Source organism: Lampetra planeri, chromosome 1, assembly GCF_965212315.1.
Source record: "Lampetra planeri chromosome 1, kcLamPlan1.2.h2, whole genome shotgun sequence".
Classification (NCBI taxonomy): domain Eukaryota; kingdom Metazoa; phylum Chordata; class Hyperoartia; order Petromyzontiformes; family Petromyzontidae; genus Lampetra; species Lampetra planeri.
Window position 1 is genome coordinate 13,830,999 of NC_136107.1, and position 143,748 is coordinate 13,974,746.

At 47.0% G+C, this 143,748-nt stretch overlaps 9 protein-coding genes across 10 annotated transcripts; 3 read left to right on the top strand and 6 right to left on the bottom strand.

The window, feature by feature from the left end:
• Positions 1-14,807: 14,807 nt before the first annotated feature.
• LMLN (leishmanolysin like peptidase) lies at positions 14,808-30,454 on the top strand. The gene is made up of 17 exons (XM_078594165.1): positions 14,808-15,022; positions 17,481-17,596; positions 18,846-18,876; positions 18,972-19,054; positions 19,395-19,512; positions 20,207-20,385; positions 20,807-20,912; positions 22,341-22,435; positions 23,473-23,587; positions 24,233-24,340; positions 25,677-25,753; positions 26,200-26,310; positions 27,285-27,417; positions 27,981-28,140; positions 28,519-28,649; positions 29,019-29,229; positions 29,470-30,454. The coding sequence occupies exons 1-17, from the start codon at positions 14,918-14,920 to the stop codon at positions 29,568-29,570; spliced, it is 1,980 nt and encodes a 659-aa protein (XP_078450291.1). The 5' UTR covers positions 14,808-14,917; the 3' UTR covers positions 29,571-30,454.
• Positions 30,455-31,016: 562 nt separating this feature from the next.
• Positions 31,017-35,290, bottom strand: MRPL32 (mitochondrial ribosomal protein L32). The gene is made up of 3 exons (XM_078594178.1): positions 34,763-35,290; positions 32,193-32,359; positions 31,017-31,745 (listed from the first exon to the last, which is right to left on the bottom strand). Exons 1-3 carry the CDS (start codon positions 34,983-34,985, stop codon positions 31,491-31,493), a joined length of 645 nt encoding a protein of 214 aa, XP_078450304.1. The 5' UTR covers positions 34,986-35,290; the 3' UTR covers positions 31,017-31,490.
• A 31-nt stretch (positions 35,291-35,321) lies between these two features.
• On the top strand, positions 35,322-40,576 carry PSMA2 (proteasome 20S subunit alpha 2). Its single transcript, XM_078594191.1, has 8 exons — positions 35,322-35,566; positions 36,722-36,798; positions 37,399-37,531; positions 38,183-38,305; positions 38,787-38,868; positions 39,354-39,427; positions 39,590-39,647; positions 40,064-40,576. The coding sequence occupies exons 1-8, from the start codon at positions 35,532-35,534 to the stop codon at positions 40,178-40,180; spliced, it is 699 nt and encodes a 232-aa protein (XP_078450317.1). The 5' UTR covers positions 35,322-35,531; the 3' UTR covers positions 40,181-40,576.
• Positions 40,577-53,735: 13,159 nt separating this feature from the next.
• On the bottom strand, positions 53,736-56,044 carry LOC144718676 (galactosylceramide sulfotransferase-like). The gene is made up of 2 exons (XM_078594116.1): positions 55,588-56,044; positions 53,736-55,109 (listed from the first exon to the last, which is right to left on the bottom strand). Exons 1-2 carry the CDS (start codon positions 55,677-55,679, stop codon positions 53,885-53,887), a joined length of 1,317 nt encoding a protein of 438 aa, XP_078450242.1. The 5' UTR covers positions 55,680-56,044; the 3' UTR covers positions 53,736-53,884.
• A 6,282-nt stretch (positions 56,045-62,326) lies between these two features.
• Positions 62,327-67,297, bottom strand: LOC144721439 (galactosylceramide sulfotransferase-like). Its single transcript, XM_078599476.1, has 2 exons — positions 67,203-67,297; positions 62,327-65,724 (listed from the first exon to the last, which is right to left on the bottom strand). The coding sequence occupies exons 1-2, from the start codon at positions 67,289-67,291 to the stop codon at positions 64,563-64,565; spliced, it is 1,251 nt and encodes a 416-aa protein (XP_078455602.1). The 5' UTR covers positions 67,292-67,297; the 3' UTR covers positions 62,327-64,562.
• Positions 67,298-70,094: 2,797 nt separating this feature from the next.
• On the bottom strand, positions 70,095-72,661 carry LOC144723284 (galactosylceramide sulfotransferase-like). Its single transcript, XM_078601895.1, has 2 exons — positions 72,573-72,661; positions 70,095-71,407 (listed from the first exon to the last, which is right to left on the bottom strand). Exons 1-2 carry the CDS (start codon positions 72,659-72,661, stop codon positions 70,240-70,242), a joined length of 1,257 nt encoding a protein of 418 aa, XP_078458021.1. The 3' UTR covers positions 70,095-70,239.
• Positions 72,662-78,547: 5,886 nt separating this feature from the next.
• On the bottom strand, positions 78,548-88,804 carry LOC144718683 (galactosylceramide sulfotransferase-like). 2 transcript variants are annotated; one of them, XM_078594140.1, is made up of 3 exons: positions 88,703-88,804; positions 86,285-86,385; positions 78,548-81,287 (listed from the first exon to the last, which is right to left on the bottom strand). In XM_078594140.1, the coding sequence occupies exon 3, from the start codon at positions 81,146-81,148 to the stop codon at positions 80,036-80,038; it is 1,113 nt and encodes a 370-aa protein (XP_078450266.1). In that variant the 5' UTR covers positions 81,149-81,287; positions 86,285-86,385; positions 88,703-88,804; the 3' UTR covers positions 78,548-80,035. The 2 variants fall into 2 exon arrangements, with proteins under 2 accessions (XP_078450266.1, XP_078450256.1); XM_078594130.1 differs by lacking the exon at positions 86,285-86,385 and having other exon boundaries at positions 88,703-88,803.
• An 18,599-nt stretch (positions 88,805-107,403) lies between these two features.
• LOC144718722 (uncharacterized) lies at positions 107,404-116,832 on the bottom strand. Its single transcript, XM_078594202.1, has 2 exons — positions 115,279-116,832; positions 107,404-110,880 (listed from the first exon to the last, which is right to left on the bottom strand). The coding sequence occupies exon 1, from the start codon at positions 115,976-115,978 to the stop codon at positions 115,280-115,282; it is 699 nt and encodes a 232-aa protein (XP_078450328.1). The 5' UTR covers positions 115,979-116,832; the 3' UTR covers positions 107,404-110,880; position 115,279.
• Positions 116,833-126,187: 9,355 nt separating this feature from the next.
• LOC144718730 (glucose-6-phosphatase 3-like) lies at positions 126,188-134,519 on the top strand. The gene is made up of 6 exons (XM_078594216.1): positions 126,188-126,735; positions 128,599-128,705; positions 129,765-129,855; positions 131,503-131,621; positions 132,186-132,327; positions 132,850-134,519. The coding sequence occupies exons 1-6, from the start codon at positions 126,476-126,478 to the stop codon at positions 133,199-133,201; spliced, it is 1,071 nt and encodes a 356-aa protein (XP_078450342.1). The 5' UTR covers positions 126,188-126,475; the 3' UTR covers positions 133,202-134,519.
• Positions 134,520-143,748: the final 9,229 nt, after the last annotated feature.

Below are 143,748 nucleotides of genomic sequence, written 5' to 3' on the forward strand. Positions count from 1 at the left end.
TCTACACGAGGCACAGAGAGCCAGCAGCACAGAATCTAAGAGAGTCAAGAGAAGCGTAGGGTGGAGAGAAGAGGTCACGAGTTGTACCGTTGTATGGTGACCGCATTGTGAAGAAGAGAGGCCACGCGTTGTATCGTTACAAGTCAAGATTTAATAAAAGAAGTGTGTTCCCGTCAAGGAGTTTCCTGCCGTCATTTTCCAATACTTCACTAGTAAATGCATTCGAGTTTCCCCATCTAAGGTCAATTAATCTCAGATGTGATCGTTTGGAAATGAAAGACTACGAGTCTTTAAATCTCACAGCGTTTCTTGTCAAAACAAACACTTTTAATTAACGTTACACAAGAATACAGTAATTTTTTCTTTAACTCCTCTATACCCAGTCGATATCCCTGTACCGGTACTAAGTATTATTCCTACCAGCCCACCCCACAGGGTCCTGTTATCTGGTACTTGTTGTGTATATACCCCCTTTTTATTTTTTTAATATTATAATTTTTTTAAGAATTATTCTGCCAACATAATTAATTATATTTTTTTTACACACGGGGCAACGTGGAACGAACACGCCCCCACACTTCCACAGATGCGCGCATACCTCACCTCAAAGGGCTAGAGGGCATGAAAGAGGGCAATAAAGGTCATAAAAACTCCCCTAATTTCACACAAGAGGAACAAGGGAGGGGGGAATGAAAGGCGGAGGGTCAGGAGGACATCCTTTCGTTAAAAAGCATTGCAAAAAAAAACCCTTTGATAAATACAAAACCAGGCCACGAAATATATAATTATATTCTTAACAAAGGAAACAACATTGACGACAAAAAGCACAGGCGGGTTTTGAACCATGTTAGATAAACAAGTTACCAACTTAGCCATGAAGATTAAGCAAACAGTATCTATCCTCACTCCAATTGGAAACCAGACTACAGTCACCAGGGTCGCGACCCACCATTGTTAAATTCCATATGGACATTATGTACACTTGGTAGTTCGACACGGCCGGGCCGAAGCATCAAATAATAATTATGGCTTGGGTCGCTCCAAAACAAAAATTCCTAGCCGGGATATCAGATTAAATAATCACAAGAAGTCAAATAATAAGTACGGAATTAAAGTGGATCTCCTAGAGGAGCTAAGGGCGGAGAAGTCTCTCATAATTAACCAAACGCAACACGGCCGTCTTTGTTTTCCCGAAGAGGATCTCCACACCCACACACCAGGGGCCAGGAGATTGCCTCAATAAAGGTTGGAACACATGCCTCCGAAGAAAAATAAATAAGCGCATGCGCCGGGTGCTTCCACCGTGGAAACAACCGTCTTTGTCTCCCCGCAACACGGACAGCAAAAATTGCACACGCGAGCAAATAACATTTTTATGGGGAGATCGGGCCATGATGAAACACCGTGAACACGGTTACGGCATAATCAGGGTCGCTCGCAATCAAGTCACAATGGAACTAAGCAGCAAATAAGTCGCATTTCAACTTCCAAACCAAAACAACTTGAGCTGTGCGAGACAAAAGATATGATTCCCGAGCAAGGGAGGGAATCATTAAGCTCGCTTAACGCGTAGGTTTTCGCGACAAATATTATTCAGAAACAAAAACATGGATTAGAATATTTTTTTTTTATAACTCGATGCGAACGCAATCGTCGGTCTGGTTAATGGATAACTTAGGTGACGCCGTCACGAGGCCCCCACCCCTCCTTCCAGAATAATTACACAGCTGTGTCTTCAAAGCTAATAAACATACGGACTAACACACACGGACGGACACGACACACACGGACGCACAACTTCACCCCCACAGGAAGGTTTTATGACAGCCTTTGAACAACTCGGGAAACTGAGTGGAATGTCCCGATATAAGCCGAGGAAAAATCCATTCAAGCCAGATCGTCAGGGGCTCTGGGCCACCATCTCGTCTCCGGGGCTTCAGCCCCACCACAGATCGTCACGGGGCGTCGGCTCCACCTCCTCTCGTCACCGCCAACGAAGAAGTTTTTCGTCATCCAGAATGATGAGGTTCGCGGGGTAGCGACGTGCAGCAACAAGCCGAGGTCTGCACCACCTGAGAAGAATCGCTACCCTGAGTCGCCGAGCTGCGAGTGAAGCCAACAAAGACACCAACGTCCACCCTGCCACAAACGAAACATTGCTCCTCGTCAGAGTGACGACCAGCGAACAACCCGCAGGAAGGGCGGAGATTGCCAAGCGAGCAAAGCAGAGAGCGCAAAGCAGTGGAGAAAGCCTGATTGAACGGATGTGAGGAGGAGGACAGCGCCATCGCATGCGCCGTGTGTTTGAGGCGCACACCGACCAACGGCCAGTGAGAACAGACTATACGTCCAGAGCGATGGCGAGCATCGTGCTGACTCAACAATCATCCAGCAGTGGAGAAGCCGGGGGCTGCCACCAAGAGAGAGCAAGAGCCATCGCATGCGCCGTGTGTTTGAGGCGCACACCGACCAATGACCCAGTGAGCACAGCCGCGTCGTCCAGAGCCACAAGCCAACACAGCCTGAAGCAAGGGCGAGTGTCCGTGTGAAGTTGGCAACGATCAAGGAGAGAGCCACAGCAGCAGCACGACCCGGGCGTCACCGAGCGTCGTGCCAACTCGTCATCTAGCAGTAGAGGGAGAGAGAGCGCAAGAGCAGCACGACTCGGACGTCACCGGGCGTCACCGAGCGTCGTGCCAATTCGTCCTCCAGCAGTGGAGAGAGAGAGAGAGCGCACAAGCAGAGACGTCAGAGCGAGGGAGCAGCAGGGGCTCGCTGCGGCCACGCCCAACCCAGAGAGGAACTTCGCTGGCGGCGAGTTGTATCCTCCCACACCACGCAAGCTAACGACACAACTCCCGGCTCTAAGAAATTTAATTAATATTACGAGAGGACAACGCACACACAGCACGCACACGAATAAGACTTAACAAAAAAAAAATTATCTTTGCGTTTCAAAAAGGGTTGCCATTTCGAGGTGGTGCGTTCACTACCAACTGATCGTGCAAAGCAGTTGCTGCCGTCGAGTTACATGAATAAGAAATGTTTTAGTCATTCAATTTCGTTAATTGCATAATCTTGCTCATGGATTTATTGACGTATACTCGCTTTCGCATACTAGAGTGTCATGTGCTTGTTTAGAATTAAAATTGCTTAACACCAACTGTTCGAGTGCTTCTTTCCAAGTCCATGCAAAACTGTCTTATTCATAAGAGCTGTTACCTGCGATGAGATATGAAAATGGAAACCTAAAATATCATAACACACACTAGGATAATCGGTAAATGTTTAATCAATGATAATCGTGTTATCCTGATTGATATAACTCTGGATAAACAAAACTAAGCCTAATTATCATAACTGCTCACATTAACATAATCGCAAGCATCCGCATAAATTACTACGATTATCTCTGCGATTATCATAATTTATGCATATAATTACACACATTATCATAATTTATGCATGTTAATACACACATTAACATAATTAATGCGATTTGCGCATTTTTCGGAAAATATTAATTTTTAATATTTTCATCAAAATTTAATAACCCAACATATACAACATACTCTACTCCCATCTGGTTTCCTCCCCCGCTAAGCAAAACGCTTCAGACAGGAATGGAATTGTTCAGTGCAGGATCTTCTTGAAAAAGAGTCATGAGACTCAATGAGGCTCTCTTGGATAAATATGCATCAGTATTTCCAATTTACATGAACTTTCTTAACTTGCTGTATGTATGTATTTACCTAACACTATTAAACATCAAATACTACTACTACCGTACTTGCAGTTCCATGCATTGCCTACAGCAGAGACAACGCCACTCACTCTTCCACCGCTGACTGTTGTGTAAGTCGTCGTGAGATACCTTTGCGTTTGGACGATTTTTTTAAATTATTTACGTCCACAAAAGTGAGACTGACATCATCTCCACCAAAATTGGAGAGCACTCACCACCCTCTGCGGAATGTTTCTGTATCAACATAGTTATTCCCCAACCCTAGTACATTTAAGATGAATATGTATTAACTAGGGGTTGTTCAGGGGCGCCTGAACAACCCCACAGGCGCCCCTGAACAACCATTTACGGCCTTCGGCCAGGAAAGTCACGAAAAAAATTGCACACCAACGACGCATTCACGCAAGCACCCGATGCTCCGTTTTGAAGTTTTAAAATGAAACATCTTTTAATTGCATTACGTTTTGAGTTAGATAATTGTATTTCTTCATTAAAAGCTAATATCATTTTACATCTGGAAGTCTTAATCGAAAAGGATATTTCGTGTGAATTTTCTCTGGTCGTTAAGAAGATGGCCTTGCTGGGGGTTCGGTTCGGTTCGATGCGGACTTTCACCTGTTTGGGATTGCGGGATCGAGATAAGGCGACATAGAGCTGGCCGTGCGAGAAAACCACCGTCTGCAGATCGATTTCAACGTAATCGAACGTCTGTCCCTGCGACTCCATCGTTCATGCAGGGGGCGCGTAGGTTTGCAGCGTCCCCTGTATGAAAACGACGGAAGGTGCAGCGTTCATCACAGATAGATAAAGTTGTGCGCTTACATGAGTATAATTTACAGGCCTTTGTAAACACTGTACACTGCTGGCAGCTGGATGAGGCTTACCTCCCCCGATGTCGGTTGTGGGGGTCGTTTGACCATACTTTACAACACTGGTCAATGCGGCTTGAAGGGGGGATTGGGGGCCAAACTGGGTTCAGATACCACTGACGTTAGCCGTGACCAGAAATCGGACTCCGGCGGCCAGGTTAATAACGTTTGTTAACCACTGCACCGCGTTTGTCCTTCTGTATTACATGTTTCCTACATAGGGATTTAAGTTGTGACAACTTAAATCCCTATGTTAATAATTTCGTTTTAATTAATAGCTTTCCTTAGATCGGTGGGATATGTAACTTCCCTTCCCCAAGCTCCCCGTGCTGTTTATCCATGCGTCTGGCCAATTTCATGCTTAAGACTTTCCCCTCCTTCCTCTGTCTATGGCTGACTGCATCTGACTACGTTCTACAGGGTTTTTCAAAACAATGGACCCGATTTGAAATCGCTATATCTCTGCAACCACGAACTGCCCATGAATGAAACCCTTACCACTTGAAAGGGTGACGCATAGAGTTTCAAATGATTACTACTGTATGCCACTCCCAGCGCACAAACAGCCCCTAGCCTCAGTCATTCGTAAGATGGCGACCCCGCAACACAAGGAATTTTGCGGTCTGCAGTTCAGCAAGACTGAATCCGTAATTGCGGTGCTGCGTGCGTTTCAACGGCGTTTTGGCATTGATCCACCAATGTCAAAAAGCATTCGTCGTTGGTACCGACAATTTGAGGAAACAGGCTGTTTATGTAAGGGGAAGAGCACAGGGTGACCACGAACCTCAGAGGAAAACGTGAGAAGAAAGGCGTTTGGGACTAATTCAACTATCGTCTCGATGTTGTCCGTACAGCAGGTGGAGGGCACATAGAGAATTTATAAAATGGTTAGTAAAACTTGATAACTCATTAAACCGTTTGTAACGTTTTGTGTAATTGTAACATGTTGCCAACGTGAAATATACTGCTTTGAAATTGGGTCCATATTTGTGAAACACCCTGTATAACACATATGCGACGTTTCTGTACAGTTGGAGATGTGGTCGCATTTCTACGCCATCTTAATTCACATTGCATACAAATCCAACACGGAATTGTATTCACGTGTTGTGTCATCTCTCGGAGGCAGCAGCTCTGTCCTTTTCCATCCTCCACCAAATCCTCATTCACCAAAAACATTCAATGAGCACACGCGTAGGTTTCATTTGCCATGATAAATATATTTTTTTGCAATCCAACGAGCAGCGGATTGAGACTTGCATTTTATACTGGTAGAAACTTCCTGGTTACACCAGCCCACAGGGGATTATTGTGTCCGTCCGTCGTGCATCCAAAAATGGGAGGGGTGGGGTGGGGAGGGTAGGGTTGGGAAGGGCTGGGTGGGGAGGGTGAGGAGGGGCTGGGTGGGGAGGGGCTGGGTGGGGAGGGGCTGGGTGCTGTGGTATCTATGCCCTGTTCTCCGTTATTAATATTAAGAACAATTCGGCAAAAAAATAATTGTTTTTTTATATCTATATATATATTTTTTTTAAATTAAATAATGAAAACAACCCACTACTCCTCACAAGTACACCAGGAATCTGTGAAACGGGGGAGGGCCATTAAACGGTAATAATTCGGGCACAGAGAGGTCAGAGACATCCAGATGGACAAAAGGTCGATGGCCTAACCTTCCCAAGACGTCTGGAGATGCACGGATAACGTGCAGAGCAGAAGAAAAAACAACTGTTGCAACTTGCGTTTCTTTAACGTTTTCCTTAACGAAAAGTAGAAACTTAACAAAAAATATCAACCAAAGGTATAAGACTGCAGCCTAAAATACGGGCTTTTTATTAGTAATTCCCTTATTTTACTCGTATTCACCGCATATATATTATTTAGTATTGTTTGTTTCTATCTACATGACCTTCCTAAAAACTAAAGAATACGAATTCCAGAAAGCTTAAGTGGAAACTTAGTTACACCTAACCTCAGGACATTAAAACATAATTCAGAATAAAACACCAATCCCTGGAGACAAACGCATAACTAAACTTGGCAAAGCCCTCAAAATAATGATGTAACGAGGATCATTACGAATATTCATTAAACATAGACCGAATAATAACCACGATATACTAAGACCGAGGGAACTCATAAGAAATATCAAAAATAAATGTACACACAGGACCACATAAATGTATTGCATAAATCTCCTCGACCACCTTTGTCTTCCAACGATTTGGCACAAACACATACCAGCCTGAATACGTATTGGGGGTCTGGCCTCGGAATGACCCACTCAGAGGGAGGAGGGATCAAAGGGTCGCGAGGGGGGGGGGTCTGTGCTGGCATAGCTGGGACGTCTGTTTTTCGGTTTTTTTTTCTCGCAAGAGATGCGCAGAAGGGAGGGGTTCACGTTTTGAGTTAAGCACAAGAGCACATCATGAATGAGCAGTCTGGTTCGAGTCGCGGTCAGTCTTGCAACTCGGCTTGCGACGCAGCATTGCGACGGGGCTCGCAAGGGAGCTGGGGCGAGTCGTGCCTCGAAGAGAGATGGAACGAGGAGGGGTCGTTCGAGTCGCAGAAATCTGAGTTCAACCTGGGTCGAGGCTGGGTTCAGCCTTGCTCCGGCTGGCGGAGCGTCGTGAGGGAGCAAACACCGATACCGATGGCAGGTGTCGCTTCTCGCAGAACGAAGTGTCGAGGTGTGGTTAAGTGCGAATGAAGCTGGCAGCTGCACGAACAAAGGAAAGCACGGAGAAGAGAGAGTGACGAGTGACATCAAGCGATCAACCTGTAGAAAGGGCGGAAATCGCCAAGCGTCGACCAAGCGAGCATCGCAAAGGACGAGCAGCAGCGGATGAGCAACAAGAGCCATCGTTCATCGCTAGAGCGCTCCAAGCCGGTGAGCGCGCACAGCCGCGTCGTCCAGAGCCTGAGCCAACACAGCCTGAAGTAAGGGCGAGTGTCCGTGTGAAGTTGGCAGCGATCAAGGAGAGAGCGACAGCAGCAGCACGACCCGGGCGTCACCGAGCGTCGTGCCAACTCAACAATCATCCAGAAGTGGAGAAGCCTGGAGCTGCCACCAAGAGAGAGAGAGCGCCATCGAATGCGCCGTGTGTTTGATACACACACACACCAACCAACACCCAGTGAGAACAGACAAGACGCCCAGCAGCGACGACGATATCATCGCACACCGTCGAAGGCGAGCATCGTGCCGACTCAGCAATCATCCAGCAGTGGAGAAGCCTGGAGCTGCCACCAAGAGAGAGAGAGCGCCATCGAATGCGCCGTGTGTTTGATACACACACACACCAACCAACACCCAGTGAGAACAGACAAGACGTCCAGCAGCGACGACGGAATCATCACGCACCACGTCGGCGAGCGTCGTGCCAACGCCGCTCAATCTAGCAGTGGAGAGAGAGAGCAGCACGGGCTCGCTGCGGCCACGCCCAAGCGAGAGGAACCTCTAAAGAGCTGGTTGTATCTTCCCCCACCCCACAAGCTAACGACACCACTCCCTGCCTCTGCTTAAAATATTAATTTTACAAAGGGACAACGCACACACAACACGCACACGAATAAGACTTTCAAAAAGTTATCTTTGTGTTTCAAAAAGGGTTGCCATTTCAAGGTGGTGCGTTCAATATCAACTGATCGTGCAAAGCAGTTGCTGCCATCGAGTTACATGAATAAGAAATGTTTTAGTCATTTATTTTTGTTAATTGCATAATCTTGCCGATGAATCTATTGACGTATACTTTGCCTTTGCATATCGGAGTGTCACATGTTTGTTTAGAATAAAATTGTTAACACAGAAGTATCTCGAGTGTTTCTTTCCAAGTCCATGCAAAACTGTCTTATTCATAAGAACTGTTACCTGAGATGAGAATGAATTTGGAGACCTAACATAACATTAACACACTAAGATAACCAGTAAATGTTTAATCAAAGATAATCATTTTATCCCGACTGATACAACTCTGGATAACGAAGCTAAGCCTAATGATCATAACTGCACACATTAACATAATCACAAGCATTCGCATAAATTAATACGATTATCTCCGTGATTATCATAATTTATGCACATAATTATACATTAACATAATGTATGTGATTTATGCATTTTTGACATTTCATTACTTTTTTTATTTTTATCAAAAATTCATAATCCGGCATATACAACAGTGGGGAGGGTGGGGCTGGGTCGGGGGTGGGAGGGGTGGGGCTGGGTGGGGAGGAGAGGGGTGGGGCTGGGTGGGGAGGGGTGGGGCTGGGTGGGAAGGGGCTGGTCACCCCGTCGTGCCCTTATAAAACTCAACGTTTAACCTACTCACGCCGGCTTGTGCCTGCCCTCAGTCGGCCATATTTGCGGAATACACCACGCCGCCGTTGACCCTGGTCATTGACCAAGCAACCCAACGTTCCTACCAGCTCCCTCCGCAGGAATGTGTTTTCAGCCCGCTTCGGCCCGGAGACTGGGTAATACGTAATAAGTAGCCAGCAGGTGGCGTTGGATTTACGAATGTCAGAGCGTGGGATGTGTGTGCTCTTCGGTGCACGTTATTCGCTGCGATGTATCCACTGCTGGATGAAGGCTTCCCCGAGCCGTCACTGTCTTCCACGTTGAGAGGTGGACGGGAAATCCCTTTGTCCGTTACATAAACGAAACAACACCAATTCTTCACACGCAACCACTGTCATCCCCACGCTGTTAGCGAGCTCCTATTAAAGCCGACAACGGTGCACGAGGCGGCCGGTGTGGACTACGCCACGCCCGGTCGCCTTTGTCTCTCCAGTGCGCGGAGGTGCGTACACAGCGCACCAGATACTCATTTAAGGCTGAGCCAACCTGTAGGTGAGGGTGGCTTAGGACCGGTTCGCACATCACTCGCCCACGTTCGATGTTATCCGTGGCGCTGGAATCGTAAACTCGAGGTGCCCGACATCAGATTTAGAATCGCGGGGCGCTAAACCACCGTGCCACCAACCCCCCTCCCGCCGACCAACCTCACGTGTCGACGGCTTAACTCTGTGGCGTTTCGTTTGCAGAAACAACTATTGTAGGAAACTCGGCGCTTCCGAGCCGCCGTAACGCGTCGAGCGTGGCGTGCGTGCGGCACGGATGTAATTAATTTCATTTGCTGCTTTAAATGCCAGAGGAAGGAGGCCCTCTCCCACCCCACCCACCACCACCAGACCCTTGCTGTTCGCTGGCTCACACCTCCTCCTCCACCACCTCCTCATCCCATGGCTGCCCTCGTCCTCCACCTCGTCCTGCTCCTGCTGCCCATCGTCAACATCTGCCCGGGCAGCTGCCACGTGTGCAGGCACGCGGTGCCGGGCCGGGACCAGGTACGGCTTGCCCTCCCCCCCCCGATTGACTCGTACACAATACAGTCCGCGATAACAGTGCCTGCAGATGCGTACGTGTTACAACCGGTACTGGGCAACGCCTAGGTCGACACGGCCTCAAATCCGTACGTGGCGCGCTGTGTTAAACATCGCCACTCGGGAGACAAAGGCGGCCGGGCGTGGTGCTGGCCACCCCCCTCGTGCGCCGTGCCGGCCTTCATAGGTGCCCGCGAACAGCACTTGCCCCCTACAGTCTTGTCACGGTTATAACGTGGGGGGATCTTTGCCCCCTTTGTGTGTGTTACAGCCACTGCTGGATGAGAGCCTCCCCAACCTTTTACGCCGTTGCAGGCAGTGGTGTGTGTGTTTGTGTGTGTGGGAGGGTTATTTGACCATACTTCACCACGCCGGTCTGCAGTGCCGGTTGGCGAGTGCAGTTTCATTGCGGCACGTGCAGGACGAGGGGCATGCGGTTAGCGAGCACCTATTAAGGTGGTGCGGATAAATAATTTAATAGGTGTACGTGTCTACCGCATGTGATGTACGGTCATCGTTTTGTGTACGAATTTAGGAGAATTGGCCGCACTGAACAACGTGGTGAAGTATGGCCAAGTAACCACCACCGGGGAAGGTTGTGCTACGCCATAAAACAAATTAATCAAAATGGTAATACATTTAATTTGGCCGTCTGAGTCCGTGACAGACCTTGATTCGTTCATTTGCCTCTTACGCAGTCGAGTTGCCTCATTTTCTGACCGGATGGAAGCAGAGACCTCTCTATGGTGCTGATGATAGGTCAAAATACAACTTGGTAATTAAAAAAACGTGACGAAACGATCACCATCGTAATCAAACGGGGTGTCCTAGAACCCTAAACTATATTCTCATTCCTCTGCTGTTGTTGAGTCGAGATTTGGGAGTCGTTTTTCAAGACGAATTAAAATGTATGTACAATTGTGGGGAACGAATGGAGTCGTTGCAACCTGTCAACCCCTTATCAGCGCCTCCCTTATTACAGACCAATTCAGACCTTACTGGTCACCCCGTACCCTTCTAAATCTCAACGTTCATCCTACAAAGTCCCATCAAACGTTCATCCTTCGAAGTCCCATCACAAGGGAGCAACACAAACAAATAGACAAAAAAAGTCTGCCTGTATTGAAATGGCTGTACGCCGTATGGACCTGAAAACCCAATGTCCCTGTACAAGAATAGGAGTAAACCGCATGGGTTGACAGCTTTGTCGATGTAAGGGACAAACTGACATGTGTACAGGCTTAATCGGTGGCGATTTACGCGTGAACCAACCCGACTGACCAACGTGGGGAAGTATGGTCAAACAACCACCGTTACCAACGGCGGCATGGTAAAGCCTTCATTCAGCAGTGGCTTGACAAAGAGCTGTACATTACCTTATTGTTATTTTTTCCTAATAATAACCGTAATACAGTAATGGTCATTAAATGTATCTTCAATGACATGTTTTTTTTACATTTAGAGCGTGTATATATATAAACATACTTTTTTACCTTGATAAAAAGCACTCATTGGAGCATTTTGCTAATTGAAGATGTGTGCATTCTTGCCATGTCACTCCAACCTATCTTCCTTGTCGTGCCCAGGGAGCCTCCATTAGTCTAAAAACGATTGAGCCTGAACAGTGCTTGGATGCGCAGCCATGATGCGCAAACAGGTTGTCATTGGACTTGCGGTTCTACACGTTAGGCAATGCAGAAAATTCCATTGCTATCCTCTAATATGCTCAAACATTCTCCGCTCCTTCACCAACCAGCACTGAGCAGCGGAATGACTGAAGGGTTGTAAATGGACGTGTTGACGATGCGCCGGTGCAGCATAACACACCGGTCCTCATCAAACAGTCTAACGATGTCACTTTTGCCCTTGAGTGAGCTGCAGATTCTCCATCAGAAGTTTCATTAGATTCAGCAGCTGCTTTCCCATTCAAACATGTGATGTGAGTTATTATCTTTTGATGCCACGGTCCGCCAAGAAATGATTCCGGAAGTTAATCAAGGAACTGTCCGACCAAATCTAGGGTACAAGTCAAATCTGCCTTTGGAACACAGAGCCAATTGTCATCAGGCCTGGATGCTACATTGTAACAGACTGTGAAGCTTCGTGTTCAGCTGCTCCTAACATTCGTCTTCAGACTGCTTTGATATCATGAGAACTGATTTTGAGGCACCCCGCAAGATTTTCTGACCGGGGTTGCGAATCGTGGAAAAATAAACAATTTTTGGGGAAATTTTTCTTTTTTATACACTGCGCACCGGTGTACTGCCAATACGTTCATATGTACATTATGCGCTGTCGTGGAGCAAATTTTGGAATTGCAAAAACAAATGATGGCAGGTGTCGCTTCTCGCAGAACGAAGTGTCGAGGTGTGGTTAAGTGCGAATGAAGCTGGCAGCTGCACGAACAAAGGAAAGCACGGAGAAGAGAGAGTGACGAGTGACATCAAGCGATCAACCTGTAGAAAGGGCGGAAATCGCCAAGCGTCGACCAAGCGAGCATCGCAAAGGACGAGCAGCAGCGGATGAGCAACAAGAGCCATCGTTCATCGCTAGAGCGCTCCAAGCCGGTGAGCGCGCACAGCCGCGTCGTCCAGAGCCTGAGCCAACACAGCCTGAAGTAAGGGCGAGTGTCCGTGTGAAGTTGGCAGCGATCAAGGAGAGAGCGACAGCAGCAGCACGACCCGGGCGTCACCGAGCGTCGTGCCAACTCAACAATCATCCAGAAGTGGAGAAGCCTGGAGCTGCCACCAAGAGAGAGAGAGCGCCATCGAATGCGCCGTGTGTTTGATACACACACACACCAACCAACACCCAGTGAGAACAGACAAGACGCCCAGCAGCGACGACGATATCATCGCACACCGTCGAAGGCGAGCATCGTGCCGACTCAGCAATCATCCAGCAGTGGAGAAGCCTGGAGCTGCCACCAAGAGAGAGAGAGCGCCATCGAATGCGCCGTGTGTTTGATACACACACACACCAACCAACACCCAGTGAGAACAGACAAGACGTCCAGCAGCGACGACGGAATCATCACGCACCACGTCGGCGAGCGTCGTGCCAACGCCGCTCAATCTAGCAGTGGAGAGAGAGAGCAGCACGGGCTCGCTGCGGCCACGCCCAAGCGAGAGGAACCTCTAAAGAGCTGGTTGTATCTTCCCCCACCCCACAAGCTAACGACACCACTCCCTGCCTCTGCTTAAAATATTAATTTTACAAAGGGACAACGCACACACAACACGCACACGAATAAGACTTTCAAAAAGTTATCTTTGTGTTTCAAAAAGGGTTGCCATTTCAAGGTGGTGCGTTCAATATCAACTGATCGTGCAAAGCAGTTGCTGCCATCGAGTTACATGAATAAGAAATGTTTTAGTCATTTATTTTTGTTAATTGCATAATCTTGCCGATGAATCTATTGACGTATACTTTGCCTTTGCATATCGGAGTGTCACATGTTTGTTTAGAATAAAATTGTTAACACAGAAGTATCTCGAGTGTTTCTTTCCAAGTCCATGCAAAACTGTCTTATTCATAAGAACTGTTACCTGAGATGAGAATGAATTTGGAGACCTAACATAACATTAACACACTAAGATAACCAGTAAATGTTTAATCAAAGATAATCATTTTATCCCGACTGATACAACTCTGGATAACGAAGCTAAGCCTAATGATCATAACTGCACACATTAACATAATCACAAGCATTCGCATAAATTAATACGATTATCTCCGTGATTATCATAATTTATGCACATAATTATACATTAACATAATGTATGTGATTTATGCATTTTTGACATTTCATTACTTTTTTTATTTTTATCAAAAATTCATAATCCGGCATATACAACAGTGGGGAGGGTGGGGCTGGGTCGGGGGTGGGAGGGGTGGGGCTGGGTGGGGAGGAGAGGGGTGGGGCTGGGTGGGGAGGGGTGGGGCTGGGTGGGAAGGGGCTGGTCACCCCGTCGTGCCCTTATAAAACTCAACGTTTAACCTACTCACGCCGGCTTGTGCCTGCCCTCAGTCGGCCATATTTGCGGAATACACCACGCCGCCGTTGACCCTGGTCATTGACCAAGCAACCCAACGTTCCTACCAGCTCCCTCCGCAGGAATGTGTTTTCAGCCCGCTTCGGCCCGGAGACTGGGTAATACGTAATAAGTAGCCAGCAGGTGGCGTTGGATTTACGAATGTCAGAGCGTGGGATGTGTGTGCTCTTCGGTGCACGTTATTCGCTGCGATGTATCCACTGCTGGATGAAGGCTTCCCCGAGCCGTCACTGTCTTCCACGTTGAGAGGTGGACGGGAAATCCCTTTGTCCGTTACATAAACGAAACAACACCAATTCTTCACACGCAACCACTGTCATCCCCACGCTGTTAGCGAGCTCCTATTAAAGCCGACAACGGTGCACGAGGCGGCCGGTGTGGACTACGCCACGCCCGGTCGCCTTTGTCTCTCCAGTGCGCGGAGGTGCGTACACAGCGCACCAGATACTCATTTAAGGCTGAGCCAACCTGTAGGTGAGGGTGGCTTAGGACCGGTTCGCACATCACTCGCCCACGTTCGATGTTATCCGTGGCGCTGGAATCGTAAACTCGAGGTGCCCGACATCAGATTTAGAATCGCGGGGCGCTAAACCACCGTGCCACCAACCCCCCTCCCGCCGACCAACCTCACGTGTCGACGGCTTAACTCTGTGGCGTTTCGTTTGCAGAAACAACTATTGTAGGAAACTCGGCGCTTCCGAGCCGCCGTAACGCGTCGAGCGTGGCGTGCGTGCGGCACGGATGTAATTAATTTCATTTGCTGCTTTAAATGCCAGAGGAAGGAGGCCCTCTCCCACCCCACCCACCACCACCAGACCCTTGCTGTTCGCTGGCTCACACCTCCTCCTCCACCACCTCCTCATCCCATGGCTGCCCTCGTCCTCCACCTCGTCCTGCTCCTGCTGCCCATCGTCAACATCTGCCCGGGCAGCTGCCACGTGTGCAGGCACGCGGTGCCGGGCCGGGACCAGGTACGGCTTGCCCTCCCCCCCCCGATTGACTCGTACACAATACAGTCCGCGATAACAGTGCCTGCAGATGCGTACGTGTTACAACCGGTACTGGGCAACGCCTAGGTCGACACGGCCTCAAATCCGTACGTGGCGCGCTGTGTTAAACATCGCCACTCGGGAGACAAAGGCGGCCGGGCGTGGTGCTGGCCACCCCCCTCGTGCGCCGTGCCGGCCTTCATAGGTGCCCGCGAACAGCACTTGCCCCCTACAGTCTTGTCACGGTTATAACGTGGGGGGATCTTTGCCCCCTTTGTGTGTGTTACAGCCACTGCTGGATGAGAGCCTCCCCAACCTTTTACGCCGTTGCAGGCAGTGGTGTGTGTGTTTGTGTGTGTGGGAGGGTTATTTGACCATACTTCACCACGCCGGTCTGCAGTGCCGGTTGGCGAGTGCAGTTTCATTGCGGCACGTGCAGGACGAGGGGCATGCGGTTAGCGAGCACCTATTAAGGTGGTGCGGATAAATAATTTAATAGGTGTACGTGTCTACCGCATGTGATGTACGGTCATCGTTTTGTGTACGAATTTAGGAGAATTGGCCGCACTGAACAACGTGGTGAAGTATGGCCAAGTAACCACCACCGGGGAAGGTTGTGCTACGCCATAAAACAAATTAATCAAAATGGTAATACATTTAATTTGGCCGTCTGAGTCCGTGACAGACCTTGATTCGTTCATTTGCCTCTTACGCAGTCGAGTTGCCTCATTTTCTGACCGGATGGAAGCAGAGACCTCTCTATGGTGCTGATGATAGGTCAAAATACAACTTGGTAATTAAAAAAACGTGACGAAACGATCACCATCGTAATCAAACGGGGTGTCCTAGAACCCTAAACTATATTCTCATTCCTCTGCTGTTGTTGAGTCGAGATTTGGGAGTCGTTTTTCAAGACGAATTAAAATGTATGTACAATTGTGGGGAACGAATGGAGTCGTTGCAACCTGTCAACCCCTTATCAGCGCCTCCCTTATTACAGACCAATTCAGACCTTACTGGTCACCCCGTACCCTTCTAAATCTCAACGTTCATCCTACAAAGTCCCATCAAACGTTCATCCTTCGAAGTCCCATCACAAGGGAGCAACACAAACAAATAGACAAAAAAAGTCTGCCTGTATTGAAATGGCTGTACGCCGTATGGACCTGAAAACCCAATGTCCCTGTACAAGAATAGGAGTAAACCGCATGGGTTGACAGCTTTGTCGATGTAAGGGACAAACTGACATGTGTACAGGCTTAATCGGTGGCGATTTACGCGTGAACCAACCCGACTGACCAACGTGGGGAAGTATGGTCAAACAACCACCGTTACCAACGGCGGCATGGTAAAGCCTTCATTCAGCAGTGGCTTGACAAAGAGCTGTACATTACCTTATTGTTATTTTTTCCTAATAATAACCGTAATACAGTAATGGTCATTAAATGTATCTTCAATGACATGTTTTTTTTACATTTAGAGCGTGTATATATATAACATACTTTTTTACCTTGATAAAAAGCACTCATTGGAGCATTTTGCTAATTGAAGATGTGTGCATTCTTGCCATGTCACTCCAACCTATCTTCCTTGTCGTGCCCAGGGAGCCTCCATTAGTCTAAAAACGATTGAGCCTGAACAGTGCTTGGATGCGCAGCCATGATGCGCAAACAGGTTGTCATTGGACTTGCGGTTCTACACGTTAGGCAATGCAGAAAATTCCATTGCTATCCTCTAATATGCTCAAACATTCTCCGCTCCTTCACCAACCAGCACTGAGCAGCGGAATGACTGAAGGGTTGTAAATGGACGTGTTGACGATGCGCCGGTGCAGCATAACACACCGGTCCTCATCAAACAGTCTAACGATGTCACTTTTGCCCTTGAGTGAGCTGCAGATTCTCCATCAGAAGTTTCATTAGATTCAGCAGCTGCTTTCCCATTCAAACATGTGATGTGAGTTATTATCTTTTGATGCCACGGTCCGCCAAGAAATGATTCCGGAAGTTAATCAAGGAACTGTCCGACCAAATCTAGGGTACAAGTCAAATCTGCCTTTGGAACACAGAGCCAATTGTCATCAGGCCTGGATGCTACATTGTAACAGACTGTGAAGCTTCGTGTTCAGCTGCTCCTAACATTCGTCTTCAGACTGCTTTGATATCATGAGAACTGATTTTGAGGCACCCCGCAAGATTTTCTGACCGGGGTTGCGAATCGTGGAAAAATAAACAATTTTTGGGGAAATTTTTCTTTTTTATACACTGCGCACCGGTGTACTGCCAATACGTTCATATGTACATTATGCGCTGTCGTGGAGCAAATTTTGGAATTGCAAAAACAAATGAATGAAGAGTAAGAAAGTCTGCCTGTTTGTAAGGCGGACTTTTGTGTATGTGTGTGTGTGTGCGTGCGGTCATCTCCTGGCCCCATGCGGTAGCTGCTGTGGGGGGTGACCCTGCCTGGGCGGCAGCATGAGCTGTCTCGTCGCAGCCCTGAGTCGACCGGGCCCCAGCATCTGAGAGTCCGTCTCATCTACGACTCTAGCGTGGACAGGCAAGCGCTGCCAGCCTAGCAGACGTTAGCCCCGTCAAATGAGACCTGTGGCACGATTACGCAAGTTCATTTTAGAGCACTCATCGCTGTCGGCCTTCAACGGGAATAGTTGCCGTGTCGGATATTTCTAGTTTTACGTACAATAGTAAGACATACACCGATGAGATTTGAGTGTCTGTTCATGCTATAGATTAAAAGTACCATACTATAGATGCCAAACACACACATTGGATTGTAATCACTAATGCAATATAACTATGGGTATCACAGGTATTGCCCCAGCAGCTATTCTGCCGATGGGATCGGCTTGTTTATGTAAGTTAGAGACATCCTATTGACTGTTAAGAAAATTTAAGTGGGCTTGGTTGGGACACATCACTAAAAGGGATGATGGCCGGTGGCCAAGACTAACGTGACCTTTTTCTTCCCCTCCATCTCTTCCCCAAGCTTTGCCCTGATAGTTATTTTAATATTTCCTACATGTTCCTTTTGTTGCTTTGAGATGCCGTGTGATTTAAGTGCATTAATACGTGTCGTGTCAGTTATTCGGAGACGAGGTTTGTAGGAGGCGCACCTTCTTTTATTTATAACATTCACAGTCTCGCCTGCACACTCTCTACAGTCGCCTAGCCTATACACAACACTAGCCGTCTAACACTGACGGCGCTGACTGAGACTGCCAACAACTATCTGGTAGCGCAATATCGAGCAAAGACAGCAGCGACGACGACGGCGACGAGACAACAGCAATGACGAGACAAATCCAATCCCAGAACCGCTAGCCTCGAGCTCCCGCTCTCAACTTCTTTTATCCAACCAGTGCGGCCAGACTCCGCCCCGGCTGTGCGTCCCTTCTCGTACCCACTAGCAGGTTCCAGGGGCTTCCGGCCGGGGTCCTCTGTGACCCTTGCCCCAGTTCCTCTGCCCTGCCAACACACCCGTGCACACGCTCACCAGCGTGTGTACCGTCTGTCCACCACAGTTGCCGCTGCTGGACACCAGCCGGTGCTATTACACTACATCTGCAAATTCTCATCCACATGCTTGGTCACCCACTGTTGTGTTTGACATGTTTTTCTTGTTATTGGACAACTGCAGATGAAAATCTGTTTGAATCGTAAACTTAGTAGCGTGCAGTGTGAGCTGTGTTTGCTTCTTGAGTAACGGTCATAAATGCTGCTAATTTGCTGATTGTGTGAACTGGGCTAAAGGCTGTGAATAACCCTACTTTATTTCCCCGATTGTCCAGTCTTCCAAATGAAAAACGAGACTTCATAAAGGTACGTACTGAATCTGTGTTTTTATCAGAGCATTGACAGAATCGTTTTTAAAACTGGAAACTCCGTGTATAATAAACACACTTCTCTGCCGACAGATGCGGCTTTTCCCTCAGGCAGTGGAATACATCGAAAGTGCCTTGTTTGTTCGGAGCCCAGGAGCCAAAATCCTCCTTAACAGGTACCATAACAGTGTATGAGTAATCAGGAGTGCGATTCGCCTGCTTTATGTCGGCTGTAGCATCATACTCTGTGGGAGGCAAGTTATCACTGATGATGGGGATTGTATGTTTGAGAGCTTGGCATGAGACTTGGAGCAGATTTGACCTTTAGGATGATCCTGCCATATGAGGTCAAATTAATGCATTTTTTGGGCGCAAATTCTAAAAATGTTGCGTTTTTTTTTCATTCACAAGTATAGACTTGACTTTACTTGTGAACGCACGGCCACTGCTCATGCAGCACTGCACCGTTTTGAGCGGGCATTCCCGTAATGGACCACGCTTCTGTCCGCCATGTAGATACTGCGCCACCAACCACTACTTCATGAAGCACCGGGACCCCCACCGCTACTGCCAGAGCGCGTGCGCCGAGACGACACGGTGCGGCCCTGTCACGGTGCCCGATGAGCACCTGCAGGTACCTCCTTCCTCTCACCCAGCCCCTCCGTCGCACCCCCTGCTAGTACCAGCCTTCTGCCGTGCTTGAAATTCCCCGCGCGCTGGAGGAGTGTGTGAATAATTCTATGCGGTTAATGTGCTTGAGCGTTGGACCTAGCGGTCTGAGTTTGGTAGCTGGCCACAACTAACGTCAGTGGCGAGGGATATCGCACCCCGTTTCCAATCCCTCGCTGGCATTAATATATGAATTGCATGCAATTTGCATCCATTCTACAGAATCTATTTGTAACGTTGGAATATGACCCTAGCCGGGCAGTCGTGGCGCATACCTGTAATCCAGCACTGTGGAGACGAGGGTTGGTGGATCACACACACGATGTGAAACTCTCTTACTATGGATATCCGTACCCTGGCTCTCAAAGAGAATGTCGTACAGCAAAGTGTGGACAAATATCTGTCACTTCTGTATTGGATAGAGTGTTGGCTTCTCGCTTGCGTAGATTTTTCTCCGAGTGCTGGTACTCGCAATTGCTAGTGGAGGCTCACCACCTGGCAGTCTTCCAGCTTTTCTGTGGTTCCTCAGCAAGGAGACTAGATACAATCTAATCGTGAGATTTATTTTGGGCCTTCCCTAGATCAACTTGACTAACTCGCACACACGTGTGTGCGTGCTCTGTGCACACTGCGTACTGTGTTTGTGATGTCCCCCCCAGCAATGCCACGTGTGCGATGAGGGGGGCCGGAACTGCGGGCCCATAGGCCCCGCGGGCGGGCCGGGCGAGCCCGATGCTGACTACGTGTTGTACGTATCGGCACTAGGCACGGACCGATGCCAGCAGGAGGGTGTCGTGGCCTACGCGGCATACTGCCAGTTGGAGGCTCAGCTCGACAGGTTTCGCACCCATGGGCAGGCCTGACGAGAGGTGGGGAAAGGGGTGCATCTGTATCGGAGCCCCAAGCTAAGGGGGGTGGCCCCAAAAATTACACATGGAAATGGATGGAGACCACCAGCCAACATTATCTATCTCCTTGAGCACCAAATTTATCTCGATGGACCTGCACAGTGGGATACCACACAGGGGAAACCTGCACACTAGGTCCCTGAGCAATTCAGATGTAACTCGCCACTGATGTTAACCGTGACCAGGAATCAAGCTCTGAGAACTGGGTTCATCGCGCAGTGTACTAATCTCTGCGCCGCCACTCCACCCTGTTTAGGAGCAGTGTAGGAAATAGCTGGACTGTGTTGATCCCTTGGCGCTCTTGGCGACTACGTGATTCCGGAGAAGTATGTCATTGTCTCCACCTTGCAGGCCGATTGCCGGCTATGCTAACCTTTGTCCGGACAAGGTGTCTTTGGACGTGGGTGAGCAGCCTGACATGCTATCCACTGTCAAGCACGAGGTCATCCATGCCCTGGTGAGACATGATACGCGCCCTCAAAGCGTGCGCGTCTTCAGTGTTCACCTGGGTGAGCCCACACTTACCGAGCTCACTTTGGGCTCAATCTCAATAAAACAAAAACAATGTGTGACCCAGGGTGAAGATAAATCTGCCTCCATTGCCTATGGAACTTTGGGTACACGTCTTCTCACTTCGCTGTGGTCGACCCTGCCTACCATATTCTCTGGGCTCGTGCGTGGAGGAGGAAGCCGGGGGTTTAGTTGCAAGCTTCCTGGTTGCATCGGATCAACCGTTACTGTCAAGACTTAGAAAGGGGGCTCTCTTGCCAAGAAGGATCCCTAGAACGGGTCTCTCTTGGGGGCTTTAATAGGAGATGGCACCCGTCGATAAATGACTACCATGCACTACCTTCGCATACACTCTCACACCTGACTTGTTGTAATGAGCAAATGGAAGTATAATAAGCCAATGGTCCTTTTTTAAATAGCATTTAAGTTGAGGTGGCAAAAAACTGTCGTATTCCTAAAATTCGGTGATTTAAGGAATATACAAAATCAACATACATCAGCGCATTATGTGTTCACTCCAGGTTTCTTGCGGTGTGAGACCTACTTCTCGAAGAGGCTAACAGTAGCTCAATTTCCAAACGTCTGGAATTTTCTTCATGATGAAGATTACAATTATAATCCGGCGAATAGAGCACCACACATTTGGTGACACAACTCGCCGCATGACACATTCTTTGCATGATTCTATGGGAAGCACATTTCTGGTCTGAAGGGATCAGCAGTTATAGCAACTTGCCCTGTAAGCAGTCTGTGCGAAAGTTTTAACCAAATCTCACTGCTCATGCTGGGAATTTAATTTTGCACCCAAACAGTAACCCCTTTCCCGCTGAGCAAAACATCTTTATTCTTGCATGCTGGTCATACCGCCTGGTGGCTTATTAAAGAGTTTGATTAAAAAGCATTTATTTTATTCCACCCTTAATTGCTAGTGAACATTTTTAAGGAGTCAACATGATTCTGTTTTTTTCATTAGTGTTGTTCAGTTTAACAGGTTTTTTTTTACGTTACTGTGTTCTATAGTAGATGTCACTTATTTTCAGAGGAAAGGAATTAAATCCTTACATTGAAATGATGGTGATTTATTTATTTACATTTGTACTGTTTTATACGGATCTCTGCAAGGAACATGTAACTTTGAACAAGGAATTTACGTTATATATTGACAAAATGGCCTACTCTTAATTGTAATTAAATATATTTCATTTATTGATGTAGTTCGTGCACTATCCTGTGGTGAAGCATGGTCAAACAACCCCCACGACCGACACGGCATGAGGAGGCCTTCATCCACCAGTGGATTGGCGAATGGCTGTACGTAAATGTATTGTGTTTTTGTTTAAGAAAAACCTCTTGCTTCTGCTGGTGTGGTGAGCAGGGCTTTTCAGCCGGGCTGTTCGCGTTTTACCGGGACGATGACGGCCAACCCTTGACCCCGCGTTACGGAAACGGCCTCCCGCCGTTCAACGATACGTGAGTGCCACACCACGACCAATCCCGCATCATGGAAATTTCACTCTTCAAGTTAACAGGGCACAGATCTGTGAGGGGATCGGTGTCCACTTCTTAACATTAATGATGGCTGTTGAATCAGAACTTCTTAGTACTCGCTACTTTCATTACACAACAATCATGGAGGTGGTTTTACAATGGACCTGCGATGTGTATTCATTAAATAGCAATACTTTATAGTTCTTTGTCAGCATGGCTATTTTGGAAAGGATCACAAACAAATTGTGTTTTTTTTTTTATGACGTGGCTACAATATGCAAAGCTTTAAATAAGGAAATACTGCATTTTTTTAAAGTGCTGCTGTAGTTAGCACTACATTGCTTGTTTGGCGAGCTAAAGGAGAACAAAGTGGTTGTAGATTATTTTCGTGTTTTGACTGTGTGGCTGGGTAACGGTGTCGTGCTTTGCGCAGTGTGCTACGATCCTGTTTATTCCTGCCCGTTGCGTGCAACACCAGTGTCTAGGTGCTATCTGAACTACCCTGGCTGTGGCTGCCGTCGTTCAAATCGGCCCTAACAGGAATATTTGGTGTGTTGTGTTCGCCATTCGTACTGGGAAGACAAAAGCGGCCAGGCAGATGTGCACCGCACTGTCCTTCATAGATAGCTAGTTAACAGCACAGCCCAGGGAGAGAACTCCCCCGAGAACGCGTCCACCACAGAGACGGAGCGGTGAAATCGATAAATCGGCTCTTGTGCAAGGACCAGGTGGATTGCCACATCACCTCGCGGGACTGTAAGAAATGGCAATGGCTTAGGGGTGTCTTCATCCATCACTAATTGATCATGGCTTCTGCTGATGATGATAATGAAGTAATTCGGGTCCATTGATCTTGTTGGATAATCATGATGATCTGCATTGCCTGGCATTAACCATTAGGGTCCGGCAGGGGATTGGTCGTGGCTGATGTTGGAGATAATGATGATGGCGGTGCACAATGTGACGTGACTCTGGGCGGGTAGGTAGGTGGTTGTGTGTGCCATGTGCTGCTGGCGCAGGACGGGGTTGTACCAGTGGAGCGAGCGCGTGGCACGGCGTGTCTCTCGCCGCTGGGCCGTGCGAGGAGGGGAGCTCTCCCACCTCGTCACCCTCCTCGTGACTCCTCGCGTGGCGGTGAGGAGTCGCTCCACTGTCTCATTACACCTGTTTTTTCCGACATGGAAAAATCCACTCGTACCACTTACATTTTAAGCATGGCAAATAGAAAATTGAATTGGTGTTGAGTTATTTGTGTGCAAATCTAAGTCAACAGGATGTGAATGCAGCTGATAAATTGTACACCTATATGGAAGTGAGTGGGGTTTGCTGTGGTTTAGGGCCTTGGGAGTCATTAGTACACATCGGTACACAGAAGATGGCGCTTAGAAACTGCCTACAACCAAATCACACTAAATGCGCCTAATCTTATCAGATCTCCAAAGCTAAGCAGCGCTAGCTTTTGAATAGTTTGATGGGAGACTGCCTGGGATTACCTAGCTTTGCAGGCTTGAGTGGCAAAGTCAATAGAAACATGTGGTAGAGAAATGAATTATTGAAACTCATCGTAGGTTGTCTCCTGGATAAATATTTTGCATCCCTTTATCAATCTGCTGTTAGATGAAGGGCCTACCCACGCCGTCACACAGGTTGGTGCGGGTCGGTCTGGGTGGAGAGGCCTCGATCCGGTCCAGATATCACTCTCCACCAATGTTAGCTGTGGCCGGAAACTCTTTCATGGGTAAATGAGGAGCAGCATTGTCGCTGTCCCTGGCGGTGCAGGAGGAGGCACGCGAGCACTTTGGCTGCTCGAGTCTCGAGGGTCTGGAGCTGGAGAACCAGGGGGGATCTGGCACTGAGCTCAACCACTGGGAGAAGCGGCTCCTGGAGGTGAGTCGCGCACGTTCACTCAGACTCGCTGATGGATTTCTACATTAAACCCTCCACAACAGGATAAATAAATAAAAAGTTCAATTAAAGGTGCAGCCTTCTAATTGCTTGCTCACGTCACTGCTGGCGGAACGGCCTCCACTAGAGGGGGCTCTGGAGAACCCCTCTAAGAGGGTATTTGGCCTACTCTTCCATGCTGGTCAGACTTCTTGGAAGAGGTTGGATTACCCACACTTTATCCCACCATATGTGACCTGCCAATCGACTACCTGTTGTAGTGTATCCATTAATACTGCTGGGTGGGCAGTTTTTGGGGGGGAGGGGGTTTAAGAAACGTGCACCACTGGTTCAACTGCCATGCTGGGAAACATGACCAGTGACCTTTGGGTGCTAACCATTACTCCATAGCAGCATCCCACATTTTAATTAAATATCAAAGCACAACACATTCTTATATTCGTGCTTACTTTATTTGTCCTTTGAGGGAAATACAGTAAAACCTTGGATTGCGAGTAACTTGGTCTGCGAGTGTTTTGCAAGACGAGCAAACATTTTAAAATAAATATTAATTTGATAAACGAGCGAGGTCTTGCAATGCGAGTAGTACGTGTATACGCTTTGTCTGCCGAGCGGCACGTGATCACAACTGATATACGGGTGCTTTGGATTACAAACACGTTTCCGGAACGAATTGTGCTCACAATCCGAGGTTTTACTGTACTTTTTTGCGACTGACCTTGGGTATGATGAAATGCAGTGTATTTTCAAAGGCAATATAATGATGATTTGTTTTTGGGTCGGGTCACGCGCTAGTGTGATGCCAAAATGATTATCATAAACCCTCCACCACCCAACAAGACTGTCACATTTACAATGATGTCGAGCTCAAAGCAGTTTGAGTGGAATGATTCGGTTATGAAAATCCTGAAGCCACCGGTGAACGTTATTGGTCAGAATTTGATCTGTGTGCGTATGTGCATGTGTGTCTGCTCGTGTGTTTGTGTGTGTGTGCATACGTGTGCTGTATCTGCAGAATGTGGGGAGAGGTCTTGTCGCGGTTAGTGCTGCGCTACGAACCCGGCAACCCGAGTTTGATTCCTGCTCACGGCCACCACCAGTGACGATTATTTGAACTGATTCGGGGCCTCCCCTAGGTCGACTCAGCTTCAAATGAGTCGCCACTAGGGAGACAAAGGCGACTAGGGGTGGTTGCTGGCCACCCACCCCCTCGTGTGCCGTTCCGGCCTTTATAGGTGCTCACTAACAGCACTTGCCCCAACAGTCTGTTATGGCTATATGAGGGATCTTTGTGTGCATGTGTGCGCCGTGTCTGTAGAATGAAGCAATGACGGGCTCGCACACACAGCGCCGCATATTCTCGCGCTTCACGCTGGCGCTCATGGAGGACACTGGGTGAGGTCCTGCCCAACTTCCCCCACCTCAACCGTCAAATAACAACAACGGCAAACCGTCATCCCTCAGTGGCAGTGTCAATGCCACGATGCTTGTGCCAGGCTAGGTGCACTTTGAGGCCATGTAAAATGACAATGGCTCGTTGAAAGGAGGTTCGGGGATGGGCCCGGGTGTTATGGGTTGCCAGACTGAGATGACTGACAGATGCGCCACTGCCATATTGTGGTGTTTAAGCCACCGAGTGCTCTGCTCAATGTTGTACTGCTCCTCCGCCTGCTGTTGTGTCGAACACAGCAACGTAAGCGAATGTAGACTCATCACCTGGGCCAGCGCTACAGTGACCTTCTACTGGTTGATGGTTGACTGCTTGGTTTTATGGGATGCATCGGTCTCTTGAGTTCATGGAATGCGTCTCCTCATTCTGCTGTTCCTGCTGGCTTGAGCAGGTGGTATCACGCCAACTACAGCCACGCGGAAGCCCTGGGCTGGGGGAGGGGCCTGGGCTGCGTGTTTGCCATGCAGAGCTGCAAGGCCTGGATGGACCATCGCAGTGACAGGTGCGACTCGGTCTCACGGTACTGCCGACACCTCCATTGAGACTATGGTTTGGAATTGTAAGCAGGAGAAGGCAGGTGTCGTGAGCCATCGCCCCTCCAACGAGGTACTCGCCGTATCATGTTGCCGCCACCTCTTTTGTAGTTTTGGGTTACGGGGGTGTGTGTATATGCATGAGAAATCAAAACTGGGAGGTAGTTGGGTGACTCTTAGGGACAATGCAGTGTTGAAGCAGGCAACCCCTGAGATCCTGGTATTCGGATTTTCGCCATCTGTGATTTAAACAGTGTTCTCAAGTGTAATGAGCCCATTTGCCAATGACTGCACACAAACGTTTATTTAGTCTTCACAGCATATATTCCAACTGAGGACTAAAATAGTAAATTGGTTGGACTGCCATGTAGTGAGGGGAGGGGCGGGGTGGGGAGGGGCGGGGTGGGGTGGGGCTGGGTGGGGTGGGGCTGGGTGGGGTGGGGAGGGGCTGGGTGGGGAGGGTGGGGAGGGGCTGGGTGGGGAGGGTGGGGAGGGTGGGGAGGGGCTGGGTGGGGAGGGTGGGGAGGGGCTGGGTGGGGAGGGTGGGGAGGGGCTGGGTGGGGAGGGGCTGGGTGGGGAGGGTGGGGAGGGGCTGGGTGGGGAGGGTGGGAAGGGGCTGGGTGGGGAGGGGCGGGGAGGGGCTGGGTGGGGAGGGGCTGGGAGGGGCTGGGTGGGGCTGGGCGGGGAGGGGCTGGGTGGGGCTGGGTGGGGAGGGGCTGGGTGGGGAGGGGCTGGTCACCCCGTGGTGCCCTTATAAAACTCAACGTTCAACCTACTCATGCCGGCTTGTGCCCGCCCTCACAGTCGGCCATATTTGCAGAATACACCCTGGCCATTGACCGAGCAACCCAACATTCCTACCAGCTCCCTCCGCAGGAATGTGTTTCCAGCTGCTCGGTTTTTCATCAAATAAACTGCGGATGCTTAACTTTTTGTTTTGTAGCGGCCTGAATGTGGCTCCGTTCTGTAAGGAGGTGCGTGGCCACCCACTGCGCCTGGGCTGCGGGGCCGGGCATTCGGCCCTCGTGCTGTGCAACCTTCAGCGCTACACCAACCCGCTGCCCACACACTACCAGGTGGTCTTGCTTACAATGCTCCCTGTCGTTTGTTTTGTGTCCGGCAAGTGGCTGTGTCTTCACTCCAGAGAGTAAAGATGTGTGGGTGGCAGGGTGATTCAGCAGTAATATGTGTGCCTCCCAGCAATAAAAATATGGGTTTGATCCCGATGTTCTGCATGGGTTTTCTCTGACATCTCCAGTTTCCTCCCATAGCTAAAAACTTACATTAGAATGCAGGACCCCCATGAAAAGGTGTCTTCGGACTCTGTGTGGCTTTCCCTGATAAAGTAAGAGATAAGCAACTGCTTGTTATACGAGTCTGATTTGTGAGCCAGGTGGCTCAGAAGTCAGAATGCTGAGCTGGCACAACTAGAAGTGGGGATATGTTTATTTAAGGATTTGATTACTCTATAAATTATCTTTTCAATTTGATATGAAGATAATTGTAAACAAACTCTTACATTTGTTGCCTGTCATCCAATCTCTTAGTTAGATGGCCTGCTCAACTCCATTTTCACGTGGTAAATGATATCCTAGTTTTAATTCGCAAATATGTTGTTACATTGAACATCCCGTGCCAGTATTTGGACTTTCTGCCGGGGGTGAGCTCCGCGGATATGCAGCTGTACGGGGGCCTCGTGGAGATCGCCGATTACTGCCCCTTCAGCCAGGAGTTCAGCTGGCACGAAGGCGGCGCCTTCAGCCGGGGTTCAGCGTGCCAAAACCCACGCAACCAGCCCGGTGAGCACGGCACAGCCGCAACCAATCCCCTCTTGGGTAGCTCTACTACGTGTTGTCGGCCTGTTATTATGTATAAAACTGGAGAGGGTTAGGCTTGTTGATGGCTAGTCAGTGGTGAGCATCAGGTGGATGGTGACCCTCTGGCGTGGGTCAGATGAGTCATCACATGAGTGTCAATTCACCTCGTACGTAGGACTGGCTGTGGACTAGTTTGATATAAAAACAAATGAATACTATTTAATTAAGGCATTGAGTCACTGCTGGAGAGAATATTGGGAATGGAATTTTGTGCATGCAGCTGCAACTCGTGCAACCAAAGTTTTGCCTGCAGTCACTTTTTGCATCATCACGCTCGTTCTCGCATTTGCATTCCCACAGACGAAAGGGTGAACTACGGCCTGGAGATGTACAGCCAGGAATCTGCGTGCATCGAGCAGGGCTCCACGTTCCACATGCAACACTGTGGTCACAAGCGCGCGATCCCGGACTGGGGCAGTGGCTGCTACCGCGTACGACACGGCTAGCACGCAGCCTTGTGTAGCACACAGCCTGCTCTCCTATACTTCCGATACATGCCATCACCACTGATCCTCCAATCACTTCACACTACTTTTAAAAAAAAATGTTTTCCCGATTTGATCTCAATTGTGCTTTGGGCCTCGTGTCAGAAGACCTAGAATGGATTTGTATACCGCGTAGGTTTTCGTAATTGTGCTGTATAGCTCTCCGATGTGGTGTTGGGTTATACCCCGAGTTATTCGGCGAGATGTCCGACATTTTGTTCCATATGCTGGGAGCTTCTTCAGGAACTGCATATCCAGTATCTGAACATGCAACCCAAAAAACGCAGTCGAGCAATCCATTCGGATCTCCCGCAGGTGACATGTTCACCGGAGGGAGGCGTCACCGTATGGGTTGGTGGCGTGGACTTCCTGTGCAGCCACGCTGGCCAGGCCATCCGCGTGGCAGTTCGTGCTGGGCAGTGGCTGCATGTGGGCAGCCTGCGGTGCCCGCCATGCTCCGAGGTGTGCCCAGCCTGCCCGCCTGACATGGAGCCAAGGCTCGGCACCACACGCCAGCTGGAGACAGGTGCATGATGGAATCCTGTTACGGAGCACTGGCAAATTGCAGCACTTACATTTTCATTTACCTGGTGGGCAGCAAAGGGCAGTGCTGCAAAATCTATTGCTTTACTCTACATCTATGCTCCCTGCAAGCCACTTGGCGTGAGGTAATCATTCAAAAGTGGATTTGACAACAGGATGTATGTGTTCCATTAGTAAGAGGTTGTTGCTGATCACACCCTTGCGTTGCTCTCCTTTGCCACAGATGCGTGTCCCAGCTTTTCACCGGGCTTGACCGCCACTCTGTGGATGCTGCTGCTCAACACCATCCCGCACCTCCTGGGCATCCTTTGCGTCGGCCTCTGACCATACTTTGCCATTTGCCGTCGTGCGATTGTGCCACTCCAGCACTGGCATGCAAATTGGCATTAGTACACTATTGGTCGAGCATGTGACGGTGAAATCGATGGTTACCCTCAAGATGCACACACAGAATTGTGCGTGATCATTTTTTATAAGCCGTCAAGTCACATTTCAACTAATGCTTCATTTTGATCAACACGAGGCATAAAAATGTATACAAACAAGATGTTAAAGGTGACCACGACCTCAAATTGGGTCGATAAACTCACTGGGGGGGGGGGGGGGGTGAGTATGAATTGTCTACTATGTATTTATGCCCATGGAGACTCCATGTGATGCTTTGAGCCGTTTTAGGTTTCCCACATTGCCTGTACGGAGCACTTTTGTGACTGAACACAGCTGAATATGGTACAAGTGTCACACTTGAATTTTGTACAGTCACCAATGCCAAGAATAAAGACTTCCTTCCTTGGAGGCTCTGCTCACAAACTTCTCTGCTCCTGCTGTTCAAGCGATGATCTCAAACTTATAAGTTCAGCTCAGTGCTGTTGTGGTGCACACTGCACAAACCTGACCACTACAAGCTCAGCTTAGAGCAAACCTCCATTTGTCCATCGAACCATGTTCATACTTTGACCCACTAAACTGCACATTCCATTTGGCATTTAAGGATTCATCCTCGATTTAATTCCATGACAAATGCATTGAATCTCACGTGGAAGAATTGGTTAATTTGTGCAAATATTTATAATTATTTTCAATCATGCCATTAGTTGGAATGAAAGTAATCTCTTAATATGAATGGAGGATTTTTTTACAATCATTGTGTGTGCAGCTTGTAACCAGTTAATTTGTACTGATGATGAATTGGTAAAATTGGAAAAACATGCTGTGCTGTCAAGACTGATGTTTGAGAAACCCACTTTAGACTGAGTATAGATGCAAACCATTGGTGTTCGACAACATAGCCGCTGCAAAATCAGGGCATTAGTGATTATACTCTAAGCGCAGATATTTTGGATACAAACTTAGTCCGTGGCGGTTTCTTTGTTGATCATTTAGTGTGCAGTCGTATAATACTACCTCAGGTAATAATTATAATTTTATCAATGGCTTTGAGTTGTATAAGCACTTTAGTTTTATTCAATTATGGAGGTTTTATGGCCAACTTACCACACCAGTCACTTTGCATTTTAAATCTATCAATTTGGGGTGGTATAATTATAGATGTCGCATTTTTTTGGGGAAGCTTTCAACCATCAGTGGACTGATCATAGCATTGTCAAAGCCTGTCGGCCATAAAAAATGATCTACCAGGAAGCTTTAGAATAGTAACCAACTTAATGTTTCTAACAACAGTTGTCTATGTAATGTTTTCTATGGAATGAGCAGTATTTTGACAAAGTGTAATACAATAATCCAAGTCATTTGTCAACAAAACTGTGTGGATAAGATTTGTTTAGTTTACTGTATAATGTTTATACATATCACCAGCTTTAAAGCATCAGTATATATAAAAAAAAAAGAGACATCACATCCTCTTACAGTCTCACACAAGACAATTGCAGATTTGGCATGAATTTGTGTCCTGGCATCTATCACACCCAAACTGCAAATCACCAGCTGTTATTTTCTGGCAGATACAAGTCCCAACCTGGTGAAATTGTTTCTTTAAAGGGCAGTGGTTACCACAACTGGCATAGCTATAGAGTAAGTGGTACAACTGCTCAAGGGGTGATGGGCTTTGACGGTGAAACTTTGACAGGGACATAATTGCACTAGGGCCCATGCCAACCACACTCCTCCACTGATTCCCATCCGACCCAACACTCCTGCCGCCCATTGCAGAATAAAGAATAAAAAAATAATTCAAAACGCCTGCCTTGGGCTCTGACCATCTATCCACCCCCTTGTGTTGGCCGCTCAGTGCAGTGTAAACCAATTAGGTCGCTTGCGCTTGGTTTCCAGGATTCGCTTCCCAGCGTCAGTCTCCGAGGTGTTCTCGCCCTCGTACACCACCACCGTCTCCGTGGCAGGTGCACGGAGTGGCCCATCCTCCTGTGCTGCCATGAGCGCACGGATTTTACGAGTCTCATCCATCACGCGATCGTAGCAGAATCCGCAGAGCACGTGCTTCAGCTTCAAATTCCCGCATTCGGGGCACATGTCCACGTTGGTCTGTGGGATGGGACACAGACACACAGATGAAGTTCACTGGAAAGTGGATTCTGTGGAAAGCAATGACCGAGAGGAAATGCCAATATATGAAAAATATATTGCGATCACGCCCCAAATTCGGAAATGAGTATAAAAATGTGCTTATTTCAGAATCTTTATTTAACCTGGAGAAATCCGATTATGAAGCTCCTTTTCACAGATGTTCAGTAGGGGCAGGTCAGAAAGTTAAATAAACAATACAAAACACGATTGGAGTGCAAAGTATAGGAAAAGGAAGCAAATCACTCAAATACATAAAATAATAAACACAAGCTTGGGGAAGGCAACAACAGTCCCAGACCACAGCAAGACAACACACAGCCCTTCAATTCCACATTAGAATTTAACTTTCACATTCGTGTCACAACCGTGGTGCTTTGGGCTTATCTGCACATCACGCAAGCTCACCCTGAACTTGATCATCTTCTGAGGGTTGCGGCGCCGATCGTGGTTGCGCTCGATGGTGCGGCGGTTCTTGGGCGCCGCCATCCACAGGAAGGGGTTATCGAGGAACGAGATCTCCGGTTCCGAGTCTTGTTCCAGCCCGGACAGCGTGGGAAACACGAGCACCGGAGCTGAGGGCCCACAGGGTGAGGTTACAGAATGGTCGGCACCATCAACCAATTAATCCTGAATGTTCATACAAACAATGACCTTTGTTGTGTTTGAATACACCAGGGGTGGGGAATGTATATGCCAACATGGCTGGACGTGGCCTGCAGCTTCACATCACGTGGCTCACAGCCACATTCGGGTACCACTTTAAAAAAAATGGCCCACAAATTATACTTATCAATCGCTGAAAACATCTTAGGTCTACTAACAAGGTACTCGAGGGGATTATTTTCAACCAGACAACTGCTTCTAATTTTAGCCCAATTCAGTCACTGCAAGTACCTATTGTAGTGACACCGTGGACATGGAGTAATAAAATCGATTTGGGTGGAAGAGCAAGATGGATTGTTGCTGTCCAAGACCTAAAGGAATTGCGATGACATCCATCAAGTTGATGATGGGCTATGGCTGACGATCCATATGTCTTCAAAGTTTATATAATGAGGTGTAATACAATACAGTACTACTTTTGCGATAAACAGGGCATCATCCTGAAGGTGGAGTGCCATTACCAATAACATCTGACAACCCAGCAGTGTTTAGCAAGGCTGAATGGCAATTGAATCTAGAATGTTTAACACGTAGGCTTTCGTGACCAATATCATCCATAATACAGGTTTTTTTTGGGTTAGATCCTGTAAATATATAAATGTGCCGTTAAACCCCACCACCCGACACAGCCAACTAGCAAGGGTTGTCACTTGAACAAAACATGCCAATTCGTCCCGAGTACAGCACACCGGCGTGTTGGAGAGCCAAGCCATAACATTTACAATCTGAGTACGACGTTTCGCCAGTAATCACAACTAGCTTCATCAGGCGACAGCCAGATTTGTGGAGAAGTCCACCTGTTTCGTTCATACCTACTATAATCACCCAGGAATGTCCTTAACGCTCATGACGTCACTCTCACGTCGAGCAGCCCCCTCATTAATATTCATTAGCAGGTGCCGTCAACCCCCCACCCCTCCTCATTATAGAGGCGTAGAGTGGTGACCACACTTGTGCGCTCTTCTTGCGCAAAGTGGGGGGAGGATTAATGAGTCAACGTACATTATATGCATGCCCATTATGCGAGCCAATTGATCTTGTACATCCTGTTCATTGGTGTATACTATTATTAAATCTAAAATATTGAAACGGGTCCAGAGTTTGTTTAAACAAATGCAGCTCGATGTTTGCTCGGAAGACATAGGTTGATGAATTTGTACCATATTTCATCTGTACCTGGAGAGATGAACAAAAGTTATAATTTCAATACACACCCACACAGTATGTTGAAGTTTTGTTTTGTGACCACCACGCACAATACATTCATTGCAGGCTACTGCGAGGCTACGTTGGGGGCAGCAGAGGGCATTCTTGCAACATCAATTATTGTACTGTCCTGTGATTTATGCTGTCACGTCTATATTCATGTTTTCACAATCCCGGCACTGAACAACGTGATAAAACCACGTTCAAATAACTCCCACGACCCGCAAGGCGTGAGGATACTCTGATCCAGCAATGGATTGGCAAGGGCTGTACATGTGCACGACCAATAACATCGCCAACACCATACAATGCAAAATGCATTCACTCGGAACTCGTGAGCAATATACACTGCACTCACAATGCGGGCAACCCATACCACTCACAATCTACAGAGATGTCAATGAGTGTTTTGCAGTGGTCTCCTTCCCCAAACAGGCAATTAACCTGTGTAGAGAAGTAGCTAATACTCTCGCCAAGGTCACGCAGGCCTTAGCTGTGGTGATAGAAGGCGTACCGAGCGAGGAGGCTGCCGCCCGGTAGAGCCAATAAGGGCAGGCCGGTATCAGGGTTAATGTTAGATGATGATTCCGATCACTCTCGTGTATACTGATATTGACTGGTTATAATAATGGTTGTAGTGATCGCATAAGTGGTGATGATTATGGCGGTGGTATTGGTAGTAGTGCTGGTGACAGCTGCATATTAATCTCGAGTTAAGCATTGCGGCATGCTTTAATATTAGTCTAACATTCCTGGCCTGGTGGCTCAGCGGTCGAGCCAGTGGCTCTAAAATCATGTTACACGAGTTAAAAAACTTCAAATCCTGGTTGGGGGTTTACTGGGCCAAAACAGTGCAGTACCACACGGAGGTAAAGTCAATAGTGGTTGTCCTTTCGATAAGACTTGCCTCCTCCACAGTGAACCTGGAATATCCACCACTGGCACCGGGCTGAAAACAGGATGAACACCGCCTCGATATTAATTTGAGCGAGACATCACTTGGACTTCTGATCACGCCTGACGATGATAATGATAACGACAGCGGTACCGATCAAACACGCGCCCGCAAACAACAAGAGTGAGGACAGCAGGCCAGCTCGCCGCACCGGGTGGGTGGTGAAACCCGAGCATCTGCAGGAGCCTTGCTTCCACGCAGAGGAGGGACGAGGCGACCCGCTGCAGGAACCCCGCCATCGCCAACCAAAGAGACGAGCCGGGAGACCGCAGCGACTTCTCTCTCCTCCTCCTCCACGTGCGAGCTCCTGCACGCCGCACGTTCCTGATTGGTCTACCCTGAGCACGTGATGCAGCGGCGCGTGATGCCGCCATTGCAGCGCTCGTGGGCGGCCATCTTTCATAGGGAGGCCCTTTGCGTCGCTTCTGACGGGGATAACGTTAAGGTGCAGCAGGTTTATTAATGTATAACTTAATCAGTATTACTCTTTGGTTCTTTCGGTAAAGTCAGGTGACTTTACCGAAATAACTAAAGAGTAATTCCTGCAGTCACGAAAGGTTAAAATCAAGTTTTAATCAGTATTATTGACTGTTAACATGATATATACATTTCGTTGACGTTTGAAAATACCCCGTACAACGTGAAAAACCCCTGTCAAAGGTTATCATTGAAAAAGATTACCCCCCCCACCCCCCACGTAAGATGGCCGCCGCGGGTCGCAACAGTTCCAAAACGTTCGCCCATTGGTCGACGCGGGGGGGAGGGTGGGCGTGTTAGCTACAACCATCCGACCAATCGCGTCGCGGGCCAGCGACAAAGAGCCCCGCCCCGTGCAGCCCCCCCGTCCAATCAGCGCGCTCCTCCGCTTATTGCGAGCGCAACAAAAAAGAAAGGACGGCGCTCGGCGGCAAGGGGTTAAGATGACGACGTACAGCTTCTCCCTCACCACGTTCAGGTGAGGAGGTGGACGCGGGTGAGGAGAGAGAGACAGAAGGAGGCGATGACGACCTCTTGTAGAGTTGCGGAGCAGCGAGCCATGGGCCTCCGCTTCGGCGGCGATTGTGTTTTTTCCCCTGCGGCCTAGGCAAATCGTTTTGCCGACTCACGTCGGATAGGATTCTTAGGGTTCAACCCCCGTGTTGGGATGGGGTGGTGGTGGGAGAGCTTTGAGGCTCGTGGAGCCAGGCCGTGGTCTTGTCGTCGTCCGCTACGAGATATCCACTGCTGAGGCCGGCGCTATCTCTTGCGGGTGCTGCGATGTTAATGCACACGGAGGCTGATTTTTTTTTTTTAAACATCGATGCATCCCGTCTCCTACATGCGGTCTTTCGCACCCCTTCTAGCAATTAGGTGACTTTTCAAAGGGCATTTTTACTCTTAAGGCGATACGGTCAAAGGTAATGGCGTTGTATATGGACGTGAATCTATCGGCACTTAAAATAAAATTGTAGGTTATCGGTCTATCAGCCTTCTGGACCATTGTTTGACAGCAGCGTTAGCATTGCCTGACGTGAAGGGTTCGACTGCTCGCCTATGGTTTTGAGCTTAAGTAAGTAAGTGATAAAATGGCGTTGGGCAGGACATTACATAAAGGGAATGGAGGCTGATTGAGGGAAATCGAGAGGTAGGAAATGATATGGGACAAGCTTTAGAGGAGCACACTGGATTGGCATGCGGCCTGCAGAATGCACTCAATGCCACATCTCGAAAACGAAGCTGGGGGTTGAGCGTGGAGACTATTTGAATGTGGGTGATCAACATGACTGCGGAAATATATTGTCAGCAGAGGGCATTACAACAAAATCCATCGTACAATAATATGCTCCAGCATCTATGCTCGCTGCCTTAAACCACACTTGAGAGCATGTAGAAAAATGTTCCAATAAGTCCAGCTGCCCGCACGGCGTGGAGAGGCCCTCATTCAGACATGGATTGACAAAAGGGATATGCATGCATGTACTTTACGTGTACACTGGATGGAGGTGGCAAGACATCGGGGAATGTTCTCTTGCAGCAGTGGGAATCTAATGGCTTATTAAAAAAAAGATAATGATCCTGCTTCGTTACAAAAAATATACGTTCCAACCTGTTCTCTCCATGTCCCCCACAGCCCATCGGGCAAACTCGTACAGATCGAGTATGCCCTCGCTGCTGTCGCAGCAGGAGCTCCGTCAGTTGGAATCAAAGGTATCCAAAATGATGTTGCTGCACCCAAAACAAAACCTCGTGTCAAAGCAATGTGGAATGCGTGGTTATTAAGCTGTATGATTTGCAATTGTCTCAGTCGGTTGTTGGACAGATTTGTTGCAACGTATTTTGTTAACTGTGCAGGGTTTATCATTGAAAAGTCTTGTGTGCGCCTCTAGACATATACTTGAAGACTTGCAATCTTAGTGTGCCTGAGAGCTAGCATTAGAACTAGCTATTATATAACAAATATTGTTACCACAGTATTCACCCCGAATAAATATAACTTTATTGGATTAATTCGGCGGGACAGTGATTAGCATAAGGGCTGTTGTATTTCTAGCCATGCCTGTCCGCCACTGGTGAGTAATGTCTAAACCAGTCCTGGGCATCCTCTTTGCCAATCCACACTAGCATCGTAAAAAGTATGGCCAAACATCCCCCAATGACCAGGGCTGCATCGGGAGGCCTTAGTCCAACAGTGCATTTTCTAAAGGCTAAATTTTTTTGTATGTCTTAAATATACAGCATGTTTGTGTTATGTGTTTTGCATTTAAGAAGAATATTATTTTAATTTCCCTCTTGTTATATTTTTTACAGCAATAAATGGCGTGGTTCTGGCCACAGAGAAAAAACAAAAGTCCATTCTGTATGATGAGCAGAGCGTTCACAAGGTGGAGCCTATCACCAAGAACATTGGCATGGTGTACAGCGGCATGGGGCCCGACTGCAGGTGGGACACACTATTGGTTAGGAGATGTGACAACTGAGCCTGGTTGTGTACTCACTGGACATGCAACATTTCACCCTGCCATTTATTTTTGATTGTCAGAATTTGGTCGCGATTCGATTGAATTTGTATGATCTCGTTTGTAGTTTTTCTAAAAAAATTCATTTTACATTGTTCATTTCATAAGCGTAAATGCAATAACTAGTGTGTTTTTGCTACTAGATACATCTATTCTTAATCGCATGACAGGGATGCTGTTTGATTCAAAAACATTTTCTATTCGTTGTGCTTGTAGAATCAAGTGGCCAAAAGGTTAATGTGAAATTATTATAAAATATACAGATAGATTTTCATGTACAATGTTATCGATGTATCATTAAAATGAATTTATTATTATTAAATTATTTAAAGCTCTATTACCTGCTGAGTATTTATAGTTTTCTTTAAGCTATTTTAAAAATGTCCATTGTTCAGTGACACATTGATGAATTGTAATTTTCTTGCTGTGGGAAGTTATTAACAAAACATGCATGTAATTTTGTGCATATTTTTGGAATACAACCGTTTCAATGCTAACAATATTACCTGTTTGAGACTTATGTCTGAGATTTTGTGTGAGTGAAAAGTACTCAAGGCTTCTCTGCATGCTGTTAGGGTGCTGATCCGGAAGGCACGAAAACAGGCGCAGAATTATTACCTGACGTACCAGGAGCAGATTCCCACCGCCCAGCTGGTGCAGCGAGTCGCCTCCCTGATGCAGGAGTACACGCAGTCTGGGTGAGGTCCCTGTTGCAGGGGTTCTAGAAGCTAGGTGCGGTTCATGAGGACATATAATTGATGACAAATTCGACAATTGTATTAGATTTTTACGTTTTATTATTTTGCATGTAATGTTTCTATAAACTGGACAGTTTATACCTAACTGACTTTACTGAACGAACCAAAGAGTATGGACAGTTATGTTTATATTAGTTCGCGTTAAACTTCATTGCTAGGATGGAGCGGTGGCGTAGTGATTCATGCACTGCAATATTAACCTGGTTGTCTTGAGTTCAATTCCCAGCCATGGATAACATTAGTCGCAAGTGATATCTGAACTGGCCCTGGGCCCTCCCTTTACCAACTTGCACTGAGTAGCATGGTAAAGTATAGTCAGACAACCACCTTCACCAGCAGATTGATAAATGCCTGTAAAAATATTCAAACGTTGCATCTGTTGTAACTTTGCAATAAAATGAGAATGGTGTTTTTTTTTTAGTGGTGTCCGTCCATTTGGGGTGTCCCTGCTGATCGCTGGCTGGGACGAGGGCAAACCCTATCTTTTCCAAGCTGATCCTTCCGTGAGTCGCTCTATTTTGCATAATAAAATATCCTGTGGGCAATTATGCTGAGTAAGATTATCATATAATCTCAAGCATTGAGATGTTTGGTCAATTCCATTTAGGAATATTTTGCACGCAGGAGTAAATAATACCCAGAGAACATCTATTCAAAATTCGGGGGTGACATTCAAAATTCCCAATAGAGTAAAAAGTCTATTTTTGTACCACCTATTTGGTATTTGAATGGGGTTTACCATCCAAGTACAAGCCATACTCTAACCTGATTAGTTTCCTAGATCAGACATGATTGTGCGAGTGCATTCCAGGTGATCTGATTGTAGCCATTGAGGTCAATGTTTCAATTGAAGCGATGGGGGGCGCCTTAAGACAACATTTGAGTACCCTTTGGTTGTGTGAGCATCCCAAAATCGAACCATTGTATACATTGAGGATGAGTTTGTCTAAAGAATTTGACTGGTGATGTGTTCCTTTTCTTTGCATAGGGAGCATATTTTGCATGGAAAGCAACTGCAATGGGAAAGAACTACGTCAATGGAAAGACATTCCTAGAGAAAAGGTAAGCAGTGGTTGAGTTATTCATTCTTAGGCTTGTGCAAGGAATTTGTACGTCGTAAATGTCAAATATTAGTTGTAATTGAGATTCAGATCTTATATGTAATAAATCACACACACTGATGCACAGAAATGCCCTCATGAAGTCGAACACTGATCTCTGCAGGTACAATGAAGACCTTGAGCTGGAAGATGCTGTCCACACTGCCATCCTGACACTGAAGGTCTGAAACATTCATTTCTAAACTTCCCTTAAGAAATGTCCTGTAATGGTCACCGCCTCATAACTATTGTTGTAATATGAAGTTAGAATGTTCATCACGTTGCTGAAATTTAAAGACTGTTGCCAGTCTATCTTTCTAGATATTTTTCAGTTGTAAGGTAGTGTTTGTAAAAATTGTAAAAGCGGGATGCATGGACGTACTGGACAAACAATGGGTTTCACTGCACTGCCCACAACTTAGCCCCACAGCCTATAACACCTGCTTTATACATGGTGGGGTTGCCCATGGAAGCACTATCCATGCTCAACTCTGCTGATGTGCTGAGCTCTGATGAGATCTGGTGCATTCCGAGTGATTTGGTGATAGGCCAGTACAGCAGATACTGTGTGTTAATACTTGTCTGCTTGTGCATTTAGGAGAGCTTCGAGGGACAGATGACGGAAGATAACATCGAGATCGGCATCTGCAATGAAAACGGCTTCCGTCGCCTGACCCCCCCAGAAGTGAAGGATTACCTGGCTTCCATCGCCTAGGCAGGCATCGCTGTTATACGTCCCCTTGATGGTTTTTCACTTGGTAGTCCTTTGCCCAGAATAAATACATCATCGGTCGGTCCGGTAGAGATGTTTGTAATGTGTGCTTCCCCCGGTTAGCTGTTGATCACGTGAATGCATTTTTCATGCCTGTATATATTAGGCAGAGCCAGTTGAAATGTCAAAATGTAGTTTTGAAACATAAGTTTCACATAAAACCAGCCAACTGGATAAGAAAATATCTGATGAGAAGTTGCTTTGTTTACGGGGTGTTGCACTCGCAGGTTTCTATTGGCTTTACCTTAATGTGTACTTCGCATCAGGGGAATAGTAATGTTGATTTGAACTTTTTTTTTATGAAACATTTGCAAACGTGTAATAAATGTTCAAGAATAATCGTCTTGTGACTTGACGTTCATATTTTCTCATCAGAAATATTTACTTGTCAAAACAGATGTTGATTTCAAACGGTCTCCTATGAGCATGGGGCAGTTGTCATCCCTTTATGGCACTGACGCAGTGACCATTACTATAGCGAGTACGAATTTCTCCATAGGCCAACCGATGTTAACCCTACAAAGTGGTACTGAGGTGGAGGCTAGTCTCAATATGACCACTGAAGATGCATGGGTCATAATTTATAATATTTTAAAAAAATAAACAGGGGTTCTGCAGCATAGCATTCATGTTGGATAAACCGTAGGCATGTTAAGATGCTGTATTTAGAAAATGTGGTTGAGTTGACCCTGCTTCAACAGTGTTGTGCTTACTGTTTGGTTCTTTCAGTAAAGTCATGTAAAAATTAAATAATAATAGAATACGACTTTTCGATTGCAACACAAGCAACCATCATCAGATACAAATGAATGAGAAAACAAACATAGTAAACTTGGAAATATAATGCAATACAACACAGAGTCGGCCAACACAACAGTCAACACCCCACCTGGTTGATTACATTATTCCAAAGATTGCTAAATTTGAGAGAGAGACAAAACATAGACACGGAGACACAGACAGAGACAAGTGGAGAGACTCCCACAGACAGACACGGAGACACAGACAAGCAGAGCGACTCCCACAGACAATCAGAGACGGAGGCAGAGAGACTCCCACAGACAAACAGAGAGACAGGCACACAGAAAGACAACGTCTGTGTCGAGGCATTAAATAGAGAGCGAGGGGGTGGGGCAGAGGGGAAGTGTGGAATTGCTGCCCATAGTGGACGGACGAGCTGGACACTGGACTTCTACTTATAAACAAGCACGGTAGAAAGCAAATTTAGTAAAATTAGGAAGTGTAATGCAATGCAACACAGTCGGTTAGCACAGTTAACGTATAGCCTGGTTGATTACGTTCTTCCAAAGATTGCTAAATTAGAAGTGTGAAACAAACGAGAGAAAGCAAATTTAGTAAAATTAGGAAGTGTAATGCGATGCAACAGCTGTCCAGCTCGTCTGTCCACCATGGGCAGGAATTCCACAACTTCCCCTCTGCCTCCCCCCCTCTCTATTTAAGGCCTCGACACAGAGACGTCTTTTTGTGTGCCTATGTGTGAGTCTCTGCTTGTGTGTCTCCTTGTCTATGTTTTGTCTCGAAAATTTAGCAATCTTTGGATCTTTGGAAGAATGTAATCAACCAGGTGGGGTGTTTCGAATTAAAGCTTTCGTGACTGCAGGGATTCATCTTGGTTCTTTAAGTAAAGTCACGTAGAAGGGAAATAATAAAATAATACAAATAAAACGTACTTTAATCTTTTTGTTTTATTTTAATAATTTTATTATTTCCCTTCTACGTGACTACCAAAAGAACCAATAAGTCAAGTGGGGTGTTGACTTGTGTTGGCCGACTGTGTTGTATTGCATTATATTTCCAAGTTTACTATGTTTTCTCATTAATTTGTACCCGATGATGGTTGTTTGTGTTGCCATCGAAACGCCGTATTCTTTTATTATTTTATTTCGACGTGACTTTACCGAATAAACCAAAGAGTAATTCCTGCAGTCACGAAAGCTTCGAATCTAGTGTTGTGCTTTTTATTTGATAGCTCTTTTATTCATTATCCTCGGATTAACATTGCTTTGAGTAATTACATTACTCTTTCCTTTAGTTAATGCAATAAAAAAAGCCATGGAGAACATTGAACATCGAAACAAAAACGTTGATGCTTTTTTCGACATTTGTAGTGGGGTGAGGGGGTGATCTTTGAACAAAATGAAAACCGCAGGGGTTTTGAAGTTTTAATAAGAGGCTTCTGTGTCTCACGATTATGGGCGTGGTGGTGCTGCCATGAAAAATACCGTGACAGCCAATCAGCTTATTTACTTACAAAGGAATAATAAGTTTTGCCCTATATGTTTAATGATGCGTAATTTCAGCGACACCACAATAGATTTTGCTCGCACAGGATATTACACGAACATGTCCCTTGACAAACAAGCAAGACAACACGAGACGAATTGCAAACGATATACGGGGACTGCCAACACGGTGGACATGAAAAACAAAACATGATACAACAGCATGGGTTTACCTGTAACAGGACGCGACCGCATCTGTTGAGGCACAGATCAAGGATCCCTTAAGAAGAAGGGGATAAAAGTGGATTAGCCCCGGCCGATCGGAACAAAGTCCTGGCGCAACCTCTGAAGTGCATTATCGGACCCTTTGTACCCCAACCCCACCCCAACCTTGCATTACCGAAAACACAAGCGCATACACGTGCATGCCATATAGTGTAGGTGGCGGCCATCAGGCACACGAAGGTTAGCGACATCACGCCAAGTTAGAAGCAACACTTCGATCGCCAAGAGTAACAATTGCAAGCTGATGTTCAAGAATATTTACGGAGTGGCAACCAAGGAATGGAACGCATCCGAAGCTGTGATTGGTATGCAATATAATATTTGCGGGGCATGTAAATTGTGCCCAAAGTACGCAAGACGTGGGCTATTGAAGAAGTTCTTAAACAGTATCTTTAGTGGCAATTTTCTGACCCAACATGGTGCACTGAACTCTGCCAGTGTTCATTTTGAATGCATTCGTGAGGAAATGAATGACGTGAAAATGTGCACCGACTCACACCCACTTAACGACCAAGTGGTGTCCTTCAATAGACAACACGTTTGAAAGGTCTGGTAACTCCACTGTCATTTTTACTTGCAGACAGTAGCTATTTAAGCGGATTATCCAACAAACCTCTTGATATACTGCTGGATGAAGGCCTTCTAATGCCGTGGCGGCAATAGAAGCTGTTTATAATAAAGGTTTTTGGGTTAAGATCGCGTTAATTATAAATGTGTCGCAACCCTCCACCACCCGACACGGCCAATCAGTAAACAATGTGTCACAATGACAAAATACAAATAGTTCACTACTTTAGCGCACCGGTGTGTTTAAGAGTGAATCCAGAAAATATACAATTTTTGAGTACGACGTTTCGCTGGTAATGACATCCAGCATCGGGCAATTTGCCAGAAGAGTGAAGCCCCCCACCTGCTCCCGGTCTTAAATAGAACAGCAGGGTGACGTCATCATTTAACCCAATCAAGTGCAGAGATCAGAGGCGGAGAGGGGGGTATTGTAATTTTTTTTTATAGATTAGTAATCAGTTAATTGTTATGATTAGTAAGCTGTTTTATCATAATTCACCACGCTGGTCAGTGCAACATCGTCAAGGGAGGGGGAGCCCAAGAACACGTTCAGATATCAATCTGCATTCGAACTCGAATTCCCATGTTCACAGCGCAGTGCGCTAACCACTGTGCCACCACTCCACCCAGGCATGCACTATATTGTACGTGTAGTGAATCAACCTTGGTATTTTTTTTTACGTATTATTTTGTGTTATGTATTGCACACGTTTGCGTCCAACTAGGATCCATATCGAAGAGAGAGAAATAACCCTTGCCGATTGCATCTGGTAGATCACCAGCATTGATTCAAGCAAGCCTGATCCCTGATTAGACACTGTCGAACTCGATCCGGAGTTTCGCTTGTAAGTATTCGATGTACGGTAAGCTGCAATTATTGCACTCCCAGAAGGCCGTGAGGCCGATGGGGAGTTAACATTTCGCCACGGTAGCGAGATGTTAACTACCTCGCCTAGTATACAGGAGATCGTGAGTTCGATCCCGACCCTGACGCCTGTATAGTTGGGAGTTCGCATCTCTTCCCGTGGTCGCGTGGATTTTTCTCCGGGTCCTCTGGGTTTTCCCTCCACATTGAGAAACATGCGCTTAGGTCGCTTCTGAAAAAGAGCTATATAGCTCAGTGGACCTTACCCGGTAAACATTTTAAATCAGGTAATAGTTTGTGTAAAGCACATTTAGTTGTTTTGTTTTGTGGAGAGACAAATGTACGAATGAGACAGATTGCCTGTCTGGTATTTTACGACTGCTGACGACGCACATTCATGAAGCGGACGCTTCTAATTCTGGATCGGCGTTGCTCCGAATATATTTTTTATGCGTTCGTGTGACACCTGAAGATCATCGTGCCCTTTGCGTGCGTGCGTCTTCAATCGCAGGACATTAAATTACCTAAAGGCTTTCCGGGGCCACGTGGAGCGGAGGCAGCGCGCACGAGACGCCAGTGATGTTGGTCGTTTTATTGACGAGGTGCAGTGTGTTGTGTCATCCCTAGTGACACAACACTTACCCTCACGATTCGGTTAAATAAAAGATACATTGTGGTGCGTCAGCGGCATCTAGTGGCTAGAGCGGTCGCGCGAAACCCACGCACAACGTGTGTGTGCCCTTTTGTCAATCCGTGCAGTCCGTCTTGGGGAATAATAACTGGCAGGGAGCATAGACATGAGATCATAGTGCAGTACAATGATTAATTTGGCACGCAGCAGCCTAAACATAGCACCTGCTTTGCATGATGCTCGCCCGTCCGAGCGCAATCCAGGCTCCATACAGCTTATAAAGACAAAGCTCCCCCGTATTGCCTCCACATACTGTTGGGGCAAGTGCTGTCTGCGAGTACCTATGAAGGCCGGCACGGCTAGGAACACGAGGGGGTGGGTGGCCAACACCACGCCCGGCCGCCTTTGTCTCCCTAGTGGCGATGGTTTTTTACGCACCGAACCAGGTACACATTTGAGGCTGAGTCGACCTCGGGGAGGCCCAGGACCAGTTCAGATGATCGTCACTGGTGTTGGCCGTGAGCGGGAATCGAACTCGGAACGTAGTGCAATGAAAACAACGTCGATTGTTACACACATGATTCCGGTACTGCGTTGCGAACTGCAGGAATCAATGTAGACCAATTAATATTTGAAGCGTTACACAAAGAGTCACAATGCTGTGCCCCCCCCCCCCCCCCCTTGTGATACAGGACACTGCTACTACGATTGGGCACGTTTCTCGTGTTCACGACTGAATTTGCGCCTGGGGACTCGATTACAGTGCTTACGGCGTATGCAGATGACATGCACACGACACGCTTACAGGCTCGCGGAATGAACACACGTGGAAACGATGAAAACCACAGATGAATACAAAACGAGACAACACAAATACTTAATCGATCATTGAGTCTGATCGCGACCCCGGATCGTCGTGGTTCATCACATCGTGCTGGAGAAAGGGCACAACCATCACATGCCCTGTGTGTTCATTATTCTCCAGATTATAAGACGCACTTCTCGTCCCACCCACCCTGTAATACTGTCAAGTATAAGCAAAGGTTGGAGGGGGGGGGTCTTATAATCCGGTAGTTGTGGTTGCGCGACCCGAACGTCTTACAACAATACACCATCGACACAGGGCACACAGACTTAGGGTGCGTCTTATGCTCCCCGGGGCGTCTTGTAATCCGGATAACACATGCAGCATGTTCTGCGTCGGCACCTGCTGTACACGCGGACAAGGACGTGTGCACCCTCGGACAAAGAAACACCTCGTACGTGTGACACGCGGGGCTTTCCGCACTGGCAACTCTACCCCGCCTCTTCGCAAGAAGGCAACCGAACCGTCGTTTAACGTACGCGAAGCGAAGTCTATGGACGACTTCGAGCAGCGTTCTTCATTGCAAGGCCCGCGGGCCACTGTCGTGCCCTGGTGGCCTTTAGTGCGGCCCTCGACAATGAACACATGTGAAAAGACCCCATCATTCTCCTTCGATTGGCACTAGCATGGTTGGCTACGTACGGTGCGAAAGAAGTCAAACCCAATGGTTTGAAATGTGTGGCGGCCCTCACACTGATGTCTTATAGGCGAAAGTGCCCCCCCTTCTGAAAATCAGTAAAGAACACTGACTGAGAGTATTTCGCTGCTGTAAATGTCCACATGATAAGCCACTTCATTTGTGGCCGGGTCGCTTCTGAAAAAAAGCTTCATAGCTCACTGGGCATTTCCCGGTATAACATTGTTTCTTTTGTTTACTTTGAGAGCGAGACGCGTGACGTCGTCGCAAATAGTTCCGTCGAGGAGCAGACGGACGTTCCTGTTCATCAATCAGTGGTGGTCTATGCAAGTGGGCAGCAGTGGCGCAGTTGTTCGCACACTGTGCTGTTAAAGGTGTTGTGTTGATCCATGACAAGCGTACAAACTCTGGACCCTGTTTCGATCTTCAGTGTCTCATCTGCAGAGTCAGGCTCGTTTGAACCCATGCCGGTGAACTGCGCGATGTTTTTAGACAAATACCCGTTCTCTAAGACATGGGTCCTAGAAAAAAAAGATATAACTGGCTACTATTATGTGCTATGAAGAAGGAACATAGCCCGAAACGTCACCTATTATATTTTTCCTTTTAAGGCGACTGTGTTATTAACGAACGTTTTGAGGTTGTTATTTTAGCTTGTGACTGTGTCAACGCAGTATCACCAAATATGTTGTACAGTATCATAATAATGATGGGACCAATCGCCAAGATGTTTTGTCAGGTAACCAAGCACATTCATAAATTGTCTGTCATCTTTGGAATTTATTTTCAAACGCTCGGAATGTTGAACTTCTGAAAAGTTCAGAGGGTGCACATCTCTTCTTAGGTAATTTTATTTATCTCTGATGTATGTTTGCCTCTAAGGAAACAACCCAAAATGAACCCAATCTCGTCAGATCTCAGCAGATGAGCAACATTGAGCATGGTTAGAACTTGCTTGGGCGACCATCACCAGGGCTTTCAGGCGTTGTAGGCGTGGGGCTGCGATGTTTGAACCAGGATATGGCAGTGCTGAGCGTCGCCACCCTCCGTCAATCTGCACTGATCAGCGTGGTGAAATACGTATAAACAAAACCCCAAGATCGATACGGTATGGGGAGGGCTTTATCCCGCAGTGGATTGACATAGGGTTGTAAATAATGTATCATTAGTAGTTTATAATAAACTCTGCTGTCGCGCCTTCAAGTTACATATTCAAGCAAACATTTATTCAATACTCTCGCACAGGGAACATACCCAACATCAGAGATAGATCAAAGTATTATATTCCATTAACCTTGGCTTCGAGAAAGGGGATTTTGTTTGTCCATGCTCATATGTTCGCGTGTGCCCAGAAGTTTTCATTTTATGCATTTTGTGCAGCCAAACATTAAACTTTGACAGCGATGTCCTTTCCACTCTCGGAGTGTGACTGATACAGCATATTTAAAGGAGCAGTCGCTGGCATGTATCGGTCAGGGGTACTTAGGGCTGTTCGTACACTGTGCCATAAATTCGGCCAACTGAGTTCGATTTCTGACCACAAAAAACTTTCCTGTTCACCAATCTTCAACATGCACCGACCAGCGTGGTGAAGTATGGTTAAACAAACCTCTATGAGCGACACGGCATGGGGAGGCCTTCATGCTGCAATGAATTGTCAAATTCGAATTATATACACGCGTGTGCGTTCCAGCAAGCGGGATTCGATGCATTCAATGTGATGTTAATAATCGATATTAGTAGATTAATCGATGCATCATCGTGCTCATTGACGATTATATATATTTTATACGTGCGTTTGTTTTTCAAACAAACATGTACATTGCTGTTCGCAATTATTACTAAGTTAATGCACGGTTTTTGATTGATTACAATTACTCATGATATTTAATATTGTCATCATGTCTTTAACCTGCCATGGAGGGAAGTGGTGGCGCAGTGGATAGCGCACTGCCCGATTAACCAAATTACCTTCAACAAATGACTTGATTATGCTTTTGCCGTTGATAGTGGTGCACAAGCACACAGTGGCGAGATGTTAACTCCTTTGCCTGTTATACAGAAGGTCGTGGGTTCAATCCCGACCCTGACGCCTGTATATTTGGAGTTGGCATGTTCTCCCCGTGGTCGCTTGGATTTTTCTCCGGGTCTTTGGGGTTTTCCCTCCACATTTAGAAACATGCGTGCAGAGTATTTGGCTGCTATAAATGTCCACAGGATATGCCACTTCGTTGAGCTATCATTTGTTTCCAGGTCGCTTCTGAAAAATAAATAGCTCAGTGGGCCTTACCTGATAAAATAAAAAAAATAGTTGATAATAATACAGGAATAATACAGGAGTACTCATACACATTTCAACACATTCGTCAATAACTGCCTTAAAAATAAAAAAAAACCCAGTCTTACTTGCGGCCATAGTCTGAATTATTTGCAACCGCTTAAATCAGCCTTCTTCATTCGCATGGCAACGTGAGCTATTTCAACATTTTATGCGTATACCTTGACAAGGTGTTTATTGTTGGTGCGTCTCGCTCGCTCTGAGCAATGCGCAGTCAGGCGACCCAACGAGCGTCGTCAGCTGGCTACCGAACATCAACCCCCGTCGTCATGTTCGGTATAACCGATTTGTCTCTCGGCATCTCCATTCTGCCACACCTCTGTCCTCGTTTAATATGACCCTCTTGAAATCACAAAAGTTTAAGTGGGAATGCCATTTTACAACATAATTGCTCCGATGATGTTTTATTGTATTTTATTATGTTATTATGGAATGCTTAATGTTGTCTTAAGGCCGAGTCACCCTTGAGAAAGAGCTTCTCATCTCAATGGGCTTCTCTCGGGAAATAAACTTCTCATTATGATTCTGAATAACATTATCCACTCATTATTCCACGCATCATCATATTCGTGTACATTACTACCATCCTTATCATCAACTTATCCCATCACACTATTCTGTAGTACAAATCGTGAATTCTTCGCATCAGCGCCACGCTTAAAGTGCTATATAAATTAAAATAAGATACGAAGAGCAATTGCTAACATCAGTGGCGAATGATTTTCGAGCCGGTCCTGGCCCCCCACCCCTCCCCCACCCCTCCCCCACCCCTCCCCCACCCCTCCCCCACCCCTCCCCCACCCCTCCCCCACCCCTCCCCCACCCCTCCCCCACCCCTCCCCCACCCCTCCCCCACCCCTCCCCCACCCCCCTCCCCAACTGCGACCACGGCCACGACCTCTTCCTCCCCAAGCGGCACTGACCCAGGGTAGGTGGCGTATAGACGGCACCTCCACACTGAGCACGTGTCGGGCTATCGCAGTCTCTACCGACACGAGTTGATCTAGACTGGGCGCATACTTGCACGTCGCCTTTGTTCTCAAAGTTCATTTCGCATTTCTTGATTTAGTATACCCCGTTCCTTCTATTTAAGAACGAAATAGGAGGATTTCTCCACAAATCTGGCGGTCGCCTGATGATGCTAGTTGTAATTTCTGGCGAAACGTCGTACTGGAATTGTAAATGTTGTGCGTTCACTCTGCAACACACCGGTGTGCTGAACTAGTAAGGAATTGGCACCTTTTGTTTACGTGACAAATCTTACTAATTGGCTGTGTCGCGTGGTGGCGGGTTTAACGACACGTTTATATTTACGCGATCTAACCCAAAACGTCTCTATTATGGATACCTTGTGCCTCACACTCGCCTAAGTACAATAGAATACCTGCACGCACTCTGCAAGCATAAACATGCCAATACATTCACGTTTGGCTTTTGAGTCACGTTTTTTTTCCCAAGAACATAGTGAAAGAGTTCACAAAAAACGGGTGTCCCGATGCGTTGGGTATTCAGCGATGGTATGTTACGTGCGGACAAATAGCCTGAATTGTATCGAGCTGTGTATGCACTACGTACAACTCATACATACGTGTATTGCTTAGCTGTATAGTGTCAACATCGGGGCGCTGCACCCTGAACCCGCCCAATTGAGGTGAGTTTGCTGACCACGGCTAACAACATCAAGAGCGGTCCTGTCCCCAACCGTAACCTTGACCACAACCTGCACTGACCAGCGTGGTGAAGTAAGGTCAAAACTACTCCAATAACCGACGCGGCGTGGAAGTGGCCTTCATCTAGTAATAGACTGAAGAAGGGTTTGCTGCAATGAATTGTCAAATTCGAATTATATACACGCGTGTGCGTTCCAGCAAGCGGGATTCGATGCATTCAATGTGATGTTAATAATCGATATTAGTAGATTAATCGATGCATCATCGTGCTGATTGACGATTATATATATTTTATACGTGCGTTTGTTTTTCAAACAAACATGTACATTGCTGTTCGCAATTATTACTAAGTTAATGCACGGTTTTTGATTGATTACAATTACGCATGATATTTAATATTGTCATCATGTCTTTAACCTGCCATGGAGGGAAGTGGTGGCGCAGTGGATAGCGCACTGCCCGATTAACCAAATTACCTTCAACAAATGACTTGATTATGCTTTTGCCGTTGATAGTGGTGCACAAGCACACAGTGGCGAGATGTTAACTCCTTTGCCTGTTATACAGAAGGTCGTGGGTTCAATCCCGACCCTGACGCCTGTATATTTGGAGTTGGCATGTTCTCCCCGTGGTCGCTTGGATTTTTCTCCGGGTCTTTGGGGTTTTCCCTCCACATTTAGAAACATGCGTGCAGAGTATTTGGCTGCTATAAATGTCCACATGATATGCCACTTCGTTGAGCTATCATTTGTTTCCAGGTCGCTTCTGAAAAATAAATAGCTCAGTGGGCCTTACTTGATAAAATAAAAAAAATAGTTGATAATAATACAGGAATAATACAGTACTCATACACATTTCAACACATTCGTCAATAACTGCCTTAAAAATAAAAAAAAACCCAGTCTTACTTGCGGCCATAGTCTGAATTATTTGCAACCGCTTAAATCAGCCTTCTTCATTCGCATGGCAACGTGAACTATTTCAACATTTTATGCGTATACCTTGACAAGGTGTTTATTGTTGGTGCGTCTCGCTCGCTCTGAGCAATGCGCAGTCAGGCGACCCAACGAGCGTCGTCAGCTGGCTACCGAACATCAACCCCCGTCGTCATGTTCGGTATAACCGATTTGTCTCTCGGCATCTCCATTCTGCCACACCTCTGTCCTCGTTTAATATGACCCTCTTGAAATCACAAAAGTTTAAGTGGGAATGCCATTTTACAACATAATTGCTCCGATGATGTTTTATTGTATTTTATTATGTTATTATGGAATGCTTAATGTTGTCTTAAGGCCGAGTCACCCTTGAGAAAGAGCTTCTCATCTCAATGGGCTTCTCTCGGGAAATAAACTTCTCATTATGATTCTGAATAACATTATCCACTCATTATTCCACGCATCATCATATTCGTGTACATTACTACCATCCTTATCATCAACTTATCCCATCACACTATTCTGTAGTACAAATCGTGAATTCTTCGCATCAGCGCCACGCTTAAAGTGCTATATAAATTAAAATAAGATACGAAGAGCAATTGCTAACATCAGTGGCGAATGATTTTCGAGCCGGTCCTGGCCCCCCACCCCTCCCCCACCCCTCCCCCACCCCTCCCCCACCCCTCCCCCACCCCTCCCCCACCCCTCCCCCACCCCTCCCCCACCCCTCCCCCACCCCCCTCCCCAACTGCGACCACGGCCACGACCTCTTCCTCCCCAAGCGGCACTGACCCAGGGTAGGTGGCGTATAGACGGCACCTCCACACTGAGCACGTGTCGGGCTATCGCAGTCTCTACCGACACGAGTTGATCTAGACTGGGCGCATACTTGCACGTCGCCTTTGTTCTCAAAGTTCGTTTCGCATTTCTTGATTTAGTATACCCCGTTCCTTCTATTTAAGAACGAAACAGGAGGATTTCTCCACAAATCTGGCGGTCGCCTGATGATGCTAGTTGTAATTACTGGCGAAACGTCGTACTGGAATTGTAAATGTTGTGCGTTCACTCTGCAACACACCGGTGTGCTGAACTAGTAAGGAATTGGCACCTTTTGTTTACGTGACAAATCTTACTAATTGGCTGTGTCGCGTGGTGGCGGGTTTAACGACACGTTTATATTTACGCGATCTAACCCAAAACGTCTCTATTATGGATACCTTGTGCCTCACACTCGCCTAAGTACAATAGAATACCTGCACGCACTCTGCAAGCATAAACATGCCAATACATTCACGTTTGGCTTTTGAGTCACGTTTTTTTTCCCAAGAACATAGTGAAAGAGTTCACAAAAAACGGGTGTCCCGATGCGTTGGGTATTCAGCGATGGTATGTTACGTGCGGACAAATAGCCTGAATTGTATCGAGCTGTGTATGCACTACGTACAACTCATACATACGTGTATTGCTTAGCTGTATAGTGTCAACATCGGGGCGCTGCACCCTGAACCCGCCCAATTGAGGTGAGTTTGCTGGCCACGGCTAACAACATCAAGAGCGGTCCTGTCCCCAACCGTAACCTTGACCACAACCTGCACTGACCAGCGTGGTGAAGTAAGGTCAAAACTACTCCAATAACCGACGCGGCGTGGAAGTGGCCTTCATCTAGTAATAGACTGAAGAAGGGTTTGTAAATACACAATGTTACTCTTCCCCACCTGCCCGGATCACGACCCGGTGCCCATTCACGTGAACGATGACGGTGAGCGAATAGAATTTGGTAATTATTTCGCGGCGCGTTGCACCGTGTGTGTTTTCGATTTACACACAGCGCATCTTTAGTTCGTCGTCCTTCCCCCGAATCTCGTATGAGCACGGTTGGCTACGTACGGTGCGAAAGAAGTTCAACATACAATAATACATGGTTCACGTGACTCAGGTGGCTGGTTACAGATGCGCTACAGAAACAGATGAATCGTGAAGAAAGTCGCAACTCAGAATCGTGACCAATCATCGAATCGCGATGTGCATGGGTGAACAAGTTAGGGGCCGAATAGTGACTCCGACCTCACGCCGAGACACCCACGCTGCGTCACCAAACAACCCTAAGATCGTTGCTGACGACCTTAAGACGACCAAGACACCGCTGTTACTTCGTAATCATCATAAGCCAAGGTCAATCCACTGCTGGATGAGGGTCTTCCCAGGCCGCTGACAACTCCCGCACGCACGCAATGTGTCAATCCGCCTAGCACTTGCACACGAGCCGATTGCAAAACTCCATCTTTTCGGTGGACTTCCTCCCGCACGCGTTCCTCCCCTTAGCTGCCACTCCGTAACAACTTTTGGCCGCCGAATATCGTCCCTTCGAGCGTTGCGTCCCTGCTGAAGCCCACATGTTCTTAAAGCCATTTAATGTATGTATTACAACGATGTTGATACAAACTTTTCATTAATCTAACGAGGCACAATAATTTTTATTTTATTTCTCCCATATTAAAGACATGGATTAATGGAATTGGCCAAAGTAATTTTGATTGATCTCATTTGTCCCATTAACGCTCAATCCATCAACATGAATGTGCAATGTAGTAAAATGCCGATTAGCATTTCAATCATTAATACTCGAGAGAGCGAAAGTAGGCGACCTGGATAAAATAGCCCCACTGCCTGCATTTATAATGCGCCCATAACGAAGTTTCTCCATCCAGGAGCGGCGCTGAGTCCGGTAGAGCCGCGCATGGTAATGAGGCTCCGGCAGCAGCAGCCGGAGACACCGTTCTCGGCTCCGAGACTCTAGGCCGCTCTTCATGTTGAAGCCCAGGATGTCCACCGACTCCGGCGCGTACGGCATCATCTCCATCTCCTTGATCTCGTGCACCCCCACCTCGCTCGCCACGCACTCCTCTCTGCGGGCGCTCACCTCTCTGCGCAGGGCGTCCACCTCGCGTCGCATTCGCCCCACTCCGAACGCCTCCACCTGGCGCTGGAAGCGACGCGAGAAGTGTTCGTACAAAGCCACGTCCAGCGCGTTCCAGCGCCGGATCATCTCGGTCAGACGCGTGTCCTCTCGCTCGAGTGGCTTATCGTTATGAGTCTTGGCACGCTTGTTGTTGGATAGGTAGACCACATCCCCCATCGCCCAGCCCAGAATCTCCTTGGCCAAGATCACGGACTCGTCAAAGCGCTCGGTGATCATGACCAGGTCAAACGCGGCATCAAGTTGCGCTAAGCCGGAACGGAATTCACGACTCGACACGTCAGCGTTGGGGTTGAGTCCAAAATCAAACGCCATGGGGTTTCTGCCGAAGGGACCGCGCTTTCTGTTCCGTTTATAAAACGTCTCCGGGCTTTCGAGAAAAGTCCCGAAGGGGCCTTTGTTAAAGCGGTCGCTGTGGTTTTTTGCTGCTATGAACGCAGGGTCATTGTTCTCATAGTAATGGAACACGGACTCGAAGTGTGTGTCTGGGCTGCGCACGATGGATAGGAAAGTGGCGTTGGGACTCATCACGCGCGCAACTTCGGCCATGTGGAAGCGCATGTGGCTGCACAGCATGTGGAAGCGGCCACCGATGGTGCGCGGTGGCATAGCCACGTATGAGGCCATGAAATCCTGCGGATAGTAAAACTGATGTCCCTGCATCGGGAAGGCGAACGTCAGGTTGTTCTTCTCGCCGAAGCGGAACAAGATGTTCTGGAAGGTGCTGCTCGCCGTCTTGTGCGTCTTCAGGAAGACAACGTCCCTGTGAAGCACCTTGGAACGGGTGTGTTGCTGCTCGTCCTCCTTATGGAAGATATTCACCTGCGTTGAGTGGCCCACGTCGAGTTGAATTTCGCTATTCAATTTAAAGACACAGGAAGTAAGTTAACAACACGGTGACAATTAGTGTGGATGGCGAGTGCCATATGCGACAACGTTGGTCTATTATATTCCCATTCCATAATTGTATTCTGTGATACATTGGTGGTATTAACTATTATTCTTGATTCCCTCTTTACTAATACCAACGCGATCCCTTACATTATATTGCTTTATTTGAACATAAACGTTGTTGTTAAACGTCATATGTTTTTGTGTAAGCACAAATAAAACACTCGTTGATGTTATACTCTTGCTGCCTTCAATAATCTAGCAAGGGCAAAACAAAATGGAGCATAATTCTCTCAAACTTTTAGCGCACATGTCTGTGTCACCCCGACGCCGTACATCGATGTCCCGCTCAACGCGAACGTACCGCAACCTTCAACTTTACCCGGACATAACCTGTTACCGTAAAACAATTTTTAAAACCCCCACTGTGGTGGCAAACTGACCTTGTGCAGACGACGTAGCAGAGGATGCTCACTGCGCTCGCCAGCACCACGAGCCACGCGAAGGCGAACGCGACTCCACGCAGAATGGCCATGACGAGCCGAGTTCGCCGTGCGTGAACAGTGGCTATGGGGGTGAGGGGTCCGAGCCGCCGCGCGTGGGGAACGACTACGGAGGGGCAGTGTCTCTAAAGATTAGCACCCCTACCTTACACCCGGTCAACCCCCCACCCTCCCTGCCTGTTTGAATGGAAGCGTATCGTGCGGGAGAGTAAAGTCTCAGTGGTCAACGGGGCCGTCGGATAGAATTATAAAAAAACAAGCTGGCTCGCCAGTCTATGTAAGGGAGCCTCCATTCACAGGTGAGTGCCACCTGGGCAAATCCTTTTTAAAGGGAGCCCCATTTCCGTCACACCGCATACAAACGATCAGTTACGCAACAAGACTCGCGCGATTTCGTTGAAACACAGTTGCCAAGCGCAGTGACAATGGCAAGCACATGTTAAGCGGCCAGTAATAAAAAGCCCTGTCAATGTTTTACAATAGCTGAGAATTAACACTTTTAAAAAAATCAGGAAACAGAGACAAAGTCACAAGGTCTAAAACTAGACCTTGTAACATAGTTTTAGACCTTGTGATTGCCCAGGAAGCCACGAACCACTGCGACAAACCTGTTCCAAGCTGCGTTCTCTTTACTAGTGAGCTTCTTGGAGAATTCATTGCACTCCAAGATCTTCTTTATCTGTGGTCCGACGAAGACACCGGCTTTGACCTTTGCCTCAGACAGCTTAGGGAAGAAGTCTTGAAGGTACTTGAAGGCTGCCAACTCCTTATCTACAGCTCTGACAAATTGTTTCATAAGGCCCAATTTGATGTGCAGTAGTGGCATCAGCACCTTCTGGGGGTCCACCAGTGGTTCCCACTTAACGTTGTTCCTCCCCACAGAGAACTCGGTCCGCTTTGGCCAGTCTCGCCCGTGGTAGTGCACCTTGGTGTCCCTGCTGTCCCAAAGGCAAAGATAGCAGGGAAACTTGGTAAAACCGCCTTGGAGACCCATCAGGAATGCCACCATTTTGAAGTCTCCGATGACCTCCCAGCCGTATTCATCATACATCAAGGCGTCCAGCAAGGTCTTGATGCTGTTGTAATCCGCTTTGAGGTGCACCGAGTGAGCCAGGGGAAGAGACGGGTACTTGTTACCATTATGGAGCAGTACGGCTTCGAGGCTCCTGGATGAGCTGTCAATGAAGAGGCGCCACTCATTCTGGTTACATGTGATTCCAATTGCCTCGAACAGACTGGTCACATTGTGGCAGAAGCAGAGCCCATCTTGACGGGTGAAGAAGCTGGAAAAAGGTTGGTGACGCTTCCTCTGATCTGCTTGAGCCTCGACGTCAAAAGCTCGGCATTGGACTTGGTGATACCAAGATCTCTGATCAAGTCGTTGAGGTAGTTTTGGTTGGGGTAGTATGGGGTTCTCTCCTCAGCTCCACCTCTGAAATTGTCATCTGGATCTACAACGTTTTCCTCGCTCTCTGACTTGCTGCTCTCTTCTAAAGACGGCTGCTCTTTTCGGAGGAGTGGGTATGGGGAGCTCATGGCAGTGTGGCACCGGGGCAATGGATGAAGGAAAGTCCGGAAACGTGATAACAGGTGCATTCTTGCCAGTCCGACATATGGAAGGGTCCACCATGCAGAAGGGAATGTTATTGACAAATATGTTGAATTGTTTTCTTTAATTGTGCTTGTGCGCCACCACTGCCAAAAGCATCACCTCAATTTTTCGAACGCAGATTCAGATTCGGTTAGGTTACGGGCTTCTTGTTCAAGTCTTGTACGAATCCGAATACATGCGCCCGACCGGGAGCCCAATCTTCCCAGCTGTAGCAGTGGGTGTGCAACAAACAGCACGTGGTGGCATCGTGGAGCCCCCATTCAACTTTCGCTGTGTGGGTGAGGTCGCTCATTCTTCTCTGCTGTCCCTACAACTTGGGACGCCCCATTCCCCCAACCATGTGTGCATTCGACTCTCTGCCTCTGTTCAAAACATTTTCATCTGTTTATCCCATGCCACATTTTAACCCCTAACTCCAACGGATGGCACGGTAGTTATTTACGAGTTCTGGTGATAATCCCTGCGTGGTCATTGTGGGTGCTTGGGTTAAGTGAATATGTTTTGTCCATTGAGACGTTTGTACCCGACTCACGGGGCTTCACCATTTCTCCATGGACCAGAGCAGAAAGTGGTACCACCTAAGCTTAGTAGTATCGATTTATTTCTACGGCCAATAAAAGTGAATTACATGATAACCCACTAATTTCAAATGATTATCACATCATTCGCAGTTGTTGGTCACATTAAGAAATTGGAACCACTAAAGTTACGTCACCTTCAGGTGGTACCGACAAGTGAAATCGTGTACGTGGTCCGGGCGGATGGACTACATGCCGGCTTACATTGTCTCGCACAGCGAGCGAGGCCACACAATGCAATTTATAAACGGGGGATGCAAAATCCAAAACCACACGTCGGTCATATTGCGCACACACATGGCCTGAGGCACACGCCACGGGCTGCCAGACTCGAGTTTGAATCTGTGTGATAACAAAAAACTAAACTTTGCCACTTCAGTGCCTTTTTTAATGTGATGTAAAAACTAGATTTGTTTTAGGGCACGTATAATTATGCATCGAGTCATGGATTCGAATAGTTTATTTAACTACATGCACCAACTGTGTGTGGCAATCAACTATTCACGACATACGCCGATTATATGTTTTTCTAATTAAATGTATTGTGTCCAAATAACTCTTAGACAGACAAGAAGTGGGAAGGTCTACATCTAGCTGTGAAATTACAAGAGGCTATGAACTATGATAATATAACCTCAGTGTAGCCATTCTATCTCGATACCAGTGTATACATGCAATTTGTTGACGTTTTTGGTTGTGGGAGCATGGATGAATGCAAATAACAAATTACACATATGACCACTTCACCTATGGAAGGTAAACATGCAAAACTACTCTATACTTTTGTAGTGTTGTTCTATGGAGGCACACACTTGAAGTCGGAGGCACCACGTTTATTTAACGACCCAAACGTACACTTCATCCACTTTAACGGGGTTACTAGATAACCGAGTCAGGCCAGCGACGCCTGCCTGACCCACGACGCCGAGCGTGACGAGAACCGAAGACCGACGAGATGCGGTACCCAGGCTTGATTCCACAGACGAGCCAAGAACGCTTTTGGGACTGCCCCTTTATGCTCCTGAGCTTGGCCTCGCTCCGCCTTCGGCCACGTCCCCTTCGAGACCTTTCCCGAAGGACCTCGATCGAGCATCACGTGTCCCTCAAGCCCTCCTCGTGCCCCCTTTACTGCCTTGTCCCAGTCACGTGCACTCTGGGGTTCACTCAGACTACCATGTCCTGACTTGCCCTCTCTCAGGCCGTCACCAGGACTATGCCCCTCTAGGGCCCGTTCGCATGCCGCGCTCACTCTAGCCCCAGAGAGAGGTTCCAGACGCACAGTAGCACTCTTATGACAGTGCCTGGCGCTAACACCATAGTGACACCATTTACGTCACTACACTTTCATGGGAACATTGACTTTTATTGGTCGTGTGGCTAGTTATTGACTGGCCACGTTATAGGTAAGATAAGTATTATTTGTGTTAAATTTTTATCGAATACAGCAGAAGGAAATGCACACACCTCAAATATTTGTGTGATATGTGTTGTGACCTGTTGTACGTTTAGAACAAGAATAAAACCCTGACCTCTGTGACATTTATTCATTTTTCCTCAATAAATATAAATACGTCACTGCAGACAAACCTGTTTTTTTAATAAAAGAAATGTCAATGCCAATAACATTCACATTGTCTTTGAAATGTTCATGTGTGCGTACGTAATGTGCCATCCGACTGAGTGACACCGTGGGTAGAACCCTGGACCTACAGTTAAAAGTTCGTGAGTTGATATCCCTAATTGGGAGTCGCTTCAACCCATCATGCCACTATGGTCGATAAAATAAGCGCACTTTGTGGAAAGTCGATGGTCAGTAGGCGTCCTTTGGATAAACCGCTTCGTGCCATATTAAGGCAGAATTTGTAAGCTTATATGCGAATAATTATTACTCCAATGCAGCATTTCCCGAACGTTGCTCATTCACGCATCATATTTTAAATATTACATAACCCCCTAAAGAATTTGAACTAAATGACGTTTAAAAAACAAAAAATCAGCATTCAGAAATCCAGTGGTTGAAATTCCAGTTACTATAAAACTAAATTGAATGCACGGTACAAAATTAAAACACTTAGACATTATGCAGTCTTGGATTCAAGGCCGTGACCCGCAAAGCCAAGTTAAGGCCAAGGTTTGGAGCCCTTAAAGTCGAGGCCAGTGTCAAGGCGAGTTAAGGCGCATCTTCGGATTACTATACAGTGAGCAAAGTTCGTGTTGCAGTCGAAAAACTAACCAAACAATCGAACGCAAAATATATAAATTGCAATTCATTAATCTCCTCAAAAATGTATATTGGTGGGGGGGGGAAACATTTCATTCAAATTAGCTGTCGGTCAAAATATGGATAAAAAACATAGAAGTTGTTATGAGAAAGTACACACGTTCAGTTGAAAACGTATTTATTTAGAAGTGCTTTTTGTGTTTAGTTTGTTTTCCTTACCCCGAACCTTGGATTAGCACGGTTGGTTATGTACGGTGCGAAATAAGTTCAACACACAGCTACATAAATACAAAATACATATGAAAACTAAGAATAGGCTTTACCCTTTTTGACAATAAAACAAGTGTTAAAATGTTCAAACACCAAATATAAACCTTTTGCAAGAAATCAAGTCTGCATTAACCACACGTACTTGTGGTGAACTTGCAAACAAAACATGCTCTTATAATATATGCATTGTCTTTGAAACTGATTGGCCTACATCAGAGAAAGCCTTCTTTATGACCTAGTCTCACCAGTGTCAGACCAGAGAATGTCAAAAGTCGATTCACGTGCTTGGCGCGTGAATCGCAGTTTGGCAACTGTGCCTTAAATACATTCCACCCCCCTTTTCTCCTCCTGATCGTCGTGTGTAAAGCCATGCCTTCCGCACATGAAATCTCCCTGAAGCATCTTGCAGCATTCCATATGGACGACTCTACTGACAAGTGAGGGCGAAACTGAGGGCGAAACTTGTCTCGCGTTGTGCCTGTTTGTCACTGCTGCCTAGTCGGTTATTCTAATTTTCCCAATTAATTTGTGGTGGCCTAAGACAAAATTACCACAATGCAGTTCCTTCAAACGGGTGGTTTCACATAATGTGTATTGCTGAGAGCTTTTAAAATATATTTGCCATGCATTTTTTTCTGCCGACACTAATTTCTCCGCTGTGATGGGTTTTTGAGTCATTCACAGATATGAGCCACCAATGATGACGGTTAACACCATCCCAATACGTATTTAGCAGGGACAGCATGACTATTGATAGTTACATTGCACATCGTGTTTATGCTCGATGCACGTTTGTAATTAACTGCTGGACACAAAACAAAGGATCAAACACAGGAATTATAGACTTGGCTTTTGATCTATCCCATGCCACCCTTCTCAATCCAGCAATGGATTAAGGCCTCTCCATGCCATGTCGTTCATGGTGGGTTTATGATCATACTGCACCACGCTGGTCAATACTAGTTGATGATTGGGGTGGTTGTTGACTAGTTTGATATAGTTTACCCCCTGATTTTAGCTGTGGTCGGAAATCAAACTCGGGTAGATGAATTCATGGCACAGCACACTAATCACCACACCACCGCTGTACCCCAGACAGGTTGTCTGCAAGCCGAGTCGCCCTCCAAAAATTGCTCTTTAGCTCAATGGGCTTTACTCGGGAAATAAACTTCTGATTCTGATTTCAAGGATATAATTTAAAAAAATCTTATCGAAAAAATTCAAGGTTGCTGTTTTCGGCTCAACACTCATCCAACATCAAACCTATATCTAATTTACAGAAAATTACCTTTAAGCGTACCGACAGTAAATGCAACTGTATGTATGTTGAAATTATTTCGCACCGTACGTAGGCAGCCGTGCTGTCAACGCCGTTTGGAGAGGGATGAAGAAAGCGGTTCATTTCCTTTTTTCCACAGCGAAAAAAGCCAAGATACTTCCGATATTTCATCCCTATTTTTTGTAAATACACAATATCGAAAAGAAAACGTCAAGAGGAACACACCGCTGTTCTAAACTAAACTATTTTTTTTTTATTTTAGCAGGTAAGGCCAACTGAGTTGTATAGCTTTTTTTCAGACGTGACCTGCCCACAAATGATAGCACAATAAAGTGGCTTATCATGTGGAAATGTAGAGCAACCAAATACTCTTAACGCACCTTTCTAAATGAGGAAGGAAAAACCAAAGGATTGGGAGAAAAATCCACGCAATGACGGGGATAAAATTCAAACTCAAAATATGCAGGCGTCTTAGTCGGGATCGAATCCACGACCTCTTGTATACCAGGCGAGGTAGTTAACATTTCCTAGCCACCGCGGCGCCCCTAATGCTATCGGAGGGACCAACCGGTGTATTAAAGTTTTACTTTGTATTTTATTTTTCCATTCCCTATGTGAGAGGCAGGAAATGGAAGCTGACAAGAAAGCCTGAGGCCAGATATCGGTAATGAGAGATCCAAAAAATATAAATGATAAACTTATTTTAGAAAGCCATTGTTTTATTTTCATCAACATACACTTTAAACAGTGTAACATATCTGGAACAAACGTACGAACGAAGGATTCAACTGGACTGATAAAATGATAAAAGCTGAACTTTAAGAGCTTGTTAAAGAGGCTATTTTTTACCATAGCCAGAGGCAGTTGCGATGAAACCTTTTTAGAGAAGCTGTCTTGTGATGGGAGATCCGGAGAGCCAGCGGTGGGCGTTGCGTTTAAAACTGGTTGATCCAACAACTCGCAAACAGGCTGGGGCTTGGCAACCCTCGGGGTTCAAGTTGGGTTGCGATATAAGATCTACAATAATTGTTTCGTCCGTTTCAAGAAAAAATTACAATATTTACATTTCACAATGGAAGTTACAAGAAAGCTTTTATCTCCATGAAATGTGTACTTTGCACATATTTTTCACGGTAACTGACAGCATCATTGGTGGTACAATGTCATCATTGTCCTCATTAATTGTATTACTTAATTGATTAATCAATGTTTCACTGACGGCAGGCGCATCATGATAAATATAGTATGAATAGTTACAATGATTAGAAGACTAATGGCAGGTTTATCTTGAGGAGTTAACTGCAATTGAATAACTTTTAAAGTTTCAACTTATCTTCATTTGTATTGAAATTACATCACCGTACAAAAACTCGGTGAGAAAAATGTTAAACACATTTACAAAGGTATGAGAAAGTGATATCGATCTAAACTAAGTGTTGTGGGTTTACACTCCAACACACCGGTGTGCTGAAATAGTAACTAACTGGCACGTTTTTCCCCCTGACAAACATTACTCATCGGCTGTGTCGGGTGGTGACGGGTCGCGAAAGCCGACGTGTTTAACTTCAAGTGTAGGGTTCGCCATATATGCCCATATCTCCGACCGTTTGCATTAATCGGCCTACATCCTTCATAAAATGGATATCGTGTATCGCTATGAAGGGTCAAGGTATACAGCCATTAAATTGCTTGCCCACACCACTGCTGGCAGAATGGCCTCCAATAAAGGCATCTCAAGAGGGTGTCCGGTCTACTCTTCCACACTGACCAGACGTGTTGGAAGGGATGAGAGTACCCACTCGTCCTTAGTCCGCCACGTGCGACTTGCCGATCCGCTAACCGTGTTGTACTGTTTGTGAGTGTTGCCGGCTTTCCACGAGAATCCCGTGTTCCACAACGGGCTGTGGAGGGTCATGCTGGCCACGTGCAGGGCTGCCACATCTTCCCGTTCCGGCGGGAGAGTCGGCGTGCTGGCGACAGCTGGTGGCAGTCAGTAACGGAGATCCACCTCCCGTCTCTGCTGGTGGTGGGGGGGCATTGTTCAATACTCCCCATAAGCGGTGCTGTGGGCTCGCTGCCCTGCTGTGTAGCCCAAAGGAGTGGGATCTGCAGGTACGTGGCGGCCTAAGAAAGGCCCAAAACATCAAGATGGCCAGCAACAAACAGCACTAGCAATGTAATAGATAAGCGTTAACATCTTCCATGATATGTGATCGAGTTTGTCTTTGTGATAGATCGCGTAAATATAAATGCGTCGTTAAACCCGCCACCACGCGACACAGCAGAGAGTAAGATCTGTCACGGAAACAAAACGTGCCAATTCATTACTAGTTCAGCAAACCGGTGTGTTGGAGAGTGAACCCACAACGACCTTCCATGATCTGAGCGAGGTTTAAAGAGTTTTGTAAAGTAAGTTACGAATGAGATTACGTCACACGTAATGAGATGGCATCGTACGTGATTACTTGTTTAATATCCAGGCACACCAAGTCATTATGACTCTAGCTGCCTCCACAGGGCTGGATCACAGGTGTGCGCCACCACCACCACCACCAAATAATGGTTTATTTCGCTATGTTTTGGACATCCCTTTGATATATCTTCCCAGTTGTCTTAAGGGTAAATCCTTAGTTGATATATATTTTAAAAAATACCTTATTGACATAAGGTCATCTTTCTGAGAGTTGTGACCACCCACCCCAAAAAATATAGGCAGACTGATAGAGCTAATGCTTTGATGCTTTCAACCTTAATGAGAAAGTGTTCATAAAATCGACCGAAGTTGTGTTACCCATGGGTTTATATTTAGAGGTGTAGAATATTTTTACCCTATACAGTACGTTATTTACAGTATACTAATTTTCATATGAGTGAATGTATACATCAGATTTTTTTGCAAAACAACACACCATATCTTCATCACCAAAAATAGAGCAAATCGCCAAGTCAAAGTGTTTAATTTGCTGTGGATAATGCCGCTCCCACGTTGTATTCCTCCACCGTGGTGCCGTACTGCCGCTGGAAGAGCCGCGTGTGGTACTTGAGCTCCGGCAGCAGCATCCGCAGACACCGCTCGCGTGTGCGAAGGTTCAGGCCGCTCCTCATGTTGTAGCCCAGGACGACCACAGACCCCGGAATATACGGCATAATCTCGCTCTGGTTGACCATTCCTGCCTCCACCTCGTTTGCCACGCACTCCTCCCTGCGGGCCCTCACCTTCCTGCGCAGGGCGTCCACCTCGCGTTGCATTCGCTGCACTCCGAACGTCTCCACCTGGCGCTGAAAACGACGTGAGAAGTGTTCGTACAAAGCCACGTCCAGCTCGTTCCAGCGCCGGATCATCTCGGTCAGACGTTGGTTCTTTCGCTTGAACGACTTATTTTTATGAGTTTTGGCACGCTTGTTGGTGGACAGATAGACCACATCCTCCATCTCCCAGCCCAGCATCTCCTTCGCCAAGATCATGGACTCGTCAAATCGCTCGGTGATCATGACCAGGTCGAACTTGGCATCTAGTTCTGCTAAGCCAAAGGCAAATTCATCACTCGACACACTTATGTTGGGAGTTATCCCAAAATCAAATACCATGGGGTTTCTGACTAAAGGCGCGGGCATCTTTTCAAATTTATAAAATGTCTCAGCGTTTTCAAGAAAAGTCTTTAGGTGGTCCCTGCCATAACTATGTTTTCCTGCCACATCAAAAGCAGATACCACGCTCTCATAGTAATAGAACACGGACTCAAAATTATTTTCTGGGCGGCGAACAATGGACAGGTAAATAGCCATGGGACTCATCACGCGCGCCACCTCATCCTTTTGGAAGCGCATGTGGCTGGACAGGATGTGGAAGCGACCACCGGAAGCATGCGGTGGCAGAGGAGCCACGAACGAGGCCATGAAATCTTGCGGGTAGAGGAATTGGTACGTCATGTAGGGGAAGGCGAACGTCAGATTGTGCTTCTCGCCGAAGCGGAACAGGATGTTCTGGAAGGTGCTGCTCGCCGTTTTGTGAGTCTTCAGGAAGACAACGTCCGTGTGAAGCACCGTGGGATGGATGTGTTTCTCCTTCTGGAAGATCTTCACCAGGATGGATACGTCCAAGAAGGGTTGATTTTCGCTGATGAAAGTTGGAGACACGGGGAATAGAACAGTTTGACTATTTGAGGAGAGAAGGCCAACTGCCAAAAATTGTTGGCTTATTGTAAACAGTCGCAATAATTATCATTCGCAGATGGCGCAATTATGTATTGCCCAAGCAGTGATAGGGAGCTCCAACTATATTTTACCTGTCATAAAATATGTATCCCTCATCTCATATGAATACATCTATCTTATACTATATGTATTATGTATAAAAATATATATTATTATCTTTTCTGAAAACACTATACTTCTCATGTTTTTTCAAATACCGGTACATATTTCCCCTCTACAAACACCTATATTTTCTCTATCTCTTCGACGAATAACGTAGCACTTTCTTCTAACTTAAATACATGATTCCCACACCTTTCAAATGTATACATGCATTGCATTTCTGTCATTTATCTTCTATCTGGCATCAACAAATATTGATCTGTCATCACTCTGAATCTCCTATCTGCCTATGAATACATTTATCCAAGTAACGGTGACTTCGGATACACGACGGCACTCCCAGGACCTGTCGCGTCTTGAAAAGTGAATGCGTGTAGACGCTATATGAGTAGTAATTACTGTCATTACCGTCAAGCGTGCGGATATATGCCCAGCAGCTAAATGCCCACGTCGAGTTCCGCCAGCCAGGAGAGGGACCCCCTATAGAGAACCCAGCCTCTTATCAATGCCATGGCACTCGTTATTAAATGAGCCCTAGTCCCTCATGGATGCCGGTGGATGCCCCCCCAACCCGACCTCCCCTAACCCCCCCCTCACCTCGAGATTAGTTTTTTGGATTGGATTCTTGGTTCCTCTTTCTAACTCTCTCCCATGTTTCCAGAACCTTGACCTCCCCCTTCTAAAGCCGAATTTTTATTTAAAAAAACACATTTAAACGTCCGATACATTCTAATTATTTCTTGGTACGCAGAATATCTTACGAATACATTGCCTGTCTCCACCGAATACATTTAAATTCCGCCATCTCTACGCTATCTCTTATAGCTTATATATCTCATGCTTTGTGAATATATTAATACGGTGCCAAAGTAAGTGCTGCTTGAGGCCCCAAATGCGTTCGCTCGTGTCATATAAGATTTGTTCAACATTTATTTATCGCGCTGTGACAGCAGGACTTGAACAATTCAAACTGATCACAACATTGAATTCGCATTGAGGCACTGGTGCTCAACTCCGGCTTACAACCCTGAGCCGAGTGGCGTAAAATCCACATTCCTATCCCGGGGACGAATCTCTACATAGCACAATCACTTTTGATCCCCCACTGCCTTCCGATTTAGCGAGCAGCTAGCGGTACCTCTGAGCCCGGGCTACACGAAGTTTAATATTATTTAATGTCTAAATGTAAATCACCAACATCCCGACTCTCAACCCAGAGGAATGACGACAATGTTAACTTCAACAAGATATGAACCCCCACAACAATGGCGAACTGACCTTGAGAACGTGATGAGCAACAAGCAGCCAATTGCAGAAACCACCACCAGGGCCACGAAGGCAAACGCGATTGAACGTCCAGTGGCCATCTCGCGTTTGGGGGCCGAGGCTCCACGAGTCGGAAAATGATCGGCTGAGCCACACCCCTTGTCTTAAATATTACCTGCTGGGCGTGATTCTATTTTAGGGGTAAGATATGTTGAGCGTAAAGTATTGATAATATATTACATCCTACATGTGTAATTGTCCAGAAAGAGTATAATGCGCATTTTTCTTCTTCTCATGTGCTATAAAGAAGAGCCATTGCCCTAAACGTCACTGATTCTTTACTATTCTCCTTTTAAGGCACTTTTATTGACGAACTGTGTGTTTTGGTTATTTGTAATGAGTTGCATTGCCAACGCTGTATCACCAAATGATTTGTTCTGTCACGCATCTCTCAGTTAACGCGAGAAAGGGAAGTGAGCACTTGATTACGTGCACACACCAACACACAATGCCCCTCACACGAACACGGCGCGCTCGCACACCTAAACAGACTTAGCAATGCTCCGATGAGACGAGAACGCGCCACGAACACACGCGCACACGTCCGTGTACTACAACAACAACTGCCATTCGCCACTAAGTGGAGGTGACGTTAACAAAAGGTCTGTGAGGATGCGGTAATGAGTCGTGTGCTTGCGAATCTGGTAGTCGGAATCACGAGAGGTGTTGTTTTGCCACCAATGAGCCTGGTGGTGCAAATTGGATGGAGCGCTTTGGTCTTAGGAGCTATTCCAGCACCGCGTTGTGCCTTAATGTCTGAGTAGTCGTGGCCCGCGTTCGGCAAGTCCTCCTGCAAGCGGTCAGCGCGCCTCGATGGGGCTACCTCGCCTCGCCCCTCGTTCGACCCGAGGCAGTTCCCGTCGCAGTAGCTCGGCGGAACGTGTGCACAGGGGAGGGTTGTTCTCTGCTACTCGTGCTGCTCAGCTGCCCGTTGGCCACCCTCACCCTGTGTGTATATTTGCTTCATGAGTAAAGCAAGTGCCCATGCATTGCAATGGTGAGCTACTGAATTAAGAGTTTCATGATTGAAGATCTCAGACTGGACAGGCCCTCTGCACACACGCCGTGGCTGATAGGGAACCCGTTAAGCAGGGCCCCGTGACTGGGAATGGTAGGTCAAAGCCAGGGAGACAATTACGGGCAGATCTCGCTTAGCGCTCCAAGATGCGTTGCTGGAGAAGTGAGTGCTAATTGATTAGGCATTAAAAGTGGTCATTATACCATTGTATATATGGTGATGCGTTCTCGACAGCGTTATTTAAAATATTTGTTAAAACCCCTTCTATAGTAGGAATAAAAATTAATTAAGATTCATAAGCCTTTATTACTTTCACTTTCAAATTTACATAAATTTATAACTGCACAATAAACTTTAGAAGGCACTTGGTATTTTTATTATTGTTGTTGTTTTTATTAGCAATATTGATTGAAAACGTATATACAGGAAACACGAGCGTTTTTTCCCCACCTCTTTCTCTTCCACATATGGGGAAAATATTGCCCCTATCGGGTGCCTTAACATCTATATTTAAGTATTCAAAATCCCAAATATTGCATTATTAATTCTTCCAACTATAAGACAGACAGTAAAATTAGTTAATCAAATACAATGATATTTGGAAAATTTTTAAAATTCACTGCGCCAGATAAAACAGTGGGCTCAGTGTAAACAGATCATGCATGCCATTCCTCGGAGCTACGGAGAGAAATGTCACCTCATGGTCACGGCGAGTACGGTCATGAGGGATTTCTAATTAGTGCTGCCCTGAAAACAGCAGTTCTAAAGTGTTATACATGTATTTGACGAACCCGTGCTCTTGGACACCTGGGTACTCCAGGTGCTCTGATTGTGCTCTTATTTATCACGACTGTTTAACTTTTATTTTCTACATCAGGCAAAATGAAGGCTTCAAACCCGTCAGAAAGATCTCTTCGGCATTCCACACGTGGCGACGATCAGCTGTGAAGGTATGCGATAACTTCGGCTTAAACTCTATTTATGACTATACTCACTGATTCTTTCGGTAAAGTCACGTAGATAGAAAAATAACAAAAGAAAACACGACGTTTCTGTCGCAACACAAGCGCCCGTCTTCAGGTGAGAAAATGTTCTGCTGTTGTGGTTTAATATAGGCACGGGAGGGGGAGAAGGAGGGGGAAGAGTTTTTGTAGAGTCGTGGCTGCAGGAGTTCACGGGGGAGAGGGGGGAGGGTTTGTGGCGTGCAGGGACGAGTGGGGCTGGAGAAATAAGCATGTCAATGAGCTTGAATTAGTAACCGGACACCAAGACGACATGGGTGGGTGAGTGAAAATATCGCAGTTAAAACTTGACGATGTTTATCACGTCCTTCCAATGATTGCTCAATCTGAATCCATCTTCTCGATTAAAGTTTTGTCTGTTTGTATATCTGGATGGCTTCATGAACAAATCTCTGATGGTAGCCCGAGGGTTTACAGAGCACCTTGGTCTCGGAGAATACAATGTCATGTGTGACCACAGCGTTGAAACAATGATCCGCCACTGCCGAGGTGTTGGTTGTGCCGTGTTTCAATTCCGCTTTGTGTTCGCGAACCCGGTCTGAGACACGTCGCTTCGTTTCACCAATGTAACTGCTGCCGCAGAGACAACTCAGTTTATAGACACCAGGACATTGCTTGTCCGGAATCGCATTCTTCACCGATGGGATCAAATCACGGATTTTGTGTACTGTGTGACTTTACCGAAAGAACCATAGAGTTGGGATTCCTGCAGTCACGAAAGCTTCAAATCAAGACTATTTATGACTTTTTAAAAGTATTTTAACATATTTTAAAGTATTAAGTATAACTAGAAGGGGTGATTGCCGAAGGCTGAGGGAAGGCGTGATTCTAAGAGATGGAGCAATTACATCAACTGATTTGAAGGCGCTCGATGGATCATTATATCTCAGGATCGTGAGAGACGATGGCGGCTTGTTGATGACATCAGCGATGTGTTTCAGCGGTTTCATTAAGATTTGGGTTTATATTTGGTCGCCCGTCTTTTGTATTTCTCCACCGTGGAGCCGTACTGCCGCTGGAAGAGTAGCGTGTGGTACTTGAGCTCCGGCAACAGCAGCCGGTGACACCGCTCGCGTGTCAGTGGGTCCAGGCCGCTTTTCATAATGTAGGCCAGGATGACCACAGACTTTGGAATATACGGCATCATATCTCTCGCTTTGATCTTTTTCGCATCCACCTCGCTCGTCACGCACTCCTCTCTGCGGGCGCTCACCTCTCTGCGCAGGGCGTCCACCTCACGTCGCATTCGCTGCACTCCGAACGCCTCCACCTGGTGCTGGAAGCGACGCGAGAAGTGTTCGTACAAAGCCACGTCCAGCGCGTTCCAGCGCCGGATCATCTCGGTCAGACGCGTGTCCTCTCGCTCGAGTGGCTCATCGTTATTTGTCTTGGCGCGCTTGTTGTTGGATAGGTAGACCACATCCCCCATCGCCCAGCCCAGCATCTCTTTAGCCAAGATCACGGACTCGTCAAAGCGCTCGGTGATCATGACCAGGTCGAACGCGGCATCCAGTTGCGCTAAGCCGGAGCGGAATTCACGACTCGACACGTCTGCATTGGGGTTGAGCCCAAAATCAAACGCCATGGGGTTTCTGCCGAAGGGACCGCGCTTTCTGTTCCCTTTATAAAACGTCTCGGCGCTTTCGAGAAAGGTCCTGAAGGGGTCTTTATTAATGCGGTCGCTGTGGTTTTTTGCTGCTATAAACGCACGGTCATTGTTCTCATAGTAATGGAACACGGATTCGAAGTGTGTGTCTGGGCTGCGCACGATGGATAGGTAAATGGCGTTGGGACTCATCACGCGTGCAACCTCAGCCATGTTGAAGCGCATGTGGCTGCACAGAAAGTGGAAGCGGCCACCGGCAGCGTGCCGTGGCAGAGGAGCCACGGATGAGGCCTTGAAATCGTACGGGTAGAAGAATTGGTATGCCCCATAGGGGAAGGCGAACGTCAGGTTGTTCTTCTCGCCAAAGCGGAACAGGATGTTCTGGAAGGTGCTACTGGCCGTCTTGTGAGTCTTCATGAAGAAGATTTCTGTGCGTAACTCCCTGGCGGTTTTATCCTTCGTCTGAAAGATCGTCGTAAGCGTCCAGATGCCCCTCACGCTTTGAAGTTCTCTATACAATGTTGGAGACACGGGGAACAGAAACATGTGACTAGTTGAGGGGAGAAGAAGGCCAACTGCCCAAATATTTTTCTTATTGTCAATGGTGTCACAAATCATTTTCAGATTACGTAATTGCGTATGGACCTCAACATCGTAAAGGAGCTCCCAACTATCTTCAACCTCCAATTGAAATACATCTCCATGATCTAAATATCTTCTACCAATAACATTGCTCTCCTGTCTCTCTTGTAGGTTGCATACATACATACATCTCACTCCTATCCCATGAATACGTACCTTTTAATTTTGAATACATTATCTCTAACATCACGCATCAATGCCTTGGCACATCGTTGCTGAATGAGCCCTAGTAGTTTATGGATGCCCTGAGAGATGTCCCTCCCCTCCTTCGAGATTCGTTGTTTGGTTTGGTTTGGGTTCTTCGTCCCTCTTTTCCTCTCCTTTCTCCCATGCTTCCCTGACCCTGACCTCCACCTTCTTAAAGGCTAATTTAGTTTTTAATTTAAAAGCGTCTTTTTTTGCGATTGCATTTAGACGTCTGAAACACCAAACCCGTTTTTGGTGGACAGAAAATCTTATAAATGCATTGCCTGTCTCCTGTAATCTCTGTGCTATCTCTCATCGCGTATATACATTTTTAATCCCTTTATGAATACATTGATAGGAGGCCAAAATAAGTGCTGTTTGAGGTCCACAATGGGTTATGCACTGTCATAGATTATTATATATTAGAGTATATATTGTCGTGATAGTCCATTGCTAATGATAATTAATATTTTAATACACACTTTGTTATCAATCGTTATAATATTTGTTCAACCTATATTTTTCTGTGAATTAGCATTGAGGCACTGGTGCTCATCTCCGGCTTATAACCAAGTGGCATAAATTCCACATTCATATCGCGGGGCGAGTATCTCCATAACACAACCACTGTTGGTTACCCCCACTGCCTTCTGATGGAGCGAGCAGCTCGCGGTACCTCTGAGTCACAGGGCCCGGGCTACACGACGTTTAATATAATTGAACGTCGACATGTAAATCACCAACATCCAGATCATCAACCCAGAGGAATGACGATGTTAACTTCAACAATATATGAGCAGCACTCTTGATTTATAAAAATAAAAACCCCACAACAATGGCGAACTGACCTTGAGAACGTGATGTGCAACAAGCAGCCAATTGCAGAAACCACCACCAGCGCCACGAAGGCAAACGCGATCGAACGTCCAGTGGCCATCTCGCGTTTGGGGTCAAGGACCCAAGAGTCGGAAAATGATCGGCTGAGCCACACCCCTTGTCTTAAATATTACCTGCTGGGCGTGATTCTATTTTAGGGGTAAGATTTGTTGAGCGGCAAGTATTGATAATAACATCTTACATAAGTAATTGTCCAGCAATAGTATAATGCGCATTTTTTTCTTCTCATGTGCTATGAAGAAGAGCCATTGCCCGAAACGTCACTGATTCTTTACTATTATCCTTTTAAGGCACTTTTATTGACGAACTGTGTGTTTTGTTTGTTATTTGTAATGAGTTCCATTGCCACCGCTGTATCACCAAATGATTTGTTCTGCTTAAGAATTGCTTAATTGCATGTCCTACATTTTACTTTGGAATGTGTGTCTCTTTGTGCTCTCTCATTTGCACAAGCTCGTTGGCTCTGCTGGCCACAGTGTAAGAATACATACATTTCATACCGTACATCGTAAATGATAGATTGTACACTCATGATACTATGTATGTTGCATTGGGTATTGATTTCATGTAGCCCGCATGCCCAGTCACAGCATGCCCAAGCAGCTTCTGTTTGGCTGGATAGAGCGGGCGAAACGGGCCTGACACAGGCGAGAGAAGATATGGACTGATGTGGTACGGAAGGATGTGGAGCTGATTGGAGTTACAGGTACCAGCGGTGACAAGATCGGCGTCTGTGGAGGAGGTTCGTTAATTATGCTACTGGGGAGTTAGATGCAGTCGTCCCCCATCAACAATAGAGGGCAAAAGAGAGACGCTTACATCAATGAGCAGAGCGTCGGGCGGCTAAACGCAGAAAGTTGCCACAGTGAAGAGCATCGATGGTGCATCTGCCCAGTCATTTCAGTCAACCCATGGTGACTGGGTCTGTCCCGTGGCTTCCTGCCCGCAGGCAGTCGACACTTTACGTGGCCTCAAAGTCCACCTAGCATGGCATAAGCGCCGCCGTGGTAACGTCACCGCTACTTAGTGGCGAAAGGCGGTTGTTGTTGATTCCAACCAAGGACATGGCGTCTTCCCATGTTGCATGCCCTCATGCAGTCTCGTGCACGTCTTCTCCAGATTTTGCCACGAGATGGCAGGCAGACTAAGAAAACGAGCCAGCAGTTATTCGTGTTTTTGTCGTATCGTCGTATAACAATGAATGGCACTGTATGGTTTTAATTTGGTTGAAATTGTACAAATTATTAAACGTTTGTAAATTGGCTGCAATCAGGATATATGTTGGTGATGACAACAGCACAGGTATCCCTCAATTTCTTTAAAAACACGCGTATAACAAAAGTTCTGAATCGAAATGACTTTTCCCATTAATTTAATACGAAAAATTAGGGATGTGTTTTGGACAGTCATTCCAACTGAAATCCTCACGTAAAAATATACACCTCGATCACTGTTCACAGCACAAAAATAATACTGAATATAAATTTAAAAACTATTGAATAATTAATTCAAAAATAAATTAATTAACCTTTTCAGGAAACTCACCAAAAGATCTGAATGTTTGAATGACTGGAAAGGCGATGTGGAAGCGTGACTGTGACACGGCAGGGACACCGTGACGCTGTTGCGGGTTGGATGGATGACGCAGCCTCCCCGGTGCTTCTTGCTTCATCTCATGGCGTTTGCCGCGTGACATTTTATTCACGCGGAAATTCGATTTCGCTCATCGAAAACTCTCCGTAATTTGTCAATTGCGTTCATGCTACATTTCGTAAAACCGAACGTTTGCCAATCGAGGAATACCCGGACTGTGTTGGCAATTTAGTTGCTGCAAACGTAGAAACAAGTCTAATGCCTGGGGAGGCTCACGTGGTCGTCATGTAAAACTGGTCCAGCATGATTGATTGATATATGCTTACGACTCCTAGATGATTGACAAGCTGGATGAATCTGTTCTTGCGAAAGTATAACACATTCCTGCGGAGGGAGCTGGTAGGAACGCTGGGTTGCTCGGTCAATGGCCAGGGTCAACGGCGGCGTGGTGTATTCCGCAAATATGACCGACTGTGAGGTCGGGCACAAGCCGGCGTGAGTAGGTTAAACGTTGAGTTTTATAAGGGCACCACGGGGTGACCAGCCCCTCCCCACCCTGCCTCACCCCTCCCACCCCCCACCCAGCCTCTCCACCCAGCCCCTCCACACCCTCCCCACCCAGCCCCTCCCCACCCTCCCCTCTCCACCCTCCCCTCCCCATCCAGCCCCTCCCTGCACGACGGACGGACAGACACAATAATCCCCTATGGGCTGGTGTAACCAGGAGGTTCCTACCAGTATTACATTATGCAGTGGACGTGGTGGATGAGTTGAATGTTCCGCGCAGGTAACTGGGTGAGAGCTTGGCGTGTGTTGGGAGTCTAGAGGCCGTCGTGGTACGGTGCGAAAGAAGTTCGACGTGCGTACATACATACATGATCCAACAGGGATAGTTCAGGGCAATCGTGGCCGCAACCATCACTCTTCGTCAATAACACTGCCTTAACATAAATATATAAAAGTCGTTTCGGGCAATAACCCTTCTTCATAGCGTTCGAGGTAGACCGAGTGTTTAGCATAATTATTGGAAGAATGTATTCAAATGACCCAATCAATGGAATGTTACAGGTCTTCTGATCGTCTCATGTGCTGTTCTTCTTGCCGCTAGATGGCAGACTTACAGAAGTAGCAAGCAGTCACATTACGTAATGGCACGAATGTATCAACCGATGTCACTGCAATATCATAAACACGTTACGATTTATGGTAAAATTTGCAAATGGGTGAAATGATGGCTGCAATAGGAATGTCAGCTTCTTCGTGATGGAAGACGACGGAGGTAATGAGTTCATGCTTAAAATGCAGCCGATATTGCTCGTGTTTAAACGTTTGCTTTTGAACTTGCAACAAGCGAGCAGGAATCAACATATATCAACAACCAGTCGCATAACTACATCATGGGACCTCCTTTGCCAGTACCAAAATATAATAATAAAGTTTTTTTATTTTTCCCCCAAAATTATCAGTGTTGTTTTTTGTTTGCATTCAGACTGCAAGTATTGTGGTTAATGTAAACATGATTCCTTGCAAAAGGTTTCAGTTTTGTCGCCAGAAAAAAGGGGAAAACCCCTATTACTTTATTATTCACTTTTATTCATTTCCACTGTTGTGACAATACGCCGTGCACAATCAACATGGACAACTGGACAATTAAAGACAAGCCACAGTACGATTGGGGCCATGCAACCTAAGGTATGAACCATATAGTAAACCGCTGTCGTGTGCGCTCCTTAAACAGAAGAGGAATAGCAAAACTACACGAAGTCTCTCCTGAAGCCATCTTGTCGTGGCTATAGCAGACATTGGCAATAAGCTCCTGAACACATTGGCACCATACGCAATAATGTAATATTATTTAAATGCATTCTGTTGTTTAAATAAGCAAAGGCATATTTAATGTCAAGCAAATGCAAAAAAAACGTCTTTAATGCACACATTACAGTACCGTCAAAATGCTTTAATACTCGTAGGAACCTCCTGGTTACATCAGCCCACATGGGATTATTGTGTCCGTCGTGCAGGGAGGGGCTGGGTGGGGAGGGAGGGAGGGTGGGGCTGGGTGTGGAGGGTGGGGCTGGGTGGGGAGGGTGGGGAGGGGTTGGGTGGGGAGGATGGGGAGGGGCTGGGTGGGGAGGGTGGGGCTGGGTGGGGCTGGGTGGGGGTGGGAGATGTGGGGCTGGGTGGGGAGGGGCTGGTCACCCCGTGGTGCCCTTATAAAACTCAACGTTTAACCTACTCACGCCGGCTTGTGCCCGCCCTCACAGTCGGGCATATTTGCGGAATACACCACGCCGCCGTTGACCCTGGCCATTGACCGAGCAACCCAACGTTCCTACCAGCTCCCTCCGCAAGAATGTGTTTATTTGCGCACCGGAGTGCAGTACATTTGTTGGGTCTTGGCACGCAAAATGTGACCTGGCAGGCATGTGCGGTGTTGGGAGGGGGGGAACCGCTCGTGGGGAAAAACACGTGGCTTGTAATGTCCGTCACTCCGTCAGCCGACTCGCCCTACAGGGAATTCGACATTCAACGTTGATTTATGTTTGTGCAACTTTTTCTATCGCTCATGAGACGACGCATTTGCATTCGCGCGAGCTTGTATTTGCTTCATCGCTCTTGCATGGAAATTAGACTATCCTTGGTCTCTTGAGTTCTCACCTTATGGTCAAAGAAAACAAACTTGATTTGACTTGGTGAGCTGGTGACCGTCATGCGGTCATCGTGGTTCTGTGGCCCCTACAGATAACAGAGAACTGGAAAAGCAGTTTTCTGCAGTGCAAATTCCGCCTCTGTGACTGTCCCCACTCAAAATAAAAAATATATATTTATGGTCAGCAGGAATCGAGTGAGGTTACTGCGGCGTCGCTCCCGTACCTTTTTAAAATACAAAGTTAAACCTGCAAAGTGAAGACAGCCAGAAACGCACAGCATAGGTAACTTTCGATGCAATGGTTGTATACAGTATCTCTTTTTTGGGTTTCGTCTCCATGTAATACCACACTCTCCTAGTACCACACTCCTCTAGTACCATACACTCCTAGTACCACACTCCCCTAGTACCGCACTCTCCTTCAGATAGAAAGACATACCGCTGGAATTAAACACTGGTAAGAACCAATTCTACACAATGAATTGATGCAGTGTTACACACATGATGACCAGGTATATATCACGCGCGCGTGTGCGCTCGCATCGTACAAGGCACATCGACGTTTTGCCGAACTGCCCTTGATTATCGACGGTGCACACGGTGAAGGTCGCCCAAGTCGAGCAAACAGTGCCCACCCTCAGTGTCGCGCGCCACGTTGTTTACCCTGGCGGACACTGGCGAGCTCTTGTTAACAGCTCACATTGGCGGGGGGGGGGGACTTGATGCGAATGCCAGCTGGAAGAGGCCCTCATGATGGGGCAATCACTCGCGCGGACTGACGTGGCTCCGGGCACCGCGTACCCGAGGCCGTATCGCGAGCAGATTGTGTCGCCGTGTTTGTCTTTGGAGAGGTTTCCATTGCACGCATGCACACCGGTGGCTGTTTACTATCGATTGATGGGGGTCCCACGAACGTTTTTAGCTCAATATTTTTGTCATGCTGTTCCCACATTAATGCTCCCCGCCACCGTCGATAACCCGCGTGGACTAGCGTGGTGAGGTATGGTCAAATAACCCATATGACCAGCAATGAATTGACAACAAAAAGGGCTGTATATGTTCTACAAAACCGTTTGCTCATATGGTTTAACATTACCCATTCTGCTTGCATTGCAACACTTTACACACCACTTTTGATCTTTAAAAATAATATTGTATCATCTGATTCCCAGAGTTTGTGGCGGAATGAGCTTCATAATTCACTTTAAACATTAATTTCATTCGTCTCCTCCCAATCATGTACTTTGTGTGATCACGTTTTATCCATGGCACCTCCTTAATTCACAATTTTCCCTCTGAACGTCACCTGGGCCTCCCTTGCCTTAGCATATATAGACTCAATGCATGCCGGTGGCATGGTATCAGCGTAAGATTAAAGGAAGTTTTTTTTTTAATATCACGTCATATTTGTCTTATCCTGGGGCCTATGTACAGAACTAATTCAGCAATTAGATAATTTACATAAGATTGGGAAATTACTACAATCTCTGCCGGCGGATTTTAGGAGCATTTTCCATATTGAGGCCAGTGAGCTGTCTGACACGAATGTGAAGCCGCATTAATGAGATTACATTACTATAAATTAAGTATCTTGCATCCAACTTGTGCATAAATTATGACTAGCATGGCGAAGTATGGTCAAACAATGACCAACAGAGCAACCGAGCATGGGGAGGCAGTGGATTGAAAAAGGTCATATTATAATTTTAATCATAGCAATCAGAACACGTCAAATTAACTTATATCATTGCAACTAAAGTGCTGTGATAAATTTTAGCCATGCAAAAAGGCAGCTTGATACAAAACTCACTCTAGGACAGCGGTTCTTAACCTTTACTGCAGCCTTGCACCCCTTTGGTTCTCAATCGTAAAAAATATGCACGTTAATAAATACAGCTACAAGGTAGCTCTACTTACCGGCCCGTACTTAATTTGTGTTTTGATGATTTACCTTCTAAAAAATCTGCCGTGTTTAGCATCCCAGGTTAAGAACAACTGCTCTAGGAGCACCATTCACATAATTGCTTGGACATCTAAATATGTTTATTTTGTTCAACCAGGTGAGACCTTAAGAGACCATGATAATATAATTTGCAAGAGATAAGTGGGGCATTAGTATGTCAGTAGGGGGGCAATGATTACTATGTGCAATCCCAATTCAGTAATTTTGCGGGTAATTTTTTAATTTTGGCAAATTTGTGATCCTGACGCTGGCACACAATGACCTACTCTTGCAAATTACGTCAGGGGGTCTTGAATGTCCATTGTGCGATGGTTATTACACCACAGTAATAATCAGGGTGGCCGCATGGCATCTCCCAAAGTGACACAAGATATTACGGCTGTGATTTTCACCTGCTGTTAACCACGCGATTCTCATCCTCGTAGCACAGAAAAGGTATCAGCTTGCCGTAGGTCCTTTGATTTCACCAGCCACTCGCAAACGGGGGCAGACCCAATACATTTCCCAACGACGTGATGATGTCAGAGACAAAACTGCACGTGATTTGTTGTGGAGATGGTGTAGCTGAAATTGGATTGTGCTGCAACAGTGTTCCTGGAGCTACATGGCAGGATGCAGGGTGAGCAGGAATCAGGTTGCTCTGATCAGGGTGACTGTGTGCACTGGGCACACACACGCATCTCCCATGAAGCATGTCATCCTGGTGCGACTTCCCGACAGCTCACAACTAGCAGAACTTTGCACCACAAGCAGAGAGCAATTGTCAGGGCGCTGTGTGCATCTATTGGTGATACCGACCTCGATTTTCTCGCTCCCGAATCAACCTATCAACAGCACATTTCTCAGAATTGCCCCTGTTGACAGCATTGGCTGGTAATTGTCGGCCAGATGTTAATGATATCATTTTCTGTGAGAACGCTAAGCATTAATGCTCGTTAGTTACGAGTTCACCCACATCCCCCCCCCCAAGAAAAAATGGCCACAGACACACCTGCTGGTGAGATTTGAATCGTTCTCGAGAGGTAAAGATCATCGACACCACATCTCGGACCCCTTCTGTCAAAATGTTTTTGATTCCTTCGTTGTGCTCAGGTGCTTGGATTCTGATACTTGAAAGTCATCAACCTGTGCAAATTACACTGGGCGGGGCAGCAACGAAGAGCCATGAAATATACAATGCACACGGATTGCTGTCAATCGTTGTAAACTTAGATTTTCAAAGCGTGTCTGTGCTTCTCTTTAACGCGAATTATCTTCTTTTGGTATTTCTCCACCGTGGTGCCATACTGCCGCTGGAAGAGCCGCGTGTGGTACTTGAGCTCCGGCAGCAGCATCCGCAGACACCGCTCGCGTGTCCGTGGGTCCAGGCCGCTCCTCATGTTGTAGCCCAGGATATCCACTGCGCCGAACACAAATGGCCTGATCTCCCTTTGCTTAATCTTTCTCGCGCCCATCTCGCTCGCCACGCACTCCTCTCTACGGGCGCTCACCTCTCTGCGCAGGGCGTCCACCTCGCGTCGCATTCGCTCCACTCCGAACGCCTCCACCTGGCGCTGGAAGCGACGCGAGAAGTGTTCGTACAAAGCCACGTCCAGCGCGTTCCAGCGCCGGATCATCTCGTACAGGTGCGGTTCGTATTTCTCGACCGAGTTATTGCCGTGGGTCTTGGCGCGCCTGTTTAAAGACAGGGAGACCACATCCTCCATCTCCCAGCCCAGCAACTCCTTGGCCAAGATCACGGACTCGTCAAAGCGCTCGGTGATCATGACCAGGTCGAACTTGGTGTTCAGCCGTTCTAAGCCAGCACAGAAACTATCACTTGAAACGGCAGCGTTGGAATCCAACCCGAAGTCAAATGCCATTGGGTTCTTGACAAAAGCTGGGGGCTTCTTTTGCGAATTGTAAAACCTTTCAGGCTTCTCTAGGAAAGTCCTCAATGGGTCATTGCCTTTACTTTCTTTTTTCGCTGCGATGAAAGCAGGCACGACGCTCTGGTAGTATTGGAACACGGACTCGAAGGCGCTCTCGGGACGGCGCACGATGGACAGGTAAGTGGCGTTGGGACTCATCACGCGTGCCACCTCGGCTATGTTTAAGCGCATGTGGCTACACAGGATGTGGAAGTGCCCTCCGGTGGCGGCGACGATCGGTGGCAGAGGAGCCACGTATGAGGCCATGAACGGGCCCGGGTAGACAAATTGGTATGTCCTGATCGGGAAGGCGAACGTCAGGTTGTGCTTCTCGCCGAATCGGAACAGTATGTTCTGGAAGGTGCTGCTTGCCGTTTTGTGAGTCTTTAGGAAGACGACATCAGTGCGCATCGGCCGAGCTGCCTGCTGTGGGCTTGGTGCTGCGGCCGGGACTTTAAACACCCAGTTCCTCGCGTCTCTCCACTGGCTCCTCTTGCCTTCGATGTCTGTGAACCATGGCACCGGGAGGCCTGGAACACGCAGCTGTGCACTTTTGTTTTCACAAACACAACAAGGAAGAGAAAGGAAAACAGATTATGCATGGCTCTGCTTTGGGTAAATAATTTAAACGTAAACAAGGACATGGATTTGCAGATCCAGTTCGAGTCAAGAGGTCAACATGGACAATGCCATTGGTGCCACCAGACCTCATAATTGATTCCTTCTGCTGGATTCTGCCTCTGTGGAAAATTTGACATTCAACCTGCAAGGTCCTCACAGTCGCATCATCATGGTCATCATCATCATCACTACTGACATCTCTGCCAGTGCACCACTTCACTCCAATGCCTCTCAGTAAGCGGCCTTTCATTATCCTGCACACGGATCTTACCCAACTTAACCACAATCTCATCATAGCCTCCTCATCCTGATTACATCCATAATACTTCCTTTGCACTTTTGATTCTGACATTCCAAGTTGTTCACCTTGTCATCCTAAAGATTTGATATCTGTGAATAGAGCCAGGTTATATAGAATGAAAAGCTCCATAACGTTTAACGTCTGGTTAATTAATAAAACAAGTGATTAACAAAGATCGTTGGCTATGGATTTTATCAAAGACCTCACTTTTCCGAATTTGTAGATTTTCAAACAGGACTCGGAATAACGCAAGATGGGCCCCAAAACCAGGCAACCAGGTAATGTCTCAAATCTAAACATTGTATCATAGAATACATTTTAAATAGCATTCGGTACAACCAGTCACATACTTGTTTAAATTAAAAGTTATGTAAACCCCGATCAACAGATTCAAATAAAATAGAACATGGACCCAGAGGATGAGAAGGTTACATAACTATTCACTAACAAGTGGCTCTACATAGAGCATGGAAGCGGGTCTGATTGAGTTTGTTTTTCGTTATTCGACTCTTGACAGCCCTGGCTTCAAGCTCGCCCTATAACGTGAGTTATGGAACAATGCACGTATCTTTTAACCTTGAACACCATCATAACGTGTATGCTGTCTTCACCAGGGACGTGCGGTCAGGGGAGGCAGGGGGAGGCAGAGCCTCACCTGTCATACTCCAATGAAAATATCTGTTACTAAAAGTAAAAAAAATATAAATATTAAGATTTTTCCATTGATCTGTGTTATAAATGTCATTTCTGTACGATTCCAATCATTTTTATAGTCAAAATCGCCAAAGTTGCGAAGCTCCGCTGCAAATACAGGAAGAAACGAGAGGTGAGGCAGCGACGATCTCAGCCTCCCCTCTGATTGCGCAACCCCTCAGTAACTGGATGGAGCGCGGGCAAAAAGCACGTGCCTGTTACTATCTCAGTATGTCACCAATGTAATGTTTGTAGACCCCTTCATTCCATGTCCACGCCTTCCATACTCCAGGTAACTTGTTTCACGTATGTGTATAAATATATTTAGGCTCGCTGGTCTCTTCATGACACTGCAATGAAAAAGCACCAGGGGAGGCAGCTATCACATCTGCCTCACTGAAGGGGACGTGTCTAACACGCCCCCCTCCGTGACGCCACGCCCCCCTCAGTGTGTGAATCTGGCTCTGACACTAGCCAGTGCCTTTCCAGCCATTGACCTCACCGCACGTCACTGGTCTTCACGTGTATGATGCTTAACGAAAAATCACGTAACAAACTACAATTAAAGTATAGCTTTACTTATTTTTTAAAGCACCCACATAGTATGTATGTTGAACTTCTTTTGCATCGTACGTAGCCAACCGTGGTCATCGGAGGTGTCGTAAATATTACACGTTCACTACAGGAAAATATGCTTTAGCATTTTAAGTGTTTCTTTACACTTTTGTGCCCGTTTTGTCTCAGTCTATCTCCATATATATAAAAGGCAAAGTTGTGAATATGTGTGTCTGTTCAAAATGTTTAGCGTACTTCCCGACATGAAACAAACTGGAAATGTTCCACGTGGGTACTTTCTAGACTGTACACCATGCACACATTATAAAAATAGACTTTTGTTTTTTTGGGGGGGGGGAGGGGGGGCGGAGCTCAATAATGCATATATTTTGGGAATCGAACTCGGCGACCCGAGTTCGATTCCCTCTCACGGCCACCACCGGTGACGATTATTAGAACCGGTCCTGAGCCTCCCCTAGGTCGACTCAGCCCTAAACGAGTAACTGTTGTGGTGTGAACATCGCCACTGGGGAGACAAAGGCGGCCGGGCGTGGTGAATCCAAGTCCCGGGCGAAGCCGTGTAGTAAAGCTAGTAACAGATAAAGGAAAAGGCTATTTTGTATACGATTCCAGAACGACAGCAGGAGCGATGACGAGATGTAATCATCGCGCTCGGAGGCCACTCCTGGATTAGAAAGTCGAACCAAAGGGAAGTGGTAGAGAACGGAGTCGGATTTTTCCAGCCAGAAACATAAGAACAGTGGCTTTACAGCGATGCAGGACAGCTGTGGAAATTCTCCAGATTTGGCCAAAAGTTCGGGATCGCGTGTAGAGTCATGGGGCTGAGCAGAGCCAGTGCAGTGTTCGTGCATTTCTAACTTGGCTGAGCCATTGCCACGTGTTCATTGCGCTCTCGGGTAACGTATGCGATATGAGCGTGCTGCATGCACCCAGTAATTTGTACATCAGAGAGTGTCGGTTTTCTGAGTGTATCGCAATACATGGCTGCACCCTGAGAGTACACGCTTGTTTAGGGTTGTTATTCTTACAAGGTGTGGGCTTGGTGGGTGGAACGCGCGTCACATTAATTGAAGGATCTGGTAATATGTTCTTAAGTTACTGGTAAATGCCTTATGGCCCCCTGATATATTGTAAACATGACGCGCATGCAGATACCTCATGACTAACGGACGTATCTTCATTCTCACCTTGACCCAACTGCGTGATTCCCGACCCACCCTTAGCGTCCAAAATATTCAGAATATTTATTTTATTTATACCGAAGGAATCCGATGAGCTATAGAGAAAATTTTCACAGATGTCGAGTCGGGGCGGGTTAGAACGGAACAACAACAAACAATACAGAACACGACAACAGTGTGAAGTATAAATTGTGTGCAGATGGGACGCATTTGATTGTACGTAGGGATGGTGTGTAGGCATATTTGCCTCCAAAAGTAACACCATTTTGGCAGACGGGGGCGTTGTTAAGTCACAACAAACAATATTCATTTTTATTGAGTGACATTTACTGCGATAATGAGCCAAGAATGTCTGTGTGTCCCGCGCGTGACGTCACTTCATGGTCGGCCAGCCCCCCCCCCCTCATTAATAATCATGACCAGGTGACGTCCTCCACATGGACCCCCTCCCCTCATTAATAATCATGAGCGGATGACGTCACTCCACATGTAGGAACCCCCCTCAGTAATAATCATGAGCAGGTGTCGTCACTCCACATCGAACAGCCCCCCTCGTTAATAATCATGAAGAGGTGACGTATTCGAAATGGACACTCCCCCCCCATTTATATTAATTAGCGGCTGACGTCACTCCACATGGGGGGGGCGAGGCGCCTCCTCCCCCCTCCTCGGCGTCAACTCACAACCCTCACTACAAAGGCAGAACCCTCACGTCACGTGATCTCCGCAACGCTGTTGAGACATCAAAGTAAAAAGGCTGTCCTGCTGAACAAGGGATTGTAACCTTTAAATGAAATAAGTCTGTGTCACCGCGCCCTTACAAATTGCACACAAATTGATGCAATGAATATCACGTCGCGGTCTGATTTTCGCTTGCAAGTTTAAGATTTACTGGAATACACCCGTCCTTGGACGGGCAAAAGGCTAGTTATTATTGAGTTGCCGTGTCCATGCACTGCTGGAAGAAGGCCCCCGAACGCCACATCAGTCATTAAGGTTGCTTGTCCACACTCGGCCCCTCCGACTCGGGTGGACCGTGTCTGCAACGCAGTGCGCAGTCCACAGCCACACGGCCTTCTCGCTGAGAGGCGAACACTCGCGATCACGAAAATCGCGAGCCTGGGTTCGATTCTCGGCTCAGTGCGCATTATTTATCTGTGGAGTTTGTACGCTCTCCCCCAATTCCACATATAGCCTTCGTTGGGGTTCTTTCGTTCCCTCCAATAGATTTTTTTTTAAACCCGTACAATGTAAATATAATCATTTGGAAGTTGATAATCGGTGAGGTTTTTCGATGTAAACAAGCGTAATAATATGCTTTGGGTCTTTCGGTAAAGTCACGTAGGTGGTTCAAAGAAAATAACAAAAAACTACGACGTTTCCATCACAACACATGATGACGATCGCTTGTGTTGTGATCGAAACGTCGTAGCTTTTTTCTTATTTTCTTTGAACCTATCTACGTGACTTTACCGAAAGACCCAAAGAATGTGAATTCCTGCAGTCACGAAAGTTTTTAGTCAATATTTAAGCGTAATAATATATATTATCGGTGTACAGTATAATAAATATCCGGTTTTACTAGACCTGTGGCTGGTAGTTTGGCATTGCTTCGTGCACAGGGCGCCTGCAATTGAAAATGTCGCTTGATGTGATGCCGTGAGTGATCTGACAGTGCAGGACCCTGCATTGTAGAACTGTGAGTGAGCTGACAGTACAGGACCCTGCATTGAATAACTGTGAGTGAGCTGACAGTACAGGACTCTGCATTGTAGAACTGTGAGTGAGCTGACAGTACAGGACCCTGCATTGAAGAACTGTGAGTGAGCTGACAGTACAGGACCCTGCATTGAAGAACTGTGAGTGAGCTGACAGTACAGGACCCTGCATTGAAGAACTGTGAGTGAGCTGACAGTACAGGACCCTGCATTGTAGAACTGAGAGTGAGCTGACAGTACAGGACCCTGCATTGAAGAACTGCTCTGAAAGAAGACGGGCCTCGCCTATCAATGCCGCACCTATAGCTAGTCAGAACACTTGTTATCGCGTACTCCTAAGAGTTCAGTCCAACAGGAATGTGCACTGGTCACGACATAGTAAGTCGGACTCAAGGTTGGATCCCGAATATCTGCCACTGGCAACCGGTTTGAGATGTTTAGGGCCGGAGCGTCTCACGTGAAACCGCGTTGGCCGATCCAGCAGCAGCAGGATCACCGTGGAATGGGGATCGATGTGTTGGAGAATGTTGTGGGTTTCCTCTCCAACACACCGGTGTGCTGAAATAGTAACAAATTGCAGAGGTGTGGACTCGAGTCATGTGACTTGGACTCGAGTCAGACTCGAGTCATGAATTTGATGACTTGCGACTCGACTTGGACTTGCATAACAATGACTTTGTCCCACCTATGAGATGTGGACTCGAGTCATGTGACTTGGACTCGAGTCAGACTCGAGTCATGAATTTGATGACTTGCGACTCGACTTGGACTTGCATAACAATGACTTTGTCCCACCTCTGACAAATTGTGACAAGTCTTACTTATTGGCTGTGTCCGGTGGTGGCGAGTTTAACGACACATGTATATATGTTACGCGATCTAACCCTGGCCCTCTTCAAACGTTCGTAATATATAATTAAATAAAACACTTTATTTCACGGAGATAAAAACAATAATTGAAAACAAAGTGTCACTTAAAAATACGTGGCAACTCAGTCAGCGGCGGTTGGGGCTAAAAATTAACTTGACCACACTTGAAAATCCGGTTTAACCACACACGAGTGGCTGGGGGGGGGGGCAGTTGAACGCAAGTGTTAGTCAGCGATTACACATGTTACGACATTATTCCGGTAGCCCATATTTGCAGTTATTAGTGTAAAAAACACACGCGCACACAATCATCATACAAACCCCAAGTACAAGAATAGCAACATAGATTAAGATGACGATTAATGATCATAAAATACTCACTAGAATCCCAATGCTTTCGTCAATAAGGCTGATAAGGCTGATCTAAACGGATATATAGCCAAATATGGCTGTCGCCTGATGACGCTAGTTGTAATTACTGGCGAAACATCGTACTCGAATTGCAAATGGTGTAGGTTTACTCTCCAACACACCAGTGTGCTGTACTAAGAACGAATTGGATATTTACGTGACAAACCTTACTAGTTGGCTGTGTCGGGTGGTGGCGGGTTTAACGACACATTTATATTTACGCGATCTAACCCCAAAAAAAACATCTTATGGATATACAGTATATATACACAGTACACATATATGGGCGACATTTATGGCAATGGTCGTTTCTCAATGGCCCCTTCTCTCCACAACGAAGGGCGATAGCCCGAAACATCTCCTACTATATGAATATATTTTTGCTCATTGGGACAGCGTCATTGGCAAACGTGAGTTTTTTTCGTTCGTGTCATATATTTGTGCCGATGCACGACATCACCGAACGAACGCAAATAATGTCCAGTTCGTTTCTGATCGATGCGCTCGCCCCTTGCAAGCCTGAGCAGGGATGGGCTGCAGGTGTGGATGCTGACACAGGCCGCCTTGTTGTTGAGAAGTCTACATATTTGGCACGTTCACTCAAGGGCTTCTGCGGGTCAAATGCTTTAACTTCATTCCTGTCTACCGTACTTGTTATAAAAGGCGCGCGTTCACGCCACGCGTTATGTCGTTTCTTACCGCCAGCAACGGTAATTTTGTCAGTAATTAATTCAAGTGTCACTAAGCGACGTATGCTCGTTGAAACGTTCTTTGGCAAATCGATCGGCCTTCCAAAAGTAACAGAATAAAAGAATAGCGATGAACGCGTCCTCTTTTACGTTGCCGACTCAACGCATCGAGGGGACGCGGCGTGAGAGTGTTTCGACAAAATAAGCGACGCGGGACGGATTCTATCAAATCTCACGTCTGTTACATTCAGGGGCGCGCTCCTGTAACCGCAACCCGCCGTAGTCGGCCGCTGCAGAGAAACGTTGTTTGTTTGTTATAGACGACAGTTCATTCCTACACGTGTACGAATAATAACAAGACAATATGGATTCGACTAAGCCGAGATATTACTGTTCTTAGTTACATGAATATCGCCGTTGCATGTCAAGAGCCCACATCGTCAGAGTGGATCATTGAATCTGACGTTTTGTTACTACGCCAATGCATATTTCTCCTATTACATACACATTAATAAATGTGGCTAAACATACGTGATTGAATTATATTATGTTTATGATAGAAAAAAACCGTGCTTCCCACTCAAATGAGTGTCGGGCGATGCTCTCCCCCTGTTTACAGCGGGTGGTGGAAATTCCACATTTCTGTGGCTGGAGCCATTCCACCCATCGGTCAGCTACTGTTTTAATCTATCGGCCCTGGATGCAGTTATAGGATGAGCCGAGTGCGACCCTGCCGACTTGGTGGCTTGTTGCATCCCCGCAACCTTCCAGTCTGCGATTACCGCGCGTCGAAGTGTCAGCAGACGGCCGTGAAACTCTGCGCCTCGACCGATCAATGTAACCGGCGACACAGATTTGCACGAAGGACTTTGCGTGCCGGACGACTCGGAGGCGCGTGGACTGACCTTGGCAGCGCCAGATAGAAGACGCTGGTGACAACGCAGATCACGAGCAGAGCCGCGAAGGCTTGAGCGAGGGTGCGCGGCGCGATGGCCATGGCGAGTCTGAGCTGCGGGCCGCTCGGGAGGGGCAGTCGTGGGGGCCAGGGCGGCTCCGCGTGCTCCCCCCCCCCTGTCCGTCACTGATTTGAGGTCTAGACTCTTTCGCGTGGCCACTCCTAATCGTCCATCAGTGGTGATCATTCCACTGTTGGATGGAGGACTCCCCAAGTGGCCGCCTCCCTCTCGCAATCTTGCGGTAATAAAATGAAAACCCCCGAAGACAAAGATTCCCCGGAAAGCCTGAACAGATTGTTGGGAAAAGTGCTGTTAGCGAGCACCTATGAATGCCGGCGCGGTACATGAGGGGGTGAGCGGCCAGCATCACGCCCAGCCACCTTTGTCTCTCCAGTGGCGATGTTTTCACACCGCACCGGGGACTCATTTGAGACTGAGTCGACCTAGGGGAGGCCCCGCACCGGTTCAGATAATCGTCACTGGTGTTGGCCGTGAGCGGGGAATCGAACTTGGGTTACCGGGTTCGTAGCGCAGCGCGATAACCACGACACTACCATTCCCCACAACATGTAACAATCTCCCTAATTACTTGTACATAAGCGTATTTCATCGCTACATCTCCTCGGTGGTTGGACACAAATTGGACGCGTTCCATCCATTGGCTGCCACTCAGTCGTCATTATTCTTGACGCTCTGCCATCAATTCCTTCTTGCGACGTGTTTTTGCCGAAGTTCACTTACTTTTCTCAAACAGTTTGCATGGAATACAGCCGGGCGGTGGGGTCTCCGCCCTGTGGAGGCAGCGTAGGTTGGTAGATCGCACAAATGTTGTGACACTTCCTTCCCGCGGGTGTCGATGTACCTTTCCATGGCTCACCATGGAATAAGATAAGTCAAGTTGACTCATGGGCATGTCGCGCGCGTCGGCTTTCTCCGGGTGCTCGGGTTTCCTCCCACTTGTATCAACAAGTAGCTGCAAACATTAAAATACAAATCCAATGCAGCACCCTCCTGACAAAGAGTCTTACAAATCAGGGTGGATTTTCTGAATAGATAGATAAGTAATCATTACAGTATTTCTAACCTGCGTGTGTTTTCTCACTCACGCGCCTCTCATTCGGCCTCGCGGTGTGATTTTCAAGTATTCACTTCTCTCTCCGTGCCACGGCGCACACGTTTCAGTTTTTGTTTTACATTTTTCGTGAGTGACTAGGTTCGCGTGACCAGTGCCCATGAATAACGCCGGATCAGAGTTTCCACATCCACTTTTGGAGTCTGCGTTCATTGAAAGCTCTCGCCAAGATTGAAATTAGGGCTGCAGATGGACTTTTTTTTCTTCCAGTAATGAACTTTTAATATGGAAAATGTCATTTCCAAGTTGTACTTCTTCATATATAGAGATATATCAATATGCCTGTGGTTCGGTGACGTGATGGTTGGCACACTTTTCAATAAAACGGACCACCTGAGTTCGATTCCCGAACACGGCTAACATCAGTCGTAGGTGATATCTGAACAGGTGTTGGGCGCACTCTTCACCAACGTGGTGAAGTAGGGTCAAACAACACCCTACTATTGACACGGCACAGGGGGGCCTTCATCCAGCAATATATTTAAAAAGGGGAACAAATTATCATTCTTATAATATGCACTGCGACTTACAGCCCTTTGTAAATTTGAAAGCTCCTCACGCCTTTTCAATTAACACAATCATTACCGTCGTTGTCGAGAATATAAGTAACTTACACACGCGGGCGATATGTCCCCTTCACTTCCCCGTCTAGCCACATGAAACCCACATTTGACACCGCGTCGATTCAAGGAAGTCTGGTGCTGATGAGAAACTCTATGTCGAAACGATCAAGAGTTTTGCTTGTGTTGAATGAATACTTCTGAAATGATGCACTATGTTGGTACTGTACTTACAGAAAAGTTACTGATTCGTAAAAAAATTGCTTTCGGGAAAGGAAAGAAAGTGTGCTTGTAATTATATGCACCACTGCCAACACAGTCGCTCAACAAATACTTTGTTTTGAAAAGAAGAGCCATTGTAACAAATACACGTCGTGAATCGGTGGCGAGTGATGTCAGAACCGGTCCTGTCCTGCACCTCCCAGCGCGCAGACCTGCGTGGAGAAACGAAACATCGCCCTCGACCGACACGCGGCACCTTTTTGCGCGGAATCACTCAGTGGCTTGGCTTTCAACACTATGGTCTGCGTAGGAAAATATATAATAGGTGTGACGTTTCTGGAAATTGCCATACGTACGGTGCATGCATAGCACATAATGTAAAATCAAAACGTTGCTGTCAATGCAATGCTTGGATCAAATAACAAGACACCAGTCGAGGCTGCGACAGAGAAGTAAGGGGCCGTCCATAAATGACGTCACGCGATTTTGGACGATTTTTGACCCCCCCCCTTCGTCACACGGCGTCACAAAAAGTCAGACCCCCCCCTCAAATATGACGTCACAAAGCTCTTCCCGCCCCCTCCCCCAAAATAAACATGCTTCAAATCGCTTTAAACTATTGTCATTGTAGTGTGTATTTAATGTGCCGCTGCACTCTGCTGTTGTAGGAGAAAACATTTATTAAAAAGTTTATTTAATTAAGTAGATCGTGTTGTCTATATTTATTTAAAGTTGCGCATTTTGATGTGATGTCATATTTCTCAACCCCCCCCCCCCATCGTTACACATCGTCACAAATGTCTGACCCCCCCCCCCCCCCCACTAGGTGCGTGACGTCATTTATGGACGGCCCCTTATGCAGTTACCCTGTCGGGGTGTGGCAATAAACGTGTTGACTCCAAGTTCAAGTGTTTGTCTCCGTGGAACCCACTGCACTCGTAAACAGCCGACAGACGGCGACAGCGTGATGGGTGAGAGGGGATAGCTCGAGAGAAACAGCCCGGTGAACTCCATGCACGTGCGGTGTGTGGTCAGCAGTGGATTGACGATAGAGCTGTGACCACCGTGTGGTCACAACGACGTTTGTGCCAGGCTAGGTACACTGCGATGCCACGTGAAGTGTCGACGGATCGCTGACAGGAGGTCCGGAACAAACCCAGGTGCCATGGTTTGACCGAATGAGATGACTGGCAACTTGCTGTATTTTAATCCGCCCGCCGCTACGCTCGTTGTTGTGAGCATTGCTCCGCTGCCCTCTAGTGTTGTTGGAGGGCGACTGCCTTCAACTGCCCAGTAGCAGCGTCCTTCAAGAGCCTCCTCCATAGAGGCCGATCTTGACACCGCTGGTACCTTTCTTCGGCAGGTCCACTTAGCTCCACATCCTCCTGTATCGCATCAGTCCATCTCTTTACCAGCCCGTGCCGCGCCCGTTTAGCCCCCTCTATCCGGCCAAACAAAAGCTCATTGGGCATGCGTTGGCTGGGCTTGCGGGTTACCTGATCCAGTCAACGCAGCATTGCCAGCCGGACGAGCTCACTGATGGGGATGTGCCCAGATCTTTAAATCATTTGTGAGCTTCTCACACAATCCAGCCTGGTTAAACCCAGGATGGATCATAGGCTAACCGGGAAAATGTTCTAATTAGAGGGATCCACGTTACGCAAGCAAAGAGAAGGGAGGGCATGTTTGTGACCGAAAATACCCGAAGCTTCGTGTGGAGCGACAGACCAAGTAGAGTATTTGGCTGCTATAAATTTCCACATGATAAGCCACTTCGTTCAGCTATCATTTGTAGGCAGTTCGTTTCTGAAAAAGAGCTATATAGCTCAGTGGGCCTTATCTGGTCAAATCAAAAAAGCTAGATAAAAATATTTGGTTTAGTTTAGCTTCCACACATCGTTACGCAGCAGATTAAATTATAATTCTGCCCGAACAGATAACGAAACGATAATGCACATACACATAAACTTGTACGAGCAACCAAAGAGCTGCTTCGCTTTAAGATGTTTCTTGTTTATGTTTTGTTTGTTGCGGTTGCACCCGAGTCAAGAGCCGCATGGCTCACAGGGCTCTACCTATTAATGCAACTGAAAGCTACGTGCAGCAGAGCCTCTTCCCACTGAGACACATTCGAGTTGGCCAGCCATTCTCTCATTTCGCACATTAAACCCCAAGGACAACAGTGTCCATTGGTGTCTAGTCCAGCTGGGACAGGGACCGCGGAGCTGGGGTCGTGTCGGGGGGGGGGATAAGGGGGGGGGGGATAAGGGGGGGAGGGATAAGGGGGGGGGGATAAGGGGGGGGGGATAAGGGGGGGGGGATAAGGGGGCGGGCGTCAGTGTTCAACGGTTGGGGGTGGTGGGTGAGAGGTGCGTGGACGAGAAACCGCAGTCGAGGTTTAAACAAAAAATATTTTTGCAGTTGTCGGTAATGTTCAGCAGGTGGCGATGTGGTTCGCACATATCGCTTCGAACCCGGCCTCCTTTAGAGTTCTATTCTATCGCTCCGAGCCACGGCTCGGAGCGATAGCGAGTTATATCTTCACCGGTCTTGGGCCCATGGCCCCATCAATAAACCAGCACACACCAGCGTGGTGAAGTATGCTCAAACGACTCCCCTGACTAAAAAAGCGTGAGGATCATAGGCGGAGTTTGACTTCTACGTTTGGGGGGGGGGGTCGTCTTGTCTCTCACGTTAGGAATCTCCGGTGCATATCATTTATTTTTTATTTTAAATGTTATTTGTAAAATACTGAAAGTAAATTAATAAAGGTGTCAAGTTTGCGGGGTGGGAGGGGGGTGTAGCTCCCCGTGCCCCCCCGTAAACTCCGTCCATGGTGAGGATACCTCTATTCAGCAACGGACCGAACACTAAAATTTCCGTGGCGAGGCGATGTAATCACTGACTCACTCGCAAGCGTTACACGTGGGGAGCACGAGTGAGTAGAATACAATCCCAATTCAGAGCGACCAATCCCTGGTCGCGCCACGTGCTTTCTCTCTCTCTCTGTCTCCCAGTCAGAGTCATAGTCTCAATTTACCAAAATAAATACTATAAACCTTCTTGATTGGCCGAACCATGAACGACCTTTCGCTCCCCTACTGGCAGGCTGGTGATGCGTTCACCTTGTGCTGCACAGCCAATTACGGTCCCCTAGGCTTAATAAACCAGTCGTCCTGCGCCGTGAGACGTCTCGTGACGTTATAGGCGAAGCGTAAATGGAAGAATTATTTTGTGATAATTAGATTTGGGGCCCACGCGATGTCCGGTCGTGATTAATAACGCAGCATCCACACAACGAGACGACGACCCGAGCGAGCGTTTTGCAAATGTCAGCAGCAGTGGAGGAGCAACAACTCCCCAGCAAGCAGTTCCACAGGGCTGCTGCGTCAGCCCGTTTTGTGAATACAAGGCGACTGACTGTATGGTTCACCCCCCCCCCCCCCTTTAAATCACCAAGGAAAACACCGAGAGCGGTGAACGCGGCCTCCTCGTGCGATAAGAACCTTGCCTCGGATTGATGGGGCACTTTTGACCCCGACGTAAACTTTCCAAGAGTGTTTTTCTTCTCTGAGTCGAGCGATGTTGCCCAGAGGACGCGGGCCATCTGGAGGAGACTTAAACATTAAAGCGCTTTCACGCAGAGGAGCGTGAAGATAACGCGTGACACGGCCACGAAGTGAGCGCCGCCCTGCTAGGCACATGGCTCAGAGTACGCGTCTCTTCCCACACACGAGGCCTCCGGTCTTCCCGCCTGTACCATCCGCGTTTATGTGCGCCGTACACAAAAACCAACGCATTATGCCTGGATGTGGATCGTCGTGGGTAAAGGCATATACGCATAAGCAGCAGCACAGCGTTCTGTCTCTCTACACATGAACATAAATGTGTTTTTTTTGTTTATCCCTCCAACCTATTGGTTTATCAGACCGATATTTTCAGGAAGGCGTTAGTTTAAGCAAGCAAATTCGGAACCTGGCGACCCGAGTTCGATTCCCGCTCACGGCCAACACTCGTGACAATGATCTGAACCAGTCCTGGGACTCCCCAATGTCGACATATATTCAAATGCGTACCTGGTGCGGTGCGTAAACATCGCCACAAGGGAGACAAAGGCGGTCGGGCGTGGCTGCTGGCCACCCACCCCCTCGTGTGCCGTTCCAACCTCCATACTAACAGCACTGGCCCCAACAGTCTGTTAAGGCTATTGCACCTCGCGCCTTGAATTCGATTCGGAGTCACGGCTGGTGAAGTATGGTCAACATCTATCCAAAAACTATTATTATCATGTGATTAAAATGTCTATGGGGGGGGGGGGTTGATGATCCACAGAGGCAGCATATTGGTTCACGAAGGTCCCCATGAACCCAACAAGTTTACAGGGGAATTTCAATCGAGGAACCCCCAAATAATAATAATAATAGGGGGTCCCTAATAATAGGGGGTCCCTTTAATTATTAGAGGTATATATATACTTTAAATCACAGCCGTGCACGGTGGCTGATGTCACAGCACGCATTAAGACAACACAGCGCGTATATTCATGGCTTCATAATGCCTCAATATTGATTAATGTGTCGTAATTTTAACCACATGAGAATCGACTAAGATTCATTATCTAATATACAAGAAGGCTGGTTTGACCTACATCGGCAAAACCATTGTTCAAAATCTAATTATGGACACTTTTTTTAAATTGATATTTTAACTGACGACGCATTTAAGAGTTGCCCTCTAGAGTAACCTATAACATTGCTGTTTACCCTAAACGACTCTCAATACTTTTTTCAGTCGGGTCCTGTATTGGGGTGTTTGGCCCATGCTGTCAATGAATGTATTGGCATATGAGAGGAAACTGTGGTACTTGGAGAAATGCCTATACACATTAAACACTCCGCACATATATATGCAATTATCTATCGCTGTACTTCCTTAAATGTGGCATCTCGCAATTCAATCGTACACAATAATTCTCAGGGAGTCTCCCATTCAAGTACCAATCGGGCTCAAACCCCGCTTAGCTTTGCGAGATCCAACGAAATCGGGCGAAATCACAGTTACTGCATTTGGGCGCAGGGGAGAAAGTGATTCCAGCAATCCGTGACGTTTACATTACAGCAGACGCCGCGCTTTGCGCAATTTCCCACGAGATATTAAATCGCGCGCCTGCAACGGGAATCGAACACCTCAAATGCACCACTGTAATCGTAATCGGAGGGGATACTATTTAGTAACGTATTACGTATATAAGTTTCTGTACAACTAGAACCCATATCTAACGGAAAAGGATCCTTGCTGGGCAGTTCGCAAGCATTTGTTGGCGTAAACCTGACTGCCGACGATACGCTGAATGCCGAACTCGGTCCAGAGTTTGCTTGTGAACAAAAATGCTGACTGAAAAGACGCACTCCCACAAAGCCATTTATCATGTGGAAAGGCCACTCAAACTCGCCTATGCAATGCGCAACTCCACCTCGCAGCTCGTGGACCCTCTCCGTGTTATTCGCTGTCGCTGTTCCAGGCGCTTACAATCCATCCACAATTAGCACGCAAAAACTAAAGCTGACACGGGGGTGGTCACTACCCCGACCAGCCTTATAGACCCCCTCCCCTCCCCGGCCCCGACCCCCTTTCTCCCCGTTTTCCACTTGGCGCAAAAACAGCTGCGCATTGTTCCGATTCGACCGCGCACGCGCAGGCCTCCGAATTCACGTATTGGGGCATTGGCACCCGCCGGACGCTAAGTTCATTGCGAGCGTCAAGGGATCGCTTGTGTTCCCCCCTCCCAGCCCCCACCCCCGGGTCTCTCACAGCTCAGTCGGTGAGATTGCATTACCAGCCCGCGTTCTGCTCGCAATTATCCGAGCACGCGGTCAGTCGCCTTTATATAACCAGATCAGGTCTAAAAAAACATGTTCGCATTTTCGGTGGAGAGGTGTATATTTCTGCTGGCGTTTGGCGGAAATAAATTGGCCAGAGATATGGATGTTGAGGTTTTGTTTGTTGACCGATGTGTCCTTTGAAACGTCGATCGTTGCGCGGTGATATCTCTGAACTGGTTCTGGTCGCCCGCTCCGTCCATCTGAGTGCATTCAGCCACAAATTAGCGTTTAAACTCACACTGGGGAGAAAGCTGCGGTCTGGTGTGGCACTTGTCCATCCTCACGGAGTATGTGCCCTGCAGACAAGAATGGGTGCTCGCGAACAACACTTGCCTCGACAGCCTGCAAAGCTATACGGGGAAGCGATGCCGAGTTTGGTTAAGTCGACAAGGGGCCCGGGCGAGAGTGTGTGTGTGCTTACTAATGGGGGAGCGGTAGTGGAGGGGTTAGCGCGCTGTGCTATGAACCCGATATCCGGGTTCGATTCCCGCTCACGACCAACACCAGTGACGATTATCTGAACCGGTCCCTGGCCTCCCCTAGGTCGACTCTGCCTCAAACGAGTGCATGGTGTGGTGTTTTAGCATCGCCACTGGGGAGACAAAGGCGACCGGGCGTGGTGCTGGCCACCCACCCCCTCTTTTGCCGTGCCAGTCTTCATAGGTGCTCGCTGATAGCACTTGCCCCAACAGTCTGTTAAGATCTTTGTATTTTGTGTGCGTGTGTGTTTACCCGTCTCCTCCCACACCTTCCCTTCACTCCTCGCGTTAAATCGCTTTCGAGGTGACTTGGAACGCAGTGTTCAACTCGCAGTGATCGGAGTGCGTTTGTCGGTGAGCAGCGGTGAACGCGAAATGAAAGAAAGACAGCCTGCAGCGACTTTTACCTTTGGCGATGTTTGGCACCTTGCTCATCCTCCCACCTCATCTGGTTCTCGAGTTAGACGTGAAATTATAAGTGCGTTTATATAAATCAGCAGCAGTATGGTGATGGTGATAGCAAGTCACCAAACTATTCGCCCGATTTCGCCAGATCTCTGAAACTAAGCAGGTTTGAGCCTGGAAAGCGCTTTGGATGGGTAACCACAATACAGGCTACGCTGTTATAGGCAGCAGAATTGTAATATTTATTTAAACTGGATGAATCCGATGAGCTATAAAGCTCTTTTTTCACAGATGTCCAGCAGCTGCGGGACGGTGCCACGTGGTGGGCAGCTAAGGGGCGCTGCATCAAAATATATTGTTGTATCCTACTTCTATGTCCCCGTGTGTATTCTTCCTGCTTTCACCAACCCAAATTGACCGGCGTGGTGAAATAGTTACCTCACCCCTACGTCCCGTACGGCGTGATGAAGCCCTCATCTAGCAGTAGTATTACTCTATTACTACAAGGGCTAAGATCCGAATTCGTCCTTGTATCCGCTACCAATCGTATGAATGTGACGTCAACACTCGCCCGTACCGAGCTGAAACAGCTTGAGGTCAGGTGCCGTGGCCAACATTCTTATGCAGGAGGGGTCGGTCACCGGACGAACCGAGGATTATGTCGGCTACCTGTACATAGTTACTGGAGCGTCCCTGCCAGGAGGCTCGGCGGTAGAGCGAGTGGCTCGTAATCACAAGGTTTGTGAATTCAAACCCTGGTTGGGGGTTGACTTAGTCCATGATCCCTTTGGGGTCAACAGTGGTTTTACTCTGGAAAGATTCTCCCCCCGCCGTAGGAAAGTGGAATTTCCATCACTGGATCAGGGATAAAAATAACGTTAACTTGCTATATCACGATTCACCATCTGTGAATCGTCATGATTCAGAATCGTGATATGATTCCTATGTGTCCCTTTTGTTGACTTAAAGCTTTCGTGACTGCAGGAATTCATATTCTTTGGGTCTATCGGTAAAGAAAATAACAAAAAACTCGTAGTTTTTGTTATTTTCTTTGAACCTATCTACGTGACTTTTACCGAAAGACGCAAATAATATGAATTCCTGCAGTCACGAAATCTTTAAGTCAACATTATTTACTCATCTGTTAAATCTCGTCAACCCGCCGGTCTCAATAGGCGCTCGCTAAGACCTCTTGTCCCTACGGTCTACAAGCTGACGGTGGAGGTGGGTGGACTGTCTTCGCCTTCTGTATTAAAACACGCGTCATGAATTGCTGCTCAATAGAAATAAATCTCTTGCATTTTGCAGTTGAAGCGAAATGTCACGATCCGTTGCTCGCCAACAAAACCCGCCTCTCACCTCGAGCCAAACTCACTTAATCGTCCGTGTTTATATTCCCTCTCGGTACACGTGCATCCAATTACAGTCGCCCATTGCCTAACGCGCCGTGCGAGTATCATTCGCCCCATGCCTGCTGCGCGCAGCAGCAGCATCAATATTAGTATTACCATTTTGCGCGTGTTTTTTCCACCCACAATTCGCGTCACTTGGAATAACTTTCAGGACGAAAGTTGTAAACAAAAAAAAGGGGTAGCTGAAAATGTCATTACATCCATGTGCTCCTTGTAAAATGGTTATTCAATTTGGCAGCGTCGTCAGGGTAAAACTATTAGGCACCAAACATTAGACAAATGTACGCACACTTTCTTTTTTTTGTCCGTTCCCACTCTGGAAGTGATTACGGTGTTGCATTTATAACGTTATTTATCACCGCGCAGCTGCTTCGTGTTTGGGTAAGTTAGGAGCTTCATTATGAGCACATTATAAGGACCATTTCTACCGTTGACCTTGCTCTGAAAGGCACACACATATAGTGATGCACAGGACAGCCGCAGGTTTAATTAAATCATCATGAGTAGCAGCAGCCATGGTCAATCTACTGCTAGACGAAGGCATCTCAAAGCCGCCGCTGCTGCCACCTCCTACCGTCTTACGATGTGGTAGTCCACCTAGCACCTTGCAAATAAACTAAATCGCTCCATCTCATCAGTGAACAGACTCTCCGGCGCTCGCCAACTGCGCTTGTCTCTACAATCGTAAAGGCGATAGGGGAATCTTGATAAACTGTGTATGTTTCTTTGGTCTATATCACAGTTTCAGAGGCACAGGCCCAAAGGCTTAACACGCCAAGCGATCAGCAATAAAAAGCACGAATAAAGGTGCAATACATTATGAGACATCCTTTGCCAGTAGCAATATATAGTAATAGGTTTTTACCCTTTAATCTGGCACCAAAACTGACACCTTTATACAAGGGATAATGTTTGCAATAACCACAACACAAGCAGTCAAAATGCAAACAAAAAGAGACAACTCTGAAAAAGTTGCAATAGACAATATTTGACATGTTTCTTGAAATGAGCAAGGCTATAAGAACTTGGGGGAAAAGAAGATGGGAGGGAATTGCAAGAACCGGCACCACAGATGACCCAAAATAATAACCCCTGCTAACAAGGTATCCTCCATCAACGGATTTGGGCATCTGCACTATCAGGCGGCTGGCCAGCGGAATTCATACTGGTAGGAACCTCCTGGTTACACCAGCCCACAGGGGATTATTGTGTCCGTCCGTCCGTCGTGCATCCAAAAATGGGAGGGGTGGGGCTGGGTGGGGGGTGGGTGGGGAGGGGCTGGGTGGGGAGAAGCTGGGTGGGGAGGGTGGGGCTGGGTGGGGGGTGGGAGGGGTGGGGCTGGGTGCGGAGGGGCTGGTCACCCCGTGGTGCCCTTATAAAACTCAACGTTTAACCTACTCACGCCGGCTTGTGCCCGCCCTCACAATCGGGCATATTTGCGGAATACACCACGCCACCGTTGACCCTGGCCATTGACCGAGCAACCCAACGTTCCTACCAGCTCCCTCCGCAGGAATGTGTTTATACTGGAGTACCCTCAAGACAGGTAGAGCTACCACGAGAGGACGCACACTGACTCCAGCCGGAGCAGAAAAAACAACTGGATTAAAACTGACTGAAAATCCCATCGAGGTATAAAAATTGGACGGATCCCCTTCAGAACGCAGTACGTGGCGGTGGTACTTCCCCGGGAGATGTGTTAAGACGGTGTTTTAAGACACCTGCCACGCCTGGTTTGGTTCAGTGTTGAATGTTAATGCTTTACACGTGCAGCCACAGACCTCTACCCAAATATCCACCAGCGGGAAATCTGCGAAGTATTTCAAGGCAATGAACCAAGAGGTGTCCTCACCTCCTAGTGGCGAGGGATTAATGAATGCCACGAAAAAGATCATGCTTAGGTGGAATTCAACACATGCGTCCATAATAACACTGCCGTTAAGAGAGCGGCCACCAGGTGATCCACGGGTAGAGTGAGTGCGGCTCGCAATTGGAAGGTTGAAAATTCAAATCGCGGTTGGGGGACGACTCAGCCCTTCTGGGGTCATTAAACTACGCACCACTTTGTGGGGAAGTCAACAGTGGGTGTCCTATGGATAGACCCGCCCCCACCATATGAACGTGGAGTTTACCCCTACTGGCTCGGTGCTGTCAACTGGAGATTCTCATTTGAGCAGGATATCATTTTGACAAAAAGGACTTCATATCATAGACAAAGTTTTGGGCAATGGCCCTTTTGCATCGCAATGGCATGACGCATGTTTTTAGCGTCTGTACGTTGTGCTTTATGCACCACTGTCAACGCAAAATCACGTAAACCAAAACGTGAAGAGCGATAGGCCAGTCGCTTTAACTACATTAGCTATTGGGCGCATGCCAGGCAGGCTGGCGTTCCCGACACGGCGCTTTGATGCGATCCCGTGCGAAGATGCTGCCTCGCGCGAAGATGCTGCCTCGCGAACGTAACTTACGCTCTTTTGGCTCCGTCTGAACGAGAGCCCGCGCCAGTGATGAGAGCCCCGGGGGGATTTTTAGGCACGGCGCGCAGCGCTTGCGTGGGCTGCGGGAACGACGGGAAGTCGGGTGAGGGCGGTGGTTGGGAGGGGTGTTGGTGGTAGTGGTGCGAGGTTGTGTGAGAGGATGGTGGTTGTAGGTTGGTGGTGTGAGGTTAGTTGGGTACGGATGGTTGTTGTGTGGGGGGGGGGGTCGCTTGAGTGAGGGGTTAGTTGAAGAAGAGGATGGAGGAGTCTTGAAGGTGCTGTTGTTGGTTGGGCGAGAGAATTGGTTGTTAAGGGGTCTTAAGTTGGGTAGACGAGAGGGTGGTGGTTGTGGATAGGAGACTTGATGTCGGTTGGGTGAGCTTAAGTGGTTGTTGGGCGGTAGAGATGGAGGAAAGATGGAGGAGTCTTGGAGGTGCTGTTATTCCACTGCCTTGGTCCTCTGGCACGACAGGCTTGGCTCTAATGAGGAACAGAAGACCCGGGGTGGCTTTTCCCGTCGGAGAAATCTGGTTTCAATCTCCCCGTAATCAGCGCGGCCGTTTGATGTACGGGAGGAATTCCCCGGCGCAGACGCAGAGCGCGCGCCGCAAGCGCCAACTCCAGCGACCCCGTGTCCACGGCATCGCCCCACGTGCACATCCCCTTTCTGCCTCTGCGTGTAGTAGTAGTCGTCGTCGTAATTATTTACAATGTTTTGATAATCCACTGCTGGATAAAGGCCGCCCCACGGCGCGGTGGTTGTTTGAGCATACTTCCCCAGGCTGGTTTGTGCGGTTTGGTGAAGGAGGAGGCGCCCACGATTGGGTCAGATATCCCTCTGAACTCTGGCGAATTATCATGATGGGAGAAACATCGGGACGCTTTCGCCAAAACATCTGACGAAAATGAGAATTCGTCAAGCTGACAATCTGGCTCTTTAACCTTTTGATCTGCGAATACATCAAACGGTGTCCATTCGGGAAAGGCGGGGTTGGGGATCGAGGGGGTTTTGGGGGGGGGGCATAACTCAGGTCAATGCCATAGCGTGGTTGGCATGGACCGTGATGCAAAACAATGAAATGGGCCCCCCTGGTCTCTTTCTCCCCTCTTTCTCCTCTCCACGTGTTGGGCCGCAGGGCAACCGCACCGCCGTCACACTGGTGGGGCGGCGCGTAGCGTGGCACTGACCCTGGTGCAAGGTATGACGTGTAAAGATATCTCAGGTTTACGCTCTGTCGCCACTGCCTGTGTAGTCCACCGATAGTGGAGCTTTATTGGAATGTGTCCTGCCCAAGCCATGTCTTTAAGCTGTGTTTGTTTTCGAATCCACGTGTTGCTCTTTCTGTCTCAGTTTAACTCAAAGCACGCATCTTTCCGTGCGTTTGAGCTTTTGTTCCATCTTGCTCGAGTTTGTTTCCCTGCATAAATATGAACACGTGTAGGTCCGTTAGTAGCAGATAAATCATGATTAATTATAGCTGTTAATGTTTCCGTCACCATAGGAACGTTTTCATAATTATTTCTTTAAGCGGCTTAACTGCTGCTGATGGTGAAAACATTGGTCTTGAAATTGCATCGGCTGATTAACTAAGACGTTCCGTTGTATTTTTTTGTATTGATATTGGAATGGACCTTGTCTATTTCGTTTAAATCTCTCACAACTGCATTAACGCTGTGTGAATTGCGTTGTACAAAGAATTGCCAAAAGAAGGCGTGTGGGAAGGGGGTGCGTGGGTGCAAGTGGAGGGGGTTGACTCAGACATGGGGGGTGGGGGGAGGTTGAAGGCCAGGAGAGCGCGAGTTAATAGAGTGAAGTGGGGTGAAGGGGGTTCGGATCGTAATGAGTGAATATGATTGATAATACTCCTGCGTACGTTTTAACAGTTTTGCTATGTAGCTCTCCGACGGTGCGTTTAATTTTTTATTTTAGCTCGTCTTGATCGGCGTGATGTCCGACGTTTTGCATCTCGTGCTGGTAATTCCTTAATACCTCCCCAGCATGTGGAGCGAAACGTCGGACATCATGCCGAACAACACGCAGTACAACCAGGAAATACATCGGAGAGCTACATACTTCATAATGCCAACACTGCACTTTGATCTGCAGGCATAATTCCTTTCACCCGCTCCGCTGAAATGTTTACGATTTGATCAACGTATGACGTGGCGCTCACTCTTTCTAGCGACGTGTCCTGCCTAAGCCCACTTATTTTACGTTTGAAACATCACAGAGAAATGTGTAGAAAATGCACTCAGTATTTGTGCATTATGCAAAACCCATCGGCAGATCCTGAAGAGCTGCATTGCGGTCCTCTTGTCGTCTTAGGTCACCAAAGCAAATAATTTAAGCAAATTTGACCCAATGAGAGGCAGCAGTAAGACAGATTTCGACAACTGTTGATCGGTTTCGTCCTTATTAGGACTCATCAGTATTGTATGGCAACCAATGCTCACTTCTGCACAGTCTGCCGCTGGGAACCTTATACTTATTTAGCCTAATGGTTTGTAGTACTCCGTATAATTAATAGCCCTTCTCCATAAGACGTCTGCTATCCACAGCTGCACGGAGAACAGTGACGGGTGATTAAGGAACAAATGCAAGGCGGGTTAATTATCCTCCGGATGAATTAATCGTCTGGATAAGGAGGCCGTTGCGTGTAATTGCACGTGCGTCTCGTTACGTGGAAACTGCGGATCTTGTATCGGCTACGCGTGATTCGTCTGTGTTGGCCGTGAGCGAGAATCGAACTCGGGTCGCCAAATTTGTAGGGCAGCTACCCACTGCACCGCCATTCCCCACTAACGCACGTGCACACACACACGCGATTTATATATTCAGTGTAATATTCGACCAAAACGAATAACGTGAAAGCCAGTCATTGGTTCTTTGTGCGTCGATCGTTCGTAGCGCCCTGCACTACGAACCCGGCCTTCCCGGCCATCAGGGACGAGTGATATTCGAACCAGTCCTGCCCCTCAACTCCTCCTCCACCAACCCGCACTGGCCACCCCGCGTGTTGAAGTAGCAGTGTATTGACAAAGTTCTATAAAGTATTCGTCTGCGTAAAATAAAATAAAAACTTCATGCTCTTGTAAAAAGGTAACGGCGCATTTCTGCAATGTCTTGCTCACGCCATCTCCATAGAAAACTATAGCAAGCCCCTCTCTATGGCATTTGTTTTGACTTACCCTTCTTCGCTGGCCAATACGTCTTGAAAGAGGTGGGTGTGCCCACCGACACCTGATGCCACCACACGGCGATCTGCCAATCGACTAACCGCGGTGTACCCAATTCTGCTTCTCGGTGGAAAGAGGATTTAAGAAAGTTGCCCATTGTTTTTCACTTACCGCGCCGGAAGATGGCAATCAAACCAGCGACCTCTTGACTACAAGTCCAGTGCGCTGACCGTTGTACCACTGTGGCAGCATCCTTCTCGCTCTCGTAAACCATGAATGTATATGCATGGCTGAGGCTAGTGTGTTCTCTGCCCGCCTCGCCTGGTCTCGCTTTGAAGGAGTCAAACGCCGCGTTCAGCAGAGCCCTGAGAGTCATTACACGCAAATCCACACGCGGGGAACTCTCAAATTACCCCTCTTAAGGTCAAACAGCCTCGCTCATTACGGGGCCGAGACAGGAAACCCCGAGCCGCCAATTAAACCAAATCAAAGCACACTGCGCGAACGGGCGCCGCCATCGGCCGCTGCCTGAACAAAGTCACTCCTGCGTGTAGTCGGGGCTTTATTTCAACCGGAGCTGTCTGGGGCTGAGGACCGGAAAATGATTTTTTAAATCCTTTATATTAAGTTCGCTTGCTTGCTTACGACCGTGTAAATCTTGCGGTCGTTATTTAACCCACTTCCCGTGATCCAATCGATCTGACATTTTCCACACAGACTCGTTGTGCGTAACAAATAATGTTCGTGAAATTTTTTTTCCAAAATTTTACACTTTTTAGGCAAAAAAAAAATTATTTTACATTTATTCAAATAGAACTCATTCATGGCTTTGGCTGAACGTCACAGTGTAGGAGCCCAGAGCGTGACACCTCCACAGGCCCTGGCGGAGTAGCGCAGTTGGTAGCGCCCTCGCTTCCCATGCCAAAGGTCGCGGGATCGATCCCCGCGTCCTCCACAGGCGAATATATGTTTTTACATTTATTCAAATAGAACTCATTCATGGCTTTGGCTGAACGTCACAGTGTAGGAGCCCAGAGCGTGATACCTCCACAGACCCTGGCGGAGTAGCGCAGTTGGTAGCGCCATCGCTTCCCATGTCAAAGGTCGCAGGATCGATCCCCGCGTCCTCCACAGGCGAATATATTTGTAAATCCTTTATATTAAGTTCACTTGCTTGCTTGCTTAAGACCGTGCAAATCTTTCGGTCGTTTTTTAACCCACTTCCCGTGATCCAATCGAGCTGACATTTTCCACACAGACTCGTTGTGCGTGACAATTAATGTTCGTGAAAAAAATTTTCCAAAATTTTACACTTTTTAGGACAAAAATATTATATTTAATTACTAATTGCTTAATGGTGCAATGCAATCATCTGACCCATAGGTGGCAGCCATCTCAAGCCAGAGGACGAGAGGACTCTAGCCGCCACGCATATAAAGGATTTATAGTGAAAAACTTTGTTTTTACTGGTTATACTTATTTTACGTGTGTGTTGTGGTGGGGGCGGGAGGGGGGTGGTGGATACAGTACGCTACTTACCTTTCGTGAGTTATAGGAACATGATGTGGGCCTCCCTTAGTTCAGTTCAGCCTTAACAGATTTCCTGATGCAGTGTGTGACATTGAGCTCGCTTGCAAGGCGTCACATATTCTGGCTACAAGGGGGATCCTTGTTATATTTGTAGGCGTGACTGCATTTGCCGGTGTGCGTTAACGGTAAATACCTAATAAGGATTTTTTTTGCAAATAATGGTAATCATTAATTAAGCCAAGTAAAAAAGCAAACACCAGAAAACACAGTTGCACTGCACTAATAACGCGTTTAGGCCGAATTTCTGTTCGTGAACACATAGCACGACTAAACTAAACTAAAACACAATTTTTATTTTACCAGCTGAGACCCACTGAGCAATATATATATATATTTCAGAAGCGTCCTGACCACAAATTATAGCCCAATTAAGTGGCTTATCACGTGGAAATGTATAGCAGCCAAATACTTTAAACGCATGTTTCTAAATGTGGAGTAAAAAAAACCGGAGGACTCGGAAAAAAAAAATCCACGCGACGACGGGGAGGGAGACACACAAACTCCAAATATACGGCAGGCGTCAGGTCGGGATCGAACCCACGCCCGCGTGTATACCAGGCGAGGTGGTTAACATCTCGCCACCAGAGACAAGTAGCGAACTCAACCCGTCCAGTTACGATCATCTTCTCTCATATTTCCCCCAAATGTTATTTTTTTAAATGCAGAAATTGATGTCGGTGTCCTGTGCCGCGAGACAAATAATCACTCCGATCTGTCCCAGGGCAATGCAAGCACTCGCGTTAGAGAACGGCCCACGGAAGTGGGCATTAGAGATCTACCTCTGCTGGGATTCGTTCAAATGGCCTCATGTCCACACGATGATTCGAACCCGGCAGTTCAGCGGTGCCAAGCTCAGCGCTCTTGCTGTTACCGAGTGCATGAAAAAGTAAACCAAGCTTTACTCTGTACTAATTTTGTGGTCACCTGTGCGGAGATCATACGTTATTAACTTTCAAAAGTGTATTTGAAAATTGTTCCTCAGAAATGATCGTAGGGCTATCCGAATATATATGAGGGTTCTCAAGTTCTTCCAGGACATCTCATTTTATCCCTGGCCACCAAGTTCACGCAGTGGGCTCAGGAAAGCAAACGCAGTTGAAGACCATAAATCAAAGAGGTCATCACGGAAAATGCTGAATACAACGCTACACCCGCCATCGCATCCTTCCTTCTGCCAGATCCAGCAATTGTTGAACACCCGCCCACCTGACCCCAGGGGTCTCGTCATGACTTAATTCACATTTTGCTTGAATTATATTTGCACTCGTTATCAAGGCACAAAATCATTAAACACACACACGGACACAAGAGTTTCGTCCATAACAGAGCAATTATATATTTGTATAGTAATTAGTAATAATCGAACAATATTGCATTGACAGTAACTGTACGTCCAGGTTCGGCCTTAGCGTGGCATAGACGACCGGGGTAGCCGCCCAGGACGCAAAGCTGTGAAACGGTGCCAGCCACGTATGTTGAACTGTCGCACCGTACGTGGCCAACCGTGCAAATCGGAGGTGTGGGGGAAGGACAACAAAACTACACACATAAGGCAGTTCTAAAGAAATGAGTATGAGGGGTGCAGACAATTTTAGAGACAACGCGACCAGAGAGACGGAAACGAAGGCGGCGACACGAGACGACAGAAACCCAGTGAGAGAAAAGGAGCAAAGAGACTCAACGATAATACGGTGTACCAAAAACATGTTTTTTTGTCCATGGGTAGTAAGTGTTATTTCCTAATTGCTTACGCCTCAAAAGTACAGAAAATGGCTATTATGCACCAAAAACTTTGCTTTTGTGACCAGAACAGTGATATTTTGAAATTTACCTATTTTCAATGAGAAAACGTGTGCATTTGTGTCATTCCTTCACGTAAAGTACTGGTCAAAAAAGCAAAGTTTGATGGGGAATGATAGCCATTGTCTATCCTTTTTGGGCACAAGCAATTAAAAAATAACACTTACAACCCAGGGACAAAAATCGTGTTACATCGTGTTATTACCAACCACGTCTCCCCCTGCTGGCGAACCCTAGGAGCCGCAAACATTCCTCATTCGCCCTGTGCGCTGTGATCAGCAACACTGAAAACAGAACTAACAAAAGTTGAGAACCGATCCTGTTTGGAGGGCGAAGCTCGAGTCAGCGGGTTAGGATCAGAGCCGTAGCGAGGCATGTTGGTGCGAGGGGGCAACGTTTTCCCTTCAGCCCCACCCCCCGCAGCTGCGGAAGCCGACACTGGCCACCAAAAATGTGATCGATCAGCCGCCACTGCTCGCTTCGTTCCTAATTAATTTGGCTACCGATATTTGACAGCGCCCGCCTCGGAAAGGGGCACCTGCTCGCCACTGTCACGACCACTGGTCAGAATTAGTGAGAGAGCGCTTGGTGGGTTAGTTGATCAACGGTAGGGGGTGTATGCAGTGCAAGTAGCAGCTTGGCCAGTTGCGAAAGATCTCTGTAATGTCTGGTACGATACCCGTTGCCGGTTGGCGAGTGGGCGAGGGTTAGTGTGTTCTGCCCCCAAACGGTTTGCCCCTCATCGCCCCATTGGCACTTGCAGAACATTTTTCGTTTCTGACCGCTATTCGCTGCTGGTGTTGGATGTTAACAGCAGTGGTGGTGCTAGCCCACTGGAGACCTTACCCTCTTTTAATGGGCGTCGCGGTGGCGAGATTATATCTTCTTCGCCTGGTATGCTGGAGGTTGTGGGTTTCATCCCTACCCTGACGCCTGTATATTTGGAGTTTGCACGTCGCTCTCTCTCCCCGCGATCGCGTGGATTTTTCTCCAGGTCCTCCGGTTTTCCCCTCCACATTTAGAAACATGCGTTTAGAGTATCTGGCTGCTATACATTTCCACACGATGATAAGCCACTTCGTTGAACTATCATTTGTGGCCAGGTGGCTTCAGAAAAAGAGCTTCACATAGCTCGGTGGGCCTTACCTTGTAAAATAAAAATAGTTTATTTTTTGTTTAGTTTTAATGTACGGTACAGTATACATTCCTAGAGAGATGACAGGAGATATATATCTAGACAAAACAGAGATGTAGTGAGATAAAAAAAAATGCAATGAAAAAAGTTCATTGCTATAGTGAGATGCAAGATGAGAGAGATTAATTGTATTTTTATGTTAATGAGCTTTTTATATATTTTTTTTATCAGATTTGTGATTCGAGCTGATATTTGTCCCACCCCTATTGGTCCATGAATCCGTGGAGCCCCTGCGCCTACTTAGGGCCCTGAGCTTTGGCCACCGCTAGTTACAAGACCGGACCTGTATACGTCTTAAACGAAATTCAATTGCAGTAGATACGCAATTAGCATTACAGCGCACATATATATATAATACTGTAGAGTGGTGCAATTTATAACAAGCCTTTAAGGGTTACCTACAATAAATTAATTTGGGAGCAGCGGCGTGTATTATTCTGCACATAAATACGTTAACACTGTCAATGCTTCTTACACGATCAATATGCGAGCAATTGGAAAACCAACAAATATAAACGCGCAATGAGTAACGATTGATCGATTATTAAACTCACGATTTCGTGCATCGAGTCCCCGCGAATGTAACGTGGATGCTCACGGAATGCACTAAAACCCGAACGGGTAAGTACAATAGTTGGAGAATACAAGTAAGACAGCACGCAATGAAAAATACAAAGACAGCAGAGAACGAACCACAAAGGAGACGGTAGAATCTAGGTCGACACGCAGTACCAACGAAGCAGGACAAACAATTACAAATGAGACATTACGGATGAGCAACAATACAAACGATGTAAATATGAATCGATTCTTGACTCGAATTACCAATTTCATAACATCGCATATGAATCGTGATACATCTCAAACTGATTTTCTGCTCAAATGAGCATCGAGGCAGTGCTCATCTCCTGCTTCCAACCCTGAGCGAGTGGTGGAAATTCCACGTTCCTATGGCGGGGTGCGATTCTCTTCATAGCACAATCCCCACAAAGCGGTACCAATTTTAGCAACACTGAAAGGATGATTGGTTGAGTCGTTCACCAAGCAGAACTTGAGCTCGCATCCTTCTGATCGTGAGCCACTCGCTCTGTCGCTGTATCTGGCTGGGTTTATATCTGGCGCAATATATGCGGTGTGAAACGAGATTGCATCAATTTGCGAAAATCCGGTTCACGACACGAATCAAGAATGGAGCCAATTCAAGAATAAAAATTAGATTTGTTTAATCGTGGCTAATATGGCGACCCCTAGTGGCTGGGTGAGTCGCGTGAACTCATTACGTACAAACTTGATTTGAAGCTTTCGTGACTGCAGGAATTACTCTTTGGTTCTTTCGGTGAAGACTTTACCGAAAGGACCAAAGAGTCATTACGTACAGTACAAGTGAGAGGAAACAAATCCATGAGCGAACCGTGAGATTAAGAATCGATATTAATCCACGACTCGATGTACATACAATGGATGAGCGTGTGGCTGTATGTACGCATTTGATGATACATTGCTGTCTTGTGGGAATCCTGATTGTATTACAATCTTTGCACCTTGTAACAGCCTCTGGCAGCTGTGTCAACTTTTAGAGGACGTTCGTGTAATAATAAGCACAGATGACGTCCATCCGCTGACATGTGGTATAGTTGAAACGCTCCCGGCAGCACGATTCGTTCACTCTAAGTCAAGACCACGTGGCCTGCAACGTGGATGTCGTGAGCGGTTCCTCCTCTCGGCGCTAGGTCCAGGGCATGAACCCACTGCTGCCCGGCGCGGGGTACAGCCAAACTGGGACTCGGGGTCATCTGCAAGGGAGGACGGGGACACACACGGATTAGTGTCAGACCGTGCGTCAAAACTTTGAAGCGGCCAGTAACGCAAAGTACTGTCATAGTTGTAATCATCAAGAGTGAACGCGTTTTTTATTCAAACATCCATCCCATTCATCATCATCATGCCGCTATGGTCTACAACATGAACGGCGCCACTTTGTGCAAAGTCCCAAAAACATCAACCGTGGTTCTATTTAAATACTAAATCCCTCCGTATCTATCATAATGTGGAATTGCCACTAGGGTCGTCAATATATAAGATCCTATCATGTGAGATCCACGGCCGAAACGTATCCCAGTGAATCTGGCGACTTATATCGTCGTTGGTGATGAAGGCGAGACATCGGGACGTTTTTGTTAATAACATCTGATGGAAATTAAAATTCGTCTACGTGACCTTTGAACAAATACAGAGAGTCAGGGGGCGGGGGAACGGGTTACTCGGGGACTGGCCATAACTCAAAGCAGTGGCGACACCCGCACCCAACAACACCACGTGACACCACCACCACCACGCGATGCCATCACTAGAACCATGCGACACGACCCAGCGACACCAAGACCAGAACCACGTGACATCACCACCAAGCAATATCCAGATCAGAACCACGTGACACCACCACGAGAACCACGCGAAACCAACACGCGACAACCATATCAGAACCATGCGACACCATTAAGAGACACCACCAGCAGAAGCACGCGCCACCACCACCAACACGCGACACCACCACGTGACACAACCACGTCCACCACCACCATCGTAACGCGACACCCGGCATGTCTGAAATCATATAGGCCACGATATCTTCGGCGTGCTAAGGGGACTTTCATTATTAATATTTAATTCAATTAAGCTTGTAAACCCTACAGGCGAGGAGGCGGATTGTGCATACGCGTGTTTGGCTGGGGTAATTGGCCGTGGCATGCCACGAATGTTGCCGGCTGAGTTGCGAAAGCGGCGAGCGAGTGAGTGTTTGGCGGGGTCGAGTAACATCATCGTCGCTCAGCGTGGCCAGGTCGTGCGAAGCGCTCGTCTCGCGGCAGTCAATAGCGCGAATGCGGCCAAACCAAACTGGAAACGCGACGCGAAGTGGAGTGGAGCAGTGGTCACGGCGGTTAGCGGCACGGAGTGCGCCGGCCAGCCGGACGCCCGTGACATACACACGACCCCAACTCCCGACCAGGAGTCAGTCGGTTACCAGTCCTATATAACCCTCTCGCTGAGCCCTCTAGCACTAGCCGTGCCATTGACCGGCATACGCATAACCAACGAGCCAATACGCAACAAATATTACCCCACACTCATCCCCGTCTCGACTCACTAGCTTGTCTCCGTGCTCTCAACTGGCTACCCATCGCCAGTAGGGGCACATACAAGACCGCCTGCCTCTGCCACAATGCCTTCATATCCGCCTGCCCGCCGTACCTTTCTTCATTATTGACAACTTGCAGCTCAGCACACGGCAGATGCCTGCGCAGCGCGACTCACGACCTCCTTTTGTTACCAAGATCCAGGATGGTCATGTCTATGCGCCGCTTCTCGGTGGCAGCCCCAACAGTCTGGAACGATATCCCTCTGCACATTCGCAGCATCACCTCAATCGCCTACTTCAAGAGAGACTTAAAAACTCACCTCTACAATCATGCTTTCGAGCGACTCTGAGCTTGGCTCCGCGCCTCTGAGTTGCGGCCACTACGTCTGCAAATTTGCGCGCGTTACAAATTGAACTATTATTATTATAAGACACGACCTTAACCCTAACAAATGACCAAATCAGACACGAATGTTAAGCATCACACTGACCCTAACCCTTACTAGCTAGCCAAACATGAGTGTTAATCTCTCACATTGACCATAACCAACGAGCCACCTAGTTACTTGTACTAAATCTACTACTGACCCCAGCCCTACCCATAAGCAACTAGCCAACCAGGGACTAGTAGTAACTCTGCCAGTGATCCTAACCCGAAACAACCCGCCACTATTGCTAGACATGCCTACTGACCCTTGGCATAACCAACTAGCCGAGCAAACGCAGCCACAACCGTAACCAACTAGCCAACCAGACACCATGACTATTGACGAAAACCCTATCCCGAACAAAGTAGCCAATCTGCGTCGAGTACCGGCCCCGACCCCAAACCTAACCAATTATCAAACTAGCCACAATCACAAATCTTAACCCCCACCCCTACCTCTAATCCCACCTCTCGCACTCCACCTGTAAGACCTCGTTTCACTTCTTGCGTTGCAATTGTGGAGTTCACAGCACAGCTCTACAAACACATCTCGAGCCAATGGCGCTCCCCGTGGAACCATGAACTATGCATACACAACGAGATCCCCACGTGTAGCCTTCAGAGACTCTGCGGGAAAGCAGCGTAACTAGCATGGAGGCAGGGGGTGCCTTGCTCCCCTCTCCCCCTGATCTGGTGGCCAAGGCTACGAGTTGGGGCCTTCGTGACAACCACCATGAGATATTTTTTCAATAGTTATAATAATAAAAAAAGTATTTTGCAAAATACGGAGCTCCCCTCCAGCGTGAAATATTCTATACCGTGATCTTATTAGGCAAGAGGAGCCGCGATATAAAGCCTTGGTGTGACCTTGCGAGTCAAATCAAATATTATGGCCTCGCCTGACCGATTGCCGCACCGCCTGAGCTAAAAGTGTCGTTATGCCACTTTTAGCGAGCACCTATTTAGATCGGAATGGCTCGTCTGATTTTGTTGGAATAACAATAAATGTGATGTTTGGTCATATGTACGTCACGACTGTAGCTAAGTTCGAGATGTAAATGTTTAATGTTTTCGCAGGGCAATTATATTTACATTTGGTATAAATATAGTCGAGCCCATGCGTACAACGATAATAATTCGAAAACTTAAATGTTTAAAGTGGGGCCTTCAAAAAACATGTCCCCAGATAGATTTTACTCTTTGGGCAGGCCCTGCAATGAATTTGAAATCGCATCAACTCGTGTTTAACGCCTACGCATTTACCATATCCACGATCAAGTAATCGGCCTACTCATGGTTGCTACTCCTGTACCTGCAGTCTTGTACACACGGAGCCCTGTTGCAGACTACAAACGCCGGCATAAGTGTCGCAGCCTATTTAAATGTGGTCGCATTTAGACGCGTATGTAAACGACAGAGTGCACGCTGCGCCCTGAACCTAGCGACCTGTGTTCGAATCCCGGCCACATCTAACATCAGTAGAGTGCTCTCTGCACTACTCGTGGGCCTTCTTTTGCTAAAACGCATTGACCAATGTGGTAAAGTATGGTGACACAAACCCCAGTGACCAACACGTTAGACAATCAACTCTTGGATGTTTGATTACTTATGCACGCCGTGTCGATCGATAATGGGGTTGTTTCGCCATACTTCACCGCGCTGGTCAGTGCGGGTTCAATGAATATCGGAGTGTGATAACCACTTACTGCACCACCACGACACCCCTGGGAACCATATACAACAACTTATATTATTCAACACATTTCCTGAAACATTTAATCCGAGGCTCTTTTGTGCGGGTCGGTAAGTGATCTATTGGCGCGTATAAAATTATCGCACACTCATAATCATCACGGGGCCTCCTTTGCCAGTGTCAAAATATAAGAATAGGTTTTCCTGGCAACAAAACAGGTGTTAAAATGCTAAAACACCAAACTGAAACCTTTTGCGAAGAATCATGTCTGCATTAACCACAGCTACTTGTCAAAGAAAATACAAGCAAAAAAACATGCTCTGACAGTATATGCATTGTCTTTGAAACTGGATTGGTCCACACCAGAGACAGCGTCTTGAGACAAGCACCGATGGAGATAAATCACCGCTATCTTCCTGTCACATCATCACTCTCCATCCCCTCAGCTATATCCATCATCATCTCTATAACCTTAATCCACCTTCTCTTCACCATCCACTACCTCGTCGCCAACATAATCTCACCTCCATCCACCATTTGTCCTCACCATCCGTCAATATGTCACTTTCGTCCACCTTTTCTCATCTCCACTCACCCCTCGCCACCTCCATCATCACCATTCATCCCTCGTTAGTCAACACCAGTTACCCTTCGTCATTTCCATCAACTCCTCTCCATCCACCACTTCATCATCTCCACCACCACCTTCCCCACCTCGTCCCCACCCCCCCCCCCTCCTCCTCTTTCTCCCCTCTTCACCCACAACCCCCCACGCCCGCACCCTCACCTCCAGTGATCATAGTGTGGTTGATATGGGCCCTGGTGCAAGGGAATTAAATGGTGCATCCTACCCAATTCCCCGGTGTCATCTCCTCAGAGCTTGGCGCTAGGGCCCTTTTGGCCACCCATGCACAGCCTGCACCCTCAACTCTCACCTCAGTGCGAGGCCGACATTGACCAGGCCCCCTCCATGCGCCACACCGAGAACGCGTAGCTGAGCCGCTCCTGTGCCGCGTAGCTGCTGCCGCACTGAACCCCTGCATGGGGGCCCTCGCCGCAGTCCCCCTCGCCTCCCCCACCACCGAGGACTCCGACATCACCACCACCGCCGCCACCACCAACATCGCCGTCGCTCTGCAGAACCTGGTAGAGGAAGTCGATGTAGCGCGTGGCGAGTTTGAGCGTCTGGATTTTGCTCAGTTTATCCGAGGGCAGTGTCGGGATGATTTGGCGCAGGGACGCGAACGCCTCGTTCAGAGACTGCGTGCGCTGCCGCTCGCGCACGTTCGCCACGAAGCGCTGCTGCTGGACCTCTTCCCCCGAGAAGGAGCAAACGCTGCCCGCGCTGCCCGCGCTGCCGTCCGCTGCCCCACAATCCCCTGGCACCACCGCGTCCCCGCATCGTTGCCTCCGCTTGCCGCTGCCGTCTCCTCTGCACACAGGAGATGATGTTGCCAGCCCCCTTGCTGCTGCCTCTGCTGACGATGTCGCTGATATTGACGATGTCGCTGCTCTTCCTCCGCCCTGCGCAGGGCGCTTCTTGCGGGAGCTTCTCTTGGGCGCGGGACGCCCAGGGGAGTCATCTTCACTGCATGAGAGGGGAGTGAGCGGAGAGCCGTTCACGGGAGACTCCATGGTTCCTAGAGTCCCCCGACTCTCCACCCGCCGAGTTCAATCCTTCACCCCCTGCCGAGTTCGATATCTATGACCCCCCCCCTTCCCCTCTGCGGCCTCGAAGTCCTCTGACCTCGCTTGACCGGATCGCGGTGACTTTGGCTGAAGGAGAGCGAACCCACTCTGGACTTGGAGCGAGGATGACGATGGAGCGAGGCGAGCTAGGCGCGAGTGGTAGAGTTTGGAAAATCGAGTCCCGTTCGAGCGGCCCGCTTCCGCTTTTTTTCCGCCTCTTATTTCTACGCGAGTTTCTAATCCGCGTGTATTTTGTATGTGCGACTTTCTGTGAGGCTTAACGTGAGATGTTTCTGAGCCTTTCTAAGAGTTGTTTTTATTGTCTTTTTCAGTGATATTCTGTCTTTATAAGTGTCTTCGTGCTAAGATTTGTTTCTGTTTATCTCTGTGTCTAAGTGATTATATTGTGTATTTATAGGTCTTTCCCTTTAATGTTGTTCTATGTCTTTCTATGTGTATTTTATTAAATGTTTATCTGTCTTTATACGTGCTTTAGCGCAAATTGTTAAGCGTACTTTTTTTCATAATCGATATGTTCTACGCATGTATTTTATAAGTGTCTTCGTTCTCTTTGCGTCTTTCTCTGCCCTTGTTCTATGCGCCTCTCTACGTGCGTTCCTGCGTGCCTCTTTGTGCGCCTTGGATTCGGTTTCACTGCTGTCCCAGCCGTGCCAATAATGTTCCACCCTGCTGCAGAACGTCTCCTTGGAAAAACGAATCCGATGGCTCCCTCCCTCCTACCTCTGCTCCGAACTTTGAGCAACTTTGCGCTCGGCGACTCTTTGCCATGTGCGCACGCCACGCCCGCGTTTATTAGCTCCGCAATTCTATTGGCTGACGAGTGGAGAAATGTATCCTCCTCCTCATCCACCAACCCAACCCTTCACACATCCCCATCCCAGCCCCATATGCGCCCACGACCCCTGGCTGCACGAATATCGTGAGCGTCGTAGTGGGCAGAGGAGCAGCAGCCACTACCGGGGTGGTGGGTGTACAAACACTCCAAACATGTTTCGATGCGGCTAAGAGACATCCACAATATTTGGTACGAATATAATAGCATTTTTCAGTGCGCGGTTTCTCCCCTCCAACGAAGTGATGCTGATTATAATGATGATGTTTGGAATATTTAAGGGTAAGTCAACATGTATTTGGTTTAACCGGGTGAGAATTCAAGAAACTAGATAAGTCTCATATAAATGCACAGTATACCGTGCGAACAGTCGGCTCAGTACTGAATCAGTAGAACTGTTTTTTTTTTTATCCATGACGAAGTGTCGGGAGAACTTCGCGGATCTAATATGAAACATTCGCTATAGGAGGGTACTCCAAAGTCCCACAGTGGCTGCGACCCTGGTATTAAGGGTGTGATAATGCATCTATTTTTCATCGATTAATGCCGATTTTTCAGGCTCGTGATCCATGCATCAAAGAATGCGTGCAAACATCGATGTTTTAACATTCGGATATCGTATTTGTATTTGCGAGTAGTGCCGCAGTCGTTAGTACACTGCACTGCAATTTCGACGACCCGAGTTCAATTCCCCGGATGCCGGTCACGGCTAACATGAGTGGCGGGTGGTATCTGGAACCGTATTGTCTTGGGCTCTCCCACACTCTGAATCCATCCCCTTTACCCGCCCCATCTGGAAACAGACGCTGCTCATGCGTGCATTCCTCTTCCATCCGTTTCCTCTTATTTTCCATTCTTTCTCTTCTCTTTCCCGTTCCAGTTTGTATTTTCCCATCCATCATATATTCTTGACTCTATTCCCACTCCCGCGGTGTGCTGCCACGGGTAAACAGTTACGAGTAGCGTGCAATGAACCGAAGCAATTACTTGAAATTGCCGTGTGCGTGCGGACTTCCACGCTGCACGCGTCACAATTCACGCGGTCCCACGCGCGCGATATTTACTCAGGAACACAAACCAGCGCCGCAAATTATAAACCAAAATACAGGTCCTGCAAGATTTAATGTGAAGGTCCCTTTTTAAGGTGGTAAAAAAAAACCCAGTGCCTTAATTAGCACAATGCGTCCCGTTCATTGCCTCTCGTGATGTGTACAATGCACAGGTGCATGGAGAACGCCGCTCATTTGCACACCGGTTTACAGGTTGTTGCCGCAAGTGCTGTCAAGTATACGTACGGCGTTCCGAAGTGGGTGAGTGATGATGCGGTGAGTGATCCAAGTTCTAACGATCTTCTAGAAGGGTAAGAAAGCTGAATTATGTCACAAATACAATATAGCCGAGTGTTGATCTAAAACTATAGAAAATGGCATTTAAAATGTATATGTTGGGGCACCCGAAAATTTGGGGATAAGAGGTTTGGAATTTGTACTTGTTTTAATTCAGGCCTTCGAACATTTGTATCAGAATTTTCTTTAAATATGACATCATATTCTCGATAACTAATTTTGTTGTAATTTTTGGAACAGTACGACGCTAAAAGAGATATATAGCGGTAGAAGACCGAAAAGCACCAGGGCCTTGTATTTCACAGGGTCGGTATGTTCAGTACGGAATTTCAGGTAAAAAAAATATGGCTCAGTAGACCCAAAATGTTAAAAGTGCATGTGTTTGGTAAAGGAATCAATAAAGATGGTATATGTCACACATCACATTTTCTGCATCATGCCTGGTCGCCTTTGTCTCCCAACCGCTGTTTACAAACCGTACTTATGTAACTAATTTTAAAGCTGTTCAAATATCACGCGCCACTGATCTTAGGTGTGGCAGGGAATCGAACTAGGGAGGCAGGGTTCGTAGTGCTCTAATTTAATACGCGACTGCTTCTCAACATACATACCCACAAAGACAATCATCCCCCGTATAGCCTCAACGGACTTTGCAGGCTCGCACGGTACACGAGGGGTGGGTGGTCAGCACCACGCACAGCCGCCTTTGTCTCCGAAGTGGTGATATTTACCCACCGCACCGGGTACTCATTTGAGGCTGAGTCGACCTAGGGGAGACCCAGGACCGCTTCGGATAATCGTCACTGCTGTTGGCGGATGTGAGCAGGAATCGAGCTCGAGTCGCCGGGTTTGTAGCGCAGCGCGCTAACCAGTACACTACCGCTTCCCACATAAACACACAACACACGTGTGCACACAAGACCACGCGTACTGAGTACACACACACACATCCACAAGTGCACACAGTCTGGTTTCCAAAATCAGAAGGGCCGCGGTTTGCAAATGTACGCATTATGGGTGTTTTTTCTTTCTCAGCGCTAACACAAATATAAACTGTATGAGCCTGGGTCGAGACAGACTCGGGTTCATTCATAACACAAACGTACAAATGTACGGCCGCTCCGGAATAATACTACTTTAAACAGCTACACAAAGACGTCTTTTGTCCACGTGTCGATATAAGTAAGGAGAGAGAGAGAATGGGGACTGTGAGAGGGTGAAAAGGGTTAGGGTAGTTGGGTGGTAGGTGGGCTGAAAGGCGGCGGGGGGGGGGCGAAGGAACACATTCTAATTAAACATTTCCGCGCGGGTTAATTGCCACAAATAACAGTGCAATTATTTCAGTGACACGATCGCTCGCGATGCAAAAACAAATAGGGCAACGCATCCTTCCCGTATTGTCTCTCCACGTACAAATACGCGAGTTTAGTCTTGTGTGATTACAGAATCACGCGATCTTTTGGGAATGCGTATTTTTCAGCAGCAGTGTTGGTTTCATCTGGACCGATTTCGACGTCCAGCGACTCATAAGCAGAGGCTCGCTTCCTTATTACATCGATGTCGATGAACTGCACGATGGTATATCGGACGCGACACTCCCGATTTGCAGAAAATGCGTCACAATGCAGCGCTCGCTGTCGAGGTGTCCGGGTGGCGGGTGGATTTTTTACATAACGGACTGTGACAGATGGTGACGGCTTGGGGAGGTTTTCATCCAGCAGTGGATTGATCATGGCTGAGGATTTCGTGCGAATGGGTAGGTCTAAATAAGCATGTATGCTGTGTGTCCAACAGGTCAGACATGGAACACATTACAATGCGCTTGCATTCATTCATTTCGCCAATGCGTTGGGCTCTTGGCCCGTTTAGACCCAGTTACTTAGAGTCATTTATAAGCTCGTGTGTTTTTTTGTGTGCCAACTATTCATTTTTAACGGAATTGAGAAACGAGGGGGAGAGGCGGCGCAACGGTGAGCACACTGCGCTATGAACCCAGTTTTTTCTGAATTCACAGTCCAACGCTTAGCACACTGCACTGTGAACCAGGAGATCTCCGTTCCATTCCCAGTCACGGTTAACATCAGTCGCGAATGACGTCCGGATCGGCCCTACGCATCACCTTCGCCACACCGCACTGCTCAGCGTGAAGTATGGTCAAACGACAGAGGCTACGCGGGTGATTTTTGTCGTACGCTTTATAAATATGTCTATGCGTGTGTGTGTGTGCGCACGAGTATGAATGTGTGTGCGCTGGTGTGTGTGTGTGCACGTTTATGTATTTGTGAAGTTTGTGCACTCACGTGTGTGCATGCCCAGACATTTGTATATGCATGTGTCGGTGGAGAGTGCAGCGGATAGAACGCCGCGCTACGAACTCGGCGACCCGAGTTCGTTTCCCGTTTCACGACCAACACATGTGACGATTACCCCCCCCCCCCCAAGGTCAACTCAGTTCCTAAATGACTGCCTGGTGTGGAGTGTAAACATCAACAAATGGGGAAACAAAGGCGGCCGGGCATTGGTGTTGGCCACACTACCACCTCATAGTCGCTCGCTCACAGCACTTACCACGAAAGTATGTTATGGCTATGTGTGTGTGTGCGTGCGTGCTTTTTTGCTGTAAAGAAAACAAGGAGGAACAAATTCATTTATTCGGTCAGCTCATGAGCGATGGATGGCGTTACTGCCGCAGAGGTTTGCCCCTTCTAATTTTTCTTTCGTGTTTGCATTTCGCTTAACGTAAATACATTCCCTTGTATGGGCCGTTTACAAAAAAAAATTCTGATCCAGTATAAAGTACTGTGCTACATTAATGGTTTGCTGTGGCCGTTTGCATGTGAAGGTGGTTAGAGTGGTTAGAATTGCATGAAGATCCACTTCGTTCGTAAGACGGGCTGCCCTCTAGTGATGATAATAATATAATACGTTTACTCACGGCTACAATGGTTATATTGTACTCTTGCGCCAATATCTACACGCTCCCTGCTTTCACCAAACCCGCCCTGACCAGCGTGGTGAAGTATGTCAAAGTAACCGAAGACCGGGACGGCATGATGAGGCCCTCGTCCAACATTGAATTGACACAATCCACTGCTACATTTTCCCAGTGGAACCTCAGGCCTGGTTTTCAAGTGGGTCTTACTTTACATAACTGGTTCATTTGATTGTTTATGTCATACTACAGTATTTCAGAAAAAAAGTTTTGCTCGCTGGCAAGCCGGCTAGCTCTAGGGAGGGACAGCGGGGATGTCCACAGGATGCACAGGCTGCTAGTTTGACATTTTTATGGAAGATCACTAAAACTCCACACATAGAAGTCAGCAACCTCCTTGTTGTACCAGAGGCACGTTGCTGATCTTAAACGTGAGTGTCCCACGCAATTCATGGATCCATCTCGGCATCAGTGACGTGCGGTGAGGTCAATGGCTGGGGAGCCAGATTCACACACTGAGGGGGGCGTGGACTCACGGAGGGGGGCGTGGCCTCACGGAGGGGGCGTGTCTGACATGTCCCCCTCGGTGAGGCAGATGTGATAGTTGCCTCCCCTGGTGCTTTTTCATTGCAGTTTCATGACGAGACCAGCGAGCCTAAATATATTAATACACATACGTGAAATAAGTTACCTGGACTATGGAAGGCAAGGACATGAAATGAAGGGGTCTACAAACATTACATTGGTGACATACTGAGATAGTAACAGGCACGCGCTTATTGCCCGCGCTCCATCCAGTTACTGAGGGGTTGCGCAATCAGAGGGGAGGCTGAGCTCGTCGCTGCCTCACCTCTCGTGTCTTCCTGTATTTGCAGCGGAGCTCCGCAAATTTGGCGATTTCGAATATAAAAATGATTGGAATCGTACAGAAATGACATTTATAACACATTAGTGCAAACATCTTAATATTTATTTTATTCATTTTTTTTTACTTTTCGTAACAGCTATTTTCATTGGAGTATGACAGGTGAGGCTATGCCTCCCCTGCCTCCCCTGACCGGACGTCCCTGCTCGGCAGGATCCACCAACCCCTCAAGTTTTAATTGAAAAAAGTTGCGTTTCGAAAATGCTCGAATTGGCTTAATGTTATTTTTTACGCAATGTTCTGGAATGGAATAATCAACGTTACACCTCACATTAATTCTATCAACGGGTTTCCAATAAGAAACACGTGATATTTTACTCCATTATAATCAGACGTTTCTCTTTACTCACGGCGTTATAAACGCATTACAAAAGTATAGCTGGCATAAGAATGTGCAAATTTTGTATCAATGGTGGAATCAATTTGGTATTTTGAGTTTGTGCGACTGTATAGATGTTCTAGAATGCAGGAGCCAGCAACCAAAATAACAATTAGAGCTATTTTCTTCCAATTGGTAAAAAAAAAACTAAATATTTCGAGAGCCACAGTGCATGTGAATACAATACATGTCAACCCATGTTTTTTTGTAATCACTATTTTTTTGGCAACAGCATACGCACAATGGTTTGTAATCCTGCATTACGAATCACTGTCGGGCTTTTAGACGTTCACCGTTTATCGAAAATAATTCGAAGGGGATTTCCTCGTGTTACTTTGCAGTTATCGGGTCGGGAGCCACGAAGCAGTCCCTACAGAGCCACGTGAGGCTCTGGAGCCGCATGTTGCCAACCCCTGGAATCTAGACTCTAGACCAGGGGTGGGCAAACTTTTTGACTCTTCTTTCAGCTCCCACACTCGTTGTAACACTTTCCCCAAACTTAACCAGCGGACACGAGAGTGGTACAGCAAGTCCTGATGATCCGCATCAGTTTCCTCCAGGAAGGTAATAAACTGACGGTGCTGAAGTCCCCTTGCTCGTATAAAGTTCACAAGTTTTACGACTGGATTCACGACACGTTTAAGCTGCAATACAGACTTACACAGGGATTCCTGTTGGATGATGCAGTGAAGGAAAATAAGATCCTGGACAGGGTTTTCCTCTTTCACTTTATCCTGGATTCTTTTCAGCAGCCCAATATTTTTTCCAGTTAAATGTGTCGATCCATCCGTTGTGACATTGACAAGTTTACTCCGAGGTAGCGTCATTCTTTCGATGACAGCAGATACCTGGTTATACAAGTCCTCTCCCCGCGTTGTTCCTTTCAGGGACTCTATGGTCAAAACCTCCTCTGTTATCGCAAAACTGTCAATGCCTCGGATAAAAATGAGGAGCTGAGCAGTGTATTTTACGTCCGTACTTTCATCCAGTGCTAGTGAATATAATTCAAAGGAATCAGACTTTTTGTTTAATTGACTGGCTATATTTTTTTATCAATCAGTTCCACACGGCGAGTCACAGTCCTGCGTGATAAGCTGACTTTTTCAAATTTGCTTTTGATCTCCGGACACAAGATGTCTGCTGTCTGTACCATGCATTCTTTTACAAACTTGCCTTCGGAGAAAGTGGTAATGAGTGGTAATGTTGGTGAGAAGAAGGTTTTAAAGAAAATTGAAATCGAAGTGAAGAAGGAAATTATTGAAAAGTTTGTATAATTAATGATTTTTTAAACTTTAATTATGTGTTCTGTGCTTAAAACTCTTTAAAAAAACTGTGGGGTCTAGAACGGACTCGTGAAATTTGGAGAGAACTCAGAGTAAAGTGTTGTTTGTTTTGTTGAATTACACAAAGCGTAACAGTTATCTATATAACTTTTGTTATATAAAATTCCTAGTAAGATATTAATTTTGTGAGTGTAGACATACCCCTCCCCCTCATTCAAGCCGTATAATTTAGAGAGCGAAAGCGCCGAGTACGTAAATCGCTAACATAAGAACCCGTTAATCTCTTCTCGCATCATTCATACGATGATGCGGTGAAGTTAACGTTGATACGATATTACGGTGAATGCTTCCAAAAACAATACTGTACCCAAATATTACTGTTAACTTACTTTCAATAGAAACATGAATTGCTCATACGAATATTCTCTCTCTCTCAGAAACAATCATCTTGTTGAACGATTCTAAACCTTGATGCGGCAATGTTAGTTTTCTCTGTTATTCAAGGTTATCTCAGTGTTATTCAATGTTGTTACATTTAGTTTACTATTACACTGAATTCTATGGCGTAATTAACTATTTTTGTGCTTAATAATCTTTAAAAAAAAACAATATTTATATACAGTTCGTAGGAGTCTGGAACGGATTAATTGTATTTACATACAATCCAATGGGAAAATTAGGTTCGAGTCACGACCAAATCGGGTTGGACAAGTTCGGCGGGCCGGATTAAAAAGCCCAACGGGCCGTATACGGCCCGCGGGCCGTAGTTTGCCCATGTCTGCTCTAGACGAAGTTTACTACTCAACACACCGCCCAGAGCGACATCCATGCAGTGGCGGCTCGTGACATTTTCACTAGGTGGGGCTGTTCTGAGTGACCTCTGAAAACATGGTGTACTAGTTAAGAAAAGCCTAGTCGTGTTATTGGACTTCCCGTGAAAGTGATATCTACCAATGGTAGGCATTTATAAATATGAAACGATACAACTGAGTACTCAAATGCTGTCCCCATGACCCTCAAGTCCACACAACACAACACCTCTGACACTGACAAAAGCCGTGAGCTGCTGTAATTGCACAGCGCAACCTCGCGTTGTGACGTCTCATTACAGCCATGGGCGCCTTTTTCACTGCCCTGAATGGGTCTCAAACGGCGTGGCTAAAATGCGAAGCTGATCGCAGTGAATGAAGGGGGACATCTCTCACTCGGACGCCTTCACAGCCGCCCCGAGACCGTCCCCGCGGTATTAGTTGCAGCGGTTTCTAATATGAACTTCAAATATGATCTTCATTAGGCAAGTCACATTGAAAGAATCATTACATGTAAATAATGTAAACACAACAAAACGATTTATCTACATTTTTTTATTAGAAAAATATTTCTCATCCCCAGTTGCTTGGTGGGGCAATGCCCCAGCGCCCCTAATGGACGAACCCGATTCAAGAGCCGAATGGCTCACAGGGCTATACCTAATAAATGAACTTGAACTTGAACCGCGCCTGCATCCATGACCTAACACCCCAACCAAGATTCAAACGTACAACTTTTAATTTGACCAAGTAATCCCACTGAGCTATACAGACCTGGTCACAAATGATAGCTCAACGAAGCGGCTTACAATGTGGAAATGTACAGCAGCCAGAATACTCTATAACCGCACGTTTCTAGATGTGGTGGGGAAAAACCCAGAGGACCCGGGGGGAAATCCACGCGATGACGGAGAGAAACACGCAAACTCCAAATATGCAGCAAGCGTTAGGGTCGGGATCGAACCCACCACGACCTCCTGCATACCAGGCGAGAGAAGTAACATCTCGCCACCGCTGGCAAAGACAACGATCTCCCCGTATGGCCTTAACAGACTGTTGGGGGGCAAGTGCTGTTAGCGAGCACCTATGAAGGCCGGCACGGCAGACGAGGGGGTGTGGACGGTCAACAACCACGCCCGGTCGCCTTTGTCTCCCCCAGTGAAGATTAAACACCAAACCAGGTGCTAATTTGAGGCTGAGTCGACCTAGGGGAGGCCCAGGAACCGGTTCAAGCGGGCACCCCACTCGCCACCGACCTCCACATGCAACGCTTCAACCCTCCCCAACGTACAGGTGTCCACGCTTTACCTACGAAAAATGGACCTCAAGTCGCTCAATTGAACTCGCACGCAACCTCCTTGCCTAACATGGTGTCCGTGTACTGGCTGCTCCAGATGTCTTGTGACCCCCCACCCCCCCAAATTTTGGTTTGAATTAATCCCTGCACGTTTTTCCCCTTTTATTTCAGTTTAAAATAAACGTTACTTTTTTAAACGTTTCGGATAATTAAATGGAGGTCACGAGACATCTGGACCACCCTGCACAACAATGGGGGGGGGGGGGCTTCACTTCCCTACCCAACGTGGCGTCGGCAACCCACCAATCAAATCGCACGGCGACCACGTGGCCGCTCTGTCGAACCCGGCGGCAGCGCGCCCACGTCCGGGTCGCTCGTGCCGGTGCCAAGTCAATGAACGCCCGCGGCGGCGGCCCCGACTTCACCGTAATCAGCGGCAGTACCAGGACGTTTCAATGCCCGACATCAGGTGGGCATCAGCTTGACTCGCTCACAGACCTACTCGCTCACTCAAACCCATTGACTCAGGATCTCACTCACCTACCTACCCACCCACCTACCCACCTACCTTACCGATTAACCCAAATCATCTAACCACTCGTCAACCTACAATCCACCCATGGAGGCGGCCGTATACGCGCACGGCGTGGAGGTGGCGGCGAGGCTCCAGGCAGCCGTACGGGGCCCCACGGGAACCGCTGTGGAGGCCGAGGGAGCCGGGCACCTGGTGCGCCTCCTGCTGCTGGCGAGCGACCTCGGGGACCCACGAACTGCGCACCTGCTGCTCATGCCGCTTTCCCATGGCCTCTCCCCAGGCCTGGGCCGCGCCGTGCTCTGGGTGGCTCTGATGGCAGAGTGGCTCAACCTGGTGCTCAAATGGTGAGGGGGGAATGCCCAAGTATACACGGGCTCAATCCTGGCAGGTCTCACGCCTAATGCGTGAGACCGTGCAGGAGACCCACGCTGAGCCTCCCTGGTCCCACGCTCGATGCGTGAAACTCACAGGGGAGAGCCTCGCCAATTTCACGCTCAATGAGTAAAACTCAAGCCGCAATTCGCGAGGCTTACGCCAAGCGCACAGTCTGCCATAATTCAGGTATCTGGGCTTGGTCAGGTGCATCGAACCAGAGAGCTCACATTGATTCTGAAAAGCAGACCAGAGTGGCAGCAGTGCTAACTATAATCCCTCTCCGTCTGTCCACACGCTGTCCGTCAGTAAATCATAAGTCACCACTCAATGGCTAGTGGAGTTTAGAGCTCTGCACGGAGCCAGATAGTTAAACTCCAGATTCGTGTATGGTCTGGAGAATACGTCCTCAAGCAAATGGACAAATATTGAGGCCTGACCCCATAGGGATCATTCTCGTCATTATGGGGCTTGTGCCAATGATTGAACAACAACACGTCATCTGTTTAATAGATTTTCTAAAACGTAGGCCCATTGGAAATCCGCATGGCTCCCGCTCAGACTGTTCAAGGCTAAGAAGCGTGTAGTGAATCTTGCGATGTTTGACAAGGACAAACAAATTCCCCCCAACTTGGTCAAGGGTGGTGCATAATTAGGCTCCCACCCCCTTCCCTGGTTCATGCGGACGGCAGTCCTGGGTTTTTTAATATTTTGACAAACTATTTGCTCTTAACTGATGTCTTGGGTTTACAACAAAAAATAAATATGGTGGAATAAGTTAAGCATATTTTTGGAAAATTGATTAGAGGGCCAAAATAAAACCTCATAAAAACAAATGTCCGTTTATGATTCAAATGGGCACCATGGTTTTTGGCACCACGGTGGCTAGATGTTAACTACCTCACCTGGTATACTGGAGGTTGTAGGCTCAATCCCGACCCCAACGCCTGTATTTTTGGAGTTTGTATTTTCTTCCTGTGGTCGTGTGGATTTTTCTCTGGGTCCTACGGTTTTCCCTCCACATTTAGAAACATGCATTTAGAGTATTTGGCTGCTGTAAGTTTTTCCACATGATAGGCCATTTTGTTGAGCAATCATTTGTGGTCAGGTCGCTTCTGAAAAAGAGCTATATAGCTCAGTGGGCCTTACCTGGTAAAATATTATATAGTTTTTTTAAATAGTTTAATGATGAAGATACAAATTTTTACACATGTTCATATTGATTTGAACAGAAAAACCCTTAGGTTTATTAAAAACATATCTCAACCTAGCAAAGAAACCTCCAAATTAAAACTAAAATAATTATGGCTAGTCCTATGATCTGGTTGGCTAGTTTGTTCAGTGGAAGGACTCTGGGCTGGTTATGATAATGGTGGTAATGTATTTAATCGTGAAATAGTGATCACAACACTCTTCTCCTGACTACTTGTTGGCACACAACTGCACAACCGATTTAGCAGGAGTAGTATCCTCTAGCCCCCCTCCCCACCTGCACTGACCTCCCAAATATTTGAGCAACCAGCCACCATTGGCCACGGTCTAGTTGGCTAATGTAATATATACCCAAACAATGTGCACTTTCCCTTAATTTCTAAGTGTGGCCTTTTCACTTTTATTGAGGTGCTTTCCACTTTCAATGAGACTAATTGCAATTCCAAACACTTCATACCTGCTTGTATCATAATTATATGTTCTTTTTTCCTCTGTTAACTAAAAAAAAAACATTTTCCAGTCAGCGATATATCTCCATAAGTTAAATTTGACCTGGCTAGGAGAAATGATAAATTATAAAGTGCAAATGCAATGTATTTTCCTGTGGCTGTGTTCATCTGCAGGCTGCTGTTTGGTGAGCGGCCTTACTGGTGGGTCCTTCAGTCTGGTTTGAACTCCACCGGCATCTTGCAGTTGGAACAGTTCCCCAACACCTGTGAAACTGGACCAGGTGATCCTACTTGCCCGATGGTTCAGCAATTTTCGTCGTAATCGTTTGCTGGTCAATGAAACTTTCTTAAAAATATGTATCAACAGTCATGATTACTCCACTGCTGGATGAAGGCCTTCCCAAGCCATCACCATCTCCCACGGTCTACCGATGCAACAATCCATCTTGCTCCTGCGCATGCACTGATCTCACGAACCCCTGCACCTGGGCCCTCCCCCCTCCTGCCCTCCCGAAGATTTGATCATCGTTGCCATTCAAGATAACAGCTCATTCAAGAATGTATATATATTTTTACATTGTGGCAAATCCAGAGGCCACTAGTGGCTGCAGGTGTGACTTGAACCCATGGTCTACAACATACAAGCATCTAAAACATTCGTAAATATACCAATTAGATTTACAAATGTTGAGCTTATTAATTAATAATCATGTACAGACTAATATTAATCCAGTCTGTGATTCTATTGGAAAAACAGTAAACTTACAGTTGGAATGTTGAGTTTAAATTCTGGTCAGCAACAACAACAACAGCAATGCATATTTACGTCGCATTTTTTATGCAACTGAAACTCATGATGCTGCACAGAAACCATTAAATAAAATACTTGAGAAAAAAATTAAAAGCGCCCTTGTTCTGCCATTGGAGCCGGAGCTTGGTCTGCAATCGTCAGCCTTTCGCTAAACTTGCCATGGGAAATGAGCGCCACTTCCTGGTCACTAGCTCACAGACAAAATTTGACTTTTTTGACTGACTCAACACACCTCGCTGAATTGATCAAGTAAAACCAAGCTATGGTGCATTGATGAGTGTGCTGCTCTATGACTCGTGTGATGAAGTATAATCTGGCAACACTGTTTCTAATTCTAATGCAATCAGTTACTTTTGTCACTGCAGTGACAGACTGAGACGTGTTTTAAAGTGTGACTGCTGTCAAAGGTATTTGAAAGTCTTCATCAACCCTCAGCAAAGAAATGGTTCCTCACCCAAGATGTAGGGGGTTAACGTGACCGCATTTGTGTTGTTTGTGCTGCTGCGGTGTGTGGTGCTGCTTATTACAGGCAGCCCATCAGGCCATGTCATGGTGTCGGCCGCAGCGTGGGTGGTGCTGGCTGCGTGGACGTCTGCTCGCCTTCGCTCCATTACCAACAAGTAAGGAAGCCAGGTCTGACGGTCGTGTGTAGGAGGTAATGCATATGAAGGCTCTTGGGGTGTCGTATGTATGTATGTTGAACTTCTTTCGCACCGTACATAGTCAACCTTACTAATCGAATATGTCATGGCAGGGATACAGCCATTGTGATTGTCCTGGGTGTCTGGAGACCCACATATTTTTTTTAGATATGGCCAAGAGACACGCACAATAGTTTGCACCCTTGGTCAACACACACATGGCCAACACACACACAGACGGCATGGTGGCCGATAGATGGGACTGGTGACGGATTGGCAGCCGAGGGTAGGAACATGGCTAAGTGGATGACCCACCTCCCCAAGAGATGGAACGATGAGATCAGTTAATTTGGAGGATGGGATGGATTGTGACATCACCGTGATAGATGACAATGGCAGGATAATGCCATTGATTGATTAAATAAATGCTGTTAATGGTGACGATTAATTTCTGATGTGCATTGCACAGTGAAGCTGCACCATCTACGAGCACACTCATACACTAAGGGGCAGTGTTTAATGAGTTGCAAGTGAGTGCTGTCAAACGTCAACCATCGGACTGCGCATCCATTCTATAGCACATCCTTATCAAGGCCCTACACCATAGTTAAGTGTCCCACTGCTCGGATGAACCTTGAGCTGTGCTAATCTTTGCCAGAGGAATTCAGGAATTCCAAAGTTATATGATGTGGGCCAATCTCTCCACAAGACAACCACTTTGTGTGGCACATTAAAATATGTAGATGTTCACTCACCGCACCGGCAGTAGCAAGTATCCATCCCAAATTGTCCCTCACCGTCTTGATGTGACCTTGTTGTGGCGGTGAGGCTCGTGTGATTCAAAGACCTTGAGAGCTATGCCAGTGGGGATTTCTGGCTCCAGGCAGGTTTAACCATACCGGACCGGTTTCAGACGAGAGATTTGACAAACGACAGTATACTGGCCCTCCAGGTTAGGGGTTGGGTGTAGCGCCCATATAACTACCCTGGAAAAAAATGTTCGTTGTGGAAACCAAAATGAGAAAGAGAGACAACACTCGGGCCACAGTAGGCTCAAGCCTACCGACAGGCAGTATGACCACTCCTGATGAAAGCCTGTTAGAAGTCAGGAGTGTGAAGGAGAGTGCTACTGGGTCCTAAAGCCAAGATACGACTTGGTACATGGAACGTCCGCACTATGTATGAGACATCAAAGACGGCCCAAGTCCTCCGTGAAATGAAGAGATTCAATCTAGACCCAAGACCACCTGACACAAGACCGTGAAGGATGAGCTGGCAGCTATCGACTCCTCTTGGGGCAAGGCTCAACATGTTGCCAAGGACAGGAAGAAGTGGAGGGAACTCATTGTGGCCTTATGCCCCATAGGGGATGAAGTGGATTAACTAACTTAACTATCCCAATTGTCGCAATTTGGGATCACGATTCAAATTTTTTTTTTGAACGTTTCAATGAATGCCCCATCTTTATTGCCTGCAGGGGTCATGTGACTCGCATATAGGAATAAAAAATTATTCTCACTCAATTAAACGCATGCATCTAGTGTGCTTAAGCATTTGAATCGATGAACCGTTGCATCGTCGCTACGTACCAAGCTTAGCGATTGGTGCCATGTGTTTGTTCCCCAGGTGGGTGGCCTGGGCCGTGTCATACGGGACACTGCTGGCATTGTTGTCCGCTGTTGGGGTGTCCCGCATCTACATCCTCGCTCACTTCCCGCACCAGGTGCTGGGCGGAACGCTCGCAGGTAGTACACACGATGGAGAGATGTAGAGATGGGGAGCCAGTTTAAATACTTACGGTTTAAAAAGAGCTTCTGCATAGAGTAGATTGTAAGAATATATAAGCATCGAAAGTTGGTGCCAAACATTTGATGCATGGCAACATAGTCCAAGTTTTGTGGGCAGTCGATGTAAGACATGTCGACTCCAGATAAATTAGTGATGGATATATGTCCACGTGGTTCGCGTTAAGGTTATCGACCACACCTGGTCGATGCAGTGTTTTTCAAAAGCTGAAATGTTTTTTACCGATGTGTGGAATCAAATTTTTAAGTTGCATTCATAATCTTTTTTTTATGCTGCACATAAAAGTTGATTTATGTTTAAATAAAATAATACTTGGCATACTGCCATGAAGTTAAGCCTGGCCAATGTACAGGTATTGGTAGTTTGTGTGTGTCTTCTTTGAGCTGCCCACACCACACCACCCAGTAGTACGCTGTTCTGGCCTTCATTGGTGTTTGCTAACAGTCCTTTCCCCAACAGCTGTTCAGGCTACATAGATGATCTTTGTCTTTGTGTGTATGCAGGATTATTTCTGGGTCAGGTCCTCGGTAGATATTTGCCCAAAACACAGCGGCTACTTCCCTACGTAGCTTGGTCTCTCAGCCTTTTAGGCATTGCCTTCGCCATGTTCTACGGAATGCAGTTCCTGGGATTCAACATGAACTGGTGAATACTCGCAGATTCACTATTCACATTGCACATATCCCCCATACAGGCACCATGCTTCCATACAATCCCACATGACTCCTGAAGCATTAGCTTGGGTCCCATTTATTATCGTTGTGGAAGCGTAGCAACTGCTACTATGTAAAATGCTCATAAAACGTTATTATGCGATGCAATGGAAAGTCAAATACATTTATAACCCCAACCTTTTATGACTATTTGCAAGACATTTCATAATAAATTTGTAACTTAATTTCAAATAGCTAAATGTGTTTTTTTGTATTTTTTTTCATTTAAACTTTAGAAGCTTAGTATACGAATGAAAAGAAACACATAAATACTTTAAGCATGACCTTAGTTTTACACCAACTGCTAGTGCACTCAATATAGTTAGGGTTGGAGGAATGGGAGAGAAACTCAGTACGCAGCTAATTACTGATGTCACAAGCACATGGAGACCGTGACAACGGTGGCGCACGTGGTAGTCGTCGTTAATCCAACACGAGTGGCACGCCTGCGCAGGTCGGTGCAGCTGGCGGAGCGGTGGTGCATGCGGCGCGAGTGGGTGCGGCTCGACACCACGCCGCTCGCCTCTCTCATGCGTGACTCGGGTGCGTGCCTGGGCCTGGGCCTGGCGGCGTGGCCCGGCGCCGTCCCCGCCCCCGGCTCGCGCCGCAGCCGTCTTGCCTGCACCGCGGCCTCGCTGGGCATCTTGCACGCGGCCGAGTGGGTCCGGCTACCGGGCGCCTCGCCGGCCATCTTCTACCTGCTGTGCTTTGCGAAGAGCACGCTGGTGCCTATAATTGCGATGCTGGCCGTGCCGCTTGCCGTAGGTTTCGCTTCTGGAAGCGGGAAGGCCCTCAAGCGTAACTAGGATGCAAGCCTATTGGCCTTTGACAAATCACATCATGCAACTTGTTACCACCGATATAACATGTATTATTGCAAGGCAGGCTGACTGCTCCTTATGCCCTGCACTGGTCGTAACTACCGTATTTTCCCGCATATAGCCCGCATACGCATATAACCCGCAGACGCATATACCCCGCAAAAATAGCGTTTTGTGTAAAACAAATTTTAGTTAGCCCGCACCTCCATATACCCCGCATGCATTCATATATTTAACGTCGTTACCGCAGCTTAATTCCATCATATTAATACGAAGTTTACATTTGTAATACATTCCACTATCAATTGTTAAAATTAAAATCATAACGTGCACAAAGAAAACAAACCAACCGGAAACGAGTGAACTTAAAACAGTAAATAAGTAACAAAAGTAAATATCCAATAAATAAGTAACACAACTGGTAGATAAGTACTGTACAGTTTTAGCACTGGTAGATTGCGCACTGCGCAGATAATAGCGGCATTACGGTAACGCCGTTGCCTCGCCCCCCCCCACCTCTCTCCCCAGCTGCCCCACCCCCCACCTCTCTCCTCCCAGCTCTCCCGTCGCCAGTAAACAGTGCGCGCGCACTTCAAACATTGTCGTTTAATTGTACAAACAATTTAAAACGTGATAACGTGCAATTTTAGTGTGAGTGGTTTATTCAGCAGTGCTTTAGTCAAAGGTAAGTGTTGCATAGTGGATAGTCCTACCATGAAACAATTAAACGAGTTATGACATGTCACACGTGTAAAATATTTCTGGGATAGCCCGCACCTCCATATATCCCGCAGGGTCTTTATTTGTTTGTAAAAAGTGGTATACCCCGCGGGTTGTATGCAGGAAATACGGTAATTGCATCTTATTTCTATCTTTGTCTCTTCTCAGCACATTTCCAAACCATTTACATCTTGCCTACTTCACCTTCAGAATATTTGTAACCCCTGCTAAGACTCTAAATTCTTAATTCCTCATTTCCCTTGAGGTATTCCCAACTTCAATCTCAGCATCCTCACCTCTGCCCTTTCAAGCCCTCATCTTTCTTATGCCATCTTCGGTGCCCACATCTCTGCACCATAATAACAACACTGGTCCATTATATCATGAACTTGAAATATATTTAAAAGTGTAAACCGATTGCAGCTTGAATAATTGCTGTGCACTTTATAAGTCTTGTTTTGATGTACATCACATTTAACAAATTGTACCTTTTATTACATTCATTGTGAAGTTGAAAAATATACATTTGCTTTTGGGTGATCAAACAATTTGACAGTCATATATTAAAAGTTAATGCAGATGATCATGTTTGTCCTTCAATTTGGAAACCCAAATATGGAAATCCAAATATCATAGCGCTAATTACATAGTTTCAATATCCATATACTAAGGTGGGGACTTCAGGATTAGTACATCATGATGCCATTTTTCCCGGACATCCTCATCGAGTCTCAAGACTTGTTTCCAGGAGGGTCTTTCATTGCGATTATTGGCGAATTCTATCAATGAGTGTTTGATTTCATTTGGAAGGAAACTGGAGAACCCAGATAAGCCCCAGCACCACACACAGTGGGGAATGACACTCAGCACTGCCATCTCCAGGTTACACCTCGCAACCCCATGGCTACAGTATCTGGGTGGTGGTCACCCATCCAAACGCAATCCAGGCTCAAACTGCTTAGCTTCCAAGATGGGACAAGTTCACATAATTTAAATGACACTTTACGGATTACCATTTTGTACAATCTTAGAATTTTACAACAACCCCTGGTATCATCTTCTTGGTTCTTTCGGTAAAGTCACGTAGAATGGAAATAATAAAATAATAAAAATAAAACATTTTTTTTTATTATTTCCATTCTACGTGACTTTACCGAAAGAACCAAGAAGATGAATCCCTGCAGTCACGAAAGCTTAAAATCGAAATTTAACCCCTGGTATGTTGAACTGTCTGGCACCATCGGCAGTTGTCTTCTTTGCGAATGCCAATGAATGTTTTAAGACATCTCAAGTCCCAAGTGCTTACCAGGCTCAGAGCCTGCTTTGCTTCCAAGATTGAAGTCTGTCACAGAGTCTAGATACCATTTTTACAGAATCTCTTCGTAAATATTTTTTCTCCGAATTCTAAAATCACCCCTGGAATGTGAACTGTCTGGTATCGTCCACCAATTGTTTTTCTTTGCCAAAGCCAATGCATGTCTAAGGACTTCCCTTCGCACTGAGTGGCTCTGTGCGAATATTGAAGGAGGGAAAAAGCCCCACACGTTTGCGTTGCCTGCAAGACCCCGGGAGGATCTGAGACCACCCAGATGCGCCGCAGACATCAACAACGTGCTCTGTAAAAGAGATTTTTAAAACCCGTCTCCTTTAATTATGCTTTTACGAACGGTTTGCACGGTAAAGGTGACCCGACATGTATCAAGTTGTGGTCACGTCCGGTCACTTAAAATGTACGACTCACTCTTGATGTGGTCATGGTTGTTATCGTGTTGACAGTGCATGAGTTTTGTTGATTAATAGCGATTCTTATAGTCCACGATGAATGCACCAAGTCTCTCTTGAGGTGTGAAATTAATGCATTTCGTTTTTAAATTGGTGCACCCCACAACCACCCCCCACAAAACACTGACGCACACGTCCGAGTGCATACCACTCTGTCAAACATCTCTACAACGTCTCGCACTAACGACCTTGATTAAGAGAGATTTGAACAGCCTGTATATCGTCAATTATACTCTCAAGGCTTTGGTGGGTGGATCAGCGGTGGTTCACACACTGAGATATGAATCTGACGTCCTGAATCCGATTCCCATTCACAACTAACGTCGGTGGCGAGTAACTTTTGACCTGCTCTTGAGCACCCACATTTCACCAACCCACACTAGTCAAACAACTCTCGAGCACCATGGCATGCGGAGTCCTTCAGCGGTAGTATTGACAAAGGGCTGCAAAAACAATCTGTGCTGTGATGTTTTTCTGGGTGTAGTAAAATCCCTGGTGAATGAATGGCTCGGAACACGCAAATTATCCGATTCCCCCGTCAGCAGATTTTGATTCGTTCATACCGGTGCGATGAGCAACTCTGGCATGTGCTTGTGTTCGCTGCGTTTTCCCCACATGGGCTCCAGCAGAATTTTAAATTAGAAATGAAGATTGGAGAACTAAAACGAAGATAACAGGTGCCATTTACAAAGGGAAACAAACTGAAATAGACTTGGGCAGGTCATCAAGCTAGGCATAGGGCGTCGAATGAGATGGGCAATATTAATGACAATGGAGGCTAACAAAGACAAAATACTGGTACGGGATGTTGAACATAATTAGGATGGGCAACATGAGCAATGAAGTTTTGAGAATTGAAGGATTCAGGCGTGTGGAAGCTGGAGCCGAGCATTGGTGGATTACATAGATCCATTAAATTCCGAAACCTCCTGGGGTCCCAGGTGATAGTACAGCGAGTATATTGAGCCCATCTGTGCGGAGTTGTGTGCATTAATAAGTGGCTTATCGTGGGAGGATATAATCTACCATAGGGGGAAAACAAAACTTCACACATTGATTTAATCCACTTGCTGTTCCGCCATATCCTGGCCACTTTGCATCGGGTTGGGGAGTTTCACAGGTATGTGAACCATGTGATCCACCAACCCTCACCTTCAAAGCGCTGCATCACATGTGCCAGTAAGTGTGATCATAACTGGCACAAAGTATGTGGCTGAGCATGTATTTCGTGTGCCAGCACTGTGGCCACACTTGTCCCAGTAACGTGCCAGCTATGTGGGCACACGTTTGCCAGCAAAGTTGGCACACGTTTGCCAGCAAAGTTGGCACACGTGTACGAGTGCTGTTGGCACAGTGCATGGCAATAGTGTAACGCGTGTGCCAGGGATGTGGGCACACTTGTGCGAGCTACGTGGCCATGCATCATAGCCAGTGATGATGGGACATGGGTGCCAGCGCGGTTGCCATGTGTGCCAACATGCAATCACTCGTGCACACGTGTGCACCGTGCATGCGTATGAATGTCGTATTTCCTCGCAGCGTTTGACTTGGCACGAGTTCTGCAGATGTGCTCGGTTTGTGCCAAAACAAATCTAAGAGGTCTCGAGAAGGGTGCTGCTTGAAAAGTTCTGGAGCACGGGGTGGGAAGGAGACTTAGGGATGCCGAGGCGCTGGAGACTGGGATGAAGACAGCACAAAATAGGGATTGGGCTGAGTGGACAAAATGTAACTTTGAGAAACCAAGTCCTCCGAACAATCACAAGACACTGCTAACGGCTTTTGGGGGAGCTCACTCATTGTAATTGCAAAATGTCACAGGTGGTGGCAGAAGTTTAAATAACGTAGCCGTTTCAACTACCACTGTCAAGTGCAGTTCATATCAGAATTAACTTGTAGGCGGTATCTGCAATAATACTGCGGATTATAAAAAAAATGATGCCACATTTGAAAAATGTATATTTACAGCCCATTGTGAATCCCCCGCTTGATGAAGGCCTTCCCCTTGCTAAGTCGCTCATGAATGTTGTTTTTCCATACTTCACCAACCTGACCGGTATGGGTTGGTCAAGCGGGAATGCAGAGGACCGGTTCAGAAATCACTCTCCACTGCTATTAGCCGTGACTGGAATCAATTTCAGGTCGCCAGGTTCAAAGCGCAGTGCACTGCAATATAGATGTACCCAGAGAAACCTCACTGAGTCGCAATCCTCTTTCAGAAGGATCTTGCAATGGATTATATGGCCAATTCCACAAACGAGTGTGGAAGAAAATCCACTACACATAATCAACTTATTTAAATAAATGTAGGGACAAGTTTGAGTCCACTAAGGTGAGTTACTTATATTTATTAACAGCATGCCATTGTGTAGGTCTGTGTGTATTTGGGGATCGTGCTGCGCTACGAGCCTGGTGACCTGAGTTCGATTCCTGCGCACGGCCAACACCAGTGGCGATTATCTGAACCAGTCCTGGGCCTTCCCTAGGTCAACTCAGTCTCAAATGAGTATCTAGTGTGGTGTGTAAATAAGTGGTACCAACAGTCTATTGGGCTGCAAGAGAGATGTTTGTCTTTTTATCTCAGGAACAGCAATAACAAACTCTGCAAAACGAGGCGAGCTCCTCCAAAAGCCGTTAGCAGTGTATTGTGATTTGTTAGGAAGACTTAGTTTCTCAAAGTTTAATTTTATGAATTGAGTTTAATACGTTTACAAACCCCATCTTTAGTCACGGTGCATTTACCGGATTTCAGCCCACGCGCTATATAATTCTCTCTAATAATAAAATAAAACCAAAGTATTTCAGCACAGGCGCATGGGCTATAAAATCAACATTCCCTCTGGATACCTCTACAAGGGGGCCTTTATGTGCGTCTTGTAAACTGCCTGGCCTGTGGAGCGGAACAGTGGGAGGGGGAAACTCGTATGGTAGGGTAAAGTGTAGGTACTCCCACATATTCTAAGACATCTGGCCAACGTGGAAGAGTAGGCGCTCTCGAGAGCTCCCTCTGATGGAGGCCCTTCCGCCAGTAGTGGCGTGGGCAAGACATTGCAGGGCTGCACCTTTACCTACGATCTGAATTCGAGTTGAAATTTGGAGCATCCCTGCATTTTTCTGAATCCGGGAGGACCTCTTGTATTGCTAGGGGCCCGAAGCTGTTGCTTAGTTTGCTGCTTATGCCGAACGCCACCACTATCCAGAGGTGAACGATGAGGGTTTAGGAAATGTCAATGCCGCAGTAAGTGCTCGCTTGCTTCTCTGGGTCTTGTTCAATGCCGTTTTCGCATACGGGGCTAATTGGAATGAGTTCGCAATTCCCCCACGGGTATGAACGCATGCAGCACAGGAGGGGGGGGGGGTCATGCGTCCAAGTCTATCACGTCGAGCTCACGTGCAGGCGTTGTGGTTATAGTTCCACTTCAAAAGCGCTGAGCCGGAGTCGAGAAGAATTCCCTGCAGAGAGAGGGTTGGAGCCGGATGCCTGCCCATGTAGCGCGACCTATAGGGCGACCGTTTCTCGCCGTGAGTTAACTGCCCGAGACGGCGTGGCTCGGGCAGGAATACGTTTTCTTTGTTTAGGAAGAGAACGTGTGAACACTGGTCATGGCGAGGTTCTTTAGCCCCTGGGCCACAGCAGAGAATGGTACCGACTCGGGTAGCAAAACTGTCATTGTGGTAGTGCCGGTGTACTTATATGGCTCATACGAATGACTGGATAACGGTGATTCATTTTAAACGATTGTCCCATAATTCACCGTTACTGGCCACATATAGGAAATTGGAACCGCTAAAGTTATGGTACTGCCGAGCGAAATATCTGGACTCGTGGAATGACAGACAACTGTGCCACCTACAGTCTAGAGTAGGGAAGGTGCACGTGCTATTCCATTACAGTACTTTTGTCCAGATCCTGGCAGTGCGTGTTACCTGTTATGTGCTATGCAGAAGGGCCATTGCCCGAAACGTCACCTATGCACTCCTCCCACCCTTCTGTCCACGCAACAGTATAAATGGGCACAACCACGCGTTAAATCGATCGGCAGGTCGCGTATGGTGGGTTATCGTGAGTACTCCGACCTCGAAGAGGTCTGACCAACGTGGAAGAGTAGGCCAAACACCATCTAGAGGGCCTTCTCTAAACCTCACTGCAGTCAGTGGAGGTCCCTCCCGCCAGCAGTGGCGTGCGTGAGCAATTGTGGGACTGCATCTTTATGGGTGTGTGTGTGTGAGAGAGAGCGCGTGTGAGTTCTCATGTAATTTCTGTCTGCCATTCACGATATGAGCAAAGAAGAAGTAAACAAGCTGCGAAGAGTGGAGCCAGCTGCGAGCCGAGTGGACGAAAGGCTGTATCGCCTGGATTCGTGATCTTATGGGAACAAAACTTGCAAATCACATTTCAATCCGCAACCTCTAACCCCCCCCCCCAACCTCCCAGATCCCGAACAGCTTTCCCATTCAAAGGCAGACTGTTTTGTCATTTTGGGGCTTTTTAAAACATGGGATTGGGGGGCGGGTGATCAAAAGAAATTAAAATAATAATAAATGTGCAGACTTTTATCGATGTCGCGAGAAGGAGGAGGAAAAACATTGCCGTTATATCTGAGTTTGAGCATGTTCGGCCTCACTGTTAAACAGTCCGCAAGACGTGGGAGTATAATCGTGACGTGTGTGGTACTCCCCCCCCCCACTCTAAACGCATGTATGAGAGAACATCCTATTATCAACATTAACCGTGGGAACAAATACAAAGGCAAATATCTCCCCTGTAGCATTTATCAGACTGTTGGGGGCAAGGTGCTGTTAGCGAGCACTTATGAAGGCTGGGACGGAACGCCAAGTGGTAGTGTGGCCAAAATCACGCCTGGCTGCCTTTGTCTCTCCAGTGCTAATGTTTACACACCGCACCAGATACTGTATTTAAGGCTAAGTCGATCTAGGAAGGCACGGGACCACACACACAGAACACACCTGTGACTGCAGCTCTTATAGTTGCTCATCAAAGTTTTTGAGAAAAGTGTCTCACACTCTACGCAGTGTGTCGGTTTGCACCGGTCGTTATGGATGTTCGACGTTCCGCTCCACGTGCCTGGGAGCTTCTTTCAGAACACTGGATAGGCGGTCATCGTGCCGAACAGCACGCGGTACAATCCGAAAACACATCCCGAGAGCAATACGTGCAACAGGGTGGTGCAGTGGAAAGACTTGCGCCTCACATCAAAACACACCTGGGTTTGATCCCAGACTCGGACGTCTTTCTGTGTGGAGTTCGTATGTTCTCGGATTCTGCATGGGTTTCCTCCGGCTTCCTCCCATCGCTAAAGAAAACACCAATGCCACTGGTATTGGCCAAACATCCCGATGCTGACACGTAACCTGCAAACTACACAATTGCCATGGCAGCAACTTTGTCGCCTTCGACAAAAACTGGCACAGGACCCTCTTGAAAAATAATCTTGAGCCTCAGTAAGGCTTTCCTGTGTAAACGAGCAAAAAATATCCAGCATAAAAACCGTGAAAAAGATACGCCGTAGTGTTATACGCACTCACACATAATCACTGACTGATATTTCAGTATAATCACGTGCCTAGGAGTGAATATTGTATGCAGGTGCTGAAATATCGTCCCTATATGATCTACCAACCATAATTGTCAGTGGCAGGAGTACGGGTGTGCGTCATCACAGCCGACGGGTTATGCTCATTTTAAAATGTAAGTCTCAGCGTAACGCAAATTTCTGCACTTTAGAGATAATCACGTTGAAAAGCCCTTGACCAAAAATCCGGAATGTGTCCATTTTCATCAGATCTCGGAAACTAAGCAGGTTGGAGCCTGGATAGTGCTTGCATGGGCGACCCCCATGCGTAACTGGTATCGCAGGCTGAGGCTATAGATGGTGGGAATCGGAGGACAGTTTAGAATATTATTTGGGTCTTTCGGTAGGTACAAATGAATAAAAATAATACATAAATAACCCACGACGTTTCGATCACAACACAAACGATCGTCATCGATTGATTGTGTTGTGATCGAAACGTCGTAGTCTTTTTGTTTATTTTATATTGATTCTTTTTATTAATTTGAACTAATCTACGTGACTTTACCGAAAGACCCAAATAATTACTGCAGTCACGAAAGCCTTAAGTCAACACAGTTTATAAATTACATTGTAGCTCTGTACTTCTATACCCCCACGTCTATGCTCCCTGCCTTCAACCTGAACCACGACCGACACGCCGTGGGGAAGGGCCTTCATCCAGCAGTGGATTGACAAAGGGGCTGTCGATTCAATTGGAACTATATTACACGAAAACATGTTTAACATCTGCATCTGCTCAGACATGCGAGTCAGCAGATGTCTCGTCTGGATGATAACGCCCATGGCCCTAAGCAGATAAGCAGGGACCAGCAGCAGTGACGGGTTCATGCCTCCGCGGGGGGTGGCGATGCCAGACAATTATCAAGCTAGAGAGACTGATACGATGACGGCTCTCTGGATGAGGGAGTGTTTTTGTTGGGATGTGGAAGAGTGAAACAAGAACAAGCCAATGTTTCCTTGCGTGGCTCCATCAACATAGATATCAGTGCATGGGAGAAATTAAAGACGACTCTTTTTTTCCTATGCAGTAGAAACATTGACGGAGTGGCAGCCACGAAATGTAAAGTGTCCGAGAGGGACTTCTACCGAGGAGATGGAGCGATGAAATCAGCTCGCGTGCAGGTTCTGGGTGGACTGTTACATCGCGGGTTTTGTGAGAGATAGCAACGGATTGGTGAGGCTTTCATCCAGCAGTGGATTCACCATCGCTGATGATGATGACAAAGCAAATCTAACAACACAGGCGGCTATGGCGTTAGTGCCGTTAGTGAGCGGCATATTCAGGCCGGGGCAGCGCACGAGTGGGTGGTGTCGCCGCGCCAGAACTACACCTGACCGCCTTTGTAGCCCCAATGGTATTTTATTTTACACAGTGAATCAGGTAGTCCTCTAAGGGTGAGTCGATCCACGCTCACACCAGTATAATTGCTCTCTTCTCCACATCACTTGTTTCCGGTTCAGTTTTACAACTCAACTGAGACTATAACGAGACCGTTCCAGGCCACATTAAATAATAGTTCACAATTATAAAACCCTAGTTTTATTAAAAGGCTGGTGGAGCGGTGGTGCAGTAGTTAGCTTACTGCGCTATATATATAAAAACCCAGCGACCTGAATTTCATTTCGGGCCATGGTCAACATCAGTGGTGAGTGACATGTGAAATCTGAACGGGTCCTGGGCCTCCCGTTCAACAACCCTCGCTAACCGACACGGCGTTGGGAGGTCTTTATCCTGCGGTTGGATTGACAAAAATGGGCTTTAAATGTGTACATTTATTTATTAATGGTACATTGCAATTGTTAATTGAAACTGCGCAGAAAATAGCCTACACATTTTTGCAACAGTGCTGGGCCGATTACACGGGGAACAACTGCACAATGTTTGGGCTCTTGCATATCATTGTCCTTTTGCTGTATATGAATTATTCATTGCAACTGGAACTATTTTACAGTATTTAGCATCATTTTACGACAGGGTGTGTGTCTCATATAATCATACTCTTTGGTTCTTTCGGTAAAGTCACGTAGAAAAATAATAGATCAAGACGTTTCGATCGCCACACAAGCAATCGTCATCAGGTGCCGTTAGTGAGCGGCATATAATCGTTAATGTTGTAGTGAGTCCAACTGAGTCGCAGACGTTGTCTTGGGAGCAACACTATTACGCAACTTTAACATAACACAACACGTTTCGATTTAAAGCTTTCGTGACTGCAGGGATTCATCTTCTTGGTTCTTTCGGTAAAGTCACGTAGAAGGGAAGTAATAAAATAATAAAAATAAAACATAATAAAATAAAATAATTTTCACGACGTTTCGGCTACAACGCAAGCAGCCGTCTTCAGGTGAAGAATGAGACACTACCAAGCTAGGAGCTTATATAAGCTGGGTTGCCACTCTACGCCCGACCTTATGGAAGAGGTATGTAGACGACAC

Excerpts from the sequence above, each read along its gene's own strand:
- LMLN (XM_078594165.1), top strand. The coding sequence starts at position 14,918 with ATGGCTGCCCTCGTCCTCCACCTCGTCCTGCTCCTGCTGCCCATCGTC. Across the intron at positions 25,754-26,199 it reads GCGCTCATGGAGGACACTGG|GTGGTATCACGCCAACTACA; the intron begins GTGAGGTCCTGC and ends TGGCTTGAGCAG. Across the intron at positions 28,141-28,518 it reads AAACCCACGCAACCAGCCCG|ACGAAAGGGTGAACTACGGC; the intron begins GTGAGCACGGCA and ends GCATTCCCACAG.
- MRPL32 (XM_078594178.1), bottom strand. The coding sequence starts at position 34,985 with ATGGCGGCATCACGCGCCGCTGCATCACGTGCTCAGGGTAGACCAATC. Across the intron at positions 32,360-34,762 it reads CGGGTTTCACCACCCACCCG|CTCCGGTGCTCGTGTTTCCC; the intron begins GTGCGGCGAGCT and ends GTGGGCCCTCAG. Across the intron at positions 31,746-32,192 it reads AGAAGATGATCAAGTTCAGG|ACCAACGTGGACATGTGCCC; the intron begins GTGAGCTTGCGT and ends CCCATCCCACAG.
- PSMA2 (XM_078594191.1), top strand. The coding sequence starts at position 35,532 with ATGACGACGTACAGCTTCTCCCTCACCACGTTCAG. Across the intron at positions 36,799-37,398 it reads TCCGTCAGTTGGAATCAAAG|CAATAAATGGCGTGGTTCTG; the intron begins GTATCCAAAATG and ends TATTTTTTACAG. Across the intron at positions 38,869-39,353 it reads TTTTCCAAGCTGATCCTTCC|GGAGCATATTTTGCATGGAA; the intron begins GTGAGTCGCTCT and ends TTCTTTGCATAG.
- LOC144718676 (XM_078594116.1), bottom strand. The coding sequence starts at position 55,679 with ATGGCCATTCTGCGTGGAGTCGCGTTCGCCTTCGCGTGGCTCGTGGTG. Across the intron at positions 55,110-55,587 it reads TGCTACGTCGTCTGCACAAG|CGAAATTCAACTCGACGTGG; the intron begins GTCAGTTTGCCA and ends TAAATTGAATAG.
- LOC144721439 (XM_078599476.1), bottom strand. The coding sequence starts at position 67,291 with ATGGCCACTGGACGTTCAATCGCGTTTGCCTTCGTGGCCCTGGTGGTG. Across the intron at positions 65,725-67,202 it reads TTGCTCATCACGTTCTCAAG|CGAAAATCAACCCTTCTTGG; the intron begins GTCAGTTCGCCA and ends AACTTTCATCAG.
- LOC144723284 (XM_078601895.1), bottom strand. The coding sequence starts at position 72,661 with ATGGCCACTGGACGTTCGATCGCGTTTGCCTTCGTGGCGCTGGTGGTG. Across the intron at positions 71,408-72,572 it reads TTGCACATCACGTTCTCAAG|AGAACTTCAAAGCGTGAGGG; the intron begins GTCAGTTCGCCA and ends AACATTGTATAG.
- LOC144718683 (XM_078594130.1), bottom strand. The coding sequence starts at position 88,794 with ATGGCCATCGCGCCGCGCACCCTCGCTCAAGCCTTCGCGGCTCTGCTC. Across the intron at positions 81,288-88,702 it reads TTCTATCTGGCGCTGCCAAG|TGCACAGCTGCGTGTTCCAG; the intron begins GTCAGTCCACGC and ends TGAAAACAAAAG.
- LOC144718722 (XM_078594202.1), bottom strand. The coding sequence starts at position 115,978 with ATGGAGTCTCCCGTGAACGGCTCTCCGCTCACTCCCCTCTCATGCAGT.
- LOC144718730 (XM_078594216.1), top strand. The coding sequence starts at position 126,476 with ATGGAGGCGGCCGTATACGCGCACGGCGTGGAGGTGGCGGCGAGGCTC. Across the intron at positions 126,736-128,598 it reads CTCAACCTGGTGCTCAAATG|GCTGCTGTTTGGTGAGCGGC; the intron begins GTGAGGGGGGAA and ends GTTCATCTGCAG. Across the intron at positions 131,622-132,185 it reads GCTGGGCGGAACGCTCGCAG|GATTATTTCTGGGTCAGGTC; the intron begins GTAGTACACACG and ends GTGTGTATGCAG.